The sequence below is a fragment of the Trematomus bernacchii genome, unplaced genomic scaffold (genome assembly GCF_902827165.1).
Source record: "Trematomus bernacchii unplaced genomic scaffold, fTreBer1.1, whole genome shotgun sequence".
Classification (NCBI taxonomy): Eukaryota; Metazoa; Chordata; class Actinopteri; order Perciformes; family Nototheniidae; genus Trematomus; species Trematomus bernacchii.
Window position 1 is genome coordinate 3,837,563 of NW_022987641.1, and position 144,179 is coordinate 3,981,741.

Consider the following 144,179-nt stretch of genomic DNA (forward strand, 5'->3'; position numbering starts at 1 on the left):
CAGTTAATCTAGTTTGAGATCAACTATGGAAAGGGTTTGGAAAGGTAAGGTGTCGGAAAGATTTTACCAGCATTTAATCTGCTTGTTGTTATGTGGCATCTGAGTGGGCAAAATTGAAAAATTACAATTACCTCCAGAGAGGCTCTGCAAGGTCTGGGTTAGGGCGCTTGCCGCTTTCGTGTGTGTTGGAGGAGGGGCTCTGTAAGGAAGTGGCAGATTTGTTCCGGCTGTGTATTTTCAAATTCTAGCGCACTCGAGCTGGTTTTTCCAAAATTACCTACCCCACCTTTAACCAAAATGTAATGACTTCCCTTGAGGTATATTTACTTTCAAATTTGGGGCGAGTCCCAAAGACAACAATGTAGAAAAACATCTTGTACAAATATATTTAGTTATTACAATAGGCCTACCCAAACTTTTGTTCCTTTTTTTTATTTTATCATCGGTGTCGGAAACGTTTAAAATACATTTCCATACTTTAGATGCCGCAAAGAAGCCTTAAAAAATAAATGTTTAGGTTGGTTCAATTGGTTGTTTATCTTTCAAAAACAAACTTCCCTCTGTCACTGAGGTCACATCCGTAAACAAGACGTCCTCTCCTGAAACAGAGCGGAGCGTACCATTTCTACCAAGGGCGATAGAGTATAATATTGTATTATATTGCCTTTACCGAGCTGAAATATGTGTATTTCATTTTAAAATACTTCTGTTTTATTCCACATACTCCAATTTGTACTCAAAATCCGTTTATTGCCATTATTTGGCGGTTGATCACCCCTGTGTGAGTAATAGATTCGCCTATTTGTCCTCATGGCCAGCTGGGGAAACTACAGCCCTTTACACGAAGAGACGAGCATTACAGGACGAGGTCGACGAATCTTCCCTTCAGAGTTGAGCTATTTTAGGTACCAGCCTCCCTTTCTGGAGACTTGAATGAGGTAAAAGTCGCTTTTTTAAAGCACATTTTACTGTATTTTAAACCGAGAATCACTCGGCTGGTTTTGTTGATAACTTTTACGTCCATTTTTACTTTACGTTTGGGTTTGTTGTGGGGCGGAAACTTTGGTACAGTCGTCGAAGCTTCCAATTGGCACGACAACGCTAATGTCAAAGAATGGCTGCCATGCGAAAATGACCAATTTCATGACTTATTTGTCTGTTATAGACACAGTGGTAGGTCAAATAACAAATACGGTGAACACTGCCTAAATGTCAACAGCATAATGTCTTTATTTCGACAGTTTTTGTTAGGGTTCATGCGTGGACATATAAATAACATGTTCGATGTGAAATGTGCATGAAGTTCTTGTTTTGGTCTGCTGCTCAGATCACGTGTACCCACTGCTCAGGCGTGTTTGGATGTTTTTTTCCGAGTCGGAGAGACAGGGAGCTGCAGCCAATAACGAGAGTCCCCGTGTGGTTAGCCCCGCCCCCCTGCTCCTGTGCTTTGTTTACATTACACTGCAGTCGAATCTGATCCTCGAACACTCTTTAGTCTCTGCAGCACTTACTGTAACAATATGTACCCTATGGACCTCACATTGCATTCTTCTAAAAAACCTGAGGCTATAGGATATGGATATTGACATATGTATTGTGAACAGCACATTGCATTCCAGTGCTGTGTCTTACAATCTACAATAAAGGTACAACGATTGATTGACATATATGTCAGATAGTTAAGAAATTAAACTATTGGACAGGGGACAAGATTCCAGCTTCTTAAATGTGAATATTTTCTGGTTTCTTTACTTCACCATGACAGTAAACTGAATTTCTTTGTCTTTTGGAGCAATATATCAATTGTTTAATCTTTGTTACATTTTTCACCATTGTCAAACATTTTATAGACAAGCGGCTAGTTGATTTTAATTATTAAAAACATCATTAGTTGCAGCCCTACTCTACAATAAACTGTAAAGACCTATTTTAAATCAGTATTTGTTTTTTGTCATGCCAATACATGTCAAATGTTGGATCTTGTTATCTTGTTTTTTGCATACTGCAGCATTTTACCTAATATTCAGACTTCATTAAGAGGAGTTCTTGTAATGAAGCAGCAGATGACTGAGTAGATCTAATCCGTAATCAGTTTCCAGAACTGTACTGCTCCCATCTCTCTCCTATAATCTCTGAAAATTAGCCTTCTTTGTTGCCGTGACCTAGCTGTCGAGTCTAGCAGATGATGTAACGCATGAAAGGAAGTCACACACCCCTCACCCCTCACCCCTTGAGCTATCTTTAAACTAAAAGAGCAGCGAGGGAGTGTGCGTTCATTTTTGGCAGCAGATAACTGAGACCAGGGACAGGAACAGCCAATGGTCACTCTGCCAGCAGTGGATGTCCTAAACAGTGCTAGCAGATTAGAAAATGAAGAGGCCTATTTCAGTAAAGGTGTGACAGTAATCAAGGTGAATTTATACAATTTGTAAGTGTTATAATGGTACAAACATGTACATAACTTCCAGGATACAGATGGGTTTTAGCTCATATTGGTCTGAAAAAAGTCCCTTTCTTTGTTATGTTAATGTATGTATATTTAGCGTGGGACAGACAGGTGGGACAGGTGTAACAGGATCGTGTTGTAGGTTGAGGAGCCCTCTGTTGTCCTGTATTGCCCTGGAGAAACAAGATAGGCCTAGACAAAGTCTCACTTTTGTCCTCAAAGAATTCAAGCGCTCATTTAGGTATGAAAGTGGGTCCTGTTTGTGTCCTGACTTTGGGTAGTGTTGTCTCCCTCTGTGGCAGTAAACACACTGAAAAATAACGACTCCCTGCGTCATCATCAGTGAGTTTAACAAGATGTTAAATTGTGCAACAAGGCAGCTATCTCTGTTTCCATAGAGACTAGCCCACCGGCTGTTTTTTCTTTGTTTGCGTGCCCGGTTTTTGTTGCAATCTGTTAACTGCTCTGGCAGTTAGGTAAAGGCTTGGTCTGTTGTTTTCTACTCAGTGGACTTATTATTTTAGACATTCCTTAAAATACAGCAGTCTATGGTTTTGTTATTGTCTCCGTTTACCTTTTTCCTAAGCTATTGTTTTGCTATGGACGATGTTTTTAGTTTTTAGGCAAAGTTATTCCCTAAAGCTACCCAGCACAGTTTTAGCAGTTGTTACCCAAACAGGAGTTAATAACACATGTTAGTGACCATTTAATCCATTGAATGCACTTTAGTTTTCAAATATATGTTTACTTTACATTGGCTTTGTGTCAAAATCAATGTCTTCTTACAGATAAATATCACACCGTGCAACAGTTTGGCACATTTACTTGTTGTTGGACAACAACAGAAGAAATAATCTGCTTTTGGCCGCTCTGTAAATACTTTTTAGAATGTTTAATTTATTGTGTGGTTTGGTCTTTTCATGGGATGTGTTGCTAATAAGAAAATAAATATCAGCAGACATCAACTGTCAGTGATATTTTACTATGGTATAAATACCAATAGCAGTTTCCAAGCAAAGGGGGAATGATTAACTTTACAATACATTCTTAACCTGTTCCTGTGCTGCTGTGAAAGTTGTACTCATTAACTTGTGACTTGCTGAACAAGAACCAATTAGAAGAAGCGTTCAGAAATCACAGTTGTAGTCAACAAGCTAAGTCATGTTACTGATTTCTCATGTGCAGCTGTAACCCAAGATGCCTCTCAATGATGAGCGACCTGCCTCCACATCCGACGGAGAGAAGCAGGACTTGGAGTCGTCATCAGAGCGCAGCGACAGCGTGACCTCAGCCAGCTCCCGGGAGAGCTTCACCAGCGACGGCTCCAGCAAACACTGCACGCCCTCCTGTGAGTTCACCCCTCAGACTCTGACGTACTGATTTCATTCCTGTGTGCAGTCATCTTTTTCTCAGGAAAGGCACTCTGGTTTGTTTGGTGTCAGGCTAAACTTTGAGAATGAGTATTATTGATTCTGCTGATAATATTTCAAGACTTCAAAGATTCAAGATTCAAATGCTTTATTGTCATATGCACAGTAGCTAAAGTGTAGATATGGCAATGGACATCTTAAGTCCCAGGCTCCCCCTACAATGCAACATAAATATATATGACATAAACAATAAAACAAATTAGAAAAACTATAAAAATAGTGCAAGAAGAAACGGAGTAGAATAAAAATGTGCAAGAATAATGTGCAATTAATGCAGATGAAGTAAACTTAATAAATGTCAAAATAAAATAAATAGCTAAATGTTGTAAAGAATGTTGTTAGTAAGTAAATGTACATTGTGAAGGACCAGGGTACGCAAAAATCAGGAATGCAGGTTGAGGTGCAAAAATAAGGATTTTATTTACCCAATATATGTACAGTTTTAAGATGGGTAATAAAATCAATTAGGTTTAAACAAAAAGGTGTAGATATAAACAGACACAATCTAGCATTTAACGCATAAACAAAACGTCACACAAATGGGTGACATCCTGTGTGCTCTTCTGCCCAAGAGCAACTCACATACCCCCCCCCCTCATCTCCACACTGCAGGAATTTATAGCACTACTGGTCAGTCCATTGTTGCGTGCAGGGGGAAGAGGCTCTACGGAGGCTTGTGGCGCAGTGCGTAGGGCGTTGGTGTTCGGATCAGGGGAGCACAGGTTCAAACCCCACTGCAGTCAGCATGTCGTTGTGTCCCTGGGCAAGACACTTCACCCCAAATTGCTCCTGTGGGGATTGTCCACAGTATTGAGTATGTAAGTCGCTTTGGATAAAAGCGTCTAACAAGTAACATGTAATGTAATGTAAAAAGGGGTGGCTTAAATGGAGTGGCCTCTTTAAACACCCCTCAGGGTTTGAGAGGAATGGCGTAGTCCAATTAGCTGACACATCTATAAAGGCAGGTGTTTTCCATCAGCTCAGCGAGCTGTAAGACACTGACAATAGGATTACACACAACACAATTAACAATAGATATTTTAAACAAGATTGCGTGCACTCAATCTAGCAAACATAAAGCTGTTTCAAATCAATGTGTCTGTGTATGTCTGATGTAAAGAAAAGCATAACCTTTAGGTTTGTGAGGCTTGTAGCCCTCACATACATGTAAATGGATTTAGATAAACAAGAACAGAATGACAAATTAAATACTGTACAGTGAAATGTAGTACTGTTCCAATGACATCCAATGAAGGTGACAAAAGCAATTTAAAGCAGAAGTATTTTTGTATTTTTTCTTTTTTTCTTCGAACACAACGGTAAATTTGATGTTCCCACTTTTCTGTTTCAGCTCTTAATTGTCTATTTAGTAAGGTTGTTCAATATTTGTGTATCACAGCAAGCCCACCCAAAACCTTAACTCTGGATGAAGTGATGGAGTCTGCCAGAGACCTGTCCAATCTCCGCCTCGCTCATGAGATCGCCGTGAACCACGACTTCCACGTGGAACCAGAAAGCCTCCCTGAGGGCAGGTAGGAAACATTGTTTGGATCTTGATCATGTTTTGTGGATTATTAATGAACCCAAATACCAGTCTGTGAGGTTACGCTTTACAAAAACAATTCACATGAACTGGATCACTAATTGCATTAGGCTTGATGTCATTTTTACTATATAATAGCTTGTCTGCTCATAACTAGAATGACTACCTTAAAATGTTATTCAGCTACTTCAACATTTCAAAATGAATAACATATGAATGTTTTCAGTTAAAGACAAGAGGTGGAATTACTCAAAATAAATTATCTTAATTGTTTAATCTGCATGTTTAATGAATTAAAGTACCTTTTTTTGTTTGTCTAAATAAACAATATTCTAGAAATGATATAGAGACACTACCTTTTGATCAAACATATTCAATATAATAAGAATTGGATGGCATTTTATAGTAAAGAGCCCATTGACCCGTACACCTTATGTTACCATTTCTACTGTATTCACCAACATCTGTCTGTGTTTGTGTTTATGTTAATCTTTAGCACAGCACTGAAATAAACCAAACAGTGAAGTGGACAGAGACATTCAGAGGGGGGAAGGGGAGGAGACGAGAGGAAAAGAGAATCATTTATTTAGTGGAAGTGCAAAGAAAGGGACAGCAGCAGTTATGATATCAATAATAAGGCAGAAGTTAAGAAATACTTTCGATACTTAATAAAGGGGGGGGTTTTTTATTTAAAAAAAATGATCTATCAGTTATTCAGTATTTTGGCACCATCCCCACCATGATAACGACACTGACTTTTTCTCCTTCAATGCCCATTTCATGAATGGCCATTTTTTCATGACAGATTACATCCTCAGCCAAACTAAATCCTCCGTTTCTTTTTTCAAGTCTTACTAAGCTAGTTAGAGATACTCTCCACAAGGCCTTCTGGGACATCCTGGCGTCCGAGCTGACCGACGACCCTCCTGAGTATGGGCAGGCCATCAGATTATTGGCGGAGATCAGAGAGGTCAGCACACACAATGAGATGTTTACAGCTTCACTGTAAGATTTATTCTCGCCGAGTTTCCCGACATTTATCCATAGCGCCCTCTCCCATTTTGAAGATACTTCTGTATCTGCTTCTCTTCATCTCTATCACCTCCTTTGTGGCTACTATATGTAGAAAAACAGTCACCAATCGAGTAACATTACTGATCAAATGTAAGACTTATTATGATCTTTTGCCTCTGGACAGATTTTATTGTCCTTTCTTAATCCGGGGGCCAATCGGATGCGGACACAGATCATGGAGGTGCTGGACATGGACCTGATTCGTCAGCAGGCTGACAATAATGCTGTAGACATCCAGGGGCTCGCCTCCTACATTATCTCCACCATGGGCAAGTTGTGTTGTCCCATTAGGGATGAGGAGATGAAGAAGCTCAGCCAAAACTCAGATAACATGGTGACAATGTTCAGGTAAGCACACATTAAAGCTTTTAGAGACATCGTGACCAAAGATTGATTTTTCTGTAATGCATGTTTTACCTATGTTGCTATTATTAAAAGCAAGTCCATCACAGAGGCTCTTATTTTTGACACATCAGGGAGATCTTCCGACTGCTGGACCTGATGAAGACTGATGTAGTCAACTTTGAAGTCGATACTCTGAGGCTTTTGCTGCAGAGGCACGGTGCGGAATGTGAGAGGGAAATGTTTCAGAGCGTTCTGGACAAAACTCCCAGTGAGTGAACAAGGGACGACTTTCTCTACAGCTTTAAATACTGTCTGTTTGATCATTTCTGTTGCAATGTACTTACACAATTCATCACGTTTTAGAAAATATCAGATTTTAATGTGAGAAACATAAAGTCGGATATTATATCAGTGGAATAAACACATGACTTTCTTATTATTGACAGAAGAACCATCTCCTAAATCTGCATGACCTTTTTGACTACTTTAGGTGCTTTGAATCACACCACCTCGTGGCTCAAGTCCGCCCTGGAGGAGCTGACGAACATCCCAGAAGAACAGACTCACAGTCAGGGGAAGGGCCAGCTGGTGCCCGGGCCCTTCCTGGTCCTCAACACCGCATTCCTCCGCATCCTCACATGGGAGAACGATAAGAGCCCGCTGCCTGAGGTGAGAGTGATCTGAAGTTGTTTATGTATCTGAGAAAGAAAGAGTGTTTGTGTTTTGAAGATACAATACAATTTCTGTTTTGTGGGTTGTTGCATGTTGTGAGTAGTTTTTGTCTTAATATAAACATGCTTATAACCAGAATCAGAATTCCTTTGTTAGTCCTGCAGTGTGGAAATGTACAGTGTTACAGCAAAAGTGGCATAGCAGGTCAAAGAGGCATGCAATAATAAAGACTGAGCTCACTTATAAATATAGGTAGAAAAACACACATTTGTAGTAAAATACAAATTAGTACACATCCATGGCTACAAATGAGTAGCAGCAATTTAAAAACACGAAGTTACATAAGTATCATATTGTGTTGAGACATTTGAGAATGTGATTGTATTGCACAATCAGTGGCGTTTTTATATGTACAAAAGTGGTGGGGCACGAACAACTTAGATGTTTATATATAAGCTTCTGGTGCTTTTTTTAAACACGTAAACAAATAGCTGTAGGCTATCCATGGTTCCGAGAGAGAGAGAGAGAGAGAGGGGGGGGGGGGGGGGGGGGGGGGGAAGGAGTGTCAAATGACATACTGTCGGAAGCCTTGAATAAAGAGCACGGAGCAACACTGTGAGCGCATACATTTACGTACACAGCGTGGGGGTGTCATATTGTAATGCACCTTAATACATGCAGTAAAGGGCACCATCACAAAGCAATACTTGACAATAACAACACCCGTCATGCTTCAGCATTAAAACACCATAGACTGTACATATAAGGAAAACACAGACACTCATCACCGAGGTCACAATATCAATCGATCCAGCAGAGCAATAGCCTATAGGCAAAACACAGAAAATCAACAAAAGACATGACATACAATGAACTTACCAAAGCTGCAGTAGATGGTCAACTTCATTCATTTTCTTTCCGTTTCACTGATTTTAATCGCTATAAGCTGCTCTCTCTCGTCTCCTCTTCACAACTACACTTTTCGCGGCACACGTACTTACAGCCAATCAGCTCTGAATTATGAGATGACGTTTTGGTGGGGTTGCCAGCACTTTGCCCCACTGTTGATTATTTTTTTGCAGCACACATTGAATAGGAAAATTCTCTGAGCATGCGCAGTGTAGCACCCATTCATTTTGACAGCAGAGAGAGGGGCTTGATCGGGGCTTGCCCCACATCGCTCAACACGGCTCAATAGGCACACTGTAGACACTAATTAGAAGAACGCAGACTAAAACAGCAATGTACAGACGAATCAGATGACTAAACATGATCTTAAAATATATTTTTTGATATATATATTTGGAATTATTATTTGAATTACTTTCTGCTGACACTAGGTGGGGCTGTGCCTGCCCCTAATGACGAGTCGCCACTGTGCACAATTCAGGTTTATTGCACAAGATTGCAACAGTCCGTAATGTGTTATTATAATCTGCTTAAAACACTGTATGATTGTACATGGAAAAAACTTATTCATAAGGCTTTTTTAGAACAACTATGATTCCCCCTGATTCCTGTCTTTATGCTTAGCTAAGTTTTTCTTCTCATCTAATCTCAGCAAGTTAACAAATAAGTGTATTTAAAAAAAAAAAGTCAAACTAATTTGAATTTGAATTGTTTTCCTTTCTAGACCTTGATGACTGACGAGACACGTTTGCAAAAGATCCAGCAGCAGCTGCAGCAGATTCAGGCGGTGAACGAGGTGCTGCTCATCATCTTCAGCACCGTCGGGGGGCCAATCCAGGGTCTGCCCCTCCTGTCCGACCGCCTGAAGAGGATGACCAGTGTGCTGCTGGACGGGATGCACAGCCCGTCAGTTGTCTTTTTTGTATAACCATGATCTAAGTTTATTTTACATGAAAAAAGAGCTCTAACCAGAACCTTCCTCATATTCTCTGCAGGGACTTTAACCAGGAGGAGGCACTAGAGGGCGTCAGTGCTCAGATCTGCAGCGAGCTCAACAAGTCTTTGACCGAGAGGAGCTACCCCCCCCTGCCCCCCGCACTGCAGGTCACCCTGACAGGCCAGATTCTCAGCATCACTCAGAAGGACAACCCCATCCGCACTCTCGTTGGTAAGAGAGGATGCCGAGTGATCCAAATTAAAGAGGATTATGCATCAATTAATAAAAAATTAATAGTATATTTATTTTTATGTCATGCAACAGACAGTTTGATACATACTTTTTTATACTCATTAAAACTCACCATTCCTGCCTCGGCCCGCGGCAGATAATTGGATGGCCTACCTGCCTGTCAGCCTTCCATCTCGTGCACAAACTTATCTCGTGCCCTCATTGGTCATGTGCGTGTTTGTGTGTGTTGGAGGAGGGGCTCTGTAAGGAAGTCTGAAGGAAGGGGCAGATTTTTTTCGGTTGTTTACTTTCAAATTCTAGCGCACTCGAGCTGGTTTCTCCATTCTTACCTACCCTACCTTTAACACATTAAGAATTAAACATGCATGCCGTCTGGCAGGCGGTACCACAGCATCAGGAAAAAAAAACACCAGACTCAGGATCAGTTTCATCCCACAGGCAATACGACTATTAAACACCTGAGTTTGCACTGTTTTTATTTCTATTGTTTTTTATCTAAAAAATGTTATGTCTTGTAATTGCCCTGTTGAGGAACCTGCGATCTAAGTTCATACATTACATAACTACACCGTAGTTGTGTATATGTTACGACAATAAACCTTTGAATCTTGAATGCATCCTCAAGAAGATATTTTTTATTAGCTTTCCCAAACATGGATTTCTTCTTGGCATTTCCTAACTGCTTGTTCTCTTTGTTTCCGTGCAGAAGACCGTGTGCAGCAGTACTTCATGGCACTCATCTGTGATCCTAAACCTCAGAGCAAACTTGAACAAGTACCAGTTGGCTTGACTGCTATCAAGCCTGAACTAGCATTGTTGGGAGCAAGGTTCATCTCTCTGGTTAACTACAATAAAACAGTTTATGGACCGACCTATGGGGGTATCTTACGGAAGCTGATTTTCAGCAGCAGCCCGCCACCAGCAAACCCTCCTCAGGACACTGCCCAGGACTCAGTCACCTCCAAATAAATCCTAACTTTTAATTATGCTGTCTTAGTAGTGTTTCTTCTGTTTGTGCTCGAGAGCGAAAAAACTGTCCAGGATTTTGCAAAAAAAAGAGTCTGCATGAGTATCTTTGTGTTTGACTTATATATTTTAGTTTTGACTTGAGTTAATTGGTTAATAATTTCTCATACGTTTTATTTACTACTTTTACTCATGTGCCAGTGAAATACTTGTTATATGTTTTTAGTTGCTATGTTTGTTACATATTGAGGTACTGTAGTTGTTACAGTATTGCTGTGTTGGCTGTTAGAACCCGTGGGGACAGGAGAGATGCTAAAGCAGATGTGTACTTTTATAAAGATTTAACGTGAATATATCGGAAATTGTTTTCTTTTTTTCTGCCCCCAATTAATATAATAAATGTTTATATAAAAAGAAAACATTTGACCAGTTCTTCATTTATTTGAGGAAAATATGTGTAGAAGGGTATCACACAATATATAAAAAAAATACAGCTATATGGTTCCATGTTATCTTGAAAGTCGTACATTGTATTATTGCATGATATTTAATCTCGTAAAAACATTGACCTTGTGTGATTGTGTTTTAGCTTTAATGCTGTTAAATTATTACATAGATTCATACATTAAAATTTACAAAAAAAGTTACATTCAACCATAATACATAATATTAATGATGTTACATCGGATAATGAATACAAATTAGATTTTTATCATAACAATTGCTGACTAGACTGTTGAGGTAAGATGGGAAGTTATGATCAACAGACATGTTAGATTTACAACGTTTTAATACAATTTAGACCAAATTCATTTCAAGTAGCTGCTAATTTTGGTTAACATATTTAACTACAGTGGTGGAATTTTGCTCCACAGATCTTTTATAATAAATGTGTAGAGCTTTGCAGGTCTGAAAACAAGCCTATTTATTTTAAGCATTATACAGTAAATCTTTCAGGTAGCTATAATTGCATTATCAGTTCATCCCTGTTCTGTGGAATAAACAACATGCTCTCATCTCCTGCTATCACTAGGCAGCAATGCTAGCTTTAAATGCCGTTCAAACATCTTGCAATTCAGGGGGTTGTAAATTAAATTAACACTTTTTGGATTACCAAGCGTTGTAAAATGAACATGGCGAACAACATTTAGACTGTTTCACAATTTCAGAAAAAAGGTTCTGTAAACAACAGATGGTTAAATGTATAGATACAATGAATGGCTAAAGTATCGCGGAGAATACCGGAGACAACACATAAACGAAAGGAAACCATTATTTCCGAGCAGAGTAGTGGTCCTTCAAGGCAGCATCAGTTTGCCCAGTTACAGTTTAGTGAAATGCATGACCTCATCAGTCACATGGCATAATGTCGCCATTCTATTGGCTGCTTCACACGGGGGTAGTTGTTTTTGTTGTGAATCAGGAAGCTGTCTTATTTCCTAACAGGGCGTGTAGTAAAACGTTAACAAGAGGAATTAATAGCACTTTAACTCACTGGATTTTTCAAAACGTGACGTACACCATATACAGTTCAACACAGACCCTCATTGGAAAGAAAATAAGATATTCGTAAGTATTGTAGTTACTTTCTTTGTTTCATTTTCCAGCAGCAGGGAATAAACTTGTCTAGGCAAGTACTGAAATGAACCTTGTGTGTCAGAGAAACGCAGGTCAGAGATAAGGAGAAGGGTTGTGATAATATAGGTAGTTAGAGCCATGACTTGCAGTTTCGACAGTATATTCCCTTTCGCATTTAGTGACAGACACTGAAGAGCTGTGTAAAAGTGGCTGGGCTCTCTCACTTTGTTGTTGTGGAGGAGACACTATTAACCTGGTAGGTGTGCTATTTGAACGTTGAATGTATTACTTTAGAATGAAATAAACTAAACGCTCTGAAATGCAGAGGTCGGAGAAGTACTCAGATATTGTACTTCTAAAAGTAGAACAAGTATTGGCATCAAAATATACTGTGCCATGAGGAAAAGTACTAATTGCATATTGGCCCATTTAAGAATATATGTTTTGATTATGATTATTGATGCATGAATGTGTCAATCAGAGCTTGTATAGTCACTTCTTCCGGTTCCTCTTTTTGTATTTGTATATTCATAGAAGTAAAACTTTATAAATCCAGTTGTCCGTATACTTCTGTGTATTTTTGGGTCCGTCATATAGGTCTGCAATTAACATTTGGTTTCATTTTCAATTAGTTTCAGTCTAGTATTGCTGTAATATATATATTTTTTAAAAGAAAATCTACTTTCAGTTTAAAAAAATAGATGACTCATATCAAAACTCTTTCAGATTAGTTGTCTGTCACTCAAGCAATGATATTCCAAGGTTTAGAGTGTAAGAACCTGTCTCAAAAAAGGCTAAGATATGTTTGCTGTTCAAACCATCATGAGTGGAACTTATTACTGTTCTTGTAGCTGAATGGGAGAAAGTCCCTGCTGCACTAAATCTTGGGAAAAGGTTGTAGAATGGATTTGGAATACGAATTAAAAACATATGGCTTTAATGTTAAGTATCCACATACTTTTGACTGTATATTTTTCCCTTTCAAATGCATTTTCAGTGACACAGGGTCCTGCATGGTTGCCGTGTTGTGCCGAGATGGCTCTGGAGGAAGGGGCTCGGAGCTCTCTGCTGCGCTTCCGCCACAAACTGGAGCAGGACATCAAGCCCTCCTACCTGATGGATCACCTGATCAGTGACGGCGTGCTCACTGTGGACGAGGAGGAGAGGATCAAGACCCAGGTAAGCCTCTGCTCAAGGTGGGGAGGGGCAGGAGTCATTATTTATCAGTTGTGTTGCTGATTCTTTTAACTCGCCACCAAATTATAGCAGGAAACAACTTTTGTTTCAGATTTGTCCCTGCTTTCCTCCACTAAGACATTGTCATTGTTTATGTAGTGAATCACTCTCCTAATGATTTACTCTGGTTTAATGTTTTCTGAATTTATCTCCCGTTTTATGTCCAGAAATTCAAGATGTTGTTGACAAAAATCTCTTCACCTTTCTTCTCTCTTGCTGTGGTTGTGACAGTCTTGTCTTTTTGATATAGCTCTGATCTTTTCCTGTCGTAGTCCTGAATGAAACTGCATGTATTTATTGTCTATGTCTAATGTATCACTGGCGTATATGACTTTTGGACTATAAGGGAATTTCATGCTTTTATGGTATTACAGAATCGAATCAGAAAACCTTTATTTGTCACGCAACGGGGACATTTCCGGTATTACAACAGCAAGAGTATAGTGCAGATTAATTAGAAAGAGTAGGCTTAAAAAAGTAGCCACATGTTATTAATAATAAAAACAAAATAAGTAAAAAAACAAACAAGTAACAGATACGTTTACCATGGTGAAAAAAACTAAGAAGCAGTTAATAAAAATAAAAAACATATACAAAATATAGAGTAGCTGGTACTGTTTACAGATTGAAATATAAATTGAAAGAAAAATAAAGCCTCAATTTCAGGAGGGTATATATATCGTGTTATGTTTACAGGCAGTGTTATTGCACATCAGGGGTATTCCAGTTTACACAGTGAGTTTTAGATATTGACATTTACATATGGCTTTAACATGTTCAGTGTCATCTTTCAAATCATGGATGTTTTTACCAGCTCATATGAGAATCTTCAAAATAGCAGCATGTAAAAAGCACATTTTAAAGTTTACATCTCATCTCTGTTATCTCTCTGTCTCTCTCCAGCCCACCAGGAAGGATCAGGCCGCAGCGCTGCTGGAGCTGCTGCTGAGGAAGGACAACCGAGCCTACATCTCCTTCTACAACGCCCTGATCACTGAGGCATACGAGGACCTGGCCAATCTGCTTCATGGGGATTTACCCCAAATATCACTTAGTGCACTTAAAGGCTCCTCTGATGGCTTCACCCCTACTGGTGAGAAAGGGAAGCGGTGTGCAGTGACTATTGGTTGTACTGTAGGTGCTATTTTGATTGAGCATGTTGCACTACTACAGTAGCTCAATACATCATGAGATAGAAAGTATAGTGATTGACAGCCTCACATCTTGTCGGTTAATCCCTCCCCTGTTTGTCTATCAGTCCAGGCCGTGCTGAGTCAAGGCGGTGTACCACAGAGGCCCGTGGTGTTTGTCAGCAGACTGGAGCTTGTGAACCGGGTCAGGGAGAAACTCTTCCTGGTGGAGAAGGCTCCCGGCTGGGTCACCGTGTTCGGCATGGCCGGCTCGGGAAAATCCGTCCTGGCTGCTGAGGCTGTCCGGCACCTAGGAATCATCGAAGGTGAATACTTTTTCACTGGCTTACACAAACTGTCGCAACAAAACCTCCAATAAATGATGTAGCTTAAGAGGCTAACCTTGGCTCATCATTGTGACTCTTTCAATAAGCAGTCCGTGCTATAGCAATAACCAAAGTAGAACCATTCAGTCAGCAAAATGTATCCGAACCAAATCAGCCTCTTTCTGTTTCCACACACCCCAACAGGTGGACTAAACACCTTAATCCACACCCAGGGGACAATTGACGGAAGTGACATTTAGTGGTGTAAACAAATTATTAAACAAAAAATCAACAATGACCAAATGCTCCATAGTTTCTCTTTGGATAACTGGACACACTCTACATTTTACATTTATTTTATATTTAATATTCCATTCCCTACACTCTTAATGTAAATAATATCCTGCTTTATATTGTGTCTAAAGCCCTTCAATAGTGTTTTATTGTCAGAGTTTATAGATTTGTTATCTTCACGGCCTGCTGTATATTTTCTACTTTTTAATGCTGCTTTAATTCCATTCTAGTATTGTTTATTTCTACTCTTTATTTTCTACTTATGTGCAATGCATTGTTTTGTTTTGTTGTCTTTAATGCTGCTGCAACGCAAACATCTCCCAAATTGGGATCAATAAAGCACTTCTTATCCTTATCTTATCTTATAACCGTTTTGGCTCCTACACCAACGTTTGGCAAACCTTGTTTTAACAACTACGGAAAAATAAGCATTCATAATTGTAGAAATCCGTGACATATGTTCCCTCTCAATAATGGTACAGTCTCAAACATATTTTCCGGATTGTCAGTCCTCGGGAGCTTCCACCTCTTGCCTCTCTGAGATGTTCCCTTTCTCCCCTCTCCTCTTCCTCCATCTGCAGAGTGCTTTCCGGGAGGGGTCCACTGGCTGTCCATCGGCCAGCTGGACAAACCCGACCTGCTGGCCAAGATCCAGTCGTTGTGTTTCCGTCTGGAGCAGAACATGGACTCGCAGTCCCTCCAGAGAACCCCCAACTCTCTGGATGAGGCCAAAGAGCGCCTGCGCTTCCTCATGCTGCGCAGATATCCAAGGTTTTTAGATCAATATTTACATTTGACAGCAAGGCAAGGCAAAAGGAGTAATATCAGAATCAGAATACCTTTATTCAGGGGAAATGTACATTGTTACGGCAAAAATAAAGAGCCAAAAAATAGCCTAATATTAATTAAGAAGCATGCACAAGATATTAAAGATCAAAATTGAAATGACAATTTACAAAACACACATCCAGTACCAGTAACAGTATTTAAAAAAACAAGGTTAGCATGTATAAAATAGTGTGATAGCAGCCAGGTGATAGTATATATTGAACCGTTATTTACAGATTTATTACAGAAGTTGAATTGTCTAACTAATATGTAGAACATTAAACGGCAACAACAAATTGATACCACCCCATTATTTGATGAAGACAAGTAACCCCATGTTCTACATTTATTTCAACATTCAAAGCTTCAATTAAAGTTTTTCAAATCAAACTTCTTATTGTTGCCCCACCAAAAGATTGCCTTACATTTTCAATGAATAAAGTTATCGGATTAAATAATTTTAGCTTTTTTTCTTATCCAATCAGCTGTCTTTACTCTAAAATGTTCTGGTTTTCTTGTCTCTCATCGCCTGTCTATTTCTGATTGGTCTTCAGATCCCTGCTCATTCTAGATGACGTCTGGGACACTACAGTGCTGAAGGCCTTTGATATCCACAGTCGGGTTCTTCTGACCACCAGAAACAGAGCCCTTGCTGACTCTGTTAGTGGTACGTGTCCTCTTTTTGGCTTTACACATGCACACTTCAATGATTTAAACCTCCTGTTATTCATTTTAATTTACAATGGCAAAGACTTCTGTGCCTACAAAATGTATGTGCTGTGCTTTTATTTTGTAGGAGCCAAGTACCTGGTGGAAGTGGAGAGCGGTCTGGATGAAAACAAGGGAATGGAGATCCTCGCTCTGTACACTAAAACTGAAGTCTGTGCGCTTCCTGAGGACGCGCGCAGCATTGTCAGAGAATGCAAAGGTCTGTAAACCTAAACATCATAAACATAAACATTGCTTCCTTTGTTTCCATCAGGTTCAAGGTTCAAGGCTTTTATTGGTCATACGAACATAGTGTAGTTATGACGATGAAAATCTTAGGTCACAGGCTCCTCCAACAGTGCAACACAATAAAACAGAAAAACAGAAAAAAATTGTGCAAGTAAATACAAAAAGAAAAATAGTAAAAAAAAGTGGAATAGTGCAATAAGAGTCTATATACAAGTTATTGGAATATGATATATTAGATAAATAATTTCTAAGTAGCAGCCAGATTAATGTTATGGATGTTGTTTCAAAGTTCAGGTGTTTAACAGTCTTATTGCCTGTGGGATGAAACTGTCCCTGAGTCTGGTGGTTAGTCCGGATGCTGCGGTACCGCCTGCCAGATGGCAGCAGACAGAACAGTTTGTGGCTGGGGTGATGGGGGTCTTTTATAATCCTGAGGGATTTCTTCCTGAGCCGCTGGGAGTAAAGGTCCTCCATGGATGGCAGCTCCGTCCTGGTGATGTTCTGTGCAGTTTTCACCACCCTCTGTAAAGCCTTACGGTTGAGGGCGGTGCAGCTGCCGTACCAGGCCGTGATGCAGCCAGTCAGGATACTCTCTATGGTGCACCTGTAGAAGTTGTAGAGTATCCTGGAGCCCCGAGACGCCCTAAACCAGGGGTGTAAAACTCAAGGCCCGGGGGCCAAATCCGGCCCGCGACTTCATTTGATGTGGCCCACAAGAGCTCTGAAAGAATATAATACGTTTATTATACGGTTACATGCTGCTTTACAGAAGCACGTTGCCCATAAACTATATTTCCCACAATACATCTCACTTTGTGACATGCGCACTGAAGAGACGTGCAATTATTTGCCCTAGACTTCTGCTTTCAAACGTAGTTAATTCTGAAGTTATTACCCAATCTGATAATAATCCAATGCACAGGCAAAAATGTAATATAATACATTATATTATATATTTATACATGTATATTTATATAGTCTTAAAGTTACAACCGGCCCTTTGAGTGCAACAATAATGCTGATGAGGCCTGCGATGAAATTGAGTTTGACCCCCCTACCCTAAACAGACAGTTCTATCTTTTGTTTATTTGTTTTTAAGTTGTGATTGCTTTTTTGCCTACCGTTGATGTGTTGATGTTGTAAGACTCGCGTTTAATCAAAATAACATTTTGAACAAAGAAAATAGACCTTTACAATAGTCAAACAAATCAAAACAGAAAAGGCAAAACTCAAATAAAGTAATAAACAACCAAGATCGTCTTTCTATCTTTGTGTTTCAACGGCGTCTTTTGCACAGGATGTGGGGAAATGTAGTCTTTTATAGTCTCGACTACAGAGGTCTCGATTAGGTGACAATATTTGGCCTCTTTTACAATAACAATAGACTGTCTCTATGTAATCCATAATTGTTTTACATATGCAATTGCATATAGAGAGATCTAACATATTTGAATTAATCTCAAAGGACTACAAAAGACTTGTATTCTGTATTTATTCAAATTGGCGATTTCAGTTCCTCTTTCACATCATCAGAATATATAGGTGTGTTTCCTCTTGTAGGTTCCCCCTTGGTGGTCTCCCTGATCGGGGCTCTTCTCAAAGAGAAACCCAACCGCTGGCATTACTACCTCCGCCAGTTGCAGCAGAAGCAGTTCAAGCGCATCAAGAAGTCCTCATCTTACGACTACGACGCCCTCGACCAAGCCATGTCTGCCAGCATCGAGGTCCTGCCTGACGAGCACCGGGAGTTCTACAAGGACCTCACGGTGCTGGAGAACGACATCAAGGTCCCTGCAAAGGTTTGGCTGCTGTCACATTACCCTCTTCATTTTGTTCATTTACAAAACAGATTATTTCAAACAACCTTTCTGTTTGCGTAATGGCAAATCTGGCTTACATTATTCGAAGATGTACATGAAACATTGACAGATCCATTACTTAAGTAAAAGTACAAATACTATGGTTTAAAAAAAAGTAAATGTCCGGATTTAAAAATGTTACTTAAATAAAAACACAATAAATAATAAGCAATAAAATATACTTAAAGGTAGGGTAGGTAAGAATGTAGAAACCAGCTCGAGTGCGCTAGAATTTGAAAGTACACAACCGGAAAAAATCTGCCTCTTCCTTCAGACTTCCTCACAGAGCCCCTCCTCCAACACACACGAACGCGCACATGACCAATGAGGGCACGAGATAAGTTTGTGCACAGATGGAAGGCTGACAGGCAGGTAGGCCATCCAGTTATTTTAGGGCCGGCTAAAATGATTGGTCGTGCTTTTTACAGCGCCACGGCTTCCACAGATGAAATATTGTTATGTATTTATTGTCAAAGCATTTAATATATTCATTGCTATCGGGATGTTAAGAGCATTCCATGGAATATAACAAAAAGTCTCTGAAGTGAATTACCTACTCCACCTTTAATGTACAAAAGTAAAAGTACTCATTCTGGACAATGACCTGTATCAGAATAATATAAAGTACAGAAGAATGATCAGCTGAATGTACTTCAAGTACTCGTTAAGCAGGATGGATCTTTTCACACTATTATATTATTATGTTTTTTTTAAATCCCGTTTTTATACATCAGTGTTTCCCCTAGGATGGAGTCATAGCAGCGGTGCTAAGGCACGTGGGCCCAGCATAATGTGAGCGCGGAGCGCGTGGAATCTTTTAGTGTGTGCACGTGCGAAGTGCACCCCGCCAATTTGTTTCTATGTGTCTGCCAGCACAAGAAAGGCTCTTGAGGCCTAGTACCAGGGCCGGTCCGGTTCTAGCCAATTTGCTGCCCTAGGCGAGATTTTATATATAAAGAATAAATTAAAAATCTCTACAAAAGACAAATACACTACAAAAGCAGAAACTTATTGACATAGGTAATATACGTCAAAATGGCTTCAAATGTATTCAGTATTGTATGAACATGTTTGAATTGGGGGGTGGACGTCACATCCTGTAGGAGGGTCCGGGGGTATGCCCCCCCGGGAAGATTATTTTGAACATTTTAAAGTAAAATGCTTCAATCTGGTGCACTTTGAGCACACAATTACTAGAGACCTGATCTAGAGGGTACAACTCTAAAACACCCATATGAAAAAGATCGGTTTACTTTATTTTAATAATCAAATTAAATTAATTATGAATGTTGTTATCAAGGCCGAAAATTAGGATGAGCGCCAACGGTCAAAAATGTTTTTTCCCCTCCCAGAGCTACCAGCGCAGCGCCCCCCAGATCTGGCGCCCAAGGCGACCGCTTATGTCGCCTATGAATCGGCCCTGCCAGTACATACAGTGGCAATGTCTCAAGATTTAGCAAAAATACACCTTTATTGAACATACAGTAACACAAATACTACTGCGCCGCCGCTATTTGTATATAGGGGAAACACTGTACATGCAAGATAATTTTAGTATTGTAGTTTGTCAATGTGGACCCAATTTAAATACTTGACATATTGTGTAGTACTACACTACTGCATTATTCCATATGAGCATAAGTAACTGTGAGTGTTAAAACAAATGTAGTGGAGTTCAAAGTACAATATTGGCCTCTGAAATGTAGCAGAGAAGAAGTATAAAGTAGCATTCAATGGAAATACTCAAGTAAAGGACAAATACGTCAAAAAATAACTTGAGTAAATGTACTTAGTTACTTAGTTATTCCTTCTCCCAGGTGCTGTCTGTTCTGTGGGGCCTGGAGACGGAGGAGGTGGAGGACATCCTGGAGGAGTTTGTGAACAAGTCTCTGCTCTTTGTGGACAATCACAACAAGCCCTACCTGTACTACCTCCATGACCTGCAGCTGGACTTCCTGGTGGAGCAGAACCGCACCCAGCTGGAGGTGAGCTCAGATGCAACCTAACACAAACTGTTGGATTTCAAATCTCTTTAAGTGGGCTGATTTGTATTACTTTGTGTTTTTCAGAGCCTCCACAAGAAGGTGGTGCATCAGTACCAGCAGCACTACAGAGACGGGCCCCCCACCTCAGGAGATGAGGAGTGTCTGTACTGGATCAGATTCCTCACACACCACATGGCCAAAGCCAACCTCTCCCAGGTAACACACACACACACACACACACACACACACACACACACACACACACACACACACACACACACACACACACACACACACACACACACACACACACACACACACACACACACACACACACACACACACACACACACACACACACACACACACACACACACACACACACCATTTTACACACATGATAGTTTTAGGTCACACACACAACAAATATGATTAAATACATATTATCTAAAAAATAGATAAATGCTTAAGTAGCGACCTTGTGGACTTTAGATAATAAATATTTGCTTCTCTATAACAGGCCATAAATGCAGTATAGAATAATATGTAATAATAATAAATATCAAATAAAGAATAGTTGCCAAAAATGGGATTTATGCTGTCAATTAAAGCTCTCTGTCTCCTCCTGTGTTGCTCTCACTCTCTCCATGTGTAGGAGCTGTACTCGCTCATGTTTTCTCTGGACTGGGTCAGCGTCAAGGCCCGGATCATGGGTCCAGCTCACCTCATCAACGACTATATGGAGTATGGACCCGTTCTGGACAAAGAGGTTAGCAGAAAATAAAACTTTACAATGTGTGAAAGACAGCAAGTTACATGGTGTGTTAGTTGCTGGTGGTTCACTGTCCCAAGACAAGAAAGGAAGTGAGTATGACATCATTTTTATTTGGTGAAATATGAATCATGACAAAATATGAGTTCCTGTTTAGGGAAATTGCGGGTTTAGAGGTCCAGTAGTTTAATCAGGTATAGTATAAATACAATATGTATGAATTCAATTTAGGATTTCTGAAAGCACTGAGTCACACACTTTCAATACCACCAGAAAACGTCACAACTTAGTCTCATTAGTCAAATGTTTGTGTGTGTAGGCTTAACTGTGTTCATATTGTCTGTCCCTCCAGAACAGTGACGTGCGCAGTCACTTCCAGGAGTTCCTCTCTCTGAACGGCCACCACCTGGAGCAGCGTCCGTTCCCTGACGTGGTGCAGCTGGCTCTGTCGCAGCCCCACAGCTCCGAGGTGTACCGCCAGGCTCTGTTGCAGGCGCAGGGGGGGGCCCGCACAGGGAAGCTCTACTTTGACTGGCTGTACGCAAGCTCATATATTACTGTCCTACTTAAATGCAGCTTTTTTACATTTTCACTCACTTTATATTTTTTGTCATGATTTATAGCAAATATTTCATTGCTAACCGTAAGGAAAATTGGCAAAAATCTACATTTTCTTTGAAACCTGCACACTGACTTTGTGAAATATTCATGACGAGTCAATGAAACTAAAATGTATTGATGCAATGGCCACCTATTATCTCATTCAAAATTATTAAGTGAGATGAATACATTTAATTGGGCATTAAGCCGGATTCGTCCAATGCAAAATAATGTTATATTCAGCTACATTATACATGTAATATTGTAAACATAGATAAAAACAATTCTAAAAATGAATTTACCAACACTAGTTTTGAAAGTAAAACATGATTTAGTAAAAAATCACTCCTTTTCTGCACAAAATGAACCCTATTGTACAAAATACAATACAAAAATGGTGATGAAAGGCTGTTTTCCAAGGTTGAACTAATATTTGTGTTGTTCTTTGTTTTTTTTGCGCAGGAATAAGAACAGTGTGGAGAATCTGTCCCGGCTGGTGCTCCACCCCCAGCAGGGCTCCATCTACTCCGCCTGCTTCTCCCACGATGGAACCAGGATCGCCTCCTGTGGAGCCAGCAAGACACTGAAGGTATCACAGCACACTGTTTGTTTCTTTTGAGTGTGTCTGTGTTGTCATGGCCTGGCTCTTGGCCATAACAAAAAGCGTGGGAAGGACAAGAACATATATGAAAAATATATTTATTAACAAAAGTTTAACGTAAACCAAGAAAAACTAACACAAAGGAAAAGCAAAAAGGCTAAGCGACGTGGCTGCTCCGCGGTCAGGTCCTCTGCGGGGAGAGAGAGATCGAGAGTCTGCTCAGGCCTTTAACTCCTCTGGTGCCAGCAGACAGGTGTCCTCAATCAGCGCTGACACAACAGAGGGAGAACATTAAAGGGCCATGAACACACACACCACAGGAGACGGTAAAGCAGGGGTCGTCACAGTGTACAGAGCAAACCGTTTCCATGGAGACATAATACTGGAAAATATGAAGGACGATCCACTTTTATTGCTAGATGATGTTATAAAATAAATAATAAAATGCATCCACTTGAAATACACAATGTCTAAGTGTATCTTGTGTAAGCATATGTAAACGTGCAGTGTGGTAAATACACTGTATCATATGTTATCTTTACTATTATTTATGAATTATTCTCAATTACAGGTGAATGTTAGTATTCAGTGTCTCTACACACGGACATGTCTCCTTGCTTTTAATGTTCAAAAAGATCTTTATTTTTCTCATACTGCCTGTACTGCAGCACCTCTTTTCACCCTCTGTCTGAAACCAGAGTCCAGTCTGCTCTGATTGGTTAGCTGGCCGGCTCTGTTGAGATTGGTCAACCACTTAGAGATGTACCACCCCCTATCACGTACAATGTGTTGGAGCGCTAGCCAATAGAAGAGCGAGTGTTGCATAGTGATGTCAATATGTTACTGAAGTAAACAAAGGACTACTTTGAGGCAATAGGTTTATTCCCTCTAAAATCATGAGGTTTATAATTCCACTTACGAAGAAGACCACTTGATCTTTTGTTGTAAAGTTTCCACAGGAAAACAGTGCGTGTTCCTGATGTGTGATACGATATTTCTAAATGTACTCCACATATTGCTGTGTAACTGCTGTCATCCTACCTTTCTGTATGCTCAGGTGTTTAGGAGCACCTCAGGTGAGAAGCTCACAGAGATCCAGGCCCATGACGACGAGGTGCTCTGCTGTGCCTTCTCCCCTGACGACCGTCTCCTAGCAACCTGCTCCAGCGACAGGAAAGTCAAGGTAAGCAGAAACCTGATTACAGCCACAGACAGAAAACACACAAAATCTAGGATTATTAGATGTTATCATATGATTTTTGAAACTGTGTGTCTCTGTGTAGGTGTGGAACGTGGAGCGAGCCATGCTACTGAGGGTCTTTGAGGAGGAGCATTCAGAGCAGGTCAACCACTGTCAGTTCACCAACACCACAAAGCGCCTCCTGCTGGCCACCTGCTCCAACGACAAGTTCCTGAACGTCAAGGTGTGCAAGTTTACTTAAACAAGTAAAATATACAGTAACCCTGAGAGGAGAGAGTGCATAGTTTGCAAAACACAAGCAACCTTTATCGTCAATTTATCAACATGTCAAAACAAAATGACATTTATGACAAAATAAATGTTACAGAAATACATTTAGTAAATTAGGAAATCACAACAAAACTTGTTTATGCTACTTGCATTGTGTCTGTCCTTGGTTTCACTCTTTTTGCCATCGTAAAAGTCACGACTTTTAGGGAAGTTACTTTACTCATTTTATTACAACCAGCAACTGTTGTGCACCTTCCTCTGTTTTGTTTCTCTCTTCCTGTTTCTCTTGTACTTCTTTATCTACTTCTTACTGTATTTCTCTCTGCTCGCAGCTGTGGAACCTCAACAAGCCCTCCTCCCAGAACACCATGTTTGGTCACTTTGAGCCAGTCAACCACTGCTGTTTCTCCCCCGATGACGCCTACGTGTCCACTTCCTCCAACGACGGTACCGTTAAGGTGACTGCCACAAAGCCTCACACTGTCGCTGTCTTTTCTTTCTTTTCTTTTTGACTTTTTATTTCATTAAACAGATGCCTTTTGTTCAGAAAATAAACTCATATATTTATATACATTATAGGCAACAGAAAAACTAGAAAACAATACTCAATTTCAACTGAAATACAAAAAATGCAATCTAAGCAGTAATATATTTAAAGTTAGATTAAAGCTGATAACAAAGCAATGGCTTATACAGTTCATTTTTCATATTAGGTCGAACACAATAGTGGGATGATTTCACATATTTACATTCATACTCGCTTACATACACCTGTTCATATACTTTCTTGTAGAGAATAAGACAACATACTTAGTACACTCTCAATACTCGTAAAAATAATAATAAAAATGCACATCAAACTGTATTTGATCCCTGCGTGTTCTATGCACTCTAAAATATTGCTTATTTGCGATGTAACTAAATGTGTGTGTGTTCCTGCGTGCATGCAGCTGTTTCAGGTCTCTTCTGCCAACGAGTGGAAGACGATCAAAGTGAGCGACATGTTTGAAGAGAGCGATGAAGAGGTGTTCGTCAAGTGCAGCACCTGGACGGCTGACGGCAAACGCATCATATGTGCAGCCAGGAACGCTGCTCTGGTGAGCTATTGTGAACATCTTTATATTTTAATGAGTGGACTAGATGCTGCTGTTTGATGTGTATGGGGTATTTGAAAGATAAGATAAGATAAGATTAAATACATTATTAAAAAGTAAAATATATACAATATATTGACCGTGTAAGATATAAATCTGTAGACTATCTGTCAAATAAACACTATAATAGGCCAAATTATGGCTAACAAGTAGCATATTAATTACATTAAGTCTGCAAAGAATAGCATCTTAAATTAAATATGAATGTCAAAGTGTGAAGGCACTTTATACAGATGGATGAAGAACGGTTTTGAAAGTAAAATATGTCTAAGTTGTAATAGTGATGTTGTAAATGATTTGGACGATGATCTATCTTGTCGTACATTCAAGATTCTAAAACTTTATTGCCACATGCACAACAGCTACAGCGTAGTTTTTGCAATGGAAATCTTAAGGCTCCTCCAACAATGCAACAATGATATACCTCAGACATAACACAATACAAATAGTGCAAGAAGAAACAGGAATAGAATTAAAATAGTGCAGGAAATGGTGAATTCTGAATGATATATAAATGTGTGAGCTCTAAACAGATTTATAAACATCCACTATCCTCTCTAACAAATGTAGACGTAGAGGACAGCCTCATCAGTTTTGTCTCGGCTTTAAAGATGAAAATGCAACATGGAAGGTGTTCTCTTTGTCCTCCCTGCCCTTTATCTCAGTGTGTCTTTTTATTGAGGGAGACAGGGAAGAGAGGCTGTTTGTCACGTTGTCTTCCAGAGAGTCTAAGGTGTGTGTGACCTGGTTTTTAAATGCGAGCAGCCCCTCCCCTGCAGTCCCCTGCAGCCCCCCCCCCCCCCCCTGCCGAGCTTTCCAAAATCAGTCAGTCTTGTCCTGCAATCAGACTGTCTGTGTCCTCTACGTCTACATTTGATAGTATTCTGGGAAACATCCCAGCAGAGACGTCTGAGTTTGTTCCTCTGACTTTCAGCAGAGGAACACAAGACTTTATATGGAAGATCACTGCAAATAACCTAATAACCTCAAACATGTTTGAGGTTATTAGGAAACATGTTTCCAACAATGGCCGATATGTATGGAAATGTATTATCCAAAAGAATAAAATTGTTGCTTTTTAAATAAGTTGTGAAGGTAGCCCCTGCCAAGTAGAGTCTGATGTGTTTTTGTGGCTGAGTTTCAGGTGTTTGACGTGGAGACATCAGACATGTTGTTGGAGATCAAAACCAATCGTCTGAGCACGGTGCAGTTCTGTCACGCCTGTCCTACCAGCAACCTGCTGGCTATCGCCTTCTCCAACTACGCTGTGGAGGTAACAGTGCAGATTACATACAAACAAACTGTATATTATAGTCTTATTTATGATCAAATATGTCAAAAACATGAATAGATCCTGTTTTAGAGCAGCGTTTTCAACCTTTTTTGAGCCACGGTACATTTTATACATAAAAAAAATCCCACGGCACAACAACAACCAAAAAAGTTACTAAATTACACATTTGAGCCTAATACAGCATATATATAAAAATGGTGATTAAATGACAAGTCCCTCAATCTGGCTCAATCAGCTCTCTTTGTGGTTTTTCTCATAGTTAACCGTTTCTCAGTTTGTTAGCGCAGGCGAACAAAATAGTCTCTGTTCTTGTTTTGAAGTGACAGGTGTTTCATTTGGAGATGAAGTTTGCCCTTGCTTGGGACCATGGCACTGTTGGATTGTATTTGCAGCAACTAAATAATATTCTTTTGGACCGACTGAGTGAAATTGGACAATTCTCACCACACACCTCGCGATCTTTTACAGCACCATGGTGTGCCACGGCAGATTTGTACTTTTATTATGTTGAAAAATACATGTATGAATTGTCTTTAAAGCATTCTTTCCTCTATGTCCAATTGTTCTGCATCTGTTTCTGCATTGTTACTGCACTGATGTGTCTTAAGCTAATATTTGACCAGTGTGTCTTCCAGCTGTGGGACCTGGAGAGCAATAATAAGGTGGCAGACTGCAGCGGTCACCTGAGCTGGGTGCAACGCGTGGAGTTTTCTCCTGACGGCTCCCAGCTGCTCTCCTGCTCCGACGACCAGACTGTCAGGGTGAGGCTGACTCAGCGTGTGTGTTGCTCTGTGTGTGTGTCTGCATCAGTGTGTGTGTCTGCATCTGTGTGTGTGTCTGCATCAGTGTGTGTGTCTGCATCAGTGTGTGTGTCTGCATCAGTGTGTGTGTCTGCATCTGTGTGTGTGTCTGCATCAGTGTGTGTGTCTGCATCAGTGTGTGTGTCTGCATCAGTGTGTGTGTCTGCATCAGTGTGTGTGTCTGCATCAGTGTGTGTGTCTGCATCAGTGTGTGTGGTGTGTGTGTCTGCATCAGTGTGTGTGTCTGCGTCAGTGTGTCTGCTTGCTCTGATACTGTCAGTATTCTTCTAATTACTGCTTGTGAAATCAAAACAATGCCAACACAGAACATGACAAGTTCAGTAATCCCCCTCCGCCTGCTGTTAGGTTTCAGCTCAGGAGTTATGTGTCCAAAAATCTAACTTTATTTTCTACGAACGAAAGCATTGTATTAGGAACTGTTTTAGGTCAGAATATAAATAAAGAATATAAAAGGATGTGTTATAAAGGAAACTGGAGTTCGATGCAGCTGTTGTCTTGACTCGCTTCAGGCTTTTGTCTCTGTTATTGAGGTTATGTAAACTGTTAGCTGATTTATGCTGACTCATTGCTCCCTTGAACATGCAGTATTGGCCATAAACAAGCTGTACAATTAAGTCTTATATTAAATCTTTATTTGCAGATGAACCGTTATGAATGGCTGTAACACATATTGTTGTTTGAAGGCGGTTGAAAAAAATGAGATAAAAGGTATTTTGATGCAAATGAAAGCTGTCAATACACGCCTTATCGATTTAAATGACAAACTTAAGATGTCAGAATATACAACTTAAGACTCTCTATTTTACCCAAATGTTAAGATTTTATTTTGGTGAAATTATTCTACAGTAAGCTGTATGTTCCGAATCAGTGTTATAAATGAGTCTTCTAAAAAAAAGCATAAATAATTGATTAAAAGACAAGTAATAATTGTTAAAAAAGTAAATCATCAATCATAGACAGGTGAGGAGAAACAATATAATAAAAAAATTGGGATAATAGCCCCCATCTAATCCTGTCAAACCCAATGAGGAAATTCAGTTTTACGGGCCATATACTGATGATTTATGTATTACCACAGACAGGTTATTCCCAGTTTGTCTCCACAGAAAAAGACCAAATATCAATAGGCAACGTCCCTGTCTATGAAAACACATTTTGGTGCCAAGATTTTCTCACCCAAGATGTTTTCCTCTGCATAAAAACAGCTTACAAAGTAGTGATTCAGGAGAACAACCACACCAACAGTGACTGCTGGCTTTATCTCTTCCAGTGTAAGTTAATATTAAGCCTGTTTCCTGTCTTGTGTTTATTGTAGTTATGGGAGACGAAGAAGGTGCACACCTCTTCAGCTGTCTGCCTGAAAAGAGACTCTGACGTTCTCTTCAACGATGAAGAAATCATCGTGTCAGCTGCAGACAACTGCAACAGACTGCAGGTGAGCCGGAGAAAATACAAAGAGACACTGAAGCAATGAATAATGGTTGGAGCCGGCATTTTGTTTTCTTTGGTTTTAAGTGAAGACAAGATTTACGGTACTACGATGTGCTTTCATCAGGTTTAGGTTAGGTTAAGGTTAGTTTATTGATATAGCACACTTCAGACACAAAGGCAAATCAAAGTGCTTTACATTGGCACTAACACATAATAATTAAAAACTAAATGTTTTTTCATAAAATATAAAAGAATAGTTAAAAAAATAGATATGGTAAATACAGATAATGCAGCAAAAAGTGCTGAAGTGCAATGATAAAGCATAGTTATATTATCTCTGTAAAAGCAGCATTAAAGTGATTTAAATAACCCAGGGTTGGGGCAGACCTCAGGTGTGGATGAATTTGGTTCTGACCCTGGGGACAATGCTTCTGTTGTCATAGAATGTGTGTGTGTTTCACTGTGTGTGTGTGTGTCAGGTGCGTGATGGCCGCACAGGGTCGGTTCTGTTCCAGTCGGAGGAGATGTCGTCGAGGATCCGCTGCACCTGCATGTGCAGACAGCCCTCTGCTGTGGCTCTGGGTCAGGAGGATGGCACTGTACAGGTAGAACACACTTACACCTACAGTACATCCTGAATGAGTTACACACAGTGGTAAAAAGGGACCAAAAACTTTCATTATGCTGAAGGATGCTGAAATGACAAGTCGATTCACCCACAGTAAAATGAACAACAACAATCTTTATCAAGCAAAAATGAACCACAATCAATAAGTGGTTTTAATTCTACATTATAAATTATATAGATGTTGTGCTCTTCTTTGATCCGAATCAGAAATGGTTTGCCCATATAAGGAATTTGTCTTGGTGATAAGGTGCATAACAAAAAAACTGTGCAAAAGTCAAGAGACATAATTATAAAATAGGACCTTTGCAGTAGAAAAGATAAAGAAATACATCAAAATATGTATCTGTTTTTAGGTTAAAAGAGTTGTACAGTTTCTGCAGGAATGTGCCAAATATTGAACAGGGGGTGTGAAAAATGAATGAATTCTTATTAATATATTACATAATATATATTATTATTATGTTTGGGTTATAGTGTTGATCAGGAAAAAAATTTAAATGTAAAACTTACCCTTGAACTGGAAAAATTACATTTTCACCATTGTGTGTAGGGCTGTGATTAATCTGCATTATTTTCATTAATAATTTTGCATACTGTGAGTTCAAATGAATTAATCACAATTTCACTTAAATTAGTGTGTGCATGCGTTTTACGAGTCCTCATGTGTGTGTCTCGATTCCTTGTGGCTGCCGGAGGTGTTTTTCAGACCATGTTGAGTCATGAGATCTGACATTAGCACTGTCACCCTTCTTATCCGTCCTGTCAGCTACATCAGGTCAGCTCACCCCCCCCTCTTTCATCTCCCTCTCCCTCCTCCTCTCTCTACCATCTCGCAGGTAAAAGGAAAGGCAGAGAGCCTTTCCTTTTACCTGCGATTTGTATTCTCTCCACTCCTGCTCTCACACATTTGACCATCTCTGTCACATAACTTGTTTTATTCCCTCTTTTGTTTTGTTTATGTCTCCTCCTCCTTTTGTTCCGCCTGTCCCTCAGCTCCCCTCCTTTTGGTGATACATTGTTGTGTTTGCAGACTGAGAATGAGTTCATAGTCTGCGATGTGGCAGGTGTGAGTTCTTTCGTGTGTGAATACACTTGTGTGTTGCTTTTTATGGACATATTGCACCAGTGAATGTCATCGGTGAAAGTTCCTGTCCTATATTAATAATACACACGGTCCCCTGAGATATGACCAGGCCAGTGTCCTACTACAGAGCAACACTAATTAATTTAAAGGTTTTGCAGGCTTATTGAACATAGGTGTTAATGATTTTTAATTACTCCTGACCCTAGAGATATAAGAGGAAAGGATTAGTAGAGATAAGGACTTAAAGAAGAACAGATGATTACTAATCTGAGGTCTTTAAAGTAGGAGAGGCTGGAAAAGAGCACTAAAGGAGAATGACATACTTTCAGTTGATGCACAACATGTATTTCAAAATCCTATCAGTTCTTTCTGTGATAAGCATTTCATTTTAACATAAATTGAAGCTGTTCATCCTATGATTTAAACCTACTACTTAATTTTGAAACATGTAGTGTTAAGAAAGTCAAAACAATTACCAAAATGTGTACAGGTTACCAAAAACGGTCAAATACTGAAAGCGGGTCTTGTATTTCTACTCAGATTTGATCTGACAGTTCATGATATTAGTCAGAACATTGCCCGTTTTAATTTTTTTTTTAATAAGGTAAAGTCCTTTTACAGTTGCTGACAATATTTGAATTTGAGAGGCTTCTTTTTTTACGTGAGGAATATAAAATTCTAGCAACTTCATTAATTGTAGGGAAAGCATCAAAAGATCATTTAATGAATCAAACATTATTTGTTTCCATTGTCATGGATTACGTCCTTTAAATACTTCCAAATGATTTTTCTTTCTGGTTTGAACATTCAATGTAAGCCCATTGAACATTATAGTTTGTGTTTCATACTTTATAAGTTACCTTTAACAGATTTATATACATTAAAGTGTTATTAATCTCCATGGAGTCCACACTGTTGTAGTCCTGTAAACAGCCACCAGAGGGAGCCTGGTGTCTGCTGCATGTGACCACTGCAGGAGAAGGCAATCATCCCCTTTCCCCTTATCTGAGTTATTTACAACCAGTTTACTGGAGGAGAAATGAGAAATAATTCAACATCTTCAGTGTCAGTGTGACCTACAATCTTTGTTCTGCTGATGGGAAGAATCTCTGACTTCTAAGATGTGCAGGCAAGGACAGAAAGTTACAGGACAGTGAGTTTCTTTGCCATGGAAAAGGTGCAACTGTGAGTGTGTGTGCGCCTGTGTGTGTGTGTGTGTGTGCGTGTATGTGTTCTGTGCCAGGGAGCTAGACTGACAGCTAGTGAGGTACTGAAGACAGTTTGCTGCAGGATCCTCCGACTTCTGACCTCCTTCAGAGGAGTGATGCTGGCTGTAGGGCTGAGCTCAGGCAGCGTGCAGGTATGGTAGGGAAAGAGTCATATCTGTATGTGTAAAATAACAAACATGTATAGTGTGTATTCATTTTTAAAATGTTCCTAATAACTGATATTGTCCAATCCTACAGATCAAGCCTCAACACGGACCTCTTTTATCAATTTTTCACGAGTTCTGCCACTTTTTAGCTACTTTTTTAAAGGTCACCTATTATGCAAAATCCACTTTTTCACGTCTTTTATACATCAACATGTCTGTGTAAAGAGATTCTGAAAGTTTCAGGAAAAAAGATTCACTCACTTTTTGTCCTGATCTAAAAGAAACCTGTCTGAAAATGGGCTGATCAGATTTTGGCCACTTTATGATGTCATAACGATTTTTTTGGCTTGTGTAACCATTAGCCAAAAACCCCCCACCTTATCACCTGAATCTCCTCCTAGAGCACCATTGTGTTCTTTTTAACCAAATATCTCTCAGAGGGGCGTGGGGAGGGGCTCCTTATTTTCATCTAAAGTAACAGACAGAGAATCAGCTCTTTTGAAACAGGGCTGAAACAGAGGGGATTATGGGATGCTGCAATGATCTGATTGGTGTTTCGAGCCAAACACTTCAGAGACATGTTTTGTATATATCTGAGACCTACTGTATAATATATTGATGAAAAACAGTATAATAGGGGACCTTTAACACACTTGGTAGTAGTAATCAAAAACAACTAATCCCCATCTTTCGTTCTTTATATCTTTACATTATCCTGCACCATCACAGGACATCTTGAGCAGTATGTGTGAATCTCTCAGGCTTTGAAACGTCTCTCAGTACATGGAGCTTGACAAACATGGCCGCCGTGCCCCAGGCTTGTTCCGCTCAGACATTACATCCCTCTCCTCTGAGATGTTAATATTTTAGTGGCTGGCAAAATCCCAAGCATTACTTCTCTGTTGTACTTTCAAAACTACAGGTGCCGTGCGGAACACAATGTTGTGCGTCCTGGTCCTTACATGTCATTTCTGAGCTTTATTTCCTGTTTTGTTAGAAAGTTGCAGCTGTAGCTACATTTGAGTATTTTTTGTTATCAAATGATGGATTTATATTGAGGTTAATTAGAAAAATGGAAGTGCTGAAAAATATTTTATAATCTATACCCATGTTTCACCTCATTATACCTTAATTAGCCTTCTTTGTGCTAGTCATTGATAGGTTCATTTCAGTGGTAAATATAGCGATTCAGCTTCTCCAACAGTTATGTGTTGCTGTCAGTGAGTTGGGTAGAAAACAAACTTTTTTCTTGCAGCTATCCCAAGATTTTTCTTCTTTTGATCATCAAAGCTGTTTTGTTCTGACTCCCTGAGTAATGTCTGCAGGGCACACCCCCCACACCCCCAGACAGGACTCAGGCTCACGCTGAGAGCTCAAACCTTCCCCTAAACTCTACTCTGTTTTTGATGTGCTTATCGCCATCAGGCCAGCAGCAGCACTTCAACTCTCACTACTGCAAAATGTAACTTTGTGTCGACATTTTTGGTAAAGTTTCAGGATTTCATTCCTCCCTGAGTCTCTTTTGGCAAACATAAATATTCTAGACACTGTGTGTGAACTTTGTGTGACTTCTTGGTACAGTAAATAATATCTCAGTGTATGGTATTTACATTTTTTGGGCCAAGAGGTATCTTTACACACAAGCATACCCATACTATAAAGTGTTTTGTAGCCACACCAGGGGTCAACACAACACTAACATATCTATGCAATATATACTATCTATAAAGATTTAGTTTGCTATGATATTTTGTATAAATGTTGATGCTCCCAAAAAGATGAAACCCACAGACTTTCTTTATCTCCTTACTTTTATGCCTTCATGAAATTCACATCTTTTCTCTTTTGTAAAGTATCCCTAAAATTGAATCAGCTGATGGCAAATCAATTGGGTACACAGAGCTCACGCCATTATTTGGTCAACATTTCATTTTATAATTTAAAAAAAAAGACCAAAATATCTGCCAAACAAATGACTTAATGATCAACCATAGCTTGCCTTTGTGTTAATTAGCATATGTTAGCATGTTATCAAGATAAAATAAGATAAGATATGAATCCCAAAGTTAAATTCAGGTGTTATAGCAGCAACAATATAAGAGGCAAACACATGAGAATACACACAAAGATAATAAGAACAATAATAACAAATAATACGAAAATAAAATAAGAGAAAAACATGTAGGAACAGTGTGAATAGAAATAACTAAAATAACATGAGTTCATCTCTGATCAGGGGAATGTACCTGCACCTGTATCTATCACACTGAATTCATTTGGTGAACATGTCAAACATTATATCAGCGTGTTAGCATGCTGATGTTAACATTTGAATCAAAGCCTCACAGATGACTGTTACCTCTTGTCCCTTCCTCCAGGTCTTGGAGGTGCCCTCTGGGAGGCTCCTGGCCACTCTGCTGGGACACACCAAGACGGTGCTGCACTGCCGCTTCAGCCCGGACGGCCAGACCCTCATCACATCCTCCGAGGACACCACCATCAGGGTGAGCTGGGAAATGTATTTATCTTATTCCCAAATCAGCATCAGCTTTATTGCCAAGTATGTTTTCACAAACAAGTGATTTGCCTTGGTGTATATGGTGCATAAACACAGTTGAAGAAGATACATTGTAAGAAATACACCCCAAATAAAAAAAGTTATACAAAAATAAGTCAAACTATTATAACATTACAATTATTTACATTTAATGTATACAGTAGATATACCAAAAAACAACGTGCAGTATATTATGAGAACATACTCATAATATGTAGTATTGTTATGAAAAGTTGAAAGCAGTGCAGATATTTAGAGAGGTAGCTTGTGTGCAAATGTGCAACATATTCGGAAGGTTGTGCAGAACTGGCAATATAAATGAAATAAATAAAAACTGGGATCAAATCTAAACTCCTCTCCTCCACCAGTTACTCCTTCCTCTCGCTTCCTGCTTGGTTTTTCCGTTTCCTCCCATCCATCACCCTCACCCTCTTTCCTTCCCTAATTCATGGCATGTTCTTTCACCTCCTCCCCCATCCATCATCACCTTGAGTAAAACTGCCTACTCTGCTGAATCACTCCCCTCAGTGCTCTGTGGTGCCTTCACTTCCCTCTACCTGTTACACTGCTCTGCCTCTTCCTCTCTTTGGTCTCCTCTCCTTCCTTCCTTCCTCTCTCTCTCTCAACGGCTCTTTATCTCCCTCCCTCTCCCATGTTGCCCGTGTGCTTCTATCAGTGTTTGTGTGTGAGCATATGTGTGTGTTTCTGGCCGTTATGGTCTGTCAACCCCCACTGTTCATGCTCTGTTGCCCATTTTCTCCCTCCTCCTCCTCCTCCTCCTCCTCCTCCTCCTCCGTCTTCTTCATCTTTCCTTTTTGCTGACAGACCTGTCCACTGCAGCACTTGTTCCGTATTCATGCGGCTGCTGCCTTTGCCATCTCTATTCTCGCTCCGTCCACCTCTTATTCAGAAGCTATCCAGATTCATGCTGTTTGACATCAGCTAGGAAACGGGAGTGTGTATTTAGATGTTAATGCAGACGCAGAGTGAATGTAAAGAGATCCAGATGACCGTGATGTTAGCCGGTGATGGATTCTAACCTTTGGGCCGGTGACAGATTCTATTCAGAAGGAGGAAAGAGGCAGAATTGCACACAAGGGCGTGATTGATAAGATGATGAGGGCGATTCTAAGTGTTCTGCCCCCATCTCTGAGCTCCGTTCTTTTTTGCTTATTAACCTGCGTGTCATAAAATCAGAGATGTGAAGATACTTCACGGATGCATTAGCACACGGAGCACACCTAAGCAGGGCAGACAGATCATTTCAAACTTGACACCAATTGAAACAGAAACGGCCTTTAATTTGAGTTATTTTCATTACTTTTATTTGGGAGATTGTTATTGAGAAGACTGGGAGTTCATCTTGGTTCCTAATGAAGATTTCTGCATATACACTGTACCTGTTATTTAAATGTATGTTAATGCATCAAATTGGTATTTAAAGGAACATTTATTCTCTAATTGTGTTTATTCGGACCTCCACAGTAACGTTTTGGGAAATAAAAAAAATACCCAATGGACATAATTATGAGACGAGGGTTTGAGAAAAATACCAAAATGTTCCCTCAGTAGCCCAAGCTTTTAAAATCAATAGTCGTCAGACCTCTCACCTTCGAATGAACTTTTAAAACAACAAGTTTAATCTTAAAATAACTATACTTAGATTCTGTAAAAGTTCTATCCAATACAGAGACTTTTAACGTGAATTTTCAAACTTAGCCCTCACAGAGGTAAATGGATGTCATACATCATCAGAGGAAGTGGCCTAGGGAAAGAAATGCAAGGTAACAACCAATGCTGTGAGGAACTGGACAGCACAGACTTTCTCATCTGGAAGAAGTTGGTAGACAGAAGTGTCTCCTGTTAGAATTCTATGGATTGTGGGTAATTTACCCAAGAAAGTCAAAATCTCTGAGTCTGTTAGTGGGGGAAATGTGTTTAAGTTAATAGCACCAATGTTAGAAGTATTCTTTAAAGTCTCTTTTTCCTCCTGCAGGTGTGGAGGTGGCAGTCTGGGGAGTGCAAAGTCCTGCAGGGTCACAAGGAGCAGGTGAGATGTTTCTCTCTGCTCTCCACCTTTCCCTCCGACACCAGACTGCTGTCCTGGTCCTACGACGGCACTGTGAAGGTAAAGCTCATACACACACACACACACGTATATATATTATTTTACAGCTGCAGAAAATAAAATCCAAAATAACCCCCCTCTTTCTCCTGCTCACTGTAAGATGTGGGACACAGAGGGGGGGGAGAAGCTGCAGGACATCGAGGCCCACCGGGGAGCCATCCTGTCCTGCCACGCCTCTCCAGACGGGAGCCTCTTCGCCACCACTTCAGCTGACAAGACTGCTAAGGTCCAACACTCAAACACACACCCATGGGATGAGACATATCTGTTTGCGCCGGTGCCAACAACGTGACCTATTACACATCTGCGTCTCCCCCTGAAGCCCCCCTTCCCAACTCATTACTTACAGCACATGCACAGGGACGCGCTGCTGCGGGCGATATCTGAGGCTGCGTTTCTCTCCACTAGGGAGGGGGCGGTCCTTACATAGTAGCGAGCACCAGATGGCCCGGGGCCTGGTGAGTTAGCGGCAGGTCCTCCTACACCCACGTTCAGTGATCGTTTAGTCTGGCCTGCATCAGACCCACTTCCATGTCTGGATGTATTTCTTTGCCAGTTTAGCAACACTGCTGCGCTCTGACTTTGCTCTGACTTTGAATGACTCAGTGGGCTAGAGATGTCTTTTTTAAACTTTCCCCAAGCTACTCTCGTACCTTTCTTTTTCATCATCCACACAAAACGATAGGCAAGGCAAGTTTATTTATATAGCACCTTTCAACACAAGGCAATTAAAGGGCTTTACAACAATGAAAAACATTAAGAGCATTAGGGAAATCAGCGGAATCACATTATAAAATGTAATTCAGAAACAGTCAGTAAAAAGCAAAGGGAATAAAATAAACATGAAACAAGCTAATATAGAATAAGACAGGTCTTAAATACACGAATAACAGTTACAGTGCAATGTGAGATAAGAATAGTTCAATTCAAACCTGCAGGATTCTGGGAGATTTTTCCAGATATTGGGAGCATAATCACTGAACGATGCTTCTCCATGTTTAGTAAAGTAGCAGGAGATCAGGAACATATTTCCTTCCCCTAAACCATTCAGTGCTTTATAAACCCAGCATGTATTTTGACAAAGAAGCCAGTGTAAAGACCTCAGGACTGGAATGATAGCACAGTAAATGTTGAACTGTACTGAAACTCTCTTTTTCTCTCTTTTTTCTCACCATTCGTTTTCTTTGATCATGCTAACAGCTAGATTTAAGCTTATCCGTCCAATATTCAACCACACATAACAACTTTCCCTTCCTGAACGTCCAGTATTCAAAACAATCCAAAGTCGCTTCCCTTTCATTCGTCAGGGCGCTTGAGTGTAGAGCACTGTCCACCGAGTTTCACACGGGAATTTGGATTTGGTGGACACTTCCTGTAGCGAGCAGCCACTGCCAGCCAACCTGGCTTCTGTCAGAGGATGGTAGTAGTGACAGAGAATGTGTGTTTATGGATTGGCAAAGGTGTGTGTGTGTGTGTGTGTGTGTGTGTGTGTGTGTGTGTGGTGTGTGTGTGTGTGGTGTGTGTGTGTGATGTGTGTGGTGTGTGTGTGTGTGTGTGTGTGTGTGTGTGTTGTGTGTGTGTGTGTGTGTGTGTGTGTGTGTGTGTGTGTGTGTGTGTGTGTGTGTGTGTGTGTGTGTGTGTGTGTGTGTGTGTGTGTGTGTGTGTGTGTGTGTGTGATGTGGTGTGTGTGTGTGTGTGTGTGTGTGTGTGTGTGTGGTGTGTGTGTGTGTGTGTGTGTGTGTGTGTGTGTGTGTTGTGTGTGTGTGTGTGTGTGTGTGTGTGTGTGTGTGTGTGTGTGTGTGTGTGTGTGTGTGTGTGTGTGTGTGTGTGTGTGTGTGTGTGTGTGTGTGTGTGGGAGATGCCAGTCACAGACTCAGTGCTCTCCAGACCGAGTAGGGCATCAGTAGCTCACACAAACATAGAGTCCCTGCTCTCTATTGATCCAGAGGTCAAACCTAAAGCGAGTGTCTTTGTTGAGCACTACAAAAAGATGGAGGCTTCTCTGTCCGTTCCTTTTCCTCCACCTCTATTTCTCTGCTTCCTCTTCTCCTTTCTTTCCCTACTGACCTTCACATGAATGGTACTTTGTGTGCAGACAGAGTTAGCCCGCTGCCAAATGAAGGGTCTAATTATGAGCTGTGTTATTTTCTGTGCGGCACAGAATGTGACCAGGGTCAGGAAGGAACGCAGAGAGAGAGTGGATGAGGAAGAAAGGAGGAATATAGAGAGACACAGAAAACTAAGAAGGGAATTCAAAAGAAAGTGAGAGACAGAAAACAACAGTGAGAAAGCACTCATTAACAGTTTCATTATTGTGATGCAGCGTTCTAGCAACAGTAACTCCAATTTCGCACAAATATTTGTCTTCATAAGATTTTTTAATTAGTGATGACTGGTGAGTACAGAAATACAACATATTATTATCAAGATTCAAAGGCGTTATTGTCATATGGCAATGGAAATCCTCCAACAACAACATAAATATATATATATTAGACATAAAATAATTAAACAAATACAAAATAATGAAAGAAAAAGATTGACTAAGAATAATGTGAAAGTATTGCAAGAGAAGTATACTATATACATGTAAAATAGAATAATATGAGCTGAAAATATAATTTAAAATAAAATACTGTACACTTAAATAAAACACAGCTTATTGTAATAATATGTAAATATGTGAGATGCAAACAGGTGAATGGTATGAAGTTGTGAAGGCAGTTATTCCCCGGTCAACACTGCTGTCTTCATTTATATAATCAGATTTAACCAACAGTATAAATAACTCAAAGACAACAGAAACAGTTATTTGAGTCGTCTTCTAAATGCCTTCCTCTTAAAGGTAGGGTGTTAAGTTTGAGAAACCAGCTCGAGTGCGCTAGAATTTGAAAATACACAACCGGAGAAAATCTGCCACTTCCTTATAGAGCCCCTCCTCCAACACACACGAACGCGCACATGACCAATGAGGGCACGAGATAAGTTTGTGCACAGATGGAAGGCTGACAGGCAGGTAGGCCATCCAGTTATTTTAGCCCGGCCGGCTAAAATGATTGGTCGTGCTTTTTACAGTACTACGGCTTCCACAGATGACATTTTTTTATGGATTTTTTGTCAAAGCACTTAAGATATTCATTGCTATCGGGATGTTAAGAGCATTCCATGGAATATAACAAAAAGTGTATCTCGAGCCGGTTTCTCAAACTTACCTACCCTACCTTTAAATAAGAAATGTTTAGGCTAATATTGCACTATTGCAATGTGAAAAAGGCCGATTTTTACACTAACCCAAGTCATAATGTATACATTGTAATTTTTAGTTGTTTTATTTGATTTATTTCTTCTTTTCAGTCTCCATAATGCTTTATTTTATCCTCCCAGTTGTGGCACTGTGAGTCGTGGCAGTGCGTCCACACGCTGAGCGGCCACCAGGACTGTGTCCGGAGCTGCCGGTTCTCCTGGGACAGCCAGCGCCTCGCCACGGGAGACGACAACGGAGAGATTCGGGTGCGTGTTCCGACGGTTCATTATTTCCTTAACCTTCGCATTTCTCACTAAGGGTTGCCGATCGAGGAATTCAGGTTCATTAGCGAGCTGATTCGGCTGTCAGTGTCTAAGTAAAAGAAAGTGTAGAAAATGGGCAGCAGAACCTTTTAGAGGACAGTAAGGTCACTTGCACTGAAAAAACTGAAAGGTTGACTTTAAATAAATGTATTACGTCAACAGATTTCACATTTAAGCTTGCCGAAAGTAATATTAAGTGCTTTTTATTGCTTTCAATACACAGTTATGTGAAATCTGTTGACGTTATACATGCCTCAGGATACACACGTGAGTTCAAACACACGTTGCCCGTTGCAAAACATCCAATTTGCCGTGCAACATACAAAAACTCAATTAGAGCAGTCGACATGTCTTCCAGAGATCTGCCCGTAATTACAACCCATCACTCATTTAGAGAAAGTGCTTACTAATGCATCATGATTGCTGCAGTGTGCACAGAAGAGGGCGAGATGAAAGGAAGGAGGCAGGGCTCCTCCTCCTCCGCCTGGGGAGCGAGAGATTGAGGAGGTGCAGGTTGTGTGAGGAAGTCTGGATGAAGAGAGCAGGAAGAGGAGGAGATGCCTGACAGTGGGAGGTGAAGGAGAGAGGACTCCGGCTGCCAAACATGGACCCAAGAGGCTTCGGAAATCTGCAGTAAATGAAAAGTTTGGCTGTGTGAGAGGAAGAGAGGAAGATTCTTCATCCCGCAGCCAGCGAGGGGTTAACGCCCTGTGGTGGCCTCCGCTGCTCTGCCCCATTATCCAGAAATGGACGACTCCATCATATCCAATTACATAAAGCACACTGAAATCTAGCCCCTGTTTCTATGGAAACAAATGTGAGTCATTCAGCACAAAAAGCATGCCAAGTGTTAAATATAGCTGTACGTGTGATGTGTCATTGTCAAATGGACATGGCATGTGACCAGTTGCATAACAGCTGCAATCGACATGATGTGACGCTACAGTGATCAAACCATCGTTTCATTATTATGTAGGGCGTCACGGGTAGATTAACTCTGTATAGCACCCTGTGAATCCTTTTCATTTCTCGCTTTATTGAGTTTGAAGCTTCGTCTTGACCTTTAGAGACTTGTCAAAAAAATTTTTAGATCTTCATAAAATATGGCTTTTACTTGTTATCACGTGACCTGACAGACATAGACATAAGCTAGCATAAATCCAAAGAAATGTAATTATCCCTTGTAATGAAATTGATGTAGGTGCCGTCTTGTGTGTTTTAACCCTCCGGTATCACTCTGGACATTTTTGTCCTGAATGGCTAATTAGGTTAGTACATTTTAAATCTGACTCTTTTTTTAAAAAGCCAGCCCCCAGATATGTATTATATGGAAAATAACTAATTTTCTCAGTTTTTCTCATTAAAAACAACAGTGATTTCATGTTTTCAAAATGGAATTTAAAGGGTTAAAATCCTGAAAATGATTAAAGATTTTGTATTTTTGATTAGGACTGAAGTTGCTTTACAGATTGAACCAAAAAAAGGTGGTGGAAAAAATATTTTAAGATTATGTTTTTAGCAGTGGACATTTTTGTCCCGAAATGACTAATTAGGGTAGTCAATTTGAATGATACCGGAGTATTGCATCTTTGTTGTTTATAAGTGACATGTATTTGATGCTTGGTGTATAATGTCCACCACAGCTCTGGAGTGTCAAAGACGGCTCTCTGCTGAGGATCTGTTCCCGGGACGGTAAGGACGCCATGGACTCTCTGCACGGAGGCTGGGTGACCGACCTGCACTTCTCCCCTGACAACTCTCTACTGGTCTCCACTGGCGGATACATCAAGGTACGTGAACTTTGCATTCAGACACTTCTTTTGGGAAGTGGAGGTGGAGTTTGTAGGCAGATGTGTGGTGACTATCGCCACTCAATATCACCATGGATCGATACTGTGATATACACGTGCGCTCTCCAATTTACGACCACGACACTCTTGTTATTAATACCATTTATTAAACCCCAAAACAGCGTGTGTTTGCAACACGGTCGAAAACGGTTTGCTCACACAGACTCAATCACCCGCACCTGTGCCGGTGAGGTCAGCTAAATACCCTGTGCCCAATTGCGTCATCCAATGCTCACAAAAACATACAAATGGGCAAAACAATATGTATTACATTTGTTGTAAATGTAGGTCATTTGCGATGTTATGCCTTCATTAGAATAGCAACAAGCAGATGAAAGAAAAGAAAATGGTAAGAGAGATAGGAGATAATATGAAGCCTGTACATTTTGATTATTGCAAATACAATTTACATTTTGGTTACAATTGCTTTTTAAATTTTGTGTGTGAAACTCTTTCTCGAGATCATTTCAGAAATGGCTCCCATCCAGGTTTGATGACCCCTAGACAAGCAGGGTGCAAACAAATATATCATCTTTTTAACGGCACCTAGAAACGTTTTTTCACTATTCACCAACATCTGGTATTAAATGGCAAAACTAAAACTACTATTTAACAACGACCTCTCAGTTTACGACTGTATTGTATCTACTCCACCAGCATGTTAGCACCGCATTAGGAAACAGACTGGAAGTTGGCACCTAAACACTCCGTGTGCCTCTTCCTGCCCACGCTTAAACTTGAGTATATACTGTACACATAAAGTCACCTCTGCAGAGTTATGCAGCAGAATTCACTCGGCATGCCTTTTGCTTTTTCAACAATATATCCTTGTGTATGTGAGAGGGAGAATTAGTCATTGTGATTTATTGTAGAAACAACAGAAAAATGCCCCCAGCATGAACCATTGTTACTTTATATAGAGAAGCAATGCAGTGGGGCAGGTTTACATAAAAACACTCAATACCTGAGGGAGTCATATCGATGCCTCTTTGTGACGTGACCAGTATTGTGTGTGTGTGCAGCTCTTTCTTTCTGCCTTTTACTTTTACAGGATATGGGGTCACAGAGCGGACGGTCTCAGCTGAGCTCTGATTGGCTATTTGCTGGGCAATGATATAATCCTCGAGGGAGAGCAGTTTGATCGATGAGGCTTTATATCTCAGATTACTCCTGATGGTGTGTGTGTGTGTGTGTGTGTGTGTGTGTGTGTGTGTGTGTGTGTGTGTGTGTGTGTGTGTGTGTGTGTGTGTGTGTGTGTGTGTGTGTGTGTGTGTGTGTGTGTGTGTGTGTGTGTGTGTGTGTGTGTGTGTGTGTGTGTGTGTGTGTGTGTGTGTGGTGTGTGTGTGTGTGTGTGTGTGTGTGTGTGTGTGTGTGTGTGTGTGTGTGTGTGTGTGGTGTGTGTGTGTGTGTGTGTGTGTGTGTGTGTGTGTGTGTGTGTGTGTGTGTGTGTGTGTGTGTGTGTGTGTGTGTGTGTGTGTGTGTGTGTGTGTGTGTGTGTGTGTGTGTGTGTGTGTGTGTGTGTGTGTGTGTGTGTGTGTGTGTGTGTGTGTGTGTGTGTGTGTGTGTGTGTGTGTGTGTGTGTGTGTGTGTGTGTGTGTGTGTGTGTGTGTGTGTGTGTGTGTGTGTGTGGAGAGATGTTGAAGGCAGTGGTTCAGCTTTTTATAGACAGATAGCCAACAACACAGCAGATTCATGTTGTCATGATCATAAAGCCTGGAAACAAGCTGGAACATAATGAGAGTAGTTTGTTAACTTTATTCTGTTTTAAATATATATATTTTATAGGATAAAGCAAAACTCTACATAGCTTCATAAAACCCATACATGTTCTGAGTTACACATGCAGAGAAAACGCCCCCTGTAGGCTCTTAAAAAGAAAGATGAGGTGATATAAAGAACACTAGACAAAATAGCATGACATCATATGTGAGAGAAGAGACTTTAAGGTTTGAATGTACTGTAAAAAAAGTATTTTGAGCTCAAATATTTCATGAAACCTCAAGGAATAGGTCAACATTTGAGGAAATGGTTGCTTTTTGTTGAGAGTTAGGTGTACCCTAAATATACATTTAGACTCTTAAGTTAGTTAGTTAGTTAATTCAACATCTACAAGGGAGACCTTATCTTATTTTTCCAAAGTTAATTGATTAGATAGTATTTAGAAAATTGAGACAAATGATTACATGTGGTGTTTCCCCTCTGCTTTGCTTTTTACCACAGCTTTTATTTTTTCCGTGAATGCAATATCCCAGGAACGGCTTTAGGGAATTTTTCACATTTGGCAAATAGTTCAAGTGTGAGTCAAGGAAGAACTGATAAGAATTCGGTCAAGGTCACTCACAAAATTAGTTTCTGGCAATAACTCAAGAATTCACACTTCAGTCTAAATAATGAGGTGATGACATTTTGGACAGAAATGGATGTAAAGAGCAACTTGACCGGTTGGAGTAAGTCTATATGCAGTTATATTACAGAATGGGAACTGTTTTACCCTTCTTTCTTTTTTTACTTTAACAGACTTCAAACCAAGCTGTTCTTAACATTAAACTCCACTCAGACCAAATGATTTGTTTATCAGTAAACTTCACAGACGGGGCTGCTCATCAGCCTCTCACATCACCATGACAGTCATAATTACTCTGGGAATCGGCTAAGAGATCACTCCATTACTCTATTTCACAGAGTTTTTGCTCGCTCTCTTATCTCCAGCGAGGCGTGTTGACTTGATGGATCAGCGTGGGGGTGTGAGGAGCAGAGATGGATTATTATGGCTGCCTGTCTTAAAGGGTGATCCCCCCCCCAGAGCCGCGAGCTTTGATTGATGAATCGTACCGTGTGTCGGCCGGACAACCATGAGAGGCCGTTCTGTCCTTCACTGTAATTACCATGACAACCTCTCATGACAGATATTACGGCTTGCAGAGTGAGGGAGGGGGATAATAATCTAACTGTCTATCTGCTTTTAATGATTATCGCCTGGGCCATGATACAGCAAATGTCTCGAAGCTAAATCTTGGCCATTAGACTCGGGCACAGAACTTTAAACAGACGTGTTGATTAGTAAGTTAATATAAAAAATCCCTGCTCATCCCATAGCTGTTCCTTGTGTCTGAGTTGTTGGGTTGACAATGAAAAGGAAATGGTGTTCATGAAGCAGTGTGATCAAATCAAATATTTACTGAGGTCTTCATCGAACCGTTCCAATTATTTCTTCTTGGAGAAAGGCTCAGCAATCATCTGGACTTCCTCACAGGGGTATTTGGTTTGTGTTTATCCTCAGCTGGTGTAAGAGAGAGATTTCATTATGGAGGATTAGTTGGATTGTGTTAAATGTGCATTTGGATCATAGACTGATTGCTATTGACGTTTGGCTTGAATTCCATGAAAGCTCTGAACAATGGCTTTGCTGAGCGCTACACACTTTTTCTTCTTCTTGGGAAGTAGAAACTAGTGGTTAGGAATGCATTTCCACCACATAATCTGATCAATTATACTTAATGTGGATATACAGTATAGCATCTTTATCATATGAACAAAGCTGCTGTGGACCTCATATTTCTGCCGATGTGCAGTAGCATTCACAGACGGGATGAAAGATATTCATGTAGCAAATAAGATCTGTTGTTGTGCTTCTGCTTCCAAGACTTGAACTAAAGAGGCCCTTTGTAGTGTGTTATATAGATTTGAGTGCATGTAAATGGTCTGAAAAGGCTAAAATCCCAACGTTCACCACACTGGGAGTTTCTCTCCCATAACTTCACGTCAAATCTTTTGGTTTTCCAAAGCTCCAATGGATTCTTTGCATACAGTATACAGAAGAAAAATTGTGGCAATCTGTTTTAGGGACGTCTAATCTTTTGGTTTTCCCTTGTTTTCCACTTATCAGTACATTTAGATTTACAATGTGTCAAAAGATTATGAATATTGAAAAGTTCTTATCCATAACAACATCTGAGACATCTCAGTGTCATATCAAATAAAAAAATTAAAAGCTTGAAAAATATTCTAAAATGTTGATATTCTATTTGTTCCTATATGGTTGGAGAGATGCTATGTTAAATATGTTCTACGTGAGATGGAGGATTCCCACATTATATAGCACAAATCAACAATAGCATGTAGCTCTAAGTGCCAATGGATTGTTTTGCATATACATAAGACAAATAAATAAGAATAAAGACAATTGTGGCAATCTGTTTATTTGCAATTACCTGCAAAATTAAAATAATCTGTATTATATGTTAACATTAAAACACCCCTTAAGCATTGTTTGTGTAATGACTGCAATCATGATTGTATTGATTGCCATCTAGATCCATTGAAATGGCTCCATTTCCTTGGAATACACCATTCAGAAAAGGCATCTACAGCTTTCCTTGCAATAGTATATTTGAAGTACCCACAAATCTTCACAGCTGTGACTGTGTTCTCTAAATAATCAGCTTGGGGAACAAAAACAAAACAGAAGAGAGCAGAGGAGGCACGTTGAGCATGTTATTCTCAACGTGATGTGATTCAGTTTCAGCGATCAGATGCTCTCTCGCAGCTCTGAACATCTGAAGCCTTTCTTCAGAATGAGTCAGTGTGCGGCTGCTGAACAGGATGATGATGTTATCGGTGGCGTAAGAGCAGGAGAAGTGACAGCGGGTGATGTCTCCCATGGTTCTCTCTACGTTGATGTGTTGATATGATGCAACTTGAGCAGTCCTTATTGTTTGCCTCTTTCTATCTGCGGGTCCCCGTGTAGACGCAATGTTTACCTATTTTTCCCTGTGGTTTTTCACACGTCTTTGTCAGTACTCCTGCCTTTAATCATCTCTCAAGATCCTTGTTTTGTCTTTGCCTCTCGATCTGTTTTATCACTGTATGTTTGTGTGAATGGTGTGTGTGTAATTAAAAGCAGCGGGTTGTGTGACGGGTATATGTGCTTGTCCAATCCCCTGTGAGTGTTTAACATTTCTTATGCTTCCTATCACACGTTCTTCACTTCAAATACCAAAAAAAAACACAACATGTGGGCTTTTATTGGAGCATTTGGTTGCAAAATTGTGTGTGTGTGTGTGTGTGTGTGTGTGTGTGTGTGTGTGTGTGTGTGTGTGTGTGTGTGTGTGTGTGTGTGTGTGTGTGTGTGTGTGTGGTGTGTGTGTGTGTGTGTGTGTGTGGTGTGTGGTGTGTGTGTGTGTGTGTGTGTGTGTGTGTGGTGTGTGTGTGTGTGTGTGTGTGTGTGTGTGTGTGTGTGTGTGTGTGTGTGTGTGTGTGTGTGTGTGTGTGTGTGTGTGTGTGTGTGTGTGTGTGTGTGTGTGTGTGTGTGTGTGTGTGTGTGTGTGTGTGTTGCGAGGCTGTTACATCCTACACTGCCTCCCATCAGTCCTCCTCCCTTCTGCTCCTCCTGCCAGGAAATGCTGTACCTGTCTCACACCTGGCCTTGACACACACGCACACGCACACACACGCAAACACACTCTCCCAACGGCAAAGAGGCAATCTTTCAGAGTGTCACGATCCAAGAGGGGTGTGAAGAGGCTCATCCTGACACACGCCCAGAAGCCCAGAGTAATTCACACCAAGTTGTGATGAAACCTTTTTTTAAAACAGTTTAGATTTGGAAAGTGTATTAACTGAGTGGACAGAGAAGTGGCTTGTTCTTGGTTAGCATAAATCGATATCTTGGTACTCTCGAGCTTTGTCCATTTCACTAAGCCAGCTGTCTGAAGCCTTCTCATCAGCGTCCATTCTCTCCTCTTAATCCTCCTATTCCAGTTTGTTTGGACTCCCTGATGCAACCATTATGCCTTTATTGATTTGTTGATTTTTTGTTGAGAGGAATCCTTGAGGGGACATTTTACCGCAAAAACGTTGCAGCCTTTAAACACAGTCATGTGTGTCGTTAACATTAAATGTGATTTGTATAGTAGTATCATTTCCTTTTACTTTCACTGTTGCGTTGCATGTATATTTGCGAAAAACTGCCATTAACTGTCAAAAGTAAGACGTAACATGGTACGATTTTGTGGCAATATCAAAGAATTTTCCGTGGACATCAGTAAATCAATGCAAATCTCTCCTGTGAATCTCACATGGATTTCTCTCATCAATCGTAAACTGACTTTTACAGAGTTCAACTGATTATATAGAGCTTGCACGCTACATTTATATTAATGCCCTTTTGCAGTTTGCAGCAGCATGCTAGTATTTTTTGCTCAACGCCAATAATGGTTATTTTATTTATGTATTCATTTATTTTAACAGGGACAGTGCACATTAATCAACATTTCTGTAAATGTGCCAGAGTTAGCCAAGAGGCTATTTTTCATCTGTAGTCCCTGGACAGATTTTGTAAGTCACCCTAAAGACACATTTTCTTTAAAAACATAGCATGGTAGATTTCTTAAAAAGGGATACAACGTTGAAACCGTAGATCGATAGTTGGTTTTCCTAGTAAAAAACAGGTCCATTCTTCACTGACACAGGTCTGAAGCCACACACAGCTTCTACTCTTATTCACTTGCATGTCACATACTGACATTTGTAGTACACACTCTCTTCCACACAGAGTCTCCCCAGATGGATGGGAGTGTTTAAGATGACAGTTCTCCCCTGCCACCAGTATTGTCAGACATCACTTATCAGCCGAGCCGGTTAGGGAGGAGAAAGGGAGAAACACAATTTCACCTTATCTCACCTTTTTATGCTCCCCTCGCTTTCATTCCCTATTATTCCGTCTCCGACTTCCCATCAGACCTGCTCTTCCTCTGTTCTCCCCTCATCTTATCTCCCTGTTTCACACCTTCACTTGTTATTTATTTGCTGCCAATTTCTTTGTCTGTGACCTTCTGTTTAAATCTGCCCTCCCTCACTCACAATCTTTTCCGATTTTCACACCAAAAAGAAGCTTACTTTGTACAGTAGGTCAGAGAAAAGCCGCTCCTTTCACCCATAAAGTGTCAGTTTCTCCTGCTTCCTCAGCCTTCATCGTTACGCGCATCTTTACGAGGCCTCCGCGCCTAATGAAGTGTTACAGCCGGTCGTCACTCTCAGCATGGCTCAAAGCGAAGCAGCAGTGGGGGGGGGGGGGGTGAAGGGCAGGGAGATGTGATGAAATGATGGAGCGAAGGTTGCACTGACCTTCCCTAAAGAGACGTGTGATGGATCGGGAATGTGTCAAAGATTGAGAAACAGTTGCGTATCAGCGAGCAGTTGGAAAATGAGCGAAAAGGACAGAGAGGACAGTAAAGGCTATCGCCTCTCTGAGGGACGGATGTGGTATCTAGCAGTCTAGATTCTTGTATAATAGCCATAAGCAAATGTGTCTCCATTCTCACTCACTGTCAAAGACAAAAAAAAAAACGGTGCTTTTCTCTCGAGGCTGAACATCAGTCAGTCCAAGTGTTCATTCGTCTTTCTCCGGGTAGTTATCTTTCCCCCAGTTTCCCCCGTACGAAGTCACAAATACACTGTGTGCACAATTATTAGTGAGTATTGTGACCATATCATCATTTGTACGCATATTTTCCAACTCCAAGCTGTATAAACTTGAATGTGTATTGGATTGAAGCATATCAGGTGATGAGTATGTGTAATGAGAGAGGGTCTGGCCTAAGGAGATCAACACCCTCTATCAAGGTGAGCATAATTATCAGGCAGCTCCTTTGTCTCATGCAAAATAGGCCAAAAAAGAGATTTCACTGACTCTGAAAAGTCAAGAATTGTAAAGTGTCTTTCAGAGGGATGCAACACTCTCCAAATTGCTAAGATATTGTGGCGTGATCACAGAACCTTCAAACGTTTTGTTGCAAATTATCAACAGGGCCGCTAGAAACATATTGAGAAAAAATACTCAAATTTAAGGGACAAAGATTTGAGAAGAATCAAACGTGAAGCCATTATCTTCCACTGCTGTCATATTCCAACCAACCTGGAGTGCCCAGAAGTACAAGATGTTCAGGTCACACGGCCTTTTTTTATTTTAGAAAGTATCCCAGTTTTATGATAGCGCCAGAACAGAGAACATGGATCGAGAATCTGCATTGTATCTTATGTTTCAAACAGCAGATTTCTGAAGTGTGGAAAAGGCTGCAATTAGAAACAACAAAAGAAATAATAACCTGGGAGAGAATAACATTTGAAAAGTTAACATCCCTAAATGGTTTTGCCATTGTCTTTTACATGACATGGCATCTTAGAAATGTAGGACCCAGACTTCTTTGCAGAATCCAATCAGAGTATTTACTCCCACTATGTTGAAAGAGATGTGGCAAAACCCCCCCTTCTAACACTTAAACACCTTGTAGTACATTCATCTTAATGTACAATTAAGTTGGTAATAACTTACAAAGTCTGTCTCCACATAGAGGAAAGCCACATTTAGACTTCATAGTTACCATCAATCTTTCACTTCTACTGCTCCAACTGTATGTCAAACTGTTAAACAAGCGTTTACTTCAACACTCGTACATTCAGACCTGATTGCTCCGTGGGAAATGGTGCAGCAGGCTTTTAATTCAGCTACACTGTAAAACTGTCCCATCTTCTGACTGAAATGGACACGCAGCACGGCTCACCTTTCACTCCTGTGTCTCAGATTTACAGTATGGCTGACTTTGAGTGTCGTATATATTTTTTTTATCCCTTCAAAGTTAATGTGCTGTCCACAAAATGCATGCAGGAGAGTTTTGAAACGTCCAGTCCTGTAGCGATGAATGATTCCTGCAGAGTTTATGTCTTATTATTGTTAAAAACATGAACACAGGACGCTTTATAAATAGTCTTCTGATATTCTTTATTAATAGCTGTTCTTCAACGACTGGATTTCTTGTTTTGTTGTCTTTTCAAGTTTCCGCGCTGCTTTGAAGAAGACTTCCTGGACACATAAATGACTGATTTCCCTCCCGGGGTTCATTAACCTCCCATCTGATCTCCCAGCAGCCTTTGCATTTGCAGCATAAAGACCCTCCTCTTGGGTGATAATGCTGCTGTATGTTAGTTAACAGGGCTAGTTGCACTCCTTGGCTTTCTACCTTGGAATTTGCGCCCCCGCCTCCTTTGAAATTGCTCCGTAGATGGAAATAACTCATTTAGATGACAGCTGTTTCTGAGGGGACGTGTATGCAAATGAGGAAGAGGAACAGGCCACCGCGTCGGTTCATTCCCACTTTTGATTCCATTCAACGCTTTTCATCCGTCACGCTGTTTCAGAAGTAAGCGCCCTGCAGTGCTGCTCCAGCGTAGACCTGCCTCTAAAAATACCTACACACACATCGGATGCAAAACAGCTCCTGAAAATGCATTAATCTTTTCCCTCATTGTTCTATTTTTCAGCACACGTTCTTCCTCATGTGGTCAAAATGCATCCGGACTAGATATATTTTCCCTGTGACGGTGATTCTCTTCCACACGAGACAAAGTGAAGAACTTTGAAAGAGTTAAGTTTGGAACGTGGCCTGGTTTCCGTGCTCTTGTTGTCAGGCTTGGGGTATAAACCCAAGCTGGTGAAATATTGATCTGTCTCCAGGAGGCAGTTGTTTCCCCTGCGTTGCTCGTTAAGACGGGGTTAATTGTATCTCTGGATGGAGAATAAGGCCTTTGTGTGAGCGAATCACAGCGAGGCGAACTGGGGCAGAGAGGAGATGGAGGATGAATGCTCTGTAAACTATAGATGCACACACGCTTCATGACTTCATCCAACTATATTTCTTTGAGTCGCCTTTCCTACTTTACTTTTTTTGTCTTAAACTCCTTGTCCTTTTGTCTCGTTTTCTTAACTTTATTCACAGTCTTTTTCTGCTCTTTTCACCCTGCATTCTTAACCTTTATCCTCGCCTTGCTTACAGCTGTTCTCATCAGAAATGAATTTGCGGCTGTTGCCAGAAAATAGTTTGTATGAGAAGTGATCGGTCTCGAAACTGGTGAGACACAAAAATGTTATCTCCCACAAATAAAACAGGAGTTACAAATGTGTATATAGAAATCCAAAATGTGAAAGTATCCCTTTTTAAGTGCTGGTAAAAAAACTTGCTCTGCATTCATTTTGAATATCTATGGGGAAAAGTCAAATGGATTTTATTCCACAGCCATGTTGAATACGGCTCTGATTAGTTCATTAATAACTAAAGTGTGTTATTTTGCAATAACAGAGCGCTTCTATGGACGCTGATATTTTTAAAGGAAGCAATACAATTTATTTTAAAATCAATACAAAATAAGAAGTCAAATTATTGATTTCTTTAGTAAATAACTATATAACATATTTAGTGTGATTCAAGATCTCCGGTATCCAGATGGGGTTCATTTCACATAATGAGCTGCTCGCTGTGCATTATACCTTACATGGTACAATCGACTGCAAACTAAATCACTAGGTTGCCTAAAACTGCACTTTGCATCATCGTTTGATAAACAAGTGATATCATGACTATATTCTATAGTGATGAACCTGTCCATGGTTCAGGGGAAATTGCTAGTGTAAAAAGCTCTACTCTGTTCTTCTCTCTCTGCATCACCTTAGTCTGTTTCACACTCACATCATCTATATATTTAGATATCCCTTTATTCCAGCTCCACTTTCCCCCCACCAGCTCACTGTTCCCCTTTTCTCTTTTGGTTTCCTTCTATCATGTTTTCTTTTCATGGATCTGCCTCTCCCTTCCTCTGTGTGCCCTCAAGTGTGAGAGAAAGAAAAATAAATGGAAATAGTAACAGCCTGTTTAATACAAGGATGTAAAACCTTCTTCCCTGCTACCTTCGATGCATTTTCATTTCCTCACTGTTTTTCCTTTCACATCTGTAATGCAAGAGTGTTGCCGGTGGAAATAAGCATGTAGGAAAGTACAGAAAGAAAGCAGGTGTGTGAGGAGAGATGTGAGGATTGCCTGAGCATCAATATTTCATTGGAAGAACCTTGAATTAATAATTCAACCTCGGTGTCGTACTGTTTCCCTCTCTGTTTCCCTCTTGGCCTGGTCACACACGCACACACGCACACGCACACGCACACTCTTAATCCCTAGTTTCTCTTTCTGAAACGGAGGTGGCCTTGCAAAAAGGTCTGTATCTACCCTAGCTGGTCCCCCTCTTCCTTTACCCCCCCCCCCCCCCCCACACACACACACCTTCTGCCTCCGTCCATTGTGCTCCTGCTGCTAGCTGTAGAGTCTTTATGAGTTTTCATGAAGTGTAGAATCTGCTCCTATTCCCCCTGGACTCTGTATCTGTGCTATTTATGTCGGAAGAAGATAAATTACTCCTCCTCCACCCCTTTTTTTGAAAGCCGCTTCTGTGCGCTCGCTCACACCTCAGCGTTCCACGAGAACACACACGGACAGGTATCTCCGTTATGTAATGGCTGCCGACTCTCCCTCAGGTAGCCTGGATGAGCAGACCTATTTAGCTTCAGGAGCGCTAACGGAGAGCGCCTGTCGGAGCAGGTTTAGTGCTGGAAGCTGCAGTGAATCAGGGTTATTCTCACTCTTCGTGTGCATGAGAGGAAGATAATCAGAACAGCGTGGCTAAGATGCGAACACAGAATCACCTCTTGTTGTCTAGGATCACGTTTTCCAACAAATCGGATCACTCGTTACACTCAAAGTCAACGTTTCAAATTGCTCAGTGTACTCTCCACCTCCTACTTCTGGCCTCTTCATTATTCTCCCTTCTATGTCACATAATCAATATTCTTTAATTCAATGTATGATTGAGTTTCAGACTCGAATCAACATCTTTGAATCAAAAGCTTTTCAAATGTTTCCTCTGGTTGAAATCAATATCATGATATTAATATGTTTCTAACATCAATGTGCACTCAGTTGCAGGTTTATTTATTTATTTTAGGTACAGCTAGCTGAGATGAATTACTGTCCTGCAATAAAGCCCCTTATGATTAGAGAGGTGTCGATGGTCCTCTAAGAGGCTGCTGTTTGTGGTGTTGCTAATATTGTATTATGTTGAGGGTACTAAATATTAGAAACAGTTGTCAGTATAGAATAAGACAAATCAACCACACACTGCATCCACAGCTGAACAATAGATGTATGTTTAAATGATACATCTCTGTCATGACTCCATGACTATTTTAGTATTATCTTCCGTCTCTTTCATCTTGTTTTTGTCCGCTGGTGTTGAACTATATTTAGAAATCCTTTGCTGATTGTTTTTTCATGTACTTTTTCTAATTTATTATATATATATATATATTTTTTTTAGCTTTGGCTGTTATTGTGCCCAATTTATTTATTATTGCACATTTTTAGATTATAGCGATTTAAACTCTATTACTTTTCTAATTCTGTCAGTTTTCAATGTCAAATAAATTGTGAAATCCAACAGTAAAAGTCGATAAAATGGTAAAACTACGTCATCTTCCCCCCTTACTCACAGTGTGATTGTGAATTCAGCCAGTAAAAGTTGTTTTATGTTCAAATGTCCGTTGAATTATTCTATAACATCACCTGCATTCGCCTGATTCATTTTACAATATAATACACTAATGAAAATGCAATCACGTCATTTCACAACATATTTTCACCCTAACTGCAGCCTGTGCGTGCCTTGCATCAGTATTCACGTAACGTAGAGCCCAACATTGCCGTAAACCCATTTTCCAAACCTTCTTTAAAGGGGACCTATCATGCAAAATGCACTTTTGTACGTCTTTTATACATGAATATGTGTCCCCGGTGTTCCAGGGAACTCACCAAGTGTCAGAAAACACAACCCTCTCTATTTTCCTCCATACCCAAATCTCTAAAAAAGGGGCTGCAACGGACCTGATAAAAACTGATCCAGATTTGAACACTGTCCTGACGTCAGGACGGTGGCGCTATGGCTATTGGGCCAACTCTCCACCTATCAGGGGAATGTGGGGTTGGGCCACGGCCGGCCATTGCCGCCCGAAAGCGCTGGAGACGCTGTAGTACATATGCCAGGCCTGTAAGTGGCGCTGTAGTCTGCCACAAAAGCAGCGAAGAAGACTGTTTATTCTCCGCTGTGGCTTTTTTTCTCCCTCCCCGAGCGTTTGCTCCCGCTGCTTTAATTCAATGCAATCCCTCCCCGCCGAGGCAAGCACTGTAATTCTCTCCGGTTAGTCCACCAGCAGATGACAAACACCCACCTCTCCGCCTCTTCCAAGGAACGAGGGGACCGTGCGGCAGAGTTTCAGTTTCAGTTTCTTTCGCCGGTCAAGATGTCCGTTAAAGTTTAAATCTTCCGGACAAAATGAGAAAAGTGCCGGTCAAAGGTCTTCTTTGTTATTTATTGAGTTTTAAAACAAATGAATAACGACTCCATCCATCCATGAAAAGTTTCAGTCTGGCTTCAAACCCATGCACAGTACTGAAACAGCCCTTTTAAGAGTTTTTAATGATCTGCTCCTAGCCGCCGACTCAGGTAGCCCAGCTGTCTTGGTGCTGTTAGACCTGACAGCTGCCTTTGACACTGTGGACCATAGCATCCTGTTGTCACGGCTTGAACAGTCCGCTGGCATCACAGGCTCTGCCCTTGCATGGTTCAGGTCCTACCTGACAGACCGTAGCTTCTCAATGCAGCTAGGTGCCTTCTCCTCTGCTAAAGCCCCTCTTACCTGTGGGGTTCCCCAAGGCTCGATTTTGGGCCCCATCCTTTTTCTACTGTACATACTGCCCCTAGGTTCAATTCTCACAAAACACAACATCCCCTTCCACTGCTACGCCGACGATGTACAGATCTATCTGCCACTCAATTCAAATGTTAACTCATTACAGCAGTTGATGGACTGCTTAGCAGAGATCAAATCCTGGCTGAGCCAAAATTTCCTCAACCTCAATGAGAGCAAGACTGAGGTTATCTTTTTTGGACCCCAACCTCTAGCCTCCCAGGTTGATATTCTGGGCTCCCTCAAAAATAATATCCTCCCCTCTGTCACGAACCTTGGAGTGACCTTCAATAGCACTTTTAAATTCGATAAGCAGGTCAGCAGCGTAGTCAAAACCTGCTTTTTTTAAATACGACTATTGGCCAAGACTAAGTCGTTTTTATCGTTTGAGGACCTGGAAAGGGTTATTAATGCCTTTGTTACCTCGAGGTTGGACTACTGCAACGCTCTGTACGTGGGTATGGACCAGGCGTCAATTAAACGCCTGCAGCTAGTCCAGAACGCAGCTGCACGTCTACTCACTGGCCACAAAAAGCGTGACCACATCACCCCAATTCTGGCCTCACTGCACTGGCTTCCAATTCGGTTCCGAATTGATTTTAAACTCCTTTTATTTGTTTTTAAAGCACTAAATGGGCTGGCTCCGGCCTATATTGCTGAACTCCTCCAGCGCTACACCCCAGCCAGAGCTTTAAGGTCTGCTGACCAGCTGTTGCTGATAGTGCCCAAGACCAGGCTCAAAACCCGAGGGCACCGAGCCTTCGCAGCAGCTGGCCCTAGGCTCTGGAACACTCTGCCCCTCCATGTGAGGTCGGCCCAGACCCTAGGGGTTTTTAAATCTACTCTTAAGACACACTTCTTCTCCCTGGCCTTTTAGTCAGAGCGGAGCACGACTCCTGACTTTTCCCTGTGTTTTTCTTTTTAAATATCTGTTGTAATTTATTGTCTTTTATTGTGATTATAGAAATGTGTTTTTATGTGATTGTAGTTATTACATGTACAGCACTTTGGCCCGACCAAAAATCGCTTTTAAATGTGCTTTATAAATAAACCTTGATTTGATTTGATTTGATCTGATTTGACTCTATATAATAAAACACGGAGGACGGAGATCTCTTTTTCTCCCCCTCTTCTGACAGCCCAGCAGCTGATCAGAGCACGTCTCCCCTCTCCTGCAGGGGGGCGTGGTCAGCAGAATCAGACCCGTAGACAGCAAACAGCACATAGAGCGAAATGAGGCATGGCTAAAATGCATGATCTGTTTGGTATTTTGAAAACAGAAACGTATAAATATACCTTATATAGGTATGGCCCTACAATATATCATTTAAATATAGCATGATAGGTCCACTTTAAGTTAATTTCAGCTGCCTCTGCCCGGGAGGAAGCGAGGACGATGTGCTGAATGTTTAGAAACGTTTTCAACCCACTGTGAAGAGGACAACCACACAGTAAACACGCCCAGGGGTATTCTCCTCTCAATAACAACCATAACGCAGAAGCACACTTACTGTAAAGTCATTTCAGCATCCATGCGCGACACTAGCTTCCCCATAAATCAATGATGATGGTGTTGATATCAGCACTTCAGCCATCTGCTCTGACGATATGAGCACTCTGTGTCACGCACAAAACACTGCTGCCATTTCCCATAAGAGAGCAGGAAACCTTCTGGAAACAGACTTATCTTCTGTGTCACCATTGTTATGATGAATGTGTTTTTGTGTTTACACCATCTTTAATCTGAATTTGCCGCTTTGTTCAGTGCTCCTTTGTGGGCATGTATCTTTTACCTCTCGCTTTTCTTTATCTTAAATCAAAGAAATTGCACTATTCACTCCTATTTCTTCGTATCACGCTTGTACGAGTATAGTCTTCTCTGCTGTAAAAGATTCAACATAGTGATTTTTCGGCCTTTTTCTCCCCTTCATAGTCAATTTCTATCTCAGGCAGCAGCATTTTCACACTTTCTGTCCCTCCATCGAGCCAGCTGAAGCGTTAAAACATGTATTCTTCTCCTAATCCTTTTTGTATAGCCAGTTGGAGAAATGGAGTGTTTTTTCCCCTTTTTTCTTTTCAGTTTCGTCACGGCGTTTCATCATTCGTCTGTTGCTTTTGTTTGTCTTTGGATTGGGTGTTGTTCTTCGACTCCACTTGTTCTCTCCCTCCTCTCAGTCTGTCTGTTTTTATACATAGGCGTGTGTGTGCGCAAGCTGTCAGGGTTTCAGCAGCCGGCAGCCATCTTTTCTTCTATTCAGATAAAATTACACTTTAACCAAGTGTCTCTTTGCCTCCTTTCTATCCTTGTTTTACCTCTCTATCCATATCATCTTTATCTGTCTGTCTTTCTTCATCCAGCCACACATCTCCCCCTTTCTCAAAACAATCAAAATGTAATCTATATTGAATAATCTGTACAAAAACAAAGTACATGTTGCAACCTGTGTCATCAACCACATCAGGACAGGACATTCATTTGTCTTTTATAAAGGCCAAAAGAACCATACATGGTCATATTTGGTGATTTAACATAAAACATAATACGTTTTTTACTCCAAATGGTCAGTACTTGATTTGTAGCTTCCCTGTTGTTGAAACAATCATCCTGAACTGATTATGTGTAACAATCAGATTGAACTTGACCTTATCACACAAGTCAACTGGAAAATGTCCATATTTTCACAGTCATTTCAGACGTGGACGCTCTTGGACGTTATAGTTGTCCATAAATAGGGATTCCAACAGTTGATAGTTTAGGCGCCGGGAAAAAAGCGCTTTTCTTTCAACGTTTCTCACATCAACCACACACTCACAAAGACGCCAGCTTACAATACATCTAAAAGAAAGTAAAACCATGCACATTACCACGGATTTCCACAATTTGTATTTAGTTTTAGAGCTAGCAGTGAAGAGCTGCTGTATATTTATGTTATACAATTTGACCTAGTAAGATTTAAAGGGAATCAGATGTGGCATTACACTACATGTGTACTGCTTTATATTGTGTCTAAAGCCCTTCAATAGTGTTTTATTGTCAGAGTTTATAGATGTTTTATCTTCACAGTCTACTGTATATTTTGAGATGTTTAATTTCTAGTATTGTTTATTTATACTGTTTAATTTCTCCTTATATGCAATGCCTTGTTTTGTTAATTATGCTGCTGCAACGCAAAAATGCCCACATTTGGGATCAATAAAGTACGTCTTATCTTATGTTATCTTATGTTAAAGACCATGTGTATTTAACAAGTGTTTAAACTGTCATCTTGTATGAATGAAAACCACTGAGATTTGTCAGGATGTCTTTATTTCACTTCAGCAGTTGGTGGATCAGAAACACGTTACAATGTCAGGGAAACAAGAAGAGTTTTCAAATATGTAGGAAAAAAGGAACAAACACCCCGATCAGGTGCGTCTGTAAATCTGTGTTAAAGCCTGAGACAAAATACAAGAAGCTGTAACTGTTTACGTAAATGAAGACTGCAGTTGTTTTGCTTCTGTTTCTCACCATCAAAGACCTCATGTGGTCCAGTAATCTTCAGAGGATTGTTAGCACACAAAGCAATGATTAATCATAACAGTGTTAAGCCATGTGATTCAGCCTTAATGTTTCTTATTTATGAACCATGTTGAAATTAATTGGTTCGACTAAAGGTCACGTTTAGCCTCGAGGGCAGCAGGAAATTACACAGCACCCCTCAGATTCAGCATCCTACTGTTAATTTGATCTAATTCTTTCCAAATTATAGTAATTTTTTAAAGCTAGCTGTGTAAAATGTTGATTCCTGAGTGATCCTAGATAAAATGCCAGAGATATGAGGAGAGTACTCTTTGCACAGTGAATTATTTATACCTATGGGTCTGACTCTTACAGCTCTCTTTCTTAAACATAACATTTATACAGGTTTATTGTTGGATCTGACCTGTGTGTGGAAGTCAAATCAACGAAAGTCTGTCACAGATAATGGGGTATTTTTATATTTAGTCAGACTTGACCTTTTGATTTGTTCATTATACAGCTGGTCCAACACCTGAAAACATCTCACATTTCTCTGGCATTGATGCAGATTGATGCAAGCGTAATGTTGATTACAAGGAGTTAGCGAAAAAGAAAACAGAGTGTTAATAATGAGAGTTATTTTTACAAATGGAAAGTAAAGAAACACGTTTATGGGAATTCAAGAGACTTTTAAATTAGAACCACTTCATATTCAACCACCAATTAGATATCATTATGTAGGAACACATTTTGTTTTTACCTCATGAGTAAATGGGTTCGATATTGCACAGCAAACTATGACATACTGAGTGTTATTTCAGAGATCTATTGGTTTTCGTTTATTACTTTTCCCAGCTGGAGCAGAATTGTTTTTCTTGGAGTCCAACATTTTGCACATAATATGTTATGGTAGCATTTATTCCAGGTTCATTTTTGTACTCCTATCATTTAATATGTCTACCTTCTTTTTACAAAATTCAAAGATGGCAAAGTCAGTGTGAAGCCTTTCCATTATTAGTTACCAGCTTCAATTAGGTTTGTTTGTGTGTGTGAGCATGTGTGTGCGTGTGTGATGTTTGTACATATATGTGTGTGTGTGTGTGTGTGTGTTATAATAGCTTGCTGTGGAGGAAGTCCAATCAGCAGAAGTATGGCCAACCGCCTGCAGCCAGCAACAGAAATAAACTGAGCCATTTTCAGTTTACACACACGCACACGCACACACACAGTATATTAACTGTATAGCATGGCAATCTGTGGGGAGACCTTAGGCATATATCTTGTTTTGATGCAATATCAGGAATATGCATATTAGCTCTATTTAAATGATGTCTTATCGTGATTAATGGACTGTGTGTGTGTGTGTGTGTGTGTGGAGATTGTTCTTTAAACTAGACATCTGTTGCCACCACCTCTTGTGTCTGTCCGCCTGTCTGTCGAGAGCCTGCAGAGTTGGCCTGGTTTCTTTTACAAACACACACACACACACACACACACACACACACACACACACACACACACACACTCCAACACTAAAGCCTTAGAACAAAAACATCCGACACCATCATAAGCTTCAACCTATTGATTTCATTAACGTCATATTTTATTCAGAAGGAAGAGGGAACATATTGGTGTGAAGTTAACATGTTTATTGTCAAAGTTGAATGTACACACACACACACACACACACACACACACACACACACACACACACGGCGTGGCAGAGTATGAATGATGGACTTGATGTGCCTTTCATGATTCATCCCAGTGAGATGGAGCTTCAATGGAAAATGTCAACTTTAAACCGAGATTAAACGGAATCACTCAGAAAAGCTGGTGGGGGTTTGGTACGTGTGTGTGTGTGTGTGTGTGTTGATGGAGCCCGAGGAAGAGTGTTTGTGTGAGTTTCAGTCTGGTAATATAATACCATTAAATTCATCATGGTTTCTTTGGCAGCAAATAAAAGACAGTCTCTCTCTTCCTGTGTTTGTCTCAAAGTTCTGATTCAGAAAAAGCCTATTGCGAACAACACACTTTCATAGATTATTAAAGAGTTCTGAGAGAAATTCTGAAAACTGAGACACATTTACACATGAAGGTTACTATGGAGCTGCAGCTGGGCGCCGTTAGCTTAGCATAAATACTGGAAACGGTAACAAAATCCACCTATCAGCACCTCTAAAGCTCACTAATTAACGCGGTTCTTGATTATTTTTCAGTCCAAGATTGTCTGCAACTGCGATGTCTGTTTAAAGTCCAAAGCATTTCAACTGTCTTTCTTTCTCTCTTTTTGTCCAGTGGTGGGATGTGGAGAAAGGCAAGGCTCTGCAGACCTTCTTTCCGAGGGGAACAGCGCTGAAGAGGATCCACGTCTCCTCCGACTTCTCCACCTTCGTCACCATCGACAGCATCGGCATCCTCTACATCCTGCAAAGGGTGGTGTGACACTGCTTCAATGGACCAAAAAAAGAAAGTAACATAATACTACAAACACCACATTTACCATGCCTATAGGACACTGTCAGGGGGCTAAACTGAGGGGGCTAGAACCACACACTTCTCAGATACTAGGTTTACATTTCCACTGCACTATTTCTTCGGCATTATAATGGAGCAATACAGGTTCACATCTGCCTCTGCTAACTTGACTTCACCAATTTACAACAGCTTAGAATCAAACTGCTTCAGCGAAAATACACTGTTGGGAGCGTAGGTGCACCATGGAAGCTCAGACAGTCTTCAGATTCCTACTCTACACAAATACAGCGGGTACAAATACAAAAAAATAGAGCACAAACTATTATTGAAACAAGGAAAGGTGCATTGAAAAGCAGCATGTAGCGTTTGTGACGATCAGGTTTTATCGAACAGATCTTTTATATCATCAATATCTAATGATAATCAAGAGTTGAAGATACGTGATCCTTGCATCAATGTGAATAATACATGTAAATCCATAGTGCTTTAAGGCTGAACATAACTGCATGTCATTTCAGAGATTTGTATGCTTCGCTGTATGTGATTGTTATAAGCTATAGATGTCATTAAGTTCATTTGAGTCGTTAACGCTGTGATGCTTTTGACCTTTTCACTTTACTATAAACCGTTTTGGGCATTTTATCTACTTGCCTTAGTCTGAATGTGAAAAGTGTAGATACTGTAGGGTACATGGGTTTTGCCTTCTCAATCCACCAGCATCAATAAAACTTCTGGTGCACTTTGATAAGCATTACACATTTATAGTTAGATAAAGTTGTAATGATCAGGCATTTTAAACTGAAGTTTGTAAGTCTATTTGTACATCAGAACTTTTTTTTACTTTTAAACTTAAATCAGAAAAATGTGATTTATTATTTATAATCAATTTTCACACTGATGTTAAAAGCCGCATTTTGTGCTTTATCAATTGCTGAATGTTTCGTTTTATACTGGTGATTTGTAACTCTATACCACTTTTTTCACACATCTTTATCTGCATTTTGTCTAGCCTTTCCTGTTGTGAGCACTTTGAAGCAGGAGTTACAATCTTAAATGAAGCTTTTACTCATGTGGCTTTGTTCAGGCAAATCAAAAATGAATCCTTACTTTGATTTGGCAATAAAGATGAGTGTGTGACAGAGGAAAGTGTCCATTGACATGCTGTGTAAACTAACTATCAAACGTATTCATTGCTGTATGGATGATACAGACTGGAGGTCCAGTAGGAGTTGTAAGCATATAAAGACAAGACAATTATAAAAGCGAGGATGCATTTAAACATGTCTGAACATTGCTCATGTCATGTTCACGTTGTGCTCTTCCTGATTGGTGCTTTAAAGTCGGCATAAACTCAATCACTAACCTTACAGGGCTGAGGTCTCTAAATAAATGGCCAAAATATTGATGTCTGCTCAGGATTAATTGATACTGTTGTATACTGGGTGGTATGTGAGTGTAATGTGTTAAAGATTAAACTACACAAGCTATAATGATGAAGATTATATGTGTATCTCTGTATCTATTGATTTTCTTACCTGTCAATCTCCAGTATTTTAACTGCTGATCTTGAAACTGGTGAAAAGTCATTCTTGTTGTATCTACCATACATATGCTCAACAGACAACTTATCTTCAATTACTCTCATTTAGTTCCCTAAAAATTGTATATAAATGTAAGGTTACGGTATTTATTTATGCCCTGGTTTTTGCAGAAACTGCATGAAATAAGCATAATATTGACTTATTGTGCTATTCTGTATTTCATTCCCCACCACCAGGGGGCGTTTCTGCACAAACACTGCGTTATGAACAAAACACTACTTCCGGTTGTGTACTGATGGCGGTATAGCCTAACAATTTGGAAGAAACGGCATGGGCTAAAAATGTTCAATAATTCTTGAACAAATACACAAGAAAAATGAAAACTACAGCAACAAAAATGACGAGGACGATGAAAGCACCATTGTTAAGGACAACTTGGTGACAGTAGGATACAGTTAGCAAAACGGCGACTGATATTTAAAGTTTGTTTTTATGCTAGTTTAGCTTTCCCTTCAATCAAGTCCAGCGAGTTCACCTGTGAGCGCCCCGTCTCCAAGTTTGCATTTGTGGCCAGAAAAATGAACTATCATAAGAATAAGATGAACTATAACCCGGTGTGTTTCCTTATGTGATGGGGCTTCTGCACAGAGGAAGACCAGAACAAACACTCGGTTTAAGGTAAGACCTGTTACCTGTTGCTCTGTTATGTTATTTAAGTACAAAGTTAATGCTATTCTTCGGGACTTGGAGGTATCAAATAATGTAACGTTACAGTGAATGAGTTTTAAGACAAACCAATAATAGATTTTCATGGAAAATAGTTATGTGTTATGATTCTGTATCAAGTGTGTTATCTTACTAAAAAAAACTATTTAAGCATAATGGTTCTTATAGGTGCTTAATACGTTGTCCTTTGTAATGATTACTGTGCAACCATCTATTTGTGTGATGTGTGTTTGCACTGGGCATTTAATGTGTGATTTTGTGGGCAAATTCTTTATTGGCTGCCTGTATTGATGGTTAGGTCTCCTTTGTGTTAATCTGCGGTTGTTGAAGACTTTATGTCCTCAGCCTGAGATATTGCAGAAGTGAAGTGGATTGTAATGTTGGGTGGACCTGTTTTCTTTGCAAATCTGTAGTTACAGAACTTGTGATAACAGGTCAAGTAGGTCTTCCTCTCAATATATGAATTAGTGTTATTAATCCAGAGGAGCTGTGACCACTGGTGTGTTTTCTGAGACATTAAAAGGTTAACATTACCTTAATTAAAACAAGCTTGATTTAGGGAGTTACTGCAGACAATTCGCCTCTTTATCAAGCTTAAATTATCATTTGAAGTATTGCCTCTTAGGTGGGAAACATGCAATTTCCAAAATAACATATATATTTTTAACCTGATCTCCAAGCAACTTAATGAATAGATGTTATTGTAGTACACATTTTGCCCTCTCCAAATAACTAACCACAGTAGACTAAATATCCTTGAGCTGCCTCTGGTGATGACATCTAAATGGTGGCTGAATATACGACTTCCCCTTTGAGAAAATTAGACACAACAGGTGCAGTTTTTCTTCCACATACTGACATCACTCTACTGATTTACACACAGGCTCCATGACGACATGAGTTGTTCACATGTTCTGAGTCAATTTAGCCGATGTATGTTTTCAACACCTCGCTGTCACCACATCGATCAGTTGACTTTGTGCAAACTCCTATCGCTGCGTGAAGGCTGTGATCCAATTCTCAGCTGAGTGATGTGTTACAGGAGTGATTGATAAAGCTCCAGTGTGATCCATCAGTGCAGTGCCTAATTAATTAGATTTCTTTGTGTTGACAGATGTGTGTAGAGGGCTACCGTGGAAGGTGACCGTCGAAGTTACCTCATTAAGTATAGTATCAGGAAGAGTTTACTACTAATATGGAGATTTCCTGCGTCCCTCGTTTTTATACCATATTAAACTCAATATCTTTGATTTTTATACAAAACAACACATTTAAACAAATCACCGTGGACTTGGATTAACATTTTTTTGAACTATTCTTCCGGCATTTTAAAGACTAAATGATTTTTAAGATTGACCTAGAAATAATTGGTAGAATAACTGATTATGAAAATGATTGTAAATTGCAGCTAAAATGTTTGTGTGAACTCAACCCATGCGAAATTATAGATCTGTAAAATAAATACTAACACATTGGGTAATTGTAAACCTAGGAGTAAGACATGAAACACTGTCGGGAAACATTTGAAAAACAGGCCACTCAAATACAATGAACCCACATTGTACCAATACCTTTCCCTGGGTAAAATAAACTATGGCTGTCATGATCTCACCAGCTGTTTTTTCGTTAAGGACCAGCTCTGAATACTTGTGGTAAATCTGTCCTTTATATAGATTTAGAATAACGACAGTCCCTCCACACAAAGGGAGGCCTTGTTATCTGGCCAAAACAGGACAACGTCACCTCCTTATCCTCTGACAGAAAACTTGAAACCATTTGTCTCGGGGTCTAAAGACATTCTGGGCGCTGCAGAGCATCATGGCTGCCAGTCAGATTTGGGAAGTAGTCCAATTGTGGTGCAGGACTTGGAGCAAGCATATGACATGTTAATGCAACGTTGGCCAGCTGTCAGTTAGACTTCAGAGATTTCTATTTCTATACTGTACGTTTTTGGGTGATGTAAAGGCAACCAGTATTTCTGCTGCTCAATCCTATGTATTCTCAGGGACGCCGGGATGTTTCCATGATTGTAAAGTGTGTTTAAAAGATAAATGAAAACATTATTCCACATTTGAGTGATGTCTTTCGTATGTGGTGGAATGGATAATGCATGAAACGTGATTTATTTAGTGGAGGTTTTAGTCATTTTCAGCTATGATTACTCACATTTGCATAAGAGGGAAGAAAGCTTAGCTGTCTGATTTTAGCATGCAGTTAACCATGGGCCTCTGTGAGGATAGAATGAGCTTTTGTTGATCTCATCTTTTTTGCAATTACACCTGTGTACACTTCTTTGCCGATTTCAGATAATCAGCTATGATCCCTTTGCTTTCATGTGTAATTAACTTAGCTTTAAGAGGAGGATTAGTTTAAAGCATCTGGTTCTAAACAGCAAATTCACCTGGATTTGTATGCTTCAGAAACACCTTACTCCCCAGACTGCATGTTTGTATAAAAACATCTCTCTTGTGGCTTTTTCAAAATGGAAAATGGGGAAATATTGAATTCCACGAGTTGTTTCGTCGTCTTTGTGTGCATCTCCACACAGCCTGCAGTCTCCACGGGAATGGTGTGAACTTTTTAAAGTCTGGTTGAGGTGCACGCTAACCTCATTAATTCTGCACTCTCCTGTTTAATTAATCTTTGTCTGCTGCTGAAGTAATTACAGCTATCTGGCTGTCTGTGTGTCTACACACTCCTGACTCCACCTTCCCCGCTCTGCTGCAGCGCGGCCAGGACCTCCCTCCTGCAGTCTCTGATGTCTGTAACACTGTAAGCACTAATTCACACTGGCATGACCAGGAGTAAAAGTGAGAGGCAGCTTTGTCCTTTGAACTCCTGAATATTGTCTGCGTTATTAAAGAAATATTATCCTGCTGCACTGCTGAGTGCCAGCTACGTGTTTTCAATCTCTCAAGAGGGTTACACTGTGTTCTTTGGTTTCAGATTAATGAGGATTTTAATGACTTTTGTCCTGTATGAGTGATGGCAGAGGAAGGACGGTAAGCCCTGGTTGATTCAATAATATGTAATTGTTTTGGTGATTAAAGCAAAAACTGAAAATAAAGTCATGGAGAAAGATACCATCAGGAAATTGTTTTGGACATTCAGATTGCAGATTGGATAACAGCATGTGCTTAGAAAAGTAATTTAGAATGTAAAGTTCAGAGGGCTAATAGGCTAATTAGCCTGATTTATCGGTAGGCTAATGGGAGGCTGATATTTAAACCTTTCTAGTTTCCCAGTGAGAGGTCTGCACTTCACGTGGACTCCCAGGAGATTTTAAAAGGTTTCTGTGTTTCAAAAGAACTAAACTCCCCCCCGGCTCTCCGTCTGCCGTCTAAGACTTTCATTTTGTTTTTGTTTTTCTCTTCCCTTCCTCTTTCCTCTCATTAATCTTTCACAAGTCACTATTTCTGAAGCTTGCAGCTCTGCGAAGCAAATCTTGCTTGCAGATTTTCAGGTAGCCAGACAAAAACGCCAACACACACATGCACACTTTCTTTTAAAGTTAGATAAGGTGAGCTTAATACAATCACACATGTATGTCTTCAGGAGAGAGAGGTGTGAGTTGTCAGTTTGTGCTCGATGGAAGTATTGTGTGACTGTGGTATCAACAAGATCGATGTTTTTTAAGTTTTTTAAGACATGTAATAAAAGGTTATAAATTATTAGGCTGTTTTTACAGTGATTTTGTATCACTGTTTAAATATCCCATCCCAATAAATTGATTAATGGTTTTGTCTGTGAAAAGTCAAAAATAGCAACAAAATAATATTATAAATAATTATACATTTATAAAACAGCCCAAGGAAACAGCCCTTTGAAATTGCTTTAAGGGAAATACTCTAAGTAAAACTAAACAAAGCAAAAAGATACTGCATACATGTCTTTGGCATTTGTATTTCTTTTTACATTTTGCCCAATGTAGATACTATATCTGCAATAAGCTAATATCAGCTGACACTAGAGGTGTTGCAAAGTTTAGCAAGAGAGAAAACTGAATGAAGCAGGCACAGTGAAAAATACATTATCGACCCTGTGTGCGTGTGTTTGAACATGTGTGTGTTTATGTGTGAGTGTGATCTCCACCTGGTAACCGCCTGCTGCTGCCTTATTACACTGCTCAGTGTTGTCCGTCTGCTCTCTGACACCCCTCGAGTATTGGGTCACCACACTATCATTCCCCTGTGTCTTTTGACCCTGTTATGCTGTTACATCCTCACCCCACGTGGATGTGTGTGTGTGTGTGTACGGGTGTGTGTTTTCTACTGACCTTGGCCAAACATCGGGTCTTTTTCCTGTCAGCTGTTGCTCGGCTGGGCTCCACCTTTATTGCTTCCCCTTGTGGAGCCAGAGGGCTGAGAGCCAGAAGTTGTTCCACGTTGGGCAGCATCCCACTTTTCCTGAGCTGCTTCACCTTCCCTCACCCATCTGCACAGATGGTTTGGGCTGATTTAGGGAACACAGCCATGGCTACATCACACAGGGCAGGATGGAGGAATGTCAAAAATGTAGATTGTAGTTATTGCAATGTAAACCGGTCAGGATGCCAGATAGAGGATTGGGATTGGAGTGGAACAGGGCCCAGGAAGAGCAGATGCTGTGGTCACCTGTGTCTCACTTCAACCAACCTCCCCCCCCCCCCCCCCCCCACTGACACACCACAGGAGGGGAGAGGGGGAGGAGATGGCTTACTTCTCCTTCATCTGTCCAGCTGGAAGGCATGAATGAATGAAAAAAAGAGGCTACAGGAATTAAAGTCAAATGTGTAATAGAGGGCCTTTTTTATTGGGAAAAATAACTAACTATGGTCGTGTCTCAATTCAGGGGCTGCATCCTTCGGAGGCTGCATTCATAGACCACATACGTCACTTCCGCCGAAAGAAGGCTGTCCCAATTTTTTTTTTTTAAAGAAGAGACTGCGGTAGGATACATCTGATGTATCCTCCGCGGTCTACCATATCCCAGGGTACAATGCGCGCTGGGGACGAGTGAGTGTTTTTCAAATGAAATGGCGGTCCGGTCTCCCCAGCAGAGTGGATTTAAAAGCAGCAGCAAGCGGAGGAATCACTAATAAATGTGAGTATTGGGTTTTAACTTACTTTAAATTAACTAACGTCACACACGTCAAACCCAAGGGGCATTCAAACGTACATATTCGTTAAATAATACGGATACATACGTGACGTTAGTGACGCTATCTAGCTAGCTGGACGTGCAGCACTGTTGGTTTACACTTATTCTTAATTCAATTCAGAAGTTTACTAAAGTCATACAGAGATCTTGGCTCTGTTATAGATAAGTTATACTTTATATGACATCTATAAATAGACCAAAGTGAAAACATTTACACCTGTATAGCCTACAGTACGGTGGGATTTATAAAATGCTACCCTGTTATCGTAATCCCATAATAATAATAAAACAATCAAAATAGACAGCAGCCTTTTGCTTGATGTTTGTTTGTGCCGTGCTGTCAAAGGGATGCAAGTGTGACTGTCACTTCATCTCTTTAGTTTAAAAAAACCCAAAACAGTACATCATTTGAAATGATCCTTTAAGGATTGTTTGTCTGAAATGCTTAGTTACATTTTGCAATAATACTTTTGCAACCCTGTGTTTAATATGATTAATTCACTTTTTTCTTTTTCTCTGTAATTAGGACAATTCTGGAGAAATAGATCTGCTGGAGAAGGACCCCTAATCTGAAAAGTGCACAGCGGATCATCAGGACAGAGCTGCCATCCACCTGGACACCCCGTGGTGCTGGAGAAAGCAAAACGGCCATCAGGAACATCCTCCACCCAGACCTCTGCTTACTGCCGTCCTACAGACTTGTGTCTTAGTTTCAGAATTAGATTTTGTATGTGTTCTTTCTTTTAATAGATACTTAACGATTACAGCTTGAGTCTGTCTGATTCCCCAAACAGCTGCTTCTATATACTTGCTGCACATACAATACAAATAAACAACTCGATAAACACACTTTTGCTGATATTTGTTTTACTGCTGGTGATGTTAAATAACATGATTGATTTCCTCTGTCTCAATGATGAAAGTTATAATAATAGAAGACATGAAGCTGCAGAGAGAGGATGGATATATTCTTACCTCTACTTTGTGATAAGATGAAAATACAAAATTAAATTAAAATAGTAATTGTTAAACACATTGTTTATTTCATTTACTGATGTTTTAACCATTATTTACAACATGTGCACATAAGCAGTGAATAATAGGATATCTCTAGGTCAATAAACTGTCTTAAATTCAGTTTAATTGTATTAATACAAAAAATAGGTAATAGAAAATGTTTAATTGTGTATTTCAGCAGAGCGGGGGGGTCACGGTGCTGCTGGACCTGGAGGTGCTGACCTGGTGTCAGTGGGACATCATCTGGGCTGGTTTAGGGGAAGAAGGAGAATACAAACTGTTATCACAGCTATTAAGATTAGAAAACTAATATTGTTAAGAATCACTCTATACAACATGCTTTTGTTCATTTAAAAAAACATTGTTTTATTGGTACAGAAAAATTAAGACTTATTTAAAATATGAAATAATATGATTAAATTACATCAGCTATATATAATTTACTTGTTAACTTACTAGTGTAACATTACTGGGGCCTCTTTATTTCATCGCCGTCGGTGATCTCCAAAAAATGGTTAAAGTAAAAAAGTAAAAGTAACGTTTCTGGATCCTTTTCATTTGAGTTAGCTTGTAAGCTAATTTGCTAGCAGGCTGCTGGAGCAGCGCAACCGAACAGCGCGTATCACGTGACGTAAATATGAAGCGCTCCGTAGGCTAGACCGTCTCATTTCGTAGGCCGCTCAGTCCAGCCTACCCGGTCTACGTGGGCTGGGTCCTCCAAAGGGTGCAGCCCCTGAATTGAGACACAGCCTATTATTGCGATTATTTTTGACTAATACTCTAATTGCGATATCATTCCCAATATTAGAGGGGTCTTTTTTGAGAAACGAACTCCCTCTGGAGAGAACTTTGAGATTTTAGCCTTTGCAGATCATTTACATGCACTAAAACCTATATAACACACTGCAGGAAAGGGGAAAACACAAAAAGCCTAATAGTGCCCCTTAAAGGAACACTCCTACTTAAGCCTACAATCTCACATTATACAATACCCTTTGGAAGGACAATCAAACTGTCTTGCTTGACAACCAATTCGTCTCCATTGTTTAGCTGCTGCCTCTTCAATCACACAGGGTCTGTCACTCAGTACCACAGCTCAGAAATGATCAAGAGTAATGAGGCTGGAGTCATCCAAATCTTCACAGCAGCAGTTTTTAGGATGAAGTAAGGTGCTGTTCACAGTTAAACCCCAAATACATGCACATGCGCGCGCGCGCGCGCGCGCGCGCGCGCGCGCGCGCACACACACACACACACACACACACACACACACACACACACACACACTACTGCTTTAATCTGGTTTTCCATCCGTGAACAAGATTATTGACAGGGGAAGAAGTGCAGACCACCTAAAGTTCAGCTGCAGTTTAAAAGCCTCTTAAGGCTGAGTGGAGCGAGTTATATTTTAGCAGTATTATGGCTAGTACATGCATACTGTACTTATCAGATTAAAAAGTCCCAAGATGCAACTACTGTATAAGGCATGTCTCTTCTTAGGAAGAGCTGAAGAGCCCTTAATATCAAATGTGAGCTCTTTAACTTCTCCATCATAGTTGTTATATAAAAAGCTTTCGTGGGGTGGATCAAAACTCTGTCAATCTAAAAGCAGATGATCTTCAAGTCTCTACAGGCCGCTGTTAATGATTATCATAACATATCAAAAGATTAGTAAAATACAGTCAGAAAAAATAAGAGATTTGTTATTCCAAAATCTTTATCATGCATTTCAAAAAGAAAATCACATCATCACATAAACCTAAAAAATGCACATGACCCCTCGGTGCATATTAAACCAAATATTCCTTCATCAGATTTTTTAAGAACTATTACTTGTATAACACAGTTTGAGCTTCTTATTAAAAGCATAATCCTTTCAGAACATCGTATTATATAACGTTTCCCCCCTAGTTATGAAACAAAGTAAACCCTAAATGTTATGGAGGAAAACCATTTGAATACCACTGATTTTCAAAACAATTGACAACAGAGAATTTGTAAAACAATAGTTAACGGACCACACGGGGCTTGTAGATTCAGCCTTATAAAATATACAAATAAGACAGTGTGTTATACAGTTATATGTCTAAACCTGTGTTTTGTGCTTAAAATGATTTTAGTTTTGTTAAATATCTCATGTTTACATATAGTTGGCCTGTAAAACTGATGAACCTCATGTGGTGCGCTTATTGTCATGGGACATTTAGCTATTTAGAAAGCTTGAATCTATGTAGCCAACCTTCTGTTTGTGTCTTCTACATTTTCAATGGAGCTTGTTTTGAGTCTTGGTGGTGGAGCAGCTGTTGATGCTGTTTTGTTGTGGGGCAGATTTGTACTTGCGTCTTTAATTATTACCAAGTATTGTGAACCTAAAGAGTCTCTGCACACCGTCTTGTTTTCATGGTATCAGGTGACGCTGCTTTAATCTGCTGTGTCTAGTCGGCTATATTTATTAAGTGACCTTTTGAATGGTCTATTGTGTTACATAGGAGCTTACATCAGTGAGGGATTGTTATTTTGGAATAAAGCTATTGGGTATACTTACTCATCAAAGGCTCATACTAGTGACTGTACTACACCTGACCAAAAATATATCAATTATTTTTTAATGCCCTTTAGATACAAATATTCTTATCGAATGATGGTCCGTGTTGGGTCCAAAGCTGTTCATAATATACATCAACGACATTTGCAGAGTATCAAATATATTGAAATTTATTTTATTTGCAGATGACACTAATATTTTTTGTTCCGGTGACAATTTGAAAGAGCTAATGCAAGTGATAACAGCAGAAATGATTAAAGTAAAACATTGGTTTGACACAAACAAATTATCATTAAATATAAGCAAAACAAAAATGATGTTATTTGGAAAACATAAAACAAATCCACAGGTGCAATTAATACTAGATAACATAAACATAGAAAGAGTATATGAAATGAAGTTCCTTGGTGTGGTTTGAGACCACAAAATCAGCTGGAAACCTCATATCACTCATGTAAAAGCAAAACTGGCTAAAACTATCGCAATATTGGGAAAAGCCAGACACATTCTGGACTACAACTCATTGTATACTCTATATAACACACTAATATTGCCATATCTGATTTACTGTGTGGAGATTTGGGGAAACACGTACAAAACCAACCTACAGCCGTTATGCACATTACAAAAAAGGGCTATAAGAGTTATCAATAATGTTGGATATCTTGAACACACTAATGTATTATTTTTGAAGTCACACATATTGAAGTTCACTGATCTGGTTAAATTTAAAACGGCACAAATCATGTACAGAGCAAGACATAATCTACTTCCTAGGAAATTAAAAACATTGTTCATAGACAGAGAGGGTGGGTATCATTTGAGAGGAAATCTACATTTGAAACAACTCAAGGTCAGAACAACTCTGAGAAGTATGAGTATAACAATCTGTGGGGTGATTTTATGGAATGGTTTGGAGCAGGAGTTAAAACAAAGCACAAGCATAATTCAGTTTAAAAGGATGTACAGAAACACTTTTTTGGAAAACTATGAGAATGAAGAGAGGTGACTGAAGATGAGAAATTATTGTATATGTATGTATACATGTAAATGTAAGTAGGAATAACTTACATAATGACTTAAAGGACAATCATTGATCAAGTAAGGGGTGGGAATTAATAAGCATTTGCTTCCTCCTACTCCCTTTCGGACACATATGATTTTTTTAAATTATTATTATTATTATTAATATGAAGACTTTTTTTGTTGAATATATAAATATTATCGTGAATGTGGATAAATACTGTATTTTAACAATACGGTATTCTGTTTTTCTCATTTTTTATTTATTTTTTAATCTGTTCGAAATAAAGATTGAAATGAAATATGACTAAATCCCTAATAGGTGTGAGACCTCCTTTCTGCCATCAACATTTGTATATGGTGGGCATGAGGATCAATAGCAAGCAATAATAGATTTGACTAGTATTTATTTAATTCAACCAGAGAAGGAGAATATATTAAATTGGGTATTCTTGTCTAAAAAAAGAGCTGCAACAATTAGAAAATAAATTGGGAGTGTTTTATTTTATGATTTGGATAATCAATTCATTATCTTTCATTTTTTTAAGCCTTATGTCTAACCACAACCAAGAAATGTTTACCTTAATAAAATAGCCAACATTTTAATTCAATCAGGAACAGCTTGACCAAAGAATATGCACGTCATCAACAAGATTATGAATATCATCAAACATCTCAGTATTAGATAAAAGACCTGTTACCAATACAAGTATAGTCTCTTATGATGCACAGCCCTACTGTACTCACATCAGATAGGATATCCAACATTCAAAACAAAATAAAGGAAAGAAAAACCGTCAATCAGAACATGAGTAGACTCGCAGGGAGTGATAACCATCGGAATGCTCGTAGTTTATCATAATCCAAAATAACCTTTATAAACCTTTGTAGTTGTCTCACTTTGACCCAGCTACAAACAGATCGCTGTATTATCATGTGTTTGTTAGGAAGCCATTATTGTGTTTACTTGTGCCAGATCTCTCACATCATTTAGCTTTAAACATGGGTTGTCTTAAACAATTAGTGCTGAATGAAGGCAGACAGACAGTGACTGCAGCGCCTGATGAGCTGTAGTCTATTCAGCCTCAGGAAACATCTGGTTATCTTTTGAAAACATTTGTTCACTCATTTGTGGCGCTGCTAAAAACAGCAGCATGCACACGGCAACTACACTTCACTTCACGCAGTCTTTGACTCGGAGAGTAGAGATAGGATGAAAGCGTCGATTCTCTATTCTTGTCATGACATGTAAGCATTCATGTCTCCATTCTGAGAAGCTCCTCTCTGCCTGTTCAAGGAAACCTGTCCCAAAAGGATGCTCAATTAAAAGAGCGTCTTCACGTGTCACTGAGTTTGAATATACAGTAGGAACTTCAGTGATGTAAAGATAGAGATTGTTCTGGTTAGTGAGATTGTGTAAAAACCTACATTTCAGCAACCCATGAAAGCATCCTTTTGTTTTTTTAGCAGCAAATAAGGGTCTCTTAGTCTTGATCTGAGTTTATCTTAGAGTTTACAGATTAAACACATTTTGTGAAGTGTTGGTAGGTGTATGTTTGACCTTCAGAGAGAGCAAGGCAAGCTCTGTTCCTGCTTCCTGTCTTTAAGCTAAGCTAAGCTCATAACATCAGACTCAAACTCCTAACTTAGCATGCTGATATGTTATCTAACTCTTGGCAAGAAAGTACACATTTCCCTAAACTTAAAAACGATTCCCCTTAAGGACAACTTAGTATGCATGGCAAAGTGTTTGTGGAGTAACATTGCTGTGAATGTTTGACATGTTATTCTAAAACAGTGTACCGGCTAGGATAATTGATACTTATAGTACCGAAATATGTAACATTTTGTTTTGGATTTATAAAACCCTTTCATGGTTCGATGGCACATTATGCTGATGTTTACCAACCTGGACGGTAACACATGAACATTTAATTATGCTTTTTAGAGGAAGCATCTTTTTGGTTTACACAAGGGGAAAATACAATACAGTTCATGCGTTGAAAAAACAGACACTGAAATAAATGTGTCCCCGTATCTGTATCTGTTTGAGGCTCTGTAATTCGGGGTGAAAACAACATAATTAACAAATGGTTAAGCAAGCAAATAAATGGATGGATCTCACAGAAGGACGCCCTCTTCTATTGCAACTCCACTTTGTGATTAAATGTAAAAATGTGAGTTGTTTCTTTATATAAACATCTTAGTGCAGCTCGATATTCCTCTCATCTTCCCTCGGCTCGTGTTTTTCTTAATTCCTCATTGCGTAAACCATGATTTTGTGATTTCTGCTGTGCTGATTTTCGTGTACTGGAAAGGTGACATAAGCAGCTTTATGTGACTACTTGTCGTGTTGCTTTGACTGCAGGGAGACGGCTTGCTAAGAGCCAGCAGCGTCATCTCCGCTTTATGTTGTTGAAGGAACAGACGTCAACCTCAGCTCAGATGTGCCGGCCAGGACGTTAGCGAGAGCTCGTCAGCTCTTATCGCAGTCGTGCCAGTTGTGTTTTTCAGGGTAGAGCAACATGCATCTCTGACACAGTTTAACGTCACCTACCTTTCTGCTCTCTCTCTGCATTCAGCTGCACAACATGTGGCACATTTTCGTTATGTAAAAGACTTCCTCTGAGCCTTTCTGCTGCGCTGTCAAATCTCGTTTTGCTGTAGCACTTAACCTACATGCTGATCCTCTGCCCATTTGGCACTTTCAGCCGACTCAAGCAAACAAACACAGATTTAAATTCTGTTAGATGCTGGTTCCCTGTGCAAATGTACAAATTCAGTGAATACAAACTTGATGCGATCTGCGGTTGTTTCCAATCATCCCTGAGTGCCGGTTGTTGTTATGGAAAGTCTCGAGTCATGGGGCTGGAAAATGTACCAACGATTAATAAACCTGTGAAAAGATTTTCTCTGAAGACGCTCTGAGCGCTGACTTTTATATACAACATTTTATTTATCTTTCCTCCCAGGTTGAGCATTAACTTAAGGGCAACTATAGTGTCTACCCTTATTTTATTTATTTTTAACATTATCGGATATATGTTAATACTATTTATTGAGTAATAAACACAACTAAATTATTTATTCCCATAATGATGTCATCTAAACAAATACATTCATTAGTTGACCAGCAGAATATGTATCGGCTGCTTTTTTGATTCATTGACATTCCCAGGTTGCAGCGTTTCAAATATGAATATTATTCACACTTTACATTCTTTGAAGCATATGAAAATACTTTAGTTTTGGACTGTTGAATTTGAAGACGTCATCTTCAAATTCTATCTATGAGACTTAATACCAGACTAATCTAATGATGTGTGTTTAGCCAAGCTGTCTGTAAGTTCAGCGTTCATCCACTAATAAATAACTGGTTAGAAAAATAGTTGTGTATCTTTGATGAGTTTAGTTTTCAGTACAGTACACAGAAATGATCAATACTGTGAACCATATCGCAATGGCAATATCAGTCAAAATCATCTTTATTAGTTATTTTTTCCAAATCGTGCAGCACTAATGCAATGCATCATGTTTTCCAGACTCATCCAGCCTCTCTTTCACTAGGAAAACAGGCAGACACACTTTTTGGGTGTTTGTGAATGTTACTTTTGGAGGATAGTGCAGAGTTGTTTTGTCCAACTTGTTTCTTTGTACTCTACAGAGATAAAGTCTGCCAGAGTCTCCTGTGAAATGAGTGTGTGTGCTCTCCCTCTGGTGTATTCAAGAGATAGTTGTATTATTTGGCCAGCTCTCCTCCCCGTGTCCAGCTTTATCAGCCAAGCAGAGCGCAGCACGGTGTGTATCTGTGTGCTCACCTTTTGTTAAAGTATTTTGCAGAGGCAGTTTATTCCTCAATCGCCCACTTTCTGGCAAGTCAGTTCCATATTGGAGAGTTTCAGTATGTTATGATAATGTGGGAGCTGTTGCACCACATCTGCCAGGTGCAGAAAATGTGTTTTGTGTTCTGCCAGTCAGCAAATGCAGCAAACTGTCTTTATGTCAAATAGTTTCACACAGATCTTTTTCCCTCTCTTCCTTTGCCTTGTTTGAGTGTTATAGACATATAAATGTGGATTTTAGTGTCTATAAAAGGTCAACTGTGAGGATTTAAATCTTAATGTGATCACAGACCTGACTTTCCCCCCCATGGGGTCATTAGTTCTCTGGTTGAAGCCGGCCATATTGAATGAATGCCAGATAATATTGTGCTTGTTACATGAGCAATTTTACATAGTCGTCTCATTTATCTGTTAGCCGTGGGCAGTACACACCATCTGGAACCTTGGCCCACTCCCACAGTCTCACGGAGACCGAAAAACAAAGCATGTACTTCCTGTTTTACACATGACTGTCTGATAATGAAGAGCAAAGGGATTTTTTGATAACCGTCATTTTCAGTCAGAAATCCAGCGTTCTTCTCCACGTGTTCCTCTCATCCTTCACTATTCTTTCCCCATTGTCCTGTTTAGTTCTCGGTGAAGTCCTTTGCCTCCATCTCTGCCAGCAGTAGAAATCAAATCGAGCTGCTGGAGCTTTGTGGAGCCTAAATTCAGCATCTCTCTCCACTCCTAGTCTAATCTTCCAGAAATAATGTCTTATAATACCTCCCACTCACGTCCCGCAGTGGTCTGCTCTTTACAAACAATAACATGTTTTGTCAGTTTTTACCAGGATGCACCAAATAGCCGATTGGCAGTAAATCTTCAGAAGGCCAATGTGCCGCAGCGGCAGTCTTTTCTGCTCTAATCTCAGAAAACAGCCGGCTCCTGTTGCTGCAGATTGTAACTGTAGATTGTGAGCCTTTTCATCCAGAGGTTTATCGCTCATGACAAATGCTTGTTCAGCCTTTCAGTGGAAAAGTGGTCAGCCCACTGTATTTGAATAGACCCTCAGCCACAGTCTCTCATCCTTACCTTCACACATTTGTTTTAGACAGTGATTGGTTGGTTTGTAATAAAATGACCTTCGGTGATAATCTGACACTGACTCCAGTGTTGTTGTACAGTAAACTCTGCAGTTCATATCTGTGGAAAATACTTGAATGTACTTGCTGCTGTATTTCTGAGACAGCATGAACCTTTAGCAGTTATCGACTTATCATATTTCATTTCTTTTCAATTCTTACCAGATATTTAGGTTTAGCTTGCAATTTAAGAATGACCTAAACTCAAAGATTCTGATTTCACACCCAGAAATACTATAAGCTACAGTACGTGGCAGCCTTATTAAAGTTCAGAGCCTGTGGCTGTGATATGAGTTTCTGATAAGTATGTATTTGACATAGTTAGGCTGTTCTTGTGATCTGCTGCCACTGATGTTTCTCATTTGAACTTTCAAAGATAATGGTTAACAATAAACATGAAATCACTACCTGACTGTCTTGCAGAAAGTGATTATCAATTATTCATTATCACGAGTTACCAGAGCTCAAAGTGACGTCTTTAAAATGTCCTTATTTGTCTGACAAACATTCCAAACCTTAAATATATTCAGTTTACAAATATATAAAACAGAGAAAAGCAGCAAATATTTACAATTTAAGAATCTTTAGCCAGCAAATGTTTGGCATTTGTGGTTAACGACTTAAATAATGAATTGAATGTCAAAACTGCCTTTAATTTTCTCAGTGCACATCAAATATACAGTAACTGTAATACAATTGAGGTTGCAATAATATATTTTTAATTTAAAGAGAGAACTGTATGTTATGCTTATGAAATTATTTGATATAACTTGTTGCAGCTACATCATACAAACAGCTCTTGTTGACCAGAGAGACACTTACCTTTGCCTTTTCCCCTGTAGATCCTTTCAAAGTAGTGACAGTGAAATCCAGGCAGGCCGTGTGGTGGGCCAGCCAGAGGGGCTCCAGATCCAAACCCCGCCAGACTCTTTGTGTTTGTTCAGAGAAATCTCTCATTACTGAGCTTTATGGGAAAGAGATGCAATGGAAGTTGCAGCTAACATGCTAAGAGTGTCAAGGGTGGCATATTTAGTTAGAATAATATTATATTTTTGCTGAATTTGTCTGAAATTAAAACCTCAATGTGGCCTGGGGTCTTACCCACATTGTCATAATTAATTTCCCCCCCCAAGTCCAGTAAAATAACATGTACCTTTGCATTAAGTTTGTTGATACATTAGCATAAGTCTTTCAATCATCAGATGGCTGCTGGCATTGGTTTACTGCCTATCTATTGTTGCAGTGTAAATGTGTATTTTGTTATTTTAACATTACATAGATGATTATGAGGGCTGCTTTGATGGATTTAGGTCACCATGGTAACATAGCAACTGCTCCATCTTTACTGCATGTATTAATGTCAATCGGTTGATTAAGTGGGTTAAGACTTCTCTCAGAGTCGATGTATCTCTGAGCTGTCTATATTGTGATGTGTTGCTGTATTTAGTCACACAACAATAGCTGTGAGTATCAAAAAAGCTTTACTATTGATCTGGGGCCTCATTTATAACGCCTTGCGTAGGATTCACGTGGGAAGGTTGCTTACGTAGTACAAAGCAAAAAAATAGGTACCTACATTTTCCGATTCACAAAACATTGCGTACCGGCGAGGGAAGTGCGTACGGCACTTCCTACGCCTGTTTCCCTTTATAAATCACAATCGACTCGTAACGCCCATATTTGCCTATACATAGTCAAAGAAACGCCCATTCATTCATTCATTTTGACTGACTGCATGAAGAACATCGCAGGAAATGACGATAGAACAGCTAAAAAAGACATCTCACACCGTGTCAGATTTTGGTTATTGTGGGGAGGTCGAGATAAATCATATTGTTTGGTGGATGCAGTTTGAACCAGAGTAGCAGCATGGAGGTCGGATCGTCACCAAAATAAATAAATAAGTGATCCGAAAACAATTAATGACAAAAAAAATACACATAACCTTCCTCAGGCAGTGTGTTTGCACCGGGGACAGGAGACACCCCCTTGATGAGAAACTGTAAGAAATGATCGGGGAATCCCTCCGGAGTGGAGTCATGACGACTGGATCTGAATTATTTTGTTGTATTTGGTGGTTTGTGTTCCAGCTGTCGATCAGCAACTATATATCCATAATCCACCAGTTAAAGGAAATACAATTAATGGATTGTGTTATATTAGCTGTACAATTTACCACATATGGTGTTCTTAGTTTCCATACCTCCTGTGTTTTACGAGCGACTTATCAAGTCTTGGCAAACGGCATAAAACACGATTAAACGTGATAGTATATAAAACCATGCTCGTATCTACAACCTATAGAAATGCAAAACGGCGTCAGTTTAGACGTCATTCTGTCCTCCTGCTTACCGCATCATTTATGAGAAAACATTTCATAACATTAACACAACATATTCGAGGTGGTTTTAAATAACATATCCGTATTTATTTATTTATCTTCTTCTTCTTCTTATGTTTTTGTGAGCACTGAGGAGTCTCAAACAGGCGTTTGTTTAATCATTTTAAGATTGGCTTTAATCAATGTTTGAAAATGAATTCTTCATAGCCTATATGATAAATGAGGTAACATTTTATTTATGGTATTATTTCCACATATTTCTCTCCATTCTTCCTTCTGCCAACGGTGTCGCAGTTTCTCGTCCCTCCCGTCGTTGTGCTTAGTGCGTACGCATGGGTTAGAGTTTGCGTGGAGGACCGCACATTTTCCCGTCAAGTTAGTATTTTATAAATCGCAAACATTGCGTAGAAACTGGCGTACGCCATTTTTTGAGCGTATATCCCTTTATAAATTAGGCCCCTGGTCATCACCAATAATCACTTCTAAGGTCTTTGGCGGATTATTGATTTTTTGACAAAAACTATTGGAAATGATTACAGGGAGGGATATTTAGTTTCAATTGTAATTCCTTTTGTGGCTGAAGTATCACAGAGTTGTATGAATATTCAACACTAAATCACTTTGAAAACCAAGAGCATGTTGGCATTTTGGATCAAGCAACATTACGAAGAGTACAATTAAACTCGAGCAACATTATCTAAACAGAGTGCCACTTACAATACAATTTATACCCTAGGTGTTTTACAACAATTAACACTCTTTATACGTCACTAATGATGCGGGGGGGGGGGGAAGTGTCATCCATCACAACCTGCTACTACATTCAGCATGAGGTAAATGACACTCACATCACTATTCTCTGTAAGTTAGTTTGATTTGAACTGGCTTCGATTAAGTTAGAGTTACATAATATCAGCCATTTAATACATTTGATGAGATAAAACACTATTCCAAGGAAACAATGCACAAGACAAGCAATCAGGCAGGTTCAAAACAAACTCAGGTTGAAAGTTAACAGAAACACTTTAATCAAACATGTTGTAAACATCCTGGTCCAACCTTGATCTTCTGTAGTTGAACCCAGATTGTGTGTTCAATAAAGGATTAGTACCTAGATTTCAAATGCTAATTAAGAAGTATGCACTGAATGTTTAACTAATTAGGGCTGTGTATTGCCAAGAATCTGGGGATAAATATATTTGTCAGTATTGATGCATCTCTAAATGTAGCTACATTTTTACTGAGGATGTTGTTCCCAGATTTTCTGCATTTACCTTTTTTATAATGGCCAAAAGAACAAAAACAGGACAAGAAGTAGTAAACTGTAGTTATCTTTTAGTAGTTGTAGTTATTAAATGTGCTCAAATACTTTAACAATGGAAGTGAAACTGTAGAATACCCCTTCATGTAGTGAAAGCAATAACTTATGACACCTTATGCAAGGATGAGTTATGGTTGTTACAAGTCATATTTTATTCCATGTGCTTTACAAGGATATAAATAATGGCCAAAATTACAAAAATCAGTGTGCTGGAAGCCCAAGCATATGTACATAAGTTGGTCAGCAGTGATGTAACCAAATAACCCATTTTCGCTCAAAATACACTTTACCTCCTCTTCTTATATTCTAGTTCCCAACCTTTATTGTGGTACCTTGTTTCCAGTGCCATGTACTGCCCATTCTTTATTCATTTCTCTTTTACATTACATGTATGAACAATGAGTTGGCAAAATATCTATGTACATCTTATAATTGGATAATGTCTCATCCAAATAAAACAGTAATACTGCGTTTAAAATAGTACATCTGCTAGATAAGTAGAGCCCCATGAGAAATGAGGGTTGACCTGACAAGAGTTAGCTAGCCACCTGCAACATTCACTCTCTGTGTACAATATGATCATATAGTTTCAGATTTTTAAAGGATGGCCATCATTCTCAAGCCCAAAGTTTCATCTCATCATATCATAGAAAAATAATGTAACATTAAGACAACAGTAGACAAGAATTGCACAAGAATAATCATAATCATCATGGTAATATAATACTCTCATATTAAACATTAAAATGTCGGGCAATACAAATAGAATACTTTTTTTTTTTTTAAACGCTAGATGCTGTTTTGTTCACATAGGTTAAATATCCGTTATAGGACAAACCTGTTGCATCTCTAGCGTGTTGCAGCTAGTCCAATCACATTTACACAATTGTGCATATATCTCTGTATTATTTTCTGACTTTAAAGAAAATAAAAAGACCAAAAGAGCCAGCCAGACGTCCTCAAACCCATGCCCATTCTTACACTGACACATGCCCAGTGGTGCCTTTAGCGAGTCCATTGTCTATTAGCAACAGTTGCCCTGTAAACATACTTAGTTTCCATGGATACGCTGTGACCGCCGAAAAGTTCACAGGTCACGCCTCCAAGGCAAGCGCATTAAACATCCCGCTGAAGAAAGTTGAGGCGGCTTTCAAATAAGTGTACATTCAGAGCAGACCGTCGTCTGTTAGGGTGTAAATGTCTGTCTTATGTTTACTGTGTCAAGCATCATGTGGAGGAATGTTGTAGTCAACCTTAAACACTGTGGAGTAGCATCCATGTTTGTAGTCCTTTGTAGTCCATTTTGCATTGTATGTGTGACAAGGTCCGTGTTTAGGGCTGGCTACATTCTTTGCATTCCACAGTAATAGACATGAGCGTCCGGCATTGCCCTGCAAATGAGATGACATCACTTATCGAGAAAGCTCTCACACCCTGCCTCTCCACCGGCCCCCCTGCTCAGCAAATCCAAAATGGCCACTATGCGTCTCACAAGCCTCATGCTAAACCTTTTACATACAAGATCCCCTCCCCCCACATAAAATATGGATTATGGCCAGGGAAAAATCCACCTGGTTAAAATAATTCTGAACAAACACATGTGCTATAAAAGCAAAAAGAGAAGTCTAAAGTTGGTTGTTAGTATTTTCAAAAATAATCTGATATAAAGAATCAAAAAGTTGTAATACATTCTAGTAGCCTGCTGGATGAACCAGTTTGAGTCAAAGTTAGACTGTGCTACATCACCTCTCCTCTTTGATTAAAAAATGTTTAAAGTGTCAACCCTCATCATGTCAGCTACAACACTGTCACAGCTCTTAGCAGTATTCTGGTAACAAATCTCATTCAAGTTGTCAGGGGCAGTTGGACAAAGGGGCTGAAATGCAGAGAAAAGCGAGGGATGGAGGCAGTCAAAAGAGAAAAAAGTGGAGAGAGACGAAGCCAAACGGTTGCACCCATCAACAGGAAGTAAGAAAAACAAGAGGCTGAAAGCAGAACAACCCACTGGTTGGACGCTGACTGATTCACAAACAAGAAGTGGAAAAACTGAGCTGACCATTCACCCTACAGGTGGAGACAGAGAAGTGCACCACAGCCCTGGGTTCAAAGGTCATGCGCCAGCCCTGCAGGCAGGCAGGAGGAAGAGGCCGGGGCCACAGAGGGGGAGAGCAGAAACAAAAGAGAGAAGAAGAGACAGCGCAGCGCCAAACGTCATCATGCAGTGGACAGGCTTGGCTAACGGGGGCGGGGCAGGATGTTTCGTTTTTTTATTTTTCAGCCGGTGAGGTGACGCGGCAGCGTGCGTCGCTCGTGCCCAACTCCGGGGCGGGGCCCCAGTACAGGGCAACCTCTGAAAGGCACACACACACAGGAGTGGACAAGGCGGGTGTATGTTAGAAAATAGTGGTCTCGTACTTGGTGTTGACTCCTCTCTTGGCCTCCTGACCCGGCTCCACAATCCACGGCACGTTGGCGTGGCCCTTCTGGTCCATGGACGGCTGCTCCATCTGATACACACAGAGAAGGAAAAGGAGAGAAGTTGGAAAAAGTGCCATAGTATTTGCAACAACCTGCATATTCTAAATACTCCACATTGCTGTTGGGATACGGACAATTTATCATGACACATTTTCAATGCAAACAGCTGTTACTGTTTGAGATTTTGCACACTGAAGAGACCATATAATGAGACAATGTAATGCTAATATAGTCACCGAATTCAGATTGGGAACGGTAGAAGGGATGAAATGGAGGATGTGCTGCTTACAAAGTTATGTAATGGAGGAAAAAAACTGAAATGTGAGAGGGGGCTGAGATACAGATTACAAATGAGAAAGCAGAACAAAGATCATAGACAGAAAGCTCACAGTCTCAAAAGAGAAATTCTTAATAATAATAATTGAATTACCATGTGCTTTACGTACATCCTAGCAGTTCTCTGCCGCTGCCACAGTGAAGCTATTGTGGCTTCAGCGCTAGGAAACCAACCAAACAATGTACATTGCTTTCAAAAATAACCCTCGGCAACCAATCAAGCGTCCAGGCTAGGTTTTGTTGCTGAGGGTGTTTTTCCTCCAATCTTTTGGTACGTCTTCAGCTGATTTGGGGAGAGGGCAGACTCATACGCTGCACTTTTGATAGAGGAAGACTACATTTGTCTTTAAGCAATATATTTAATGTATATAACGTTGATATTTTATAAATGAGCATTAAAGATCTACTTCTGGAGCAAACAGGGTTAATCTCAGAGCTCTGCATAGCACTAACAGAGCCATGTTTCTCTTATCTTGTCTCAACACACTGCTACGGATACAAAACGGACACTAACTATAGTATTGATCGAGTTGCTATCCTCTCCCTCACTCACAGAAACTCGGACAACCACAGAAAGACCATATCATCTTGTTATTGGGGTTACAGGATTAAGGAACAAACACACTTTTGATCTCACTGCAACTCAACACCACCACGCTTAGTGTAGAATCGTTCATAGCGTCGCCAGGATTAGTCTCAAATTCATCAACCGCCCTGGGTTTTCTGCTGAGGGTTGGAATGTAAGTACTTGTAGGAATGCTGCAGGGAAATCACACTTTGGGATTTGACTCTGCAAACCTTCAAAGGACATCAACTTCAATTATCAAGCTGATGCAAAAACAAGCCATATTCTAATTGGAGTCTACTGCACTTAGCTCCTTTGACTCATTTCTTAACACACTGTACGCTCTGGTACTGCAGTCTTCTTCGGATGACCCTTTAAAAAGGAAACTGCCTTGTGTGCAAGGAGATGTGAGCAAGCAACATCAGCAGATCAGTAGGAAAAACACTCGTATTAAAACAGCTCATTCCCAGCCCATTTAATGGAGGTTTGAATGGAGTCTGTTAATAAATATCATTTTAAACACTTATTTAAACATTTACCATCTTTAGGAAGGCAGTGTTTTCCCATGAAGGGGTTGAATTGGTGCTTGGGGAATATAAAAACGGACTGATTCGAGTTCTGCTCTGTATTAGCTGTAAAAAAAACTAAAATAAAACTGGTATACTGGGGGAGGTAGCAAATAAATAATGCGACGGACAACACTCACTGCAAACAGACCACACAAGGATGCAGAGTGAGTCGACTCAAAGCGATAGAATAAAATGGAAGCACTTACAGAAGGCGCTTTCTCCTTGACTTAAAAAAAAATCATGTGGGAATAAAGAATAAGAGAAGGAAAAGCGTGGAGGACCTGTGACTGAGCTTTGTGAGGAAGATGGAAGAGTCGAGGGGGAGGAAGAGGAGGGTGGAGAGGAGGCCGGTGAGGGGTGTAAATGTGACCCAGTGACCAGCGGCTGACGGGGGACATGATGACCTACAGGGGCAGAGGTCATATACAAGTCAAAGTGGGCCTGCTCAGCAACACCAACACCGAAAAACAACAAAGCAGCACGGCAAAGGCACAGAGCATCTGCATGGCAACAACACTCCAAAACCATGGCAACAACATGGCAGCAAAGTCATCGTCCTGGCAACAGTGTGGGACAGCAGCATTACTGCTGTACAGTAAAACTAAAGCAGGAGCAGACTAGGCCACATTTAAAAAAGCAACTCCTGCAGGACAAAAACACTCCCAGCAAGACGAATAAAACATCACTCGGCAAAAACATATACACAAGCCAGGCGCATTTCAAAATGTTTTTCTCCAAAGTCATGAACAATTCTGCAGATGAGGCGAGATAGCTTGTGGTTGAATTTCATTTTCAGGAAGTGTAAATGTATGATTCCAAGACCACTAACAAAATCAACTGTCTGCATGGAAACAAGCTATTTTCACTTCACTGGGAATATTGCAAATCTCACTCATACAGGGTTAGGGTCGTGTATTTCAGTCTCGTTTTGAAGCTACACTCCGATTACAGTAACATGCCAATGCTGATCACAGACAATAGTCACATCAGACGCGGTCACACTCATGAGGGCAAGTTAAGTGGATGTTGTGGGAGATCTACAAGCGGATACGCTCAGACAACTAACAACGGAAAATGAAAAGGGAGGGTGTGGAGAAACAGATACTTGTGGGCAGAAAAACATAGCCACGGTATTTTATAGCACAGTGGGGGGGGGGGGGGGGGGGGCAGGATGGAGACTATAGCTCGCAGGTGGCAGGAATATTAAGTGAATCCTGCAGCATCTCTGCTGCACACCACAAGCCATTAACTACACACCACATACAGAGAAAGAAAAGGCAATTAATGGTTAATGTAACGGTTGCCGACTCAGCAGGTTGTGTGCATACATGCCATCGTTCATCATCTCTGTAAGCACAAGACCACACACAAGCTTTGCAAGAAATCACAGGAGGACCGCAAACACACACATATGTCTTTTTTTGATCTTTTCTCCTCCTCTTGTCTTTCCTCAGCGTCTCACATCTCACTCTAACTTTAGAAAGTGAGACCATTCCTCCGAAGCCTCCGAAGCTCCATCACCATCTCTTCCATGACTACATGAGTATGTAAATGGACTTACATTTGGTCTGCAGCACACTGATATAGCAGTCACCGTAACTCTATACGGGCCCTTTAGACACACATGTGCTGCTGTGCCAGCTGATGCGTGTCTGCTGCTGTGGAAGTGTGTTAGCGGGCTATTTTAATGCTGTGTCGGGGTTAATGGGAGGTTGACAGGTTTTCAGATAGACTTTGTGACGCTGCGGTTGGTGGAGGCATGAAGGAAGGCCAAACACGTTTGCACACACTGAGGAATGATGATGAGGAACACCAGTATCACAAAGCTAGGGCGGAGATTAAAGAACCGTTAAAGGAACCCTGTGCATTTTTGTACCACTCACAACGTGAGATAGCTAGGTTCTTGTACATGGGTCCTCTTTTGTTTTTAAGTAAAGTTTTTTTCTGAAAACAAGGCAGTTAATGCCAAAATATAGACGAATGACCTCAGCCCACAGATACCTTTTTTAAACCTATCAAACTGAACAGGGAAATGTGTATTGCAGCTTTGCAGGACTGCCATAAAACACACTCTATCAGAGACCCCAGCATTTTTTATGAGATTCTGATGGACTGAAATGTCAATATTTAATCCTCCATGCAAGGCTGCAGTATGTGGGAGTCTTCCACATGAGGATCACACACACACACACACACACACACACACACACACACACACACACACACACACACACACACACACACACACACACACACACACACACACACACACACACACACACACAGCGAGGCGGGCCAAGCAAGCCTCCCCAGAGCTCTATGAAAACTGGCCTCATCAATCAGCGCCGTGTGGAAGACACTGCAGGGACGAGGAGACCGAGCAGACGCTTAACAGATCAAATATCCACCTAAACCTCTGCCACAGTGTCTGCTGGGCCGACACTCAGAAACAAAACACAAGCAGTCCAGGATAATCCAACCAAACACACGGCGGTGAGCGGGGATGAGAAACATGAACCAATCGGAGTACAGGGTGAGAGTTATGGACAGATTGCAGTGTAAAGGGACAGAGTTGATGGGATGATGGTTAGATTTGATTGAAGGCAGGGTTAAGAGGTGTTATTAGAAGTGAAAATCCATCCTATAACACAATTCTTCTTTCATAAACAATCAAGTAGATCTTAAAGTTAATTATATAACAGCTTTAAGATATAGAGGATCCAGTTCATAGAAATGTTACCAAGTTCTCTGCAGGGAACTTCAAAAAAAGGCACAACATCTTGTTTCAAATCTCAACCACTTTACAATGTTGCAGGTGTTTAGGATGGATTCTCCCTTTGCACAGTGCGGCTGTGCGACAGCGATGCTTACAGATTTGCGGATGTTGATTCGAGGTTTGGGGACAGGTTTACTGGGCTTGCTATCGAAGCTCTCGGGCAGCGTGGAGGAGCCGTGGCCGCTCTTCCTCGCCTGCAGGGCCAGCTGGTAGGCCACCTCGAAGGCCTGGCCCAGGGTCAGGATGATCTCATACGCCAAGTTCTGACCAGACGATAAAGACAAAAACACAGTGTGAGAACACAGTGTGATGTGCAGGCGCCGTGCATGTGATTCTTGACAGTGTCAGTACTAACCACATCAAAAGCAGTGAAGACGTGGCAGTAGTGGTGACTGGACTTGAGGTCTTTGGTGATGTAGGCAAATGTAGACAGATCCTCTGGATCCTGAGCCGCACACGAGATGTTACGGATCTCATGTTCTGCGATGATGTTCTGCAGGAAAGGAAGGAGGGGCCGGGAAAGGTTTTTATTATCTCCTGTGAGCCACTTCATGGAAAAACAAATCCCATTTATTATCATTTAATTTCACACATCCCAAAACCAAAATAACTACATGTTGGTTTGACTGTTTTCTGGAGACATTGAGTTTGAATTTGTCCTCTGGTAATGTCACACTGCTGTCTTTGTGCTGTGTTAATTCTCAGTGCTGTAAATCAAACAACATCAAACAAGAAAAACACAAGTTCTTTGTCATACTGGATCGTATTATATTTATCTTAAAAAAGACCAGCCTATTGGTTGTTTATGTTTGGTTACACAGGGACAGCAGATCAGATAAGGAGAATGAATATGGAAGATTTACTTCTAACAAAATGACCCAGAGAGGTGATTCCAGGTAATGCCACTGTTGCTTTTGTATTCTAACCAACCTACTTTAGTCTGTGCTCTGTGCAGTGTTGCCCGAGGACAAAATACAAATGTACTGATTATATGCAAATTGGACTCATTCTCTGCTGGGTCTGTGATTTTGGAAAGCTGAGGCTTAAATAAATACCCTTTTGAAAGCAAGCTCCTTATATCTTAAATCTGTTCCTCACTGTGCCGTTATTACCCACCTGTCACTACATGATAGGAATAATTGACTCCTTAGAGTGAAATTATTAGCCAGGTCTAAATGCCGTAAACTGCTTTCACATAATACTAAAACTAAGAAAACAACCCACACTCATTACACATTCACATATTAGAAACTCTGTTAGTGTTTAAAGTTAGACATGCTGACCAATGTTGGTAATCACATGACAAATGACTGTTCAGAAAGACTTGTTACTCTTATTTTGTATGTACTTTGCTGTGTTCTTATTCAATTAGGCTGATTGTAAATCCTCATCCCTATGGTATTTCACTTTCACAGGCTTACGAGGGGCACAACACTTTAATGAAAGTGAGTTCATTTTAACACATTACTAAAGGTTAAAGTAAACAGTATGGAAATGTAGTTTTTTACCGAGAAACCGGTTTACTAACTTTAATTTCTCTTTTGACAAGAACTAGCGCTGATGCTGAAAAACGATCAAATGTAACTATGGATAGAAAAAAGAGGTGATGATGAACAGTGGAATTACTTTGTATATACCTTGAGAGTTGTTCTAGTAAAGTCCATTATCATTTATAAAGTGCCATATCACCCCTGTTTCTAATCATTTCATAAAGGATTTAATGAAGTGAGTAGGTTGTGATTGATTTCCTGCTCGTCCATTCCAAACGGATGATTGCCTGTTGTGTTTTGCCCTCTTTTACACCTTATAGATGATTTACACCATACATGTCAGTCAGGCTGCGGCAGAAGCAGACCTCAGGCCTGCAGTGCTTTCTGACACCTCTGAATGTCAGTCATGCTCGTGCTGGAAAGCCTGACCTTTCATGTGTTATTTACAGGAGGTGGCGCAGGAAGGAAGTGTTACCTTATTTGTGGCGTCGATGAACTTCACTCCTTTGTAGGACACGGAGAGGACGATGGTCGGCACCTTCTTCATCTGCTCTGTGGACTTCTTTGAGTTCATAAGAAGCAAAGAAGACAAAAAACATCAGAGATGACATTTGAAGCTTTCAATAGACAAAAGATTGCACAGGCATCAGTTGGAGTATTACACTTGTAAAGGTCCCATGTCATGGCCATTTCTACTGATCATAACTCCATTGTTGAGGTCTACTAGAATAGATTTACATTGTTCAATGTTCCAAACTCACATTGGTTTCTCATACAGCATCTCTGTATAGTATGTGTATTCACTCTCTGTCCTAAACGGCTTGTTGGAGCTCCTGCCCCCCCCCTCCCTATGAGCCCACTGTGCTCTGATTGGTCAGCTCGCCCACTCTGTTCTGATGAGTCCACCACTGGATACTGGAAATGTGTAATTAGTTCCAAATTAATGAGTTAAGTTTGATGTCCTTTTAATTGAATAACCTTTCAGATTCAATGTGATCCATGTTTTTAATAGATGAGCTAATCAAACAGTGCATTGATGATTTCTCCTTTATTTTCAGAGTCCATTCAAATAATCTCCAGAGGTGAAGGGTTGTCAGACACTCCAAATTACATTTCTAAACGACATCGACATTAGCGCTGCAAATACAATAAGTCTATTAGCTTTTCAGACACATTGGACTCCTACTGTATATCCCTCCGTGTCCTTTTTTAATGACATATTGGCTCTTCAACGTGTCTCATTAGCCATATTTAAGTTCATGATGCAGTGAGGTGCTGCGGAGAATGGTGTGATTTACAGAAACGTCTGTGTCACCCTGCAAGCTGTCATTCTACCTGCCAACAGATTTCATATATTCAAAGAAATCGACGTGCGATGAGACTCTTCTCTGCTCTCTCAGAATCCCTTCATCTTGTCATCTACTCAGTATCCATGTTACTGCCACACTCAAAATCTACTAACTGCTCTCCTTTCTTTATCTGCTTCTTGCCATTGTTGCGCTCCTTCCTTCCTTGGCTCGGCCTTGTCAGGATCAATGCTGAGCGCCGGCAGAAACCCAGCGAGAGTTTTCAACATCCACATCTACCTTCCCAGCTGAAAGATGCAGGTACAGATGAAAGGAGGAACGCTGGGATCCGGCGCTCAAGTAAAGAAGATGTTTTTGCACGGAGGAAAATAACGGAGCGATATGATGTGCATCTCACTGCTCTTAATTACTGCCTGGGTTTCAGCAGATGTGTGTCACTGGGGATGGAGAGGAGTAGAAGAAAAGAAGACTCCCTCCAATGTGGCAACATAAATATAGAGACAGAAGGAAGGAGGGAGGAGGGGAGAGGAACAGAAAGCTTTGCTCATGAATATTAAAATCATTCTTCACACTGCAGCAGCGAGAGAGAGATGAGGAGAGAGGGAGACGGTGTTACAGTTAGATATGGGAAGAGTGAGGAAGCAGGAAGAAAAGATGTGATGAGGAGGAGACAGACGTTCAGGAGAGGATGAAGAGGGGCAGCAGAATGAGAAGGAGATAAGGTGAGGGGCAAGTAGGCAAGAATATTAAAAATAAATCCCTCAATACACCTAATCCACTTTCATGATAGGTACGTTTACTCTGGTGTGAGGGCACTCCTTATTTGAGCCTGTCCCAGATTTAAGGAACAAGTGTTTGTTTATATATACATAATACGGCCACATGCATTTAGGTTTAATGTAGTGCAACTTGTGTTTTAGTTTTGGCATATCATTCAGACACCTTTTAAGCTATGTGGCTGTGTTTCCAGATCTCAGTAGCAGTAGGATCTTCCCTAGCAACAGTAGGAGCAGTGTGTGTCAGGCCGTGTCTTACCCTCATCTTGGCACAAGCGTCCTGTGTGGAGTCCGTTCCTCTCAGCTCCTTCACCAGCATGGAGCCCAGGTACTGTGGACACACACCAACACACACAGGGAATATAGAGTGTTATGATCTTGGGGTCTCAATACCTTCAAAACAACATTGTTACACAATAAAGGCATTTTTTAAGAGGTCGAACTGGTTGTCTGTACTTTTGTTTTTATTGTTTTAATTGAATAAATGTACACATCTTTCCAATAAATGTAAATTTATTTTGTTTATAGTACTTCTCTTTGCCAAATAAACTGTTATGTGTCGAGTCATTTATTAGTTCCATGTTTACATTCAGTTGATGTAACAGTGTAGTGAGAGGCTCCTGAGGGACAGAGTCTGGCTCTGTGTCTCCTCCACACTGCGGTCAGACATGCTGAACACGTAGTATCTGATTTAATAAAGACACAGCTAATGGTGCCGGTGTTTTACAGGACAATGTTTATGGCGACATTAGAGCACTTAATGTGCGAGACATCCACCACCTCAGTGCCCTTCACACTTAAGCAAGAGACCTTATTCCTGAGAGTGTGATCCTAACAAGGCTTTTAGTGGATTACAAGAGGAATATTTACAGCTCCATCTGTGACCCTACAGGAAATCACTCCAAAATCAAGGAACAAAATGTATGTCTACCTCAGGGGATGTATCTGTCATCTGATAAGGAATACATTCTTAAACAACCTTTTGTTCAAATGTGTTTTGTGTGACGAAACCTTTTATGCAACGCAGACTGAGTTATATTTTGGGGAGGATGGTCCTTGGCGGATCAAAAGGAGTTGATCTGGGAAAATCACTCATTTGTCTCGAGTCTTTAATGGCTGTTATGCTATCTTATACACAGCTGGTACAATGTTCATCTTCTTGGTTTACTTCTACAACTGTGAATGTGTCAAACAAAGCTACAACCTATTCCTTTCAGATTTTCATTTCATATTTTTGTGTACTGTAAATTCAATGTTGCTCTAACATGCGCTGCTCATGATGTGGTCATTCAGTTTGAATGTCTGCAGGGTCTTACTGGAAACTGATTTGTAATAACTTCAGATAATGCTTTCAGGTTGTGGTTATGAAGCGAACATAACAAAGTTATCATGCCATCTGAGGAGGTGCTGGGTTTTGATTATTTAGAGCCTGGGATTAAATGTGAACAGTGCTGATGCTTTATTCTGTTCTTCTGGGTTTAACCATCTCTTTCTCTATACACTAAAACATAAATGCACTCCCCTATTTTCTCTTTCCCTCTCATTATTGTCTTATACATGTATTGTATTCTTTTTTACTCTGCATCTCCCTCCATTTTGCCAATATTCCCAGTTAGGGATGCTCCGATCGATCGGTCACCGATCGAGATCTGCCGATACTCACTCTCTACCGATCGATCGGTGCTCTCTAAACATGCCGATCGCTAGGGCCGATCGCATGACGTAAAATACATGACACTTTTCTCTGTACGCGGCAAAACAAGCTCGCCAAAATGGCTTCACCGGTCTGGCATTATTTTAAGGTGTCCGGAAAAGACAGTAAAATAGCGGTATGCAACGTGTGTGTGAAGCAGAAATCCTGCAGCTCCACCCGCAGTGACGGACCGGTGAGCGGAGCGAAACATACAAGAGTTAGACCTAACACACTTAGCTATTTTATCTACCTCTGGAACAAGCTAAACTAGTTATAAATATGTTTATTCTTCACTGTCGGCCTCACACATTACTAGATCAGTGAGCTGCATGAGACGATACTGACGGGCTGTCAGGAGAGGGAGAGAGGGGGAGAGAGAGGGGGAGAGAGGGGGAGAGGGAGAGAGAGGGGGAGAGAGAGAGGGAGAGAGGAAAAGAGAGCGCTTCCGCTCATTTCTCCCGTGGTATTATCCAAAGTGAATGTAAACTTGAATAATATACATAATTTGAATGTAATAATTAAGTTGATTGTTGTTTGTGGAAGCTCCAGTGAATGAGCCCCATTAACTGAGCTTTAAACATCACTTTAAATGGAAGATTTAAAGTGATGTTTAAATCTTCCATTTAGGCCCCGCCCACTCGATCGGATCGGCGATCGGTATCGGCCGATACTGATTCCGGCGATCGGCGATCGGCCCCAAAATTGGCGATCGGAGCATCCCTATTCCCAGTGAGCGCTCCTCCTCCCCCTCTGTTGTGTCTCCCGCTCATTTATCTCACTTTCTGAGCTTTCTGGGGCCTGTTGCCGGGGACAGCCAGTGTTCAAAATCTTGTCATAAATAGCCTCATGAAAGCCCCTCTATATTTTCCCCTGGTGGCCCACCCGTCATGCCTTCTCCATCACCCGTCCAAAACACTCAATGGGATCACGCCGTTTTATCAATCTTCTGAGGTGAGAAACATAAAGGAATATTCAGCATACTATGACTTTTTCTTCTGATATTCTTGACATACTAAACTGTGACTTTTTTTTGACATACTGTATGACATGTTTTCTGATATTTTTGGCACACTATACTATGACTTTTTTCCGACGTACCATACTTTGTAGTTTTTTTCTGATATTTTAGACATACTATACTATGCCGTTTTTTGCTGATATTTTTTGACATACTATACTTTGACTTTTTCCGACATACTATACTATGTTGTTTTCTTGAAATATTCTACACCATGTCGTTTTATGGATATTTTCAACATAGTATACTTTGTCGTTTTTTTGCATATTTTCGACATACTATATAACGTTGTTTTAAAAAAATATTTTCAACATACTATACTATGACTTTTCTTCGGCATACTATACTATTACTTTTTTTCTGATATTTATGACATACTATGACTTTCTTTTCGACATACTATAATGTGTCGGTTTTTTTCCGATTTCTTTCTATCCATCTTTTTTTCGTCTCCTTCTTCTGCTCTCTCTTACTTAATCGTCTGGCTCACATCTCCCTGTCTTCTCCACAGTGCCTCCGAACCAATCAGATCGAGTGTCTGAGATTACATTCCCTCTGGATGTTTCGCAGAGCCAATGGCTTCCAAAATTGCATTTCTGCACTGCTCCAAGTAAGTAATCATCTCAGTCTGGGTGCTGAGCATAGAACTAATCAGAGACGCAAGGCTGTATCCGTGGTGACGTGGATATATAACAACCTTATGTAACCGGCAAAGGTCTAAATTTACCAAAGTGCTGAGTGCCGTATTGACTGAAAGGTGAAGTTGAGGGTCATTGGTCACTATTATCATTATATAACTTTAGAGGTGAACTGATATACAGTAGGTCTATCACAACAAAATGTCAACTATTAGGATGATGATTACCTTTATTATATTACAAAAACGCCTAAAATGGTCTATGTGGTAAACCATACTCTTATATATTTTGGCTTGTTTGTGATTTGAATAAATCAACTTGTATTTGGGAAGATTGTCTGTATTTTCAAAGACCAATCAATCAGAAATTATCTGTAAATAAATAGGAACTGAAAATAAATGTCAGTTGCAGTGCTTCTACATTGGAACTGTGAATATTCACACTGGAGTGAATGGAAGTGAAGTGAAGGACTCACGTAGGCTTCGTAGTCGCAGGACTGGAAGATGAGCTTCTCGGGGTGATGCTGCCAGTACTGCACCGGGGTGGACGTGGTGGCCTCGTTAGGAGGGCGCAACGTGATTGGCTCGCACCATTCGCCTGCCTGCAACGAGAACCAACAGCATGTCAGCACACACACAGGATCACAGAAGATTACTGGGTCCACTGTTGACATCACTTTCTGGCCCGGTGAACGTGTTTAATGTAACAGCTTTCCTGACAAACAGGAACATGCTTCAGAGAACATCCAAGAGGAAATTAAAGTTGGATGGATTATGCTCGACTTGTTTTCATGCTTTAACTCAGTTTAAGACTCTTTGCTCCTGCTCAGCGCTTTTTCTCCCACTGAGAGCTCACCTTTTAAACAGAGGAAATACCTTAATCCTATCTGCATACTTCTCAAATGTCAGTGGATAACAGCGAGGTGTTAAGGGCTTTCATTCCTTGGTAAATGAATCCAGATGAGGAGGTATGCACACATCCTGTGCCAGACTGTGTTTATGTGTCTCTCTTTATCTGCTTGCTTCTGTGTGTAATCCCCGTCAGGAAGATGGTGAGGTGACATCGTGTAATCAGATGTGGAGATGTTGGATAAACAGCTCGAGGATACAACTTATCAAACTGGCATTGACCAAATCTGTACTAAACCTCACCAGTGTTAACATATATCATGATTTTCTCACACAGTGAAGGCTCACAGACTCAGCTGGAAATCTTCAGTTCCTCTAAGTGTTTAACGTGCTACCTTAAGGACCATGGTAAGGGAGAGAGGGAAGATCCAGAGGGCAATCATAGACATGTCAGGGGTATATTTCTTATTTTCTATAATAGTTATCTTTCTATTCAAACATACTCATCTGTCGCTCCTCAGAGTGTTGTTACGAGAAAGGGGGATACACTACACACGGGGTAAACATTAGTGTGTGTTATCCTGCATTGATATGCTCTGTAATTCACACGGAGACATTAAAAGACCCCAATCATACTGAATCAAAACACAGCTGCTGCCTTGTGTGTGTGTGTGTGTGTGTGTGTGTGTGTGTGTGTGTGTGTGTGTGTGTGTGTGTGTGTGTGTGTGTGTGTGTCTCACAGTAATTGTTGCTAATTGGAAATCAGAAAGGTTATATCTTCGCATTTGAATGATAATAAAATTGGCTGCAAAATTGAGACAGTTATTCTGAAATCTATCAAATCTACTGGAGATAGTGATTTATTTCATAAAACAGTAGATTATGTCTGATTACGTTTGTAAGTGTGCCAAAAACACTGCTGCTCTTTGTCCCCTGTATTGTGCTTTGCATATTTTATCATTTTATAGCACAAAGTTTCAGGCATAATTGTCATGTTTCCTTAATTTAAAATGTATATGAGCTGCTGGTGTCAGATGGTCCGCCTGCTGCAGAGTATTAATGGTGTCTTTGAAACAGGCAGATAAAACACTTTGGCTCACATCTTGTAGCTATTAGGACCTGCATTTAATTACTGAGCCACCTCATTTATGATTAAGATATATTCCAGCGTCCTGATTAGAAATGTGATACTGAGTGGAAGCTCATTAGTTTTCAATTGCTCTGAAGTATTACTGAATCCCATTTTTGGTTACTTTCTTATCTCTATGATTTGACTCCAGCAAGGACAACATTTTAAAGAATATCAGGAAATCATAAATCTTGAGTGACTATAATATTATTTCGTTTTCAGTTTTCAGCAAACAGGATGTGATAGTAAACTTGTTTGGGACTATTTTTAGCTGTGGATGAATACACATTTTGGCAACATAATGGTGTTTGCGGGATTGCTTAAAAAATGAAATACATTTTCACTGTTTATGGCAATTAGGGAACATGCAACCCTGCTGATTTGAATAATTTGGAGCTCCGGGCACAGAACTGGCTCGGATGACCTGTATCTCTGGCTGCATCCATTCATAATACTCTCCCCGAGTCCCCATCTCTCTCCCCCCTGCCTCCCTTCACCCCTCCCTCCCTCCTCCCTTCCTCACCATGCTGACTTGGGCCATCTGTCGCTCCAGCTTGGATCGCGGCACATCCTCAAAGTAGTTGTCGTTGCTGCGCTGCCTGCGCCGGGCGTCCGCCTGCATGATGAGGTGCTGCACGTCCAGAGACCCCCCCGGGACCCCCGCCGTGTACGCTGCCTGGCCCACCGCCGGGCTGAGCTGGGGAGGAGTGTGGTTCCCACCGGGCTCCTGGGAGAAGAGGGCGAGAGAGGGTTCATTCATCATTTCATAATGTGGTGTGTCACTGCTGCAAGTACAATAAGTAGGGCGACTGTATTCACCGTGTCACATTTTATCTCTCAGCTCAGTGTTGCCATGCTGCTCAGCACTGCTCTCTGCTTTGTGGAAATGAGGTTCACTTAAGAGGGTTTCCAACCTGAGAGGAGACTTCAATTCCCAGAAGAATTACAACTTGTATGTATTTGACGGTTTTAGGTTATTATAAAGCTACTTCTACAGAGAGGGGATTGACTCTCAGTTGATTACATATGAGAAGAGTCTCTTTAGAACAGAGCTTTTTCTGGTCTTTTTCCTTATTTAGTTATGCGCAGTGGAAGCTGAAGTTACAAGTTCTCATCCTGAGCCTCCATCCTTTCTGCTCATTTGTCCTATAGTATGTCATTGTGTTTCTATGAAGTGAGATTAGAGATTAAACAACTAGCAGATTGATCAATCAAGAATCAAAGTAAGAGGCTCAACATTTGCTTTTTCTAGCTTCTCAAATGGGAATATTTGCTGATTTAATTTCAGTTTGATTTCTGTAGTGTTTTTTTATTCTATTGATGGAGACAACCATTTTGTTTTTGTTTTTGTTTTACAACAGTGGCTCATTTTGCCACACGTTTTAGTCTCAGTAGATAACTGCAGTTCCCAGTGGAACATGAGAATAGGTGGACGGTTTTGGGCTGTTTCAGGGTCCAGAGAGGAGCCGGATAGAGGGGCCAACACGTTGAGCTTCTGAGGAGCAGAGGGCCTCGTTGGCTCCTCATCACAAAGAGCAGTTTCTATTATAAGGACGTTAGAGCGTAGCTCCAATGGGAGAGGGAAAGCCGCTTCTTTGTGATTAGAATCCAGGACAAGCCGGCAGGGAGGAAACTGCAGTGAGTCGGCCATTTTGTGCCCGAGATTTGGGGAACCAGTTGGGTGTTAATATCTGCAGGGAAGGCTCAATCATCAACACTTTGAGAACCTTTGATTCCTTCGTTTGTCTGATGTTTCATAATCAATCGAATCCACATTGGTTAGGATATTGCAGAGGGTTTTATACTTCCTCTCACACACTGAGACTCACTCACCCTGAGGGAGACGGCCCGCGGAGGTTTCTGTGGGGTCTCTTCGTGTAGCCGGTCCCCCAATGAGGCAAGAATCCGTTTTCTGTGTCCAATAAGACTGATCTTCAATACCTGAATAAAAAGAACAAAGATATTAGACATGATGATTGTGTAGTTTGGGTGTATTCCGAACAAAAAACATTCGGATATTTTCAGTGTCATATCATTGTTGTCTTAAGATCGTGGGGCTTTGGACAGTTTGTTGGACAAACAAGCTTTTTGAAGACATCACCTAAGGCTTTGGGAACTTTTTTCACTATTTCTGACTCAGAAGGAGTTAGGATGTCAGTTTTTTGTGTTCCTTGCAAACATGAGAAATCCTGCGTCTTATGGCACTGCGCTGGGGAAAAAATGATGACTCTCACTGACATTTGCATAATTTAAAACAGCTTTTATAGAGAGAAAAAAGTCCAAAGGCTTTCAGACTGGATAATAACAAGATTATATCAGCATTTGCAAAAAAACTGCATAAAATGTAGCAGATTATCGCGATCACGAGCCTCAAATGGAGGGTATTACTGCTATTCTGGAAAAAAGTTTCACAGAGAAAAACAGCACTCAGGGAAGTGCTAATGAGTGCATAATGATGTGGAATACCCCGGAGCATGAGCGTAAATCATGTCATTATTATTACATAACTCAAACGGCTCGGACGGCTGTGTTCACGCTGTTACACGAACGATACACACGAAAGATCACAGTGTGTATCATGCCTTTAATTTAAAACACAGGCTAACATAACTAAAGTATTCTGTATGAGACACATACACAATGATAGTAGTGGAGAGATTTCATTCATTGCTGCTACTACAGTTATTCACTGTACCTTTCAGTGAAGTAAGGACTACTTGTTGAGGACATTTTACTGAGAGTTTTTGCACCATGAAATGCAAATTAAAAAATATCAGATTGTAGCTGATTTGTAGTAGTTTAATGATTTTCCTCAGGCGCTCATTACACAGTCACCACACAGAGACAAAACACACATAATATACTCTTGGACTCCAATGAAAGCGTCTTTGTTTCCGTGGTCGCCAGGCGCCCGCTGACTGTGCCAGTTACTGCGTTTTCTAAAGAGACGCGCTGGGACATGGCAGCTTTCTGCAGAGATGTTGTTTGCACTGTGTACGCCTTCTGGCACCCATACCATCTTCAGAACACAACAAACTGCTGCCTGCTTTCATGGGGCCGCCTTTGGAGGTCTTCCAATGAGAGGTATGTGAGAAGGTGTGTGTGTGTGTGTGTCTTCAGGGCAAAAGGTGCTAATTAGCCTCAACGCGAGGCCTTGCTGCGAGTCTAATGATTCTCCCAACAGTCTTACTTTGAGTCAGCGGAAATCACACACACACACACACACAGATACACACATACTTCATCATCTCCCGCACCAATTACTGCTCTACATCTGCTGGAGAAACGTAAACAACTAACAATGAGAGCAGTGGTGTTGGATGACCCTAAACACACAAACAAACCATAAATAAACCAATCCAAAGCTTCATGAATAGTGCATGTATGCAAATGGCGTGCAAACAACTGATATATAATGTATCAAGCTCGCTCTAAAATGCCAAACACTTCTTCGTGTTGTTTACTTTACTTAGTAGGATTCATACATTTTAATGTATGCCATATAGTAAATAAGGAAAAAGGACAGTTTGAGTAATGTAAAATAATAACATAGCAGATACTAACGGGTTAATCTACAGCCTACGCTGTTCCTCCCTGCATGGAAACAATGTAATTTAATTGTTAAAATTAGACGGATCAAAGGGAAACCGAGAGGAGAGCTGGGACTAGCGGCTAGTGGAACTAATTGGTGATTATGGACGCCCTGTGCTCCCTCCAACCATTTCTATTCACTCATCTTTCCCCTCTCCTCTCTGCTCTCTGCTCAGAGCTCATCTTCTCTTCCTCTCTTCCACTCCTTCATGGACACAGTGTCAGTCATAATACTGCATCCCTACCTCCATTTGTCTGTCTTTGGACTAAAGATGACATTAGATGCATTTGGAGATATAAGATCAAGTGGCTTTGTCTTATTCTTCTTTGGTTTCAAGAGTTATTTTTTCAATAATATAAATGGATTGTGTCCATTGATGAGTTGGCAGGCTTTACGTGAATGTTCTGTCTGATTATCCATGAAGGTGTTGAAGCAACAGAAGGCTAACGTGAGGTCCAGCTTCTCAATAGTGACAATTTGCTGCTTTTCTTCGTGACATTTTAGAAAGATGCAGCCCTAATAACAATATGAAGTTATTTGTCCAAAGAAATGCTTAAGATAGTATATATTAGATTACCCATCAGCTGAGATCAGTTCATTCGACCCGTTATAAGTAGTGGTCATGACTCTGGACTGAACTGTAAAGCACAAACTGAGCTGAGTAATGCAGTTTCTTTAGTTGTAAAGGTTATGAAATATTAATTCTCTTTCTCTTGCTTCTGTCTCCTGAGGGGATGTGGCGTGACAACAGTCCTCACACTGCTGTTTCTTCACACACAGATCCACACACACACACTCAGCATGGACAGTAAAGGCCTCGCTAAGGTGCTCATCGCCTGTGTGTGTGTGTGTGTGTCTTGTTCTTATGCAACAGCATCTACTTCAACTACAGTAGCTGCCTCAACCTCAGCCTGAAGTTCAACCGCCACCATGGCAACACAGAGCCGCAACAGCAGTCACCCACACACACTCATCCCAAAAAAAATATATACACACGCACACGCACACACACACACACACACACACACACACACACACACACACACACACACACACACACACACACACACACACACACACACACACACACACACACACACACACACACACACACACACACACACACACACACACACACACACACACACACACACACACACACACACACACACACACACACACACACACACACACACACACACGTTTCTCTGCGTGGGGATGTAGATGATATTGTTATCCCTGAATGGAGGAGAATTTGAATGCAACCCAACATTATTATTGTTAAAACACAGACTCCCTCTGTTATGCTTCACTGCAGTATCGGCACATTTGCATTTAAATGATATTCACAGCAGCTGCATTCACTGACAGGAGAAGTGTTGAGATACCTGCAGCCCTCTTCCTCTCTTTCTATCCATTCCCATCACACTAACCACACATTCATTTCAACTCAACTATATTCCAATCACCTCACAGAGCTCGTGTCTCTCTTCCTCTCTTTGTGTTCAACAGTATTGAGCTGAGTGGCTAGAGGAGGCTTACTTACCCTCTGCTCTTGATTTTATTAGCGTAGTATGAAGTGATTTGGTTTGTGGGCTGCTGCTTTTGTGTCTTATGTGTGTGTCGATCAATGCCCTAATCCTGTTAAAAGTCCCTTTAGCCCAGATTAAACGGGCTCGATTAACGGATTAGCCGCCACACATACGGACGACGGAGTTTTTCTCGCAGCCATCTCCTCTCTATTGCCTTCTGACACTTTACTACAATAATCTGAATAATAATCTGATTACTTGCAATTGAAATATCTGTGTATGCATGTGAACGGTTCTACCTTTCATTTAGTAAGAAGCCATACAATATGCAAAAGCAAAACATCTCCCAGTAGAATTTAGATTATTTCACAAATCCAATCCTTGATTGAGCGGCCGGGCTTAACAAACAAAAACTAATTGTATAAACTTCCGGGGAAAAGCCCAAGAACACACTGACCTCGTTAAACACGAGAGTGATGTCGGAATAATGCTGACTAAAAGACACATTCTGCAAACAAACCAGTGGGACAAAGGAGGGTAAGCGTCAGAGATTGGGGACATGGACCACTCTCTCATTCAGGACACTGGACACAAAAAGCCTATTCTCTGTGTGCTACTGGAGGGGAGGTGAAGCTGGTGGGCTCACTGGAGCAGAAACCCAGCGAGGGGCCGACAGTCCAACCAGTGTCTGTGCTCCAGCTAGCAAATAATTGTAATGATAGAGAAAGAGGGGACTGAAAACACTCTCATCAGTCTCACTGCTGCTGTTTCATTTACATTGACTCGCCTAAATATCCCTTTCACTGCCCTCCTATCCTTTTTCACTTCCTGTTCATATTCTGATTCCCTTGACCTCAAATTACCTTTCATCATCTGCTCGCCTCTCCCACTCTGTCCTTACTTCCCCTCCCCTCTCACTATCCAGATGAGGAGAGGCTGAAAAGAATAAATAGTGTGTCAGTGATTGGGCCTAATAAAAGACCAGGCTTTGCAGCCGCACATTAAGAGCTTCTTCTCCTCTGCCTTGGCAACTGCATGTGATTGGTCGATCTTTGTTTGTTAGCTCTGGCTGTGTATCTACCTCCTCCAGGCTCATGTCCATGTGACCAATCCCCCTGACCTCTGGGATATCAGCAGACTCCTGAAGCCCCTCAGGCGTGGTCTGATAATGGTGTGGTTGGCGTTTAACCCTTGGAAGAATCCTCCATCGATTGTTCCAGATCAAAGAATCAATGGCGTAAGGTTTCTTAAATTGAACATTCAAATACACTTACAGAGTGACCAATAGTAAGAAATACTCTAACCGATTATTACAGAATATTAGCTTCACACTCAGGACGCCAATGTTTTTTCCCTTTTGAGGGAGCTATGTCATATCCTGTTGTAAGTTCCTTCACGGTGGATGAGAAAGATTGTAAGTAGTTTAACTTTGACGATTCCATTTACCAGTACCGTTGCCGGTTCTCTGCCGGCATTACAGAGTTTTACTTTTCTGCTCTCATCTACTAAAATGGTATCCAGTTTGCCGTCTACCGTCTGCATGACTCCATGTGAAGGCAGAATGATTCTCTTTTTGATCATAGGTAGATGAGAAGATTGATACCACACTGATGATACGCTCAAAACTCAGCTTAAATACAGACTGGTAATACTGTCTAAAGGTAACACAATCTGCCTCCCACACCTTCAATACTCAGATAGAACAGGTTGCCAGGCAATTGAACTGAATTTAGTGGCTGGCTTGTCAAAATGTCTAAGGTGTGTTAATAAGTGCATTAAGAAGCATATTAGCAACAGTCACAGGAAGGGGGCTTTTTTAAATGAATGTAAATGTAAGAATAAACATTAGCCAATAATCATGCCTCGGCTTTGGTACTAAATCTGATGCTGATGGGACATGAAAGAGACTAGCTTCCACTATGCAAATTGAACAGAGTTTGTTCTAAAAAAGCGTTGATGGGATGGATAATGTGCACAGAGCTCACGCTGAGAGTGAAAGCTCAGACATTTTCAGCAACAATGCTTGGCTCACTTTCCACCCCGGTTATTGACGTTTCTCTAACCCTGAATACTTTACTCCTTCTTCATCGCTCCATCCCTCACTTAACGTGTGTGTGTGTCGTTTGGAGGTGGAACATTTCGGAAGAGATGATGAGAATCAATTTGCCTCGTCTTTCAATAGACTACACACACACACACACACACACACCCTCAGAAAGCATCGACTGAGAGCCGGGTTCTGATCAAGTCCAGGTTTCAACTTCATCCATCCGTCCACAGCCACGCCTTCATACAGCCATATACTGTTCACTGTAAATATAAGTATACACACACACACACACACACACACACACACACACACACACACACACACACACACACACACACACACACACACACACACACACACACACACACACACACACACACACACACACACACACACACACACACACACACACACACACACACACACACACACACACACACACACACACACACACACACACACACACACACACACACACACACACACACACACACACACACACACACACACACACACACACACACACACACACACACACACACACACACACACACACACCATTTTGGGGGGGTTGGAGGGAAACCAGAGACCACTGGTTGCCTAGTAACCAGAGAGTGGAGGGGAGTAGCAGCTAGGGGTGATTTGTTGAAAATGATATCCATCAGAGGCCAATAGGAAGGCTTGTTTCAGTGCGGACAAAAGAAGCAGCCAATCAGAGCAGGTTGTGAAAAAGCCCGCCTACATGGAGACAGATATATCTCCATTAATGGCAAGAGAACTGTAAGTATGACTGGAAGCAGAGGCGCTTTGTGTGTGTGTGTGTGTGTGTGTGTGTGTGTGTGTGTGTGTGTGTGTGTGTGTGTGTGTGTGTGTGTGTGTGTGTGTGTGTGTGTGTGCGTGTGCGTGTGCGTGTGAAAACATCACCAAGTGCTGCAGGTTCAAGGTTGAAGCAAGATCTCTCAAAGCTATTCTCCTGCACACACAAACACACACTGCCACACACAGAGCAGCTCATGAATTGAATAGCCGATATGATGAGAGAGGACCTGGTGTGTGAGATTTTTCTGGGTTAATAAATACTTCAAAGCCCCAAGAGGGAACCGATGTTCACACTGCAGAGAAGCACAAGCTCCACTAATGCACTGGTTCTGTGAACATCTGTGTGTGTTTGTGTGTACGTGTGTCTGCGTCACTGTTATTTTATACAAGTAATATGCTATCTGGGTGTGGGTTCTTCAAAGACTTTATCCACCTCCGGGATTTTTCAAATGCGAATATGCAAGTGTAAGAATGGAGAGTTTTATATTTCATGGAAGGAACAACAATGAAAATAAAGAAAAACAATGGATTTATATTTAAAAAATGGTAACAGTTTTAAAGAACCAGAAGATAAGCTAAATGAAAAATGCAATTAGTTGATCACTCAGGCAACATTTCTTAATTTTTACTGTGGCTCGAATCAGGTTTTCAGTAAACGCCTTTAGTTGATAATGTGTATACAGCTGTGTGGGTGTGACACGTGCAGAATGTCCAAACGACTGCACATGGTTAAGGTTGAACTAGCAATAGAGAGACAGCCCACAGGAGTTATGTTTATGTGTTGTCGTTGTAGGGCTCACAGAAACAGCTGATCGCGGTCAGAGTCAGGGAGATGCGGAACATACAATACATGTACTCGTAAAAAGACGACTACAGGAACACGCTCAGGTTAACAGGATGCTTGTAGCAGCCATCTGTGGACTCTCTGCGGAGACACAGCTCTGGATGTGACCATGCTGTGTATGCCTTCATTATGCCCAGTGAGGTAATAAAGAAGAAGTAGTAGGCTAAGCAAGAGCACCTCTCTTACTATTTACTTTAACCTTGTCATTAATTAGCTAGCCAACCGTAATTATCCCATTAAGCTTACAGTATCAGTTACACCCGGTAATTGTGTTGGGTAAATAATGACTAGAGAAAGAGAACGTACAAATCTATATGTTTCAGAGAGCTCCTCATGTGTATCAGTAACCCAACAAATGTGATTCAGTCCACATCAAAGCAGCAGAGTAAATGTAGCCACATATTACGACCAGCCAATAGTGAGGTCACAGCTGTGCTGCTATATATATAGACCAAACCTAAAGAAAGATGCCTTGTCCTTCTTGTTTTGAGGTTATTCAAGATGTCACTTTTATATGAAGCACACATGAAGCACAGCCATTTGTAAGCCTCAGCAGCCTCACTTGACCTGCCAATGAATACAAAAGTTTGGGGTAAAACAAACATTTGTGTTCCTGTTCTGTGACCTGGTTCATGATCCCGGAGGAATATGTCAACAGTCTCCCCTAGTTCAACAATCATAGCAGAAAACCAGCAAATGTGTAGAATGTAAACCCTTAAGAGTCAATACTCCAGCCTTTGTCCATGACGTGTCACTGAAGGGGAATCTATTGCTGTGTGACGATCTGACGAACAGGAGACATGAATATGATTGATTGACCGTCTTTGGTAAAAAGCATCTGGCAGGATTTCCAGCTCGATCTTTGTGTGTCCTGGCTGTTCTTCAGCAGCGGGTGAAGACAAATACTTCCCTCCCGTCGTCCTGCTGGGACCTGTCTCGCTCTCTCCCTCTATTCACCTCCCACAAGCGCCTCACCTACTTTCCTTTTTAGTGTTGCACTATAGCTGCTGCCTTGTTTCCAATACAAGTCCAAACAGGCTATAACATATTGATTAATTATATTGTTTGGCTCTTGGATTCCAGTGAATTTTGGGCAAGTTAGGATGAAGTCAGGTAGCTTCAACTGGAGCGCAGGGTAAATCATCTGGTAAGCACTGTTGTTTCTTTCAGTAATATTAACATGAATATCATTTTAAACAAAAAGTAGGTCTAAACCTGAAAGCAGTGGTCATATAACAGCAGATAAGCCTTCCCTGTGCTCAGTCATGCCTACAGTTTCCCTCATACATTGTGAATAAAACCCAAAAATGTGCTTATGTTAACAGCACAGACTGACAAACTAACAACATCCCTCCGTAAAGCCACTATACACTTCCTTGTCCCAGATTTCACTTCTCTCACTGTCTTCTAAGAGTATGTAAGTGCATGCAAATAGGATAAGACACAAAATGGGGCGGTAATTGGATTTAAGTGGGTTTAACTGTAGTAGTAATAGCTTTTGCTTTTTTTCCTTGCTTCACTTGACTCAATTTGGAAGTACAAAGATAATCTACAAATGAAACCTCATTCTGGATTTAAATATCCTCCTAGAAAGTCTTGTGACGCGTACAAATAAGAGAACCAGGTTGAATTTTGGCAGGGATTTAGTATATTTTTAGTTGAATAAAGTCCTGTCTATGAACTCTTACGCTACTGAGGAAGGTAACATGATTTGAATGTATAAGCATTACAGTGACCAGGAGGAAAGATATGACTTGCGCTCTTGTTATAACTGAAGTTTTTCCAAAGCACAATGGATGCTTTATTGCATCGACACAGAGCTCATTCTCTCAGGTGGCTCGAGGACTCCTGCTCAGAAACATTTACCCCCAGCGCACGCAGTCACACATCCAGTGAATGTGCTTAGTCAGCAGTGTAGACTGTGCAGCGTGAAAGCCATTCAGAGGTTGTAATCACCTCAGCATCGCCGAGGATGAAAGATGTATGAATAAAACAGCAAGGGTGGAACAAGAGAATCTCCGCTTAACATCGTATCCCTTTCTCTTCCTAGTTTAAACTAAATATCACTCTTTCTTCATCACTCCTGTCCCGTGTGTCAGCACCTACCTCTCTTCAGGTGGACTTATTCCAAATGAAACGTCTTCTTCAGTTCCTCTGTGTCCTTCTGTTTTATTTTCTCACACGCTTCTCTTCTTGCTGTTGCTATTTTTTACCGTCCAAAACAAGTGCGTCTCCTTCTCTTCTTCTTCTCTTGTGTTTTTCCTCCTAGCTTTACTCCTCGCCTCCTCACCACCAGCTTTTGTCTCCCCCTCTCACTCGCACTCTGCAGATTTCCAGCGCTCAACAACTCCTCCTCTTTCTTCAGCTTGCGGCATCCAGACTACATCTCCTACATGTCTCTGCCTGAGCTCTCTCTCTCTCCCTCTACCCAGTTTACATTACCCCCTCCCCCCCTCCTCCTCCTCTCCATCTCGTCACTATGGAGACGCCGGGCCCATACGGAGACAAGCTCATGCTGTCATGCAAGGAGAGTAAATGTGTTTGTTTGCGTAAAGCATTGAGTAGAGACGTTTCAAACAGTAAGTAGTCACAATTCAGTTCCAAACGTAAACTATTAACAGGCTTTTTATCATTAATGTAAATAGATATTTACATTTTTTACAGCTAGCTGATTTCAGTCTTTATTTTAATCTAAGCTTCGTACTTCAAAAATTAAATGAGCATATTTCCTATGTCAAACTATTTCTTTAAATGTCTCATCACTGATCCTCAGCGTGGTATGTAGTAGGGCTGCTCAATTAATCGTATTTTAATCGCAATTACGATTATAGCTTGCAACGATTACAAAAACAACGTAATCGAAAGAAAACGATTATATTTGTATTATTATTATTACTTTTTTTTTTTTTTTTTTTCAAATTACATTTTTTTTTAAATTGGTTCTTCAGTTGAATTATACTTAAAGTTCAGGGTAATCAACTGTTAAAAACATACTGTTCACATTTTTTAATTGATGTTTTCAAAGTAAATGGATAATCGTTTTTAATAATCGTGATATCAATTGAATATCTCGATTATTGACCCAAATAATCGAGATTATGATTTTTGCCATAATCGAGCAGCCCTAGTATGTAGTATGAGTCAGATTGGTATGCGCAATGCTTGAAAAATAAAATGCACATTTCATCGTTCGGCGATGTTGCTATGGAGAAACAATGCATTGGCACAAAACAAATCAAAATAGACCTAAACACCAAATGTGATTCAGCTTTCAGAATGATCTCAGGAAGAGCTGATTTCTCTCCTCACGTTTCTATGTACACAAGCTTGTACCTGTAATATCTTATCAAAGAACCACATAATGTCTGACGCAGCTGCTCATCCTTTGTATTCATGATTCAACTGAGAAATATGGAGCTTGAAACCCATCCAAGCCTGGAAACGCTCCAACTGAAAGTCACCTTACATTGTGTTTGTAGAAAATTAATTGGACTTTTAGTCTCAGGACCCCTTTTGACGTTAAGAACAACCCCTTCATTTCAGGGTCTGATAATCTGTCTTCACCACAGATGCAGACAAGTTTGGACTTTTGATAGAACATAGCTCAGAGCAGAGGAAGTCCCCTTTATCTGATCCTAATGACTCTTTTGCAATGTTCCTCAAGGCTTCATGTTCTTCAGAGAACATCGTCACTGAGGCAGCTTGCGTAACACCAGTACGTGCAGGATGTTCTGGCCCTGAAACCATCCTAATCAGGGGAAGAAATTAAACACATTTGAAACCTGACCAACTCACGGCTGCTGTTGAAAGATCATTGAAACTGAAAACAGGACACAAATGGGACCACACTGTGTATATGTTTATGTATGAGAGTATATATTTGCATCCGTGAAATCTAACCCACAACGTTCGACGTCATTCTGCCTATTTCTGTCTTTTACAAGTCTACTTATGTGATCCAGAAAAAAAACTAAAGATAGTGCATGACTCATGCTTACTGCCTCCTCTCCTAGAAACAACATTCAACCACTATGTTATAGATTTTAATTCATACCTTTGGTATTTGTAATAATTCACAAATGCACTCAAATTTCTACATCTCAAAGCCCGTTTAGTAGCTGCTCCTGGAGGGTTTGATCACATCAAAAGATTTACATCACACTTTCAGCCAGTTGCCAGGAAATTGTAGTAGCTGGCGTCATGAATAGGCTTCAAAATGTATTGTTGACCTTAAAAACAGCAAGTGAAAACAACGGTTTAAACATTTAAAGGTCCCATGACATGGCCATTTCTACTGATCATAATTCCATTCTTGAGGTCTACTAGAATAGATTTACATTGTTCAATGTTCCAAAATCACATTGGTTTCTCATACAGCATCTCTGTATAGTATGTGTATTCACTCTCTGTCCTAAACGGCTTGTTGGAGCTCCTGCCCCCCCCCTCCCTATGAGCCCACTGTGCTCTGATGGGTGTTTATGTGTTACAATGGCGTTTGTTAGCAACCAGAAAATGACACCAGTAAGGACAAACAGATGAGAATGCTGCGTGGGGTCTGGGTGCCGTGTTGGCGGGACGTTGCGGGGCTCGCTGCTCTGCCCTTTGAGGCTCGAGGAGCGAACAGTGTGAGCTGGATTACTGGTGTCGTTTCCTGGTTGCTGCGTGGGGTCTGCGAGACAGCGAGACACAGAGGAACTCAGCCTGAGCACACACACGTGAGTCCATTTGGACCTGGGTATGGTCACGTCACTATACTCAGGAAGAAAACAATGGAAAAATAAAAATCTCCAACGAGGCGTTCTGGGGCAGCATAGATAGGTATTTTCTGTGTTAGAGTTTTACTCGCTACAGAGTGTACTTTGAGGGTTTGTGACTCTGCAGACCGTTACATGCAGAACAAGCTACATAACACACAAGGGGACGGGTAATAACCGGAAAAGCATGACATGGGACCTTTAAAGGAAAACCACTCAAATGACTTGAGCGTTGCCAGCCAATATATATTGAACTCATAACATTTGTTTTTAAAGGCCAGTTAATCTTAATTAACCTCCTCAAAAACCACTATTGCATAATATCTGTAAAGGTTATTGTTTAAGTGACTGTAAGTATTATGTTCCGGTATTACTGAAAGGAAGAAGGAAGCTGATATTTGATGTAAACCATGAGCCAAACTCCATACATTTAAATACAAAACATTATCAGTCCATCTTCATCAGTAAACAGATCCTGATGATGTGATGATGTGCAGCAGTACCGGGCCACAGGTTCAAGGTGTGCTCTGGGGTCACACACATTATCTCCCGATACCTCCCACACTATCTCCAGCACGGAGAGAGCTACAACAGGAAGCACAATCGCCAAATAAGGCTTCAGTAGAGCGATATCAGCAGGCAAGGACGGTGAAGTACACTGCAGTCCTGAGGCGAATACTCCCACACCAAAACTACTACTCACTGCTTCTAACACGTACTGTACGAGTACTGTATCTGCACAGTGAAACACTCTGAAAATGTGCAGCACAGGATTGTGTTACAGCTGCAATACATACATATCTCTCACATGTTAACGCCTAATCTGGTGAGAAAACACATTAATCAGTGAACCAAGTAGACTAACTAAGGGAAGTGTGTGTATGAGTGTGTGTGTCGGTCTGATGGTATGATGTATAGAGTTTAATCCTGCAGTGTCTAACGAAGGCAGGAACCATCTGGTGCTGGGATGTGAGACAATCTGTGCATTTGGAGAGGTGACAAAGAAGGTGGTAAGCACAGGAACACACACACGCACGCACGCACCCACACACATAAAGGTATTTGGAAAAGGCAATCCAGTACACACACATGCACACAAACACATTTCATTTATACCAAGTGCACATATCTCTAGTCTCTATGGTAACTAGTAGCCGTCATGGCAACGGAGTACAAGCAGTAGCTGAGAGGCTGAACTCTCATGACTGTCCTCAATTTATTTTGGACCCGCGCACAGTTACACACACACACACACACGCACTTGCAGAGTTAGTCATTTTTGGGTTTTCAGAACACATTCCCAGCATTGAGTGTGAATACCTCCTAAAACGACATGTTATAATAGTGGGGAATGCAAGGACAAGTCGGGTCGTGCAGGTGAATCACACACACGTACACACACACCCACCAACACACAGTGAACACACACCGACAGGCCTTCACATGAAACATATGAAGAAGCAAAGAAAAGGTTATGCAAGAATCGAAAAAGACAGGAAATACAGTGGTGAAAAGTAACTAAGTACTACACTAGTACAATATTTAGGCCCTTGTACTTTGAGTATTTCTATTTATGATAATTCATACTCCAAGTTCACTACATTTCAGGGTGACACACTTTGCATTTGACTACATATACCTATAATTGTCATACTCTATTTGTTGCAGTTTACCTAGGTATGTAAGACCTTGACCTTGAGTTTTCACAAGGCTACCTTTACTTAAAGGTGGGGTAGGTCATTTTGGAGAAACCAGCTCGAGTGTGCTAGAATTTGAAAATACACAGCCGGAAAAAATCTGCCACTTCCTTACAGAGCCCCTCCTCCAACACACACGAACGCGCACATGACCAATGAGGGCACGAGATAAGTTTGTGCACAGATGGAAGGCTGACAGGCAGGTAGGCCATCTAGTTATTTTAGCCGGGCCGTACTACAGTACTACGGCTTCCACAGATGACATTTTTTTATGGATTTTTTGTCAAAGCACTTAAGATAGTCATTGCTATCGGGATGTTAAGAGCATTCCATGGAATATAACAAAAAGTGTATCTCGAGCCGGTTTCTCAAACTTACCTACCCCACCTTTAAGCATAATCAAAATACTTCTTCCGACAATGAGGAAATAAATATTACTGCTATAGAAGTGTCCTTAATTATGGTCTAATAATGTGATGATTCAAATTAAATGAATTATCACTATTTGGCTGACCTTTTTACAACTTATGTATACAAAAGTTTAAGTGTTAAGGTGTTTCAAGTAAAAAGGGATTTACTCTATTAAATATTAGACAATAAGGTTGTGAAGTATTAAATAAGACTATTGCCGGTAATGTTTCAAATGAATTATCAGAACTTTTTCACAGCAACACTGTACTGGTAGGATTTAACATGATGAACATTAAATTGTGTGATATTACCCCTATAAGCCCAAATCATCTGGTTCATTTATATATTAACTGTCTTAACTTTGACATAAATCACTATGGCAAAACCAAGAGTGTCACAGGATGATTTTCACACACACACACACACACACACACACACACACACACACACACACACACACACACCACACACACACACACACACACACACACACACCACACACACACACACACACCACACACACACACACACACACACACACACACACACACACACACACACACACACACACACACACACACACACACACACACACACACACACACACACACACACACACACACACACACACACACACACACACACACACACACACACACACACACACACATTTGAAGGCCCCTCTTCTGTGATATCAGGGTCCACTCATCTGGAGAACATTAGGGGACTTGATCCTAGAGGACCAGAAACTATCTGCACTCCACCGGCGTCAACGTGGCTTTCCAAAACGAAATCCATTTATAATTGCTTCGCTCTGCGAAGGAATCACTTGAAATGAGAGCAATTTGCAGCTTTGACGCAGTTGTTTTGTACTTTTTGCTCCTCAGAACGAGGTCTGACTGCAGAGAGAGGCAGCAGCTCCACCGTGTGGACTGATACGTGATGTGAGCAGCTCACCGCACTGCAGGGGGAGGAATATGTCTATTCATTTACCTCCTGTTGGTTAAAGAAACACAGACCACTAAACTATTACAAATACACATTTAAAAAGCGTATTTCTGGCAAAACAAGCCTTATCAGGTGGTTAATGTTCCTCTTTAATGTATTTACTTTTGCTATTTATATTATTTATTTAAGTATACTTTCACTATCCTTGTTGTAAATGTCAATGTCATTAATATGCAGCATGTCTTTACTGCTGAATATACCCTCACAACTTAACAGCGTAACAACACTGTTGTAGTGGCCAATTGTCCAACAAAGGAATGTTCAAAGGCCACTTAGTCTAGGAGGCGAATTCGAGTATGTTCAAGAAATCCAAATACCTTGCTCGTTCCATTCAAGTGCTTTATTGGGAGGTTCAATGGATCAGCTGGCGGCCCAATGCCGACGTGCAACCTTTGCACGGTATTTAAACATATAAACAAACAAATCCCAGTCGTACGGATGTGTGCGGTCAAAAACCTTTTCCAACTTCCTCTCTAGACCTCCTGCTGTGTCATGCTGGCAGTGTCCTTTATACTTTACGCTACTACAATCTGCTTTCTATAAATAATAACAAAACATAAAACTAGAGCTGTCCATAAGCAAGATACAACGTTACAAAAACAGTATAATAATAATATCATAGTTATTCAGCTCATTTAAGTTAAATTAAAGAATATTCAATTGGCTCACCAAACCATAATTCATTACAAATAATGTGCCTAAATGGCTCTTACAACTGTTGTAAAATAACAATATATCGTTTTTGTAAATCATTAATCTTAATAGTGGCTGCTACTTCAGTTTCATCTAGTTTTACTAATATTTTGTATAACCTGCACATTTATATATACCTTGGATGTCTACTTGATTTTTGCAAACGTCTTTATTAAATATGTTAGTTTACTCTTTTTTTTATCTGCACTGTCTCCTTCGCTTTAACAATTATTTCCTCGCTGTGGAACAAATAAAATTATTTCTGTTCTTTGTCTGGCTAAAACTGTTATCATTTTAAAGACTAAACTTTAAATTACTAGTGAAAAAAGAAAGTTCATGAACTTATTTTAGGAATTTTATGGAAATCTTAATTACATTTTTGGAAACTGATCTCATTAACTGTGCAGCCTGTATAAAGTATAAATGGAGCCAGTATGAATGCAGTTAAATGTTCATGAATAATGACATTTCAAAAAGTAATTTAAGTCATCCAGATCCAACTAGGTTCCCAAACAAGCCTCCTCTCAGCCGAGTTTGAGGCCTGAAGCTTTATGAAGTAGAGATTATGGCAGGAAATGATTGTTGCGACAGCTGACAGATTCTACCAGGAGACTCGTGATATTAAAAGCAGATTGACAGACTTTTAATGTCTTATTAATAATACATTCTCAAGTTTGACACAGCCCTCTAAATTGGTTTGGGTTCAGGGGGAAATTAAGGGCACAAAGCAGCTCAGACAGCAGCTCCCTGAAGACAGAGACGTTCCAAACTGCTGCCGTGCACAGAACTTCGTTACTGTCGTCGGATTTGAGGGAAAGCAAGAAGATTCTCATTTGTACAATAGTAACCACTACAGTTTTCATAGTTAACTGCATACATTAACTAAATAGTAATTGCCATTGCCACTGTCAAAGGTAGCAATATAGGTGAGGGCAATTTGGCAAAGTGCATTCAGCGGACTGTGATTAGTTTTAATGTTAGCATAATTTTAAAAAATCCAATTACAGCAATGTGAACATTACAGTACTCATTCATTTCTAATAATGACTTCTTAAATCTTTTTAATGTTAGTTGAATAATTTAAAGATAGAATGTTTCATTTTATGTGTTTTCATTTCAGATCTTAAGACTTTTAATTCCAACTCTAAAATACAAAAAATAAACGTTTTACTGAAATGTCAAAACTGTCCCATCAGTAAAAGTTCATACTATCTGTAATTATGTATACATTATTCTAGGATATTGAACTATTGTTGGCATAGTTCCTTTTGCAATAAAACAGATGTGAAAAGATCATTCGGCTATATTAAAAAGTGTATTAAAGTTTTAGCCATAATTTCTATCACTGATATTAAATCTGTGCAATGCGACTTAAGTCCTGAGATCTGGGGACCGTGGTTCAGGTATTAAACAAACCTACAGGCAGGCCAAACTTATTATGAGGTTAAAACAAAAGCCAGCAATAAAGTTATCACACAAACATGAAGAAATGCAGTGTACAACACATTTGAATAAAGTGTAAAGTCTCTGTCCAACAGGCAGGATTAAAAGGTGTCTGATCCCACAGCAGCAGGGATGGATATAAGTCCCAGTAAAAGGACACAACCACGCCTGCATCTGAACTGTATCCCTATATAATAAAACGGATCCACTTGAGTGAATACACTACACACACTCTGATTCTTTGACCTTTGACCGTGTTTTGAATGTATTCATTGTTTTTTTTAACATTAAACTGCCCAGGAACTGCTGATGTAAATAAGCCTTCTGAATAAATGTGACGCATTAACACTGTGTGTTGGTGGAGATAAATCACATGTGTTGCCCACAGGTAAGTGTGTGAGCGTTCTGTGTACTTGTGCAGCCTCTTGTGGCTGCACTCAGTACTGCAGCTTCACTAACCTGTGCATTCTTTATATAAACTGAAACCTTATGTTATACAATGTTTTTCCAAACATGCACACACAGGTCTAAATAAAAGTACATTGAGGAGTATGTAGTGTAAATATGTTTCATTTGACATTGTTGAGACTCACGCTTTTCCATAAAAGAAAGAAGATTGATATATAGTCTGGCTTTTGTGTCAATAATGGTCATTTTAAAAACAGAAGCAGAAACAAAAGCATGTATTAACACTTTCTCTTTCTCACATATGCGCACACACACACACACACACACACACACACACACACACACACACACACACACACACACACACACACACACACACACACACACACACACACACACACACACACACACACACACACACACACACACACACACACACACACACACACACACACACACACACACACACACACACACACACACACACACACACACACACCACACACACACCGCAGCATGTGGGCGGTAACCCCAGCGCTGGGTAACATCTTGCATCCCACATGCTTATATAACTCCCTCTCCACCTCCTCCAGCTGATCACTCATCACTTTATCACTTTATCCTCCGCTGGGAAAGAAAAACACCCCCCCCCCCCCCCCCCCCCCCCCCCCCCTCGCTCTCTTATTGAAATCAGCCAGGCAGGCGCCCTCTGCAATCGAGTATGATTTCGTTACACTCAGAGCATCAAAGGAGCGATGAGATCTGGCTGCAGCAAATCCCATCTCTTCTGAAGATTTCATGTTGCTAAAAATTGAATCATAAACCTGCACTACTTGTGACAACATACGAGCTCAGATGTCAAATCTTATTATCAGCCAACATAACTCATACTTACAGAAAAAGAGAATGAAATCAAGGGAGAACTGCAGCAAACTCTCTGCCTGCTCTTTATTAATGCAAACGTTAATGCAACGGAGGTAAAATAGGGAACCTTTTGAATGAATGTGAAGATATAACAGTACAAATGCACCTCCTTCCTGTTTGCAATCGGAACACGCATTGCACAGTAACGAGGAGAAATGCCTGATAGGTATACTGCACACTCAGTATGGCTCTGCAGCCTTTCCCTCAGAGGGAACTCTCACATCCACTCCAAACTTGTTTTAGATAAAGAGCCAAAGGACACAGCCTGAGCTCCTGATGATATATGGGGCTCCAGAGCAATGTATTGAGCAGGGGAAACAAATGGACTCTGTCACTCTGGTGAGAGATGAGGACAGAGGAGCAGCAAGCTTCCAGCTGCTGTCTGATCTCTATCAGCACACATCATTTCAGCTGAGACGTGCACTGTTTAAAGGTGGAGTTAACATATGTCTATGAGGGAGACATTTGACCTGACACACAGATGTATTCAAAGTGAGAGATAGACACTTTATGGTGACAGAGGAATGACTTGTGTCAAGATAGAATACGCGAGTGTAACATCTGTCCAGTTACCAGATAAACCTTCTGTTGGGAAGAATGTGTCTTTTAAAGGAAGACTATGGTGTTACTCTTATCAGGAACAAAGCCAATGAAAAGGCAAAAACTAACAATGTGTCAGTCCGTCTCTCATTCCTTCCCTTCCCTGTCTGTAGCACTCAACTCCAAACGTATCACTCTCTAAGGAAGATGTGAAAGTGATAGAGTTTTTTATTGTCAGGATGTGGATACACAGACCACACTTTGGTCTTCTCATGGGATTTGTTGTCAATGAGAAGAAGAAAACCATCCTTTAACTTAACATTCTTTTATAATCAACCCTTTCAGGAGGACACACAGCAGCAGGATGTGAGAGCGATCATGTGACTTACATTGATGAGCTCGATCTCCCAGATCTTCTTCACCAGCTCCATGGAGGTGTAGCCGTTGATGAGGAAGGACTTGGTGTAGTCGCCGAGCTCCAGAGACTCCAGCCACTCGGCCACAGACGTGGGGTTGTTGCCATCGTAGCCGACAGGTCGCACCTTCAGGACAGACAGAAAAGGGACCTTTGAAGGTAACTTTTCATTACTTCTCTGCAGTTCTTTTCAGGACTGCACAGATAACTGAGCATAGGTCTTGATATCGCTCAAGTCTCACTTCTTTAGGGACATCAAATGTGTTTTCTTCCATGTTCTCATAGAAATATGGGAGACACTGTGATGAAATGTTAGAACGGTTTTGCTATCTTTCTGCCCATATGGTATCCTATCTATGACCTGGAGCTTTGAAGCCTTGAACAGCTTGTATGCTCTGTACAAAAGGACATCTACATTCCAGCCTACATACTTATTTCTTATATAACCTTACAGCTGTTAGAATTATATTTACACTACTTTTGACTGTGCTTGACTTGACTTTTTTTTATTCTGTCTTCATCCTGCTGCAGCAGCTTCATTTCTACATGGGGATCATTAAATATTTACTCTATGAAGACCTTCCCAAGTACAGAAGAGTAGAGGCGGGAGCAACTCACGCTGAACTTTAAAGTGCATGTTTCCACATAGAGCAAAACTATATGACCCATGTTTATTTAATAGAAAATAGCTGCAGCAGCAGAGGGTTATTTCTCATTTGATTTCACTTTGACAGCCACAACAGCTTCAGTGAGTTTATGGTGCCCCAAAAAAACACCCCCCCATCCGTGTGTGAGGGTAGACAAAAGTTAAAGGTTGAACGGTTTTAAGTTCACCGTGTTTTGGAAAGTTTAGGGAGGATGAGAGGGGGAAAGTGCTGACTGGGGATCAAAGATTTCTGGGTGTTGGTATGAAACTTAAGAAGACTACTTTTCCTTGCTCTCACTGCGGTTCCACAGCTTTGATCTCACTATCTCTCTCTCTCACACACACAGTGTCTGACTTTGCTAACATACAGCAGCTAACTTCCCCATGTAGTTTGGATCCTGTGATCTCCAGTAACACACAGTGCATCTTTTCCTGAATCACCCGACTCTTTGGAAAGTATTTCTCAGAACATGCAGAGCCACCCCCAGAGGGTGATGTCACATGAAAACACAGATGGAGCAGGAGATTGGCTGACTGTTATGGTTCAACATGTTTCATTATCTGCAGCACTGACCCTGGGCAGCAGCCGGATGGCCTGCAGGAGGCGCTGTCTGTGGGCCGAGTTGAGGATCCCGATCTCCAGCAGGTCCTGGTCCTCCACCACGTTGCTACCCTGCAGGGTAACAAGAGAGACGCTAAGTTAGGATTCATGCAGCATTATTACACCCATAGTTAACAACCAAACACAGTCTGTGTGTTAAGCATCGCTCCACATAGGATGACTTTCACAGGCTAAAAAACTAAACAATAGCAGTACTTGCCGTTAACTTGAATACAATGCCAACAGCAGCCGGTAGCATCTCAATGTTTAAAGTCTTTATTTTTATTATAATGGTTTGTGAAATCAGCAAATTATTTGTCTTATTTATAAAACGAATCATCCTAAAGAACCACACCAGTGCAGATTGTTCGTCCTCCAATACAAATCATGTATTCCAAGTGGTCATTGTTTTCCATGTATTTCCATATGAGTTGAAAAACATGTTAAAGCTCACTCTGAATTCCATCATGCATTATGTTGTTTTTTTTAGTTCAATCATCAAACAATGGTAATCCACTTTATATGCAGATTGATTTGGAGAGTCTGCACTGCAGTACCTCATTGCAATAATGTAACTGATTAAAATGCGTGATGAACTACACCACATATGCACATTTGTACAGAAATGAAAACAGAAAATACGGCTATAAGGGTTCTGGTTTGAAGATGTGTGAGTGGTTGTGGTATTGTATTAGAAGAAACGTGATTAAACACTGGTACAGTCTCAATTGAAATAACCACACATTTAAGATTGTAATTATTGTTACATTTGAGAAGAGGACTGTCTTATATGTTGTATCATAAAAGCTGTCCTGGCTTCATTGCATTTGTTTCACCAATTAAGTCCACCTGTCTTATCCAGAGGTTTTCCAAGTATGGCATTGGTTAATGACTTCACTGCCACAGCAGGACATTAGTAGGCATTAGACTTGAACATAGTGATTCAAATATGAATAAAGAGACAAAAGAACATGACCACAAAGTTGGTGAAGTGTGTTCATGGAGAATATACAAATTAAAGTGAATGAAATGTGTGTTTTTTATCTTTTTGTGTGGATTTTTACTCAGCACCCAGAAACCATTTAAAAATAAGTGTTTCCCTCCTGATGATCGCCTGAATATCACTAACACACCCACAGGTCAAAACACCTGTGCTGCAGAGGCAAATGTCCACACTAAATCCTCATTTGATTTCGTAGGAGTTAATATAATATAATTAACGGGCTTAAAAATAAACATTTAAAACACAATATGCTATCAAAGAAAGCAATATTTGAGTAAACAAATGATACATTAGATGCAGAACTTAAACCAATAGTAAGGCATAGAAACAAGATGAGATATTCCAAACACACACACACACTGGGTAGCATCCACAGTTTCACCTTTAATTAATCTAATGGGAGACATTGAGACCTATCAGTCATCGTCATCCCCCCCCCCCCCCCGGAGGGAAGGAGAGGGTCTTCATGCAGGCACATCATTAGAGGAAAAGCTCGATGCATGGAGGGAAGAGACGCGTGGATATGAAGACAGATGCAGCATAGGAAGACAACTCAGCCAGAAATATAGATTCTCGCACAAGTGTAAAATAAAGCAAGGTTATCACCGCAATGATGCAAAACATATAGAAGGAGGCAGTCTCTTTCTCACACACACACACACACACACACACACACACACACACACACACACACACACACACACACACACACACACACACACACACACACACACACACACACACACACACACACACACACACACACACACACACACACACACACACACACACACACACACACACACACACACACACACACACACACACACACACACACACACACACACACACACACACACACACACACACACACACACACAGGTGTAGAATTGAAGGATTACACCTGTCAGTCCTTCCATATCTCCCTCCTGTGAAACTAATACCAGTGATCAGCATCCACAAAGGGAAATAAAGCTATGAAATATCTATCTGACTCTGGGGACGTTTTGCTGCGATGCTATGACATTTACTGCTAGGTAAGACAAAGCTGATTCCACTGCATTATCCTGAGGAACAATCCACAGACTTATAGCTGTTCAGGTAGCTATCCTAACTTATTATCACACACAAATGTCAAAGATGATGGACAATGTCTCCCCAATGTGGACGTTACCGCCATATTATCTGCTCATAGACTTGTTTTTGTTTGTTGACATTCTGCTGTTGCAATTTCAAGAAAACGTAAGGAATATCACTGCTACGACTAACTTTTGGTCATGTTTCTGTGTACAATAATAAGATAGAACTGCATTTTCTTCTTGCAACCCTTTGTTGCATAATGACAATAACTGATTTTCAAATATTTACAGTATGTGGCTAAAGTATTATGTATGTATGTTATGTAGTATGTTCACCATACTGGCATATTGCATCGTTCAAATTCATCAGTGTTGTTTTAGTGGGAAGAAACATTAAATACCTAACTATTTGAACCTTAAAACTAACCACCAACTTATTCTGCATTACAAAATTAATTAGTAAAGACAATTATTTCCTCACCTTTATTGATCCTTATGCACAGAATGCTAACCCAAACACATGGTCTATTATTCCCTGCCCTTATTCTATTGCCATGTGTATTTTTGTTTCATTTCAGGAGGTTCTCTAAACTTTACCTTTTAAAAGTTTAAAATGTCAAAACACTTTGGACAGAAATGGCCCTTAAATTGAGCTATTTCAGTTTAACTTTGTTGTCCCGAGGGCTCCACCAGTCTGCACTATCAAACATCAGGCAGCAGCAGCAGCCTCTTATTGGGCTCATCCTGAGTAACCTTATTCCTTCCTCACCTACACCTGGGCCTCTGTGAGAAGAGAGCAGTGCATAGAGGAGATCCCAGGCTGATTAATAGAGCCCAGAGCAAAGGCGGCGTTGGAGTTACCATGCTACAACTTCACAGCGGAGTAATGACTGAGAGTCAGCGTAGGTTAGACTCAAAGGCTGGAATAATTGCTCCCTGTTGGTATGCTGATGGAAAGAGATAGAATTCCTTAATGTCTGTTCTTTTTGTCTTCTTATCAACGCTGCCCTGTTTCACATTCTGTTTCCACATTATGTTTGTCCCATATCTGCCATTTCCAAGTGCACATAATGGATGAGGGGAAACAAGTTAAGACGCATTCTTATTAATCGAGAAAAATAAAAAAATTAATTTTGCTAACGTAGTTTGTGTCGAATGGCTATCCAGGCTGCAAGTGGAGCCTCGCAGATGGGGGTGCTGCAGCCCCCTCAGCATCCCCCCCCCCCCCCCTTCCCGCGTCCATTCGCGATGTCTCGCTGTCTCGCAGACCCCACGCAGCAAGCAGGAAATGAACCCAGCTCACACTGTCCGCTCCTCGCAGCAGCGAGCCGCGCAACATCCCGCCAACACGGCACCCAGACCCCACGCAGCATTCTCATCTGTTTGTCATTACTGGTGTCATTTTCTGGTTGCTAACAAACGCCATTGTAACACATAATCACTGATGTTCCGCTGTAACGGTGGTGGACTCATCAGAACAGAGTCGGCGAGCTGACCAATCAGAGCACAGTGGGCTCACAGGGAGGGGGGGGGGGGGGGCAGGAGCTCCAACAAGCCGTGTAGAACAGAGAGTGAATACACATAGACCTCAACAATGGAATTATGATCAGTAGAAATGGCCATGACATGGGACCTTTAATAGTATTAGTATTCAAATGTATTCAGTATTTTCTTTATATTGTGTATTATCCATCCATCTATCTAACTACTGTATCTCATTTAACTGTGTGTGCTGTGTGACGGTTGAATGTGGTTGTGATTAAAATCCTTAATTTTTCATTCTATTTTAGAAGCAAACTCTTTTATTCTATCTAACATTCAATGTATGATGACATTTCTAAACACTTTGTATGCAGATCTGGTACAATCGGTTTTATTGTTGGTGAAAGGTGTTGATCCTCCTCAGTGTTGATGGACAGATGACACGGCCTGTGGTGAGCAGGTTTATCCCACAGTACTTAAACGCATCGCAGCAGTGGGTCACAAACACTCTGATGGCAGGAATTACAATGCATGCACAGAGGCAGGGGTTTGAGGCAAGACTAAAGATGGAGTAGAAATTGATATTCAGACATGGTAGTGGAGGCCATTATCCGCGCCAACAGGCTTTGGAGAGTACTACAAATTATGCTCGGCATACTGTATCTTTTGCTCTTTCATCTCTCGCCTTTTCTCTCATCCATTTGCTATTCTCCAATGCTCTGCTGACAAAGAACTTGTCTTTCCCTCATTATTTTGCTTCCAATCTCTTACTTACTATTCACACCATCTGTCCTCTGTCCTCACTTCACTTTTAGTCCATTATCCAAATTCATTTAGTTTGTTCACATATTTGCTTTCTTTATTTTAATGAAGCAGCTACTTAAGTCTCTCTAACTTGGTGCCAGTTTGAAATTCATACAAATGTATCTTTCAGAATAATACGTTCTGTAATAAGGATAATTAGAGTTGCCACCTAACGAAATATGGATATTGACAATATTTCATTTGATATATTGTTGTTTCCTCCCTCTAAGGAACATTGGGTCAAATGAACTTCCCCAGCCATGAAGTTGCTCTTATCAGCAGCAGTTTCTTTAGTAAACACAGCACAACCTCATGTGTTATCTCTTCATTTCTGACATGTATCTAGTACTGCGCCTACTTATCTTTGTATTTCCATATATAAGCTAACCCCTCTCTACCTTTGTCTTCATCAGCTGGCTTCTATTTTGTTTGTTTTTGAATCATCGTTCTGCCTGAAAGCATAGCATCCTGATAAAGGAGCTTTACATGAAATGATGTCAGTATTTGTTTATCTCAGTGCCTCCACAATAAACTAACCCTCCGTTTATGTGACTTTCTGTAGTATATCTCTCTCAAGTGAGCGATAACAAAGCCTGCTAAATCTTTGAATTTCCACTATCGTTCCCCCTCAGCCTTCCACTTCTATATTCTGGTCACATATCTTAGTGTCTACGCTGCCATGCGCTGTTTAGTGAGGTGTATGTTTGATGGTAATGATGAGTGTTAACAGGGACAGCGTGACTGCAGTCAGAGGACTGAGCAAGGTGAACTGAGTGTTCGCTGATGACTCGTCTCATACAGATGCCAAAGATCCACCGTAAAGTGGCTCTGAACATGCATGAACTGAACACACTGCTTTCAATCAAATGATACCCTTGATTTCATTGGAGGACACATAATGCCGGACCTTGCAATGGAAATTTGATTTGATAATGACAAATCCAAGTGAAATAAGAATGAGTCATCTCTACACCACTTTGGTTTAATTCACTGCTCTCAATAGGTTTGATTAAAGACCCTGTGGGCAGCTGTTTTCAGAAAAGAAAAAGCTTTAATAAACAGAAAGGCATTGTTAGCTTGAGAACAAAGCGAATCATTTACCCTTAAAGGTGGGGTAGGTAAGTTTGAGAAACCGGCTCGAGATACACTTTTTGTTATATTCCATGGAATGCTCTTAACATCCCGATAGCAATGAATATCTTAAGTGCTTTGACAAAAAATCCATAAAAAAATGTCATCTGTGGAAGCCGTAGTACTGTAACAAGCACGACCAATCATTTTAGCCGGCCCGGCTAAAATAACTGGATGGCCTACCTGCCTGTCAGCCTTCCATCTGTGCACAAACTTATCTCGTGCCCTCATTGGTCATGTGCGCGTTCGTGTGTGTTGGAGGAGGGGCTCTGTAAGGAAGTGGCAGATTTTCTCCGGTTGTGTATTTTCAAATTCTAGCGATCTCGAGCCGGTTTCTCAAACTTACCTACCCTACCTTTAAGACTTGGTTGAGACCAAAACAGCTAAATAAAAAATATGTATTTTCAGAAAGTGAAACACCTCTGACACAAATGCTGATGTATCCTTCATGTGCGCAATGTCAATAAGTCAATAAGTCAATGTATGAACCTGTTCTCCAGAAATCATCCAACTCAAATTCTTTGCTACAGCTAACCCAAGTAGCTGTCCATGCTAGCAAAATGACATTAAGCGGCACTTTTCCCTGGTTGCCTTTTAAGCAAACCACAGTGCAAGACAAGGCACTTATGTGTATCTTGACTGACATTAACAACAGCTTATGTGGGCAGAGGCTCAAAGTGTGTGTCTGTATTGGTGCTGAGATTCTGCTGTTAGACAGTGTCTCCTTGGTTGGTAGACACACAATAGTCAAGTCCACTTATGTTAAGCTCCACTGCCTATTGTGTCCCCATCCCCCTACACATATGTACAGTCATTTTCAAAAGGGTGTGATTAGTGTCCATCGAGTGTCCTTCCTATCAAAGTCTCCATAACAACCACTCAACCCATTTGATATTACAGTGGAGCAGCATGTGTCCTCTACTGGATGGTCAAGGTGACCAGACACTCACTCTAATGACCCCCATTAGTGGTGAATGGTAATTGTAGATTGGAATGGACCATGTTTAAGTGCATGTATGCATGTCCTCAGACATTACCATACAGCACATGGTGCCTTCTTACTCCTATATACTGAATCTAATCAGAATTGAGGTCAAATTCATTTTTAAACCAATCAATTCTACGGATGAACTTGAAATGGCCCTGGAATTAAAAATAAAGCTTTACATTTCTGATGCACTTTGAGTAGATGCGGTTTGAATCTGCCATTTACTTCAATTTCCGATACTGAAATGAATTTGACACAAACCTCTCCTTCTGGAGAATCCACAGCCAACGATAAAAGGAGCGCTGCAAATACCAATGTAATCCCTGAAGCTCGGGCCTGAACTGCATTAATATCAATTTGTGGAAGTTCTCCCAAGGTCGGATAACATTAGCTGTCTTACTGTTTAATCACACACAACAAAGAGAGGTTCAAAACTCCAATCGGGATCCCGGGAAAAACTTCACCAAAGATATGCCCTGAGAGAGGCCCAATCACAAAAGACAACTTTAAAGTCACTGTGATGTTTGTAAGACTGTTTCATCTTCAGCTCTTTTTATTATTAATTGTATCCAAAGGCACTTCAGAGGAGATGACTGAGAGAAACATTTGAAGACAAGAGGAGTGTGGCCAGAAGAGCAGAAAATGTGTTGGTCTCTTAGAAGTACTGCCAACAACCATTAGCGACTACAAACTAGGGGCTAATGAATAAAATATGTTTGCGGTTTGGTGAAAAAAGAGAGTGAATATTTGACTTATATTAAATGTGGCGTGATGGGAGGTTTGAGAAAAACCCTATACAGTAATGCAAAAATGCTTATTTGTCTTATAGCTTTTTGGAATTCCCAATTAGTTCCCAATTGTATTTTTCTTTTCACTCATGTTGCAACATCTAGTTGTTTGACTTCACTTGCTGTTAATATTACCAATTTTGTATTCATTCATATCATGCATCTTTTACTTTGTTTATGTATAAACTCTGGAAACATTATGTCAATACAGCTTAATTGAATATATATAGAATATTGAAAAAATGTGCTGAAGAAGTCTTATGTTTGTGTGTTATCAGCCCACATAAGCTTTTATGGTAGCACTTTACAATAAGACTACCCTTATAAAGGGTTTACAAATAGTTTGTAATTCATTTATTAATTAGGTTGTGAACACTTTATAAATCATGAATAAGCTTTTATAAGACATGAGATAAACAGGGCAACTGTGAGCGGTTGCTTGCCAAATAGTGAGCCCACATTTATCTGTACTGCTAAGCCTTATATTGGCTGATTACTTTGTCTTCTTCATCAGCCAGCATCCTTGGTATCTGTTGTTCACCGAGTTGATTCTCGCTAAGTAGCCAATATAAGGCTTAGTCATCTTGCTAAATAGTGAGCCTGTGTTGATGTATGAAAACTGTGTTAGAACTGGTTTATGATGATTAATGAAGTGTTTACAACCTAATTCATAACCTAATTATAAACCCTTTATGAATCCTTTATAAGGGTAGTCTTATTGTAAAGTGGTACCGCTTTTATAGTTAAACAAAATAATAATATCAAATTTTAACCGCAGACCCCTGACATTTTAAATGCAGACGAGCAGTAAAAAACAAGGGCAAGAGTGTGTGTGTGTGTGTGTGTGTGTGTGTGTGTGTGTGTGTGTGCGTGTGTGTGTGTGTGTGTGTGTGTGCGTGTGTGTGTGCGTATGTGTGTGTGTGTGTGTGTGTGTGTGTGTGTGTGTGTGTGTGTGTGTGTGTGTGTGTGTGTGCGTGTGTGTGTGCGTATGTGTGTGTGTGTGTGTGTGTGTGTGCGTGTGTGTGTGTGTGTGTGTGTGCGCGCGTCCCCTAACTTCCCATCGGCCCCAAAAGTGGCTATCAGTATTAAAATACTTCATGATGCGTGCAAAGGCCAAACAAACGAAGGTACACAGTGACCACGTGAGGGAGAAACACACAGGGAGAGAAACAGAGGTGCAATGACTTCATCCTGTTGCCAGGGTAACCAAATAAAAGAGATGCAGGTCACACTGAGAGGAGGACCAGAACGAACACACACAGATAAACACACATACAAATGTCTTGATGGTTCAGCTCATGTCCGGAAAGAACAAGAGCAGGTTGAAGTGGCATTGTTGCACTCGCAGCGTCATCTAAAAAGAAAACATTCTTCTCTCCTGGTTGCTAAAACATTCTTTTAGTATTAGCACTATGCTTTTAAAACCCTGGGAATTACCGCGACACAGCGACAATCTGCAACTCCAGATAAAGTCCTGCAGTCAGCACCCCTCTCTGCGCCTCTGCTGCAGTTTCTCCCTACTCTTTGCCTTCCCTCTTAATCCTCTTTTCCTCATTCATTGTATTCTTACCCTCTCTACCAGTGGATTTAAGTCTTAAGGACACACACTGACACACGCCAACATCAAAAGAATATCGGAATGCGAAAGGACCCAGCGAGTTTCTCTTTTACGTCCCTGTAGATGAAGGGACCATCAGATAATCAGCAGGCTACAGGTGGATGTGTTTCAGTGCGTGTGCAAAAAACCCATGAAACAAACGTGGTTTTTGACATGCATTTTCAGTGTGGTGTGTGCATGTATTTCTGCAGCTTGATGCAGGCGTGGGATTTCTGTGCGTAGGAGGACCTCACATGGCATCGGTGGGGAGAGGCAGCAATGATTGAGAGAGAGGATGATAGAACGAGGAGGAAATCCAATAAATGAAAGAGATCCGTGTGAAGAAGAAAAAGGCTAGTCAAGCTGCAAAGAAAAGGATGAGAGATGAGCAGCAACACCTCAGGGAACACAGAGAGATCAGAGGGAGGCGGGACACACAGGTAGAAATGGCTTTTAAAGCACAACAAAGAGCAAACACAGAGAGAAGAAGAGAACAACAATGGAAGAGAATAGTTGAGGACAAACATCCAACCCTAAACTCCCAGCAAAGATCTCTGTTGTCTCCCCCCCAAAAAACACTTGTGCCCACACTCACCATGAACTGCACGTTGTCGAATCCATTTGCCAGCAGGTGGTTCTCGTACTGGACCAGGCCGATGGAGTCCAGCCACTGACCCACAGACTGCATGGGGCAGCGGGGACCTATGAGAGGGTGGAGGGGCAAACGCTTCAGTAAGGAGTAGCCGTCCACGCGGTAGCAGCGGCAGTCCGGCTGAGACAGCTGGCACTGCCACATCATGTTATGGCGGGCAACGTGGCTGTCGAAGGAGCCCGCCATGCTTTAGAGTCTTTCAGCAAGGCAGCAGGAGGAGGGGGAGAGTGAAGGGGAGGCAGGTAGAGGGGTGGGGAAAGGTGAAGGAGGAGGATAAGGAGGATAAGGAGGTGGGGGGAGGCTACGCTAGAGGCATGGTGAGGATGGAAGGGGGTCAGCATGCAAGGGTGCAAGAGGGTAAAGGGTAGGCGTCCAGATGCTGCTTTCTCTGAATCCAGCCCGAGGGCGGACGAGAGGGGGGGGAGGCTGAAGTTGTATCCAGAAAACAAGCTTCTGTCCAGGGGTTAGATCCTGCCGGAGATGGGTGTTGGATCAAACTGGAGGTATAGATCCTAAAGCAAGAACCGCTTTCTTTTTCAGCTGTTGCGCTCGCTTGGCTGCTCCCTTCAGCGCGGGCGTGTGTGTGTGTGAACGCGAGTGTGTGTGTCAGGCAGAGAGAGAGAGAAAAAGAGCGAGAGCTGCCTGCGCTGTAGATTTCTCTTTATCAAGTACTCCCACTCTCATCTGTATGCTTCTGCAGCCTCCTCTCTCTCCCTCTCTCTCCGAGCACTGCTTTACTCCCTCCGTCCTTCCCTCACTCTCTCCCTCTCCCTTTCTCTCCCTCACTTTTGCTCTGTCTACCTCCTGTGTCTATCTTCTCTCACGGTGTCGATCGTCACCCTGCTGCTCTCCATATATCCGGCTCTCGCTCTGCTGATAATAGCCATCACAACAGCTCCAGCTTCTTTGTCTGCAAGGAGCCCACACACACACACACACACACACACACACACACACACACACACACACACACACACACACACACACACACACACACACACACACACACACACACACACACACACACACACACACACACACACACACACACACACACACACACACACACCACACACACACACACACACACACACACACACACACACACACACACACACACACACACACACACACACACACACACACACACACACACACACACACACACACACACACACACACACACACACACACACACACACACACACACACCATGCTGGGTGTATGTATGCAGCCACATCTATATGTGTGCGTTCACTGAGTTGTGGTTCAGTTATGTGTGTGTTGTTGTGGTGGGGTCTTGTTTAGCACAAACAGGATTCCTGCCGGTGGTAACCATGGTTAGCACCGATGAAAAGAGAGAGGAAGAGGGGAGGGGATCAGAAGGTGGAGGATGGGGGAGTTCAAACAGGGAGAGGGGGATGAACGCAGTAAATAGGATTGAAGGTAAGAAAATAAAATGCGGGGATTTGACGTGCACAATAGAATCACAAGGCAGAATAATCCATACGCTCATATAAACAAGAAGGATAATTCATCTGGATTCAGGTCTTATTTGTGTGGTTTTGGCCACCATTCCTTTTGGTTTAAATGAAGAACACTTTAGTGCATGCTAAGTAGGGAGACATTATCATTCATCATTTCTCTGTGGCTCCACCTCACCACTGGTTATTAGTGAGTTACCTCAACACGATCTGTTTGCAGGTTAATCTATTACTGATGTAATCTATAGCACTTCTCCAGATCCCAGAGCTTCCAGTGCTAACTGATCACTGGGACAGTTTAAAAAAAAAATTATGTTTTGAGCTCTTAAAATTTAGCTAATTCTACCAACGTGCCATTACCAACTGTTTACGGGGAAGAAATAGCTATACAAAAAAGTGAAATATATGATCAGAGGCCTGAACAGGTCATTCTTAAAAGATTAGAAGATTGACCAAAATAATTGTAACTTTGTGCAGTATCTTTTTTTCAGCTTTTCTATCCTGTTAATATTTTAAATACTTCAGGTTTTATTGTTGAAAATTGGGCCGAATACATAACCTGTTTTGCGGAGGTAATAAGATCTTATTTGTAATAAATCTGAATTATCCCCCTAGTCAGATTGACTCACAAAGACATACTTGTGTGTATGTTACCTGAGGCGTCCTCCTTGAGGTCCAATCCGCTGCCTATGCCTGCACCAATAGAGCTCATAATCTTGTCGATCTGAACAAATGTGAGAGAGAGAGAAAGAGAGCCATAGTTAGAGAGATGTACAGCATGTTCAAAGGAAAGTCACTTCCCAGTAATAAGGCTAACCCCTATTTCTGGATTCAAGTGTCACATAACATGATCATTATGCCAGCCAGCTCACTGAATGCCAGTCGTTCCCCTGGTGAATTGGAAAAGCAGGGAGGAGCAGAGAGTCGGGGGGTAAGATGTGTTAACAGGACACATATAAAGACAGAGTGGAGATGAAGGAAGAGGAGGACTGATTGGAGGGAGCTTCCGTGGCTTCATTAGTGTCTGGCTGCTGGCTGTCTGTCCACCAGTCATCCCGACCCTGGACCCGCTGCTACCCACTGAACTGTGCTATCTGTACATCCACCTGTCAGCCCCCCCCGGCCCACCACAGGGCAGAGGAACTGGCCTGCCGCGACCGGCCCCACACCAGTGTTTAAGGGTCAGTTTTGACAGATTCAAACTGTTTTCACACACTGGCAGACCCTGACAGTGGCCATATCTTAGTAGCCGGACATACGGATGCAAATGTCTTCATGTCGCTGCACACTAAGCACATCTGACCAAGGGCGTACATTCTGGTGTCCAGCGGCCCCTTCTCCACCCTTGCTTGAACCAAACCAAACTTCAAACTGATCCTTGATTTTGATCTGTTAAGTTGTATGACTGCATCTTGCACGGTTAGAACACATCTGTCCACAGACCGACCTTTGAACTCGACCTTCATTTCAATTTTTCTGTCTGCATCTTTCAAGGTGGTACCACAGATTTCCGATCTGATCTCATAAACCAGTATTCAACACAGCTTACGCCATTAACCAAAAGAAAACAGAGTAAGAGACTGTTTATTTATCTAATCTATAAGAACCTATTTCAATTCAAAACAGGGTGTGAGTCTCTTGCGTTTTGCTGACATATGGTGTGGTGTTTCGGAGGAGACAAACAGCACTCACCAAGCCTCCGCAAGTACAACAAAAATTCCCAGTGAGCAAAACGCAAATATAAGTTGATTATAGTAATCCACTGGAGTTAACCTCAACAGACTTACCACCGCTGTGGTTTTCTTGATTAAACTCAAGAAAGGGCTTTAATTACAATCCAAATCAACACAAACAATCCTACATCAGCACATTTCAAGGTAAAGCCAGACTGTAGCACTCATTTGTAGCATGTGCTTGTAGCCCTAATGAGTATGTGTATCTTGAGATCGTGGACATCCCTCATGACTCGTCTCCTGCTAATAAGGCAACTCTTTCCGTAGCATGTGCCGCAAATAGAGCAACTTTGTTATTCTTGCCTGTTAAATTTACATACATCACTTCACAATTTCCCTGAAGCCATCTTATCTCATGCTCCTATACCACGCAATTAAACAAGAAAGGTCACCTTAATTGCTGAGGATTATGGGAAATTCCATATGGTAATACATCCCCATCAGCAAGTTATGAGCTATGTTGAGAAAGCTAATGAACATGTACATGCAAATGTCTGCAGGGGCGCACACATGTACTTTCACTCTCTCACTTAGCATTATTTAAAAAACAGGAATACTGATTAAGTCATTCTCATTATTATACAATAAAATGGTAAGACATTCTTATGTTCAGTGTAAACAAGCATCAGTTTGCAAAATGGTGTGTGTGTGTGAATGATGACCAGTGAGCAGAATGTAATGTGTCTGTGACCCGAAGTGTTGACAAAAGCAATGAGATTCAGTAAGTGGTGTCAATGGACCATATCTGTGTCCGACACCCGTTAATGGATTTCAAAGAGAGGAAAGAGTGAAACAGCTCATTAGGCACTTTCACACCAAGTACTTTGCCGTACTTAGTTCCCAGACTTAGTTCATAAGAACTCTTTAGTTCTGATGAACTAAAGAGCAGATCGCGTTCACACCGGAATAAATCCCTGAGGGAGGATTAGGCAAATGAAGCTGCTGACATCACTTTTTCTTCTTCTGCTTTGGGTTTACTGGCAGGCCACAAACAAAAAAAACAACAAAAAAAAAGTCCCCGGCCGGAAGTCCCCGGAGTTGGGGATTTACCTTCCGAGTAAATCGCCAGAACGCCGACACCTCCTCATCACTCCACCGCTTCCATGTTTTTTTTTGTGTTGCCATAAGTTAGTCTCTCTCCGTTGGTGCGCTGGGCTAATGCTAATGCTAATAATGCTAATGCCAGCAAATACAATGTATTTCACAAAACTTTTCCGAGTTTTAAGGGCGCGTGGTTTGAAATTCTTCCAGCCAATCAGAAATGGGAACCTTTTTCTCCCATGAAAGTACCTGCTCTCTAGCAGGGACTAAAAAGGGGGTGAAAAGGTTTTCATGAACTAAGTTTTAGTACCGGATTTGTGAACGCAACATTTCAAGAACTATCGGAACTATACTGGGAAAAGTACTCCGGTGTGAAAGCGCCTAATTGGCTGGAGAGATTTGGACGGCTCCCTGCAGAGATGCTGCACTTAGAAAAGCATACATTTTTCATCAGAAGTAGTTCCACAGTGAGAGGAACTGATTCACTTGAGTGGGGATAAGATTAAAAGCTTCTCTTTAGTTTTCTGTAAAATGTAACACTTTCCTTGTATATCTCAAGTTTAAGATCAAACCTCATCTTACCTCTTCCCACTCAGCCGTGAAGGAGGGTGTCCTCTCCAGTCTTCCCCCTGGGCTGGCCCCCTCTCCTGGGCTGGGACTCCCGGGCCCCTGGCCTCGAGACCCAGACCCCCAGCCGTGCTCCTCCTAGACAAGGCAACAACCAGTCATTTGATTGAACCATTATCAAACTACACACAGTCAGTATCAGGGGGGCCAAATATTCCTAACATTTTGACTAGCTGAGCAATAACACTGTTAGGTAACAGACCTGAGTCCTCTCCGTGCTCATCGAAGTTTCATCTAACGCATTTTTCCTTAAACAGACTATGTATTTAGCCTATCATTTATTTACAAAGAATTAAAGCAGCAGTCTCATAAAATGTGCCGCACAGCGGGGGGGACTGTGGCCCAGATTAGAGAGCTATCTAATTGGTTGCATTGGTTTCTGTGCGGCCTCACTCTGCATGATACAGCAAGATGCAAACTATCTTCATGGCTGATTTGAATTTAAATCATTTATACAACTGAATATTTACAATACATTCATTTGCACTCATTGCAAACTCAATGATGAACTAAACTTTTATGATAAGAGAGACATTTAAAACGTGTAATAAAGGACACTTGTATGTTATACTAATAGCATATTGCGTCAGAGAGCACATCACAGAAAGAAAGACTTCAAGAATGAATCTCTGCTTCATAATGCAATATAAAGGCTGGGCTCTATATGATGAATAAAGCTCTCATGAATTCTTGGTTTGCAATTCTGGATTGGAAATACAAAAGAAGATTTCAAAGTAGAATTGTTAGCGACCACTGACCTGTATGGGAGACACAGCTACAAGGTTGGAGTCAGACTTGGACAGAGACTTGGAGAGCTGCAGGTCCAACACGCTGCGGGGCATGGACCTCATTCTCCCCAGGGTGCAAGCCCTTTCCTCGTATCCAGCACCCGATGGACCCCCCTTTGACGCAGCGCCTGTCCCCCGTAACTCTGGAACGTCCCCGTTCTGACCGGAGGAGCAGGAGGGTGGGTGGCCCAGTGTAGACCAGCCACAGGAGGGGCTCCCCTGCTCGTGGTTCCTGGGCTGGTCCTGGTTGACCCGCGTGTGGAAGATAGTCCGATACACCACCTGAGGCTTCTGGGGGTCGTCGGCAGCACTCTGAGGTGATGATTCGCCCCCCGTTCTGGAGACGATCTGTGAGGGTCCTCCTTCGATCACAATGTTGATGTCTGGGGTCTCCAGCAGGTTGCTCTGGACGTCTGTGGAGGCATGTTTGCGAGGTTTGGGGCTGTAAAGGTGGTAAGGCGTATCGGGGGTTTCACATGCCGGGGAGGATCCATGAAGGAGGCCTGCAAACTCCTCTGGGATGTGGCTCTTCCTGCGATCCTCCAACAGGGCGCTGGGTGTGGATGAAGAGCAGAGAGGAGGAGGGGGGGGGTCTCGCTGGTACGGCCCGTCGTCTGCACACGGGATAAGACACAAACACATTGACTGATAAGGATTAAATCCTCAAGATGTGCATGAAATGGTCCTGTAACAACAATGATGCACACTATAGAATTTACTCCTGGAGAAAACAAGACAGAATTAAGACATTTACACACCCTGCACAAACAAACCACAGAAAACAATGCTCAGAACAAAGAGAGGAAAGCAATGTGGTTACGGGTAAATAAAACAAAAACAAATACTGCAAAACAACCAAAGCTGTGAATAGCAAGATAAGAGTGGTGTTATACATCTGGTGCTTCCACTGGTGTTCCCTTAAGGAAAGATCAAAGAACTCCTGACTTAGATTTTACACCTCTGCCCCTTCACTGTCTGGGTGAAAACGTTGTGTGTCTGAACCTGTGCATGTATGCATGAACTCATCGGGTCGGATGTTCATGCAACATTGACTGGGTTTTATTTTTTGAGGCGATGCTTTTAGAGGCTGTCTGTGTGCAGTGGGGTGAAAGAGAAGCTGCTGAAAGCTTCTTTTGACTCTCTGTGTATAATTGTTAGTGTGAACTCAAATGCCTGTGTGTGTGTGTGTGTGTGTGGTGTGTGTGTGTGTGTGTGTGTGTGTGTGTGTGTGTGTGGTGTGTGTGTGTGTGTGTGTGTGTGTGTGTGTGTGTGTGTGTGTGTGTGTCTGCTTGACTACCTGCTTGTCACTTTATGTTTGCTTAAGTTCCCAAACAAATCACACCTGAGGTCCCGCCCCTTGTCATGCATGCTTAAAAGATGAACTCCTCATGATACAAGATGCAAAATAAGAGGTGAATTATTTGTGTCTTATTCCTCCTTGTTCATTTGTTACACATCACTAGAGCAGAGCCGCTACGCTCAAACTCATAATGATACATCTCCAGCTCAATACTACTCTGTGGCACAGAGGTAACATAATGTTCCAGTGATATTCAAGTTGTTACTTAGCCCCTCAGGGAGCAGCCTTGTTCTTATTTATTTATAGTATTACAAATAAAAGCTGTAACACACTGTGACTAAAACAGACTACAAATCACCACATTTTAGGAGTAACAATGGTTAGTAGAGGTGTTAGTATGAGTGACTGGAAGTCCGGTAGGCAAGTAGAATAAATTGTACGGAATAAATCAGACAAAGAGCAATGAAATGAGTGTGAAGGATTGAAGCATAGATGGCTGCTCTAATCATCTTTTCATATTACCAATAGGGGATATTGGTACTATTTGTATTAATCCACAGAAAATGACCCCTTAATTAAAAACACTTTTAAGCCTCTTTCAGCGTACCGTTTTGGTACGGTACTGTTTTAGCCTCACAGCTCTCATCAGCATGTTTCCAGCACTCATTTACAAAATACCAACGTTAGCAACTACTTAGCTAACATGGTGGAGCTTCTAGCTGCCAAAGAGTAAGGTATCTATAGAGACCAAAACAGAGCTGAAAGACAAAGCTGGAAAATATTAGAGTTATACTAAACAAATGGACAGAAACACGACTTACAATCGGGGCTAATGTTGCTAACTGTTTGCTCACACATGGATTTCAGTATGATTGTTGCACTGCACCCAGAGTGGTCCAGAGAGTAACCGTAATAAACAAATGCAAATTGTATGTAAAATCATGTATACTGGTAAAGGCAGTTAGTGTTTTCCATCTATTTCCATTTTATGTAAATTATTAGCAAAATATTTGATATTGTGTATTCTCAAAGTTAAATTACTATTGCATGGTAATGAAAAAAAATGATCGTAACGCTGTCTGCACTGAATTACCTCTTATTATATAGAGTAACTGACAAAAAATGAATACACAGTTACTCTGTATGGACTACACAACTTGAGCTACTTTCAAAATTCTGCTCAGATTTGCATCCTGAGCAACAATGTATGGAAACAAATTAATGCACGGAATACTATAATAGGTATTTATTATACATAACACAAATAAAAGCACTTATTATATTGATAATACTAAGTACCGTTACTGTTATTGGCTAGAAATCAAATCAAATCAAATCAAGGTTTATTTATAGAGCACATTTAAAAGCGATTTTTGGTCGGGCCAAAGTGCTGTACATGTAATAACCACAATCACATAAAAACACATTTCTATAATCACAATAAAAGACAATAAATTACAACAGATATTTAAAAAGAAAACACAGGGAAAAGTCTGCTATTGAATGTCATGGTGATCCATCAGCAGGTAATAATGATGTCCTTGATTTGCTTAAACACAAACACACGTCTGAAACCTACAAGAGGATTTCAGGATCTGATTTTGTTTTCCAGACATCTGCTTATGAAGCCATTATACAACATCATTTTCCGCTCTGTCGCTTTGCATTCTTCATAAATCTAAATCTTTGTGTGTGTGTCCAGCCTGCTCTTTCTCTGTTCCCTGTCACTGTGTGTTACTGTTGTGTACCAGGCCATGTAAACAATATCAACACTGATAAATATCACACACCACACACACAAGAATAAAAAGAGTGCCTGTCCTTTTCACGTGTAATCAAAACTGGCACTTGAATAATTGCACATACCCCCACTGCCCTCCACACACACTTCATTTATCATTTCGTCATTTCATCACAAAGTCCTGCCGAATGACACACACACACACACACACACACACACACACACACACACACACACACACACACACACACACACACACACACACACACACACACACACACACACACACACACACACACACACACACACACACACACACACACACACACACACACACACACACACACACACACACACACACCACACACACACACACACACACACACACACACACACACACACACACACACACACACACACACACACACACACACACACACACACACACACACACACACACACACACACACACACTGCTGTCAGCCAGTTTTAGCTAGCACTCCATGACTGTCCTCGGCACATTCAGCCGCATTTCCATAAGAAACAATTTCATAATGTGAGCTGAGACAGAAAATACGAGTTCACTAAAAAGTCACTCGGCTGCTTTTTCTGAGAACTCCACAAAAGTGAGTAACTGGAATCATTCATGATAATAATAGGACATACTCGAGCTCCGCTCATGGGGGAATAAAAGTGGGATAAAGTGGAACAATATTAACATGAGTCCACGAGTGGGGAGTCATTTTATATAATACGGAACGTTCCATTTTACTGATGCATCTTCACTATACTGCTGTTGTGTTAAAAAGACTTTGGTCATTTTCCAGCATTACAGTACATGAAATGTATTATTCATTCCTACAAAAGCTAAAAGCTTTGTAGTTATGACTAATACTGAGCATTTTACAGGATAAACCGGAGTGAAAACTCAAATGTAAGCATAGTAACCTTTTTTCCTCTATTTTAATATTGGTGATTGGTTCAGTTTGACCATCATTAGCTTCAGTGCTAATGATGGTCTACAAGTTCAATTAAATACAGTACATTGGAATTAAATACTTTATAAAATAATACAATACGTGTAATTTATTACAGTGTACAATATTTAATTTTACATTTAGTTTTAATTTTCATCTTTCTCTGTTTTACATGTATATATAGTTGACTTATTTCTGCGTTTGACTTCCATTAACCTGCACTATTTTATTTCAATTTCTTCTTGCATAATTATGTCTCAAGTATATTGCATGTTGCATTGTTGAAAACCATGATAAAAAACACACTTATTTATGGGTGAGATCATTATGCATGAGTTGAGAAGATGATCAAAGCAAGGTAGTATTCGGTAGGTGGGATTGACAAAAACAGTTCCTGCATTTTGACTGCACCTGAAGGCATCAAAATTCAACAACATTATTTTTCAAATTCAATTAATTTCCCTTATGTGCTATCTTTACCCTGCTGTGCATTTATTTTGCAATCCTGTATGCTTCCCCTCTTTTTAAAAGAGGTGGACAAATGGCAACAGGTGATCTAGTTGGTCTCTATGGCAACAGAGAGCCCTAGCGCCAGCATCTCTTGGAGTGTTTTTGGGAGGCCTAAGTGTCTTTGGCCTTCAGGAGGGAAAAGTGCCACGGCTGATAAACACAGCAATCAAATCGGCAGGTGTGTGTTTGTCTAGACAGAAACAAATTACAGGCGCAGGGATGATATATCGGAAAATTATAAAGTAGAGGTTTAGGGAAACAGAGTGTCAAGCCAGATTTTCTGAAAACAACTTATTTCAGGTATAGACCGGAAAATATAACATTAATTAAGCTGATGCGAATATCGACATGCTGAAGGATCACAATGCAGAAAAATAATTTGGCTCAACTGAGGCAGAAAGCTCTCATTCTCCTGTTCTTCCCTCCAAACAATCATCATGGTGCGTTCACACCGGACGCAATGTGAAGATACTTTCTGTACTCCAACACAACAAACTGTGACAGCAGCAGCAGCACAATTTGAGTGCTGTAAACGGCCAAAACTCCTTGTTTTTTTATCAAAGAGAAAAGCCATGATGAATGAGTGAAAGCGAATGACCTGGCATGAATGACGCGATTGAAGTCTCCTTATGGTGTTATAACCTTACTCACATTCATCTACACAGTATATTCCATTTCTCAGCCCATAGCTCACTCTGCAGCTCTGCCTACTGAATGTCCTCCGTGTGTGTGTGTGCGTGTGCGTGTGCGTGTGCGTGTGCGTGTGTGTGTGTGTGTGTGTATTTCTTACCTGGGCATCCAAAGCAAACACAACAAACTAACTTTAAGCTCTAAGGAAAAGCATTCTGAATGTACTCTTAATATTATCCACAGTAACTCATCACCGTCCTTCTATCTAAGAACGTCTAACAATCCGATTGTGAAACAGCTGCCGCATCACTCTGCATACCTTTATTGCGTAAGTAGTATGTAAGCACACACACACATAAACACACACAAGTAGTGGCATGCAGTAGCTCAGCCCAGAAACTGATCGGTATTTAGATGTAGTGTGCACCTCAAGACAAACAGCCACCATAATGTATGTGATTGTTGTGTAACCAATGAAGACAAGTGTGGCTCAATATCACCCACATAACACATTTTACTCTAAAGAATCAATCAGTATCCAACTATGTCATTATCATTACTGAATTATAAATGATAACTGATGAATCTATTCAGAGTATTGATTGACTGACTGGAGCATGTATGTGTTACGTCATCACTTCCTCAAGTTGAAAACTGAGAGGAAGAACCCTCCTCCCACCAGCCCCCCATCAGAGTGAGTGGGAGAGAAAGAGATCTGACTTGAGCTTATATTCAATGTATCTAAACACTTGATCTATTTATAGGAAAGCAATACTTGAAATTCATCTCTACTGGGTTGTCAAGTGGTCTGATATGCATACAGTAGCTGAGTCTTAATTCCTCAATACATATGAATTCTAAGCAGGTTTAACAATTACATAGTGTATATACGGAAAGTGAGTATAGACAGTATAATAACCAGATCTGCATGATGTTGTGCTCGTTCTGTTGCAATGGTACAATGCATGCACAAAGAAAAATGGATAAGCTGCCCACAGCTGCAAAGTATAAGACAGTCCGCTTTGGACAAAGCTGCAGGAATATTTGAGACTATTTACAGTTTAAAATATTAGTTTTTTAACAAACATTCAGCACTTAAATAGGAATACTTACAATTGCATCTGAAAGTACATCTCCCTCTCTCTTTGTGCAGTTTGATTGGCAGTGGTAATTTCAACCTCAAACCAATTGGCACAGGTCAGCACAAGTTTCTGTTTTATAATAAATGTTAACTAATTGGAAAGTACACTAGGAAGATGCAAGGCTGTCTTTCCAAAAAGAAAGAGCATCTGCCGTTTATGTGACACAGGCTGCGTCTCACTTCTCTTATTGTTCATTTCCTCGATCCTCGGTCTCAAAATCACCGGAAGTTGATTTGTCTGCGCCATCTTGAGTAGCGTCCCAGTGGCCTTATTTGTGCCGGAGGACCAAGCCCCCAGGAAGTGCGCCGGACTCGGAGGAAAATATTCGTTGTGGCCAAACGGCGGTACTACACTTCCGTATCAGTCGCTGGGCCCGGAAAGACTTTTTCCCATTGACTAACATCGGGAAAGAGACGTCTGTAAATCGTTGGATAATTTTTTTTAAACTAAATAAACTACCCAGTATGAACATTTGTATAGCTCTTATTAAAAATGTTCGGTCCTCAAGTTGTAAAATGTGCTAATAACGTTATTCTGAGAGTTATTTTCCTCGGCATTATGAACGTGGATCTAACCCACGGGACCGCGCCGCCCGGCACGTTCATGTGACGTGTTCAGTACTACATGAGTTTTACCTTTACCCATGGATGCACAATAAGAACGGATTATATGATTATATGAATACTTTCGTGACGTTTCGTTCTCTCAAAAGTTGGGCCATTTCGTCTTCATGCGCCAATGAGCAACTCTCATCGGAATGAACGAGGCCCCGCCTCCCACGCTGTATCCAGTTCTGATTATACATCCATGCGGAGGACCGAGGATCGAGGATCGAGGATCGAGGATCGAGGATCGAGGAGCGATAACGGTGGAGCGATAATCGAGGAACTACCAGACCATCCTCCGGTGAAATCCTCAGACACTCGCCCCGCCCCATTATTGTGTATCGCTCACTGATTGGACGATGCAGTGCATGCACTGATCTGTTGCTTCTTGACATGAGAGCAGTTTCCCAGCGGAGTGAAAATAACACATTAAACTCACGGGACTCACTCCTCAGTTTATACAGTGTTTCGCTTTTTTCGTTTATACATTTTAAGAATGGCGTTTATATTTTTTGAGAATGACTTCTTATTTTATTTTATTTATTTGGGTCTACAACAGATGATACAAATGTTTATGTCAGTAAATGTGTACTAACAGAGGCGGGGGTGTTTGTGAAAATAACGGGGACAGAGCTGCTGTCAGACGATCAGCTGTGCAGCGTCATCACAAACGGACGTCGCTTCACGTGACGCTCCGGAGGAAAGGACGTCCCATTGCTCTTAAAACTCATTTCCCTGCTTCTTCTCCCTTCTCGTGGTTTCCTTGCGTCTCTCCATGCTTCCCTGGTGGGAGGGACTAAGACGCAGGGAAACGACGCAAGTGAGGGACGCAAGGATTCCATTTAACCGAAGTGAGATGCAGCCACAAAATAGCAAAAGTGTACGATCAAAAGCCTCTAGTGGCTGACTGCACTAAGTATGACAAGAGCAAAGGAAGAAATATTTTCTGTGCCAAAAACTAAACTAATTCTAACCATTGCTTTGTCCAAACATAAAAAACATAGCTTTGCAACCGTTTTGAAAGACACAGGCAAAAGAAAATACTTGAATGTGTTGTTCTAGAGCAGGGGTTTTCAAAGTCTGGGAAGGTGAGCCTCCCCTCAGAGAACATGAGAACAGCCGCGTCCCCCCTCCCAATTATTATTGCTATCATTATTATTATTATTATTATTGTTGTTGTTGCTATAATGCAGGGGTATTCAATTGCATTTCAAAGAGGTCCAATAAGAGCAAATGTCATTAAATGCTCTGTTTTCGCTGTCTACCTTTCTCTTTTTTGAGCACGCCATTTGAAGTTACTCCAACTGTTTCTCTCTTCTTGTCTCGTCTCTGTGTGTTTGAATCTATCGTGCTGACTCACTGACTGCACCGATTTGAATGGCTGAGTAGCATCACCTCCTAAAAACATTAAAAAATAACTTTTTAAAACCTTTTTATCTTTATGTTTTAAATATGTGTTTTAAACATTTTTTACATTTTCAACATCGTGGATGAATCCTTATATGCTCCCGGCAACACACTGAACATCAACTTTGCCTCCTTATTACACTCACCCCTACTTTAGTGCTGGGAACAATGAGTCTGCGTCTTTGATGCGCACATGCGGGTGATGCGGGGATCAGAGTCCTGCGGGGATCAGAGTCCTGCGGGGATCAGAGTCCTGCATTGGGTCGGTACCCGACGGGTGACCCGCAAAAAAAGTGATTCGCGGGTGGTAAGTTTCCTCAGACCTCTCCCCGCGGGACCGCGCATAATCA

At 40.8% G+C, this 144,179-nt stretch overlaps 3 protein-coding genes across 5 annotated transcripts in view; 2 read left to right on the plus strand and 1 right to left on the minus strand.

The window, feature by feature from the left end:
* The first annotated feature begins 789 nt into the window (after positions 1 to 789).
* Positions 790 to 10,936, plus strand: tcp11l2 (t-complex 11, testis-specific-like 2). Its single transcript, XM_034133532.1, has 10 exons — positions 790 to 938; positions 3,632 to 3,794; positions 5,276 to 5,408; positions 6,269 to 6,389; positions 6,618 to 6,841; positions 6,970 to 7,106; positions 7,329 to 7,507; positions 9,144 to 9,325; positions 9,415 to 9,587; positions 10,315 to 10,936. Exons 2-10 carry the CDS (start codon positions 3,644 to 3,646, stop codon positions 10,575 to 10,577), a joined length of 1,563 nt encoding a protein of 520 aa, XP_033989423.1. The 5' UTR covers positions 790 to 938; positions 3,632 to 3,643; the 3' UTR covers positions 10,578 to 10,936.
* A 1,062-nt stretch (positions 10,937 to 11,998) lies between these two features.
* apaf1 (apoptotic peptidase activating factor 1) lies at positions 11,999 to 63,203 on the plus strand. 3 transcript variants are annotated; one of them, XM_034133408.1, is made up of 27 exons: positions 11,999 to 12,143; positions 13,150 to 13,331; positions 14,292 to 14,481; positions 14,647 to 14,844; positions 15,720 to 15,909; positions 16,521 to 16,633; positions 16,763 to 16,894; positions 18,484 to 18,722; positions 20,600 to 20,767; positions 20,852 to 20,983; positions 21,423 to 21,536; positions 21,892 to 22,076; positions 22,602 to 22,728; positions 23,798 to 23,923; positions 24,024 to 24,164; positions 24,544 to 24,669; positions 25,162 to 25,308; positions 26,510 to 26,638; positions 27,283 to 27,420; positions 28,796 to 28,915; positions 29,391 to 29,516; positions 34,377 to 34,502; positions 36,552 to 36,683; positions 36,784 to 36,909; positions 40,068 to 40,193; positions 41,894 to 42,040; positions 61,522 to 63,203. In XM_034133408.1, the coding sequence occupies exons 2-27, from the start codon at positions 13,188 to 13,190 to the stop codon at positions 61,666 to 61,668; spliced, it is 3,789 nt and encodes a 1,262-aa protein (XP_033989299.1). In that variant the 5' UTR covers positions 11,999 to 12,143; positions 13,150 to 13,187; the 3' UTR covers positions 61,669 to 63,203. The 3 variants fall into 3 exon arrangements, with proteins under 3 accessions (XP_033989299.1, XP_033989301.1, XP_033989300.1); XM_034133410.1 differs by having other exon boundaries at positions 27,295 to 27,420; XM_034133409.1 differs by lacking the exon at positions 11,999 to 12,143 and adding an exon at positions 12,305 to 12,408.
* A 19,245-nt stretch (positions 63,204 to 82,448) lies between these two features.
* Positions 82,449 to 144,179, minus strand: part of anks1b (ankyrin repeat and sterile alpha motif domain containing 1B) — a 206,654-nt gene continuing 144,923 nt past the window's right edge. Inside the window, 15 exon segments of the mRNA XM_034133394.1 lie at positions 82,449 to 83,711; positions 84,736 to 84,827; positions 89,140 to 89,307; positions 89,400 to 89,537; positions 91,010 to 91,096; positions 92,877 to 92,948; positions 96,442 to 96,567; positions 98,467 to 98,670; positions 99,777 to 99,884; positions 119,048 to 119,200; positions 120,294 to 120,392; positions 129,788 to 129,894; positions 131,983 to 132,052; positions 134,685 to 134,807; positions 135,488 to 136,131. Of these exon segments, the coding sequence (XP_033989285.1) occupies positions 83,663 to 83,711; positions 84,736 to 84,827; positions 89,140 to 89,307; positions 89,400 to 89,537; positions 91,010 to 91,096; positions 92,877 to 92,948; positions 96,442 to 96,567; positions 98,467 to 98,670; positions 99,777 to 99,884; positions 119,048 to 119,200; positions 120,294 to 120,392; positions 129,788 to 129,894; positions 131,983 to 132,052; positions 134,685 to 134,807; positions 135,488 to 136,131 (2,240 nt within the window). The 3' untranslated portion in view covers positions 82,449 to 83,662.

Coding starts and splice junctions, on each gene's coding strand:
- apaf1 (XM_034133408.1), top strand. CDS start 13,188: ATGGCTCTGGAGGAAGGGGCTCGGAGCTCTCTGCTGCGCTTCCGCCAC. Junction 22,729..23,797: donor GAGCCAGCAAGACACTGAAG/GTATCACAGCAC, acceptor CTGTATGCTCAG/GTGTTTAGGAGCACCTCAGG. Junction 24,165..24,543: donor ACAAGTTCCTGAACGTCAAG/GTGTGCAAGTTT, acceptor CTCTGCTCGCAG/CTGTGGAACCTCAACAAGCC.
- tcp11l2 (XM_034133532.1), top strand. CDS start 3,644: ATGCCTCTCAATGATGAGCGACCTGCCTCCACATCCGACGGAGAGAAG. Junction 6,390..6,617: donor TATTGGCGGAGATCAGAGAG/GTCAGCACACAC, acceptor GCCTCTGGACAG/ATTTTATTGTCCTTTCTTAA. Junction 6,842..6,969: donor AACATGGTGACAATGTTCAG/GTAAGCACACAT, acceptor TTGACACATCAG/GGAGATCTTCCGACTGCTGG.